The sequence below is a fragment of the Panthera onca genome, chromosome B2, assembly GCF_046562875.1.
Source record: "Panthera onca isolate mPanOnc1 chromosome B2, mPanOnc1 haplotype 2, whole genome shotgun sequence".
In the NCBI taxonomy this organism is placed as follows: Eukaryota; Metazoa; Chordata; class Mammalia; order Carnivora; family Felidae; genus Panthera; species Panthera onca.
Window position 1 is genome coordinate 104,992,931 of NC_138343.1, and position 144,179 is coordinate 105,137,109.

The 144,179-nt window shown below is 37.2% G+C and overlaps 1 protein-coding gene across 1 annotated transcript; it reads left to right on the forward strand.

Annotated features, from left to right (window-relative positions):
* The first annotated feature begins 28,495 nt into the window (after positions 1-28,495).
* Positions 28,496-85,515, forward strand: RFX6 (regulatory factor X6). The gene is made up of 19 exons (XM_060616490.3): positions 28,496-28,974; positions 29,283-29,439; positions 32,207-32,330; positions 34,614-34,675; positions 45,226-45,303; positions 46,548-46,575; positions 61,224-61,331; positions 65,702-65,779; positions 65,896-66,009; positions 69,192-69,241; positions 72,186-72,345; positions 73,255-73,399; positions 74,578-74,687; positions 76,166-76,283; positions 77,713-77,835; positions 78,499-78,705; positions 79,883-80,395; positions 81,246-81,458; positions 84,070-85,515. The coding sequence occupies exons 1-19, from the start codon at positions 28,743-28,745 to the stop codon at positions 84,243-84,245; spliced, it is 2,796 nt and encodes a 931-aa protein (XP_060472473.2). The 5' UTR covers positions 28,496-28,742; the 3' UTR covers positions 84,246-85,515.
* Positions 85,516-144,179: the final 58,664 nt, after the last annotated feature.

The following is a 144,179-nucleotide window of genomic DNA, read 5'->3' on the forward strand; positions in this document are numbered from 1 at the left end:
CCTCAGCAACTTAGGCACCATTAAGAAAAAGTTAAAAATTTTTAACTTTACTTTTTAAAATCAATCTTTTTCAAACATTGGATTAAGAAGGGGTATATCATGGGCAAATAGTTCCCAACCCAATACATCCAGATGGTTGATGGGTAGTGGACATGTTTAAAGGAATTTCAGAAGATAAAGAGTATAATAGCTACTATGGTATTTTTCATCATCCAAATTAGCTCTAGGCTCCACTGACATGGGGTTGTGCCAACTGAAGAGTGGAGAAGTCGCAGCTCTTCACATTTTTACATTTTTCCCAATGGCAGAATTTCTTTTTAGGATCCAAATCAGTTAACTTCAGTTGTTCAGAAAGTTTAATATACATGAGTTTGAAGTCTCTTCAAATGTACAGTATTTGCATTTTGCCCATCTTAATCTTATTATTCATTTGTGTATATATATGGGTACAATTAAATATATTTGTTTTTATGAGTTTAGTCATTTTGTTCAGATAACCTCCAAGGTCTACTGTAGTTACAAGTTCAAAGATGATTTTGGTAAAGATAAAAATAATAATAAATTCAGGTAATTGCCCAGCAAAAGTATATAATAGGTAGTAAACAACTCAGAGTGATTCTGAAGGTATGAATGACCCTCATGTGACCATATTATTCAGAACTGACATTTATTTGAAAAATCGGTGACAAAGTTATACTAATGATTCCTTTTAGGTTGCAATTTTAGCAATATTTAGGGACTTTGTTATCTTACAAAAATTAAAGATATATCAAATTTTTTAATTTTATTATCATTATTTTTAAATTTTTTTTTTTTTTGATTTTGAGAAACAGAGTGTGAATGGGGGAGGGGCAGAGAGAGAAGGAAGGAGAGAATCCCAGTAGGCTCCATGCTATCAGAGCAGAGCCCCACTTGGGGCTTGATCTCACAAACCATGAGATCATGACCCAAGCCGAGATCAAGAGTTAGATGCTTAACTGACTGACCCACCCAGGCACCCTGACGTTTTCTTATTTTATTTTTTTTTTTACATTTATTTATTTTTGAGAGACAGAGAGAGACAGAGCACAAACCAGGGAGGGGCAGAGAGAGGGAGACACAAAATCCAAAGCGGCTCTAGGCTCCGGCCTATCAGCACAGAGCCTGATGCGGGGCTTGAACTCACGAACCATGAGATCATGACCTGAGCCGAAGTTGAACGCCCAACCAACTGAGCCCCTCAGGCACCCCTGACATTTTCTTATTTTAATAAATATAATCTAAGTTGGGAAATCTACTTCTATAAGGGAGCCTTCCGAAGGTGGGAGAAAAAAGGTTTTGAAAGCCCTTGTCCTATTAAATGCAGTGTCATGTGGCAGAAAGGGCTGAAACTTTGGACAGACTGGTTGGCTCTGCCCACCACTTGACCATGAATGAGTTACTAAACTATTCTGAACAATAATTTTCTCATTTATAAAATAGGTAAGCTATTCGTTATCAAAGGGACATTTTGAGACTTGAACTGAATCAGTTTGTACAGCTCCTATATTCTAGTAGGCATTCAGTAATTAGCTCCTGTCTCAGTCCATTAGGACTGCTATAACAAAAATACTGTAAACTGAGTGGCCTATAATCAACAAACATTTATTTCACAGTTCTGAGGCTGGAAAGTCCAATATCATGGCACCAGCAGATTCAATATCTGGTGAGAGCCTGCTCTAATTCTCACTTGGTGGAAGAGGCCAGGGAGCTTTCTTGAGGGTGCTTTTATAAAGATACTAATCCCATTCATGAGGGCTCTGCCCTCATGATCTAATCATTTCCCAAAGTCTCCACGTCCCAATACAGCAACCTTTGGGGTTCCATTTCATTATCTAAATTTCGGGAAGACACAAAATATTCAGCACATAGTAGCTCCCACATTTCCCTTCCTAAAACCAAATCGAAAGTTATTAATTCTTAAATTTGGAGTGTTTTCTACAGTTGGCATTGGTCAGTGCTCTTACTCAAACATTGTATATGCATGCCTGGTAGAAGTGATGATGTTTATATAGTACCACTAGTTGGTTATTGTCTCCCTAGAAGGTAAATCGTTATTGAGTTAAGCTTGAAAGAGGATACAGAGTGTATTAATTACTTCAGAATTCCACTGGACATATTATCTTCATGGTTGTAGTTTCTGTCATCATCAAGATTTAATTTTGGACTAGGGACAGCACTTTTAGCCATAATTTTCACTCTACAGTTACTACATATTTCTGCTATTTAAAAACACTTACATGTGCTTGACATGTAATGACAACAATAACTGTTACAATTCCAAAGGTTTTTTTTTAAAACAATAGTTTCTGAAGGATAAAAACTCTTGAAATTTTGAAAGATAAACTAACGATGGCAGTGGTCATCTCTTCCTTTTGAGCTCAAGGTTCTTTGTAACTATCTTTATGTGAAGATATATCTGGTTACTATTATTTAAAGGGAGAAGTGTGGAAGTGGTAGCATTACCCACATGATTCTCGTAGAGACACTACCATCCTGCTTGGACAAGTACAGAAGGGACATGTACTCAGTGAGTAAGGATGCTCTGTTCTATCATCATTTGTTTATAGCACTGATGAAGGAATGACTCCCCCACCCTAGCCCCATGACAAAAGGCTGCAGTGAAGACTAGGTCAGGCTGGAAATGGCCCTCCAGGACCAGAGTCTCACAGTATGGCATCAGCTCTCTAGGAAACTTTTCAGCCAGTGAGCTTGACACTTGTCAGCTTTTAGCATGTTAGTTTTCTGTTCTGTTATCATAGTTTCCCATCCACCCTCCCCAACTCCACACCCCTCTTTCATACTTCATTAAATTTCATACTAATAATGACATCACAAAGTTGTTTTCAGTGTTATTTGCATCTGCAGTGGGATTTTTAAAACGGAACCATCCTCAGAATTGAAGGAATCTATTTAAACAATGGATTTCAGTTATCTGCAAGAGAAATTGCAGGGAGGCCCATCACGGCATGGGGAACTTCCGGACCACACTAGCACACAAAGCCAGCCAACAGAACAGCTCAGAGCGCTGAGTCTGAAATGAAAGAAGCCAACACCAGTGTTATGAGAGTAGAAGCCAGTATCTACAGCCTGGTGGTGGGGGTGGGGGTGGGTGGGGTGGGGGGAGATAAACAGATCTTAAGAATTATTTCTGACCCATCAGTCCACATTGTCAATTACCTTTAGTTTCTTTTTTTTCAGGGCTGCGCAAGCAAAAATATATTTAGCTAAAACAGCAGGTATTCAAAGCACAATATCAAAACTATATTTTATTTGATTAACATTAAATTTGAGGGCATGTTTATGTCTGTAGTGTGCTCCCATTTCACAAGAACCTCTTATCAAGTAGTTGTAACAGGAGATTGCAGCCTAAAGAACACAACTCTAAGGACTGAGTCAGGAATCCTATGATTAGGCACTTTCAACTGGCATCTATTGTGCTAATGTCTTACATGTTTACTTACTCTTCTTACTGTTTCGTAATTTTTTGTGTGCGAAGGTATTACCTCTTCAACTAGATGGACACTTTTTATAGGGCTGAGATAGGGTTTGATAAGTCTTTGTATATCTCATAATTTACAGTCTTTCTAAAAATGTATAGTTTTGTGATGTGTTTAACAACATTAACATTGCAAATGTGTTGTTCAGTTTGATATTTTTAACAAGTCTTTAGTAAGCTCCTAGTAGAGGAACCCCACCCAGTAAACTAATTTGAGCTACAATATATACTTGATATGATCTGCATTTTTATAGTCTATTACTATTATCATTCACTTGCAAAAATCAAAATATCAATTCATCTTGCATAAGCAGCAGTGAGTGCTAGAAGAATATCATTGTACTACCAATCACAAAGTTCAGTAAAACTCCATGGTAAAGGGAAATTACATGGCAAAGGCCTACATGCCCAATGAACCCAGTTGACTGCATAGCTAAGTAATTTTTTTCATTTAGTTGGATTTCAAATATATCAGTAAGATCAGAGATGTTGCTTAACAAGGTTATAAAATAGCAGTCAAGTTTTGATACTCTTGCAATCTTTCCCCTATCAGGTACCCTGTTCTCCTGTATTTACCATTTTTTCCCCAGTGTTTCATCCCTATGCTATTCTATATTGTCATTTATCGCTGCAACACTTCTGTTCCATCATACATCATCCTTTTTGATGTATTGGTGTCTATAATTAAAATTTCTCTCCTAGCAATTTTTATTTAATATATAGTTTTAACATTAGGTAATTAATTTCCTTTAATATGCAGCATAAGGGATATTATCCTATTTAGGGTTCTGCACCCCTGTAAGTCTATGAATGGAGCTCTTAGAAGTCTATGAATCCCTTAAAATTGTGTAAAAATTTTGAGTGAACATGCATATGTGGATTGTTTTCGGGAGAGCATTCAGTGATTTTATCGGGTTATCAAATGGGTGTGTTACCCCCAGAAAAGTTAAAAACACTGTCTATTCCGTTTAAGCCTTGCTTCCCAGGAAACACAGGAATGTTTTCTGAGATAACGATCCTGCCTTTGTTGCTACCCATTTGTAACTCAGATCATCCTCGCTAATCTTCCACCAACAACTTCATCATTTGTTTGATACACATCATCATTTGGTACTACCAGTCAAAAGATTATGTGAGCAAAGTGCTATTACCCACAAGTCATTGCTCATCCATCGCAAAGAGAACACAACTAGATCATACCCTAAGAACACCAGACCTACTTCCCCTACTTACCACAAAATGAAATGAAGGATGGTTACTTCTTGGTGAAACTAAGCAGCAGAAGCAGTCTGTAGTGTTTTATTTGCTCAGAATAGAACAGGCCAATTGTTCGTTTTTCAAAGCTAGCTTCATTTTATTTTTTTCACAAATCCTATAAAAGATACCATTATTAAAATAATTGTTCTGTTGTAACTTGGTGTGTGTGTGTGTGTGTGTGTGTGTGTGTGTGTCCGTCCCCTATTTCTGAAGGGAAGGACTTGAATATTTTAGGTTACCATTTAGGTCTATGTTTTATAGTCCCACATGGAACTGTAATGCATCTTATTACATGTAAACATAACATGTACATGTTTACATAACATGTAAAGCGTCTCATCATCTTTTCCCTTCTGATATTATTATTCTACTTTCAAAAGTACTTCTTTTGCCCATCTCATCACTAATTAGAAAATAGGCAAGGAAATAAAAATCCTAACAGATCTACTTCAGTGTCCAATCTTTGCCTCAACCTTTTTTTTATGTATTGAGTAACTCATATTGCAAACCATATTTTTAGCAGAGTTATTAAAAAATAAAAGCTTTTAGTAATTTGCACAAGTTGCATATGCTTGAAAGCCATTTTAAAGCACTTTAATTCTGTTGATACAATTTGCTGATTGAGTGAATGTCTTTTCAATTAGTTTTTTGATGTGTTTAGACATAGTGCAAGTCAACCACTTAGCTCTCTTTTCTCTATGGTAAATAAACAATGCATAACTTGTAAAAAAATTTTTCAGAAATTTACAAAGTGTATCCCCATATCCCCATACTCCCTAGTAAACATTCTGCACCCAACAGATGATTACACTGGCAAGAAACCTGTTCCTTCTTACGCAGTTTGCTGTGTTGGACTCAACGTTGAGAAGGTATGAAGAAATTCTTTTACCCTGTAGATGTTGATACTAGAGTATTTCCAACCTTCTTGTGTTTGATTTTGGCTTCAATGTCACTTCCTTAGTGAATGTATCTGTTTTGTTCACAGCATTCATTACTAGCTGTTGCTCTTGAATGTTTATCTGTTTATGCTCCATCTCTTCTGTTATATTTTAAAGCTCTATAAGGACAGAAATTATGTCCATATTTTTACTTGATCACACCCAGTATCTTATACAGTGCCTGGCCACATGGTAGACACTCACTCACTAGTTGTTGAACAAATGAAGGAGTAGATCGGAACAGCATAGAAATGGGTGATTACAGCGCAGACTGCCCTTCTTAGCTGGATGGATGTCACTTTGAGAACCGCAGCACCTGGAGGAACTCTGAAAGCTGAACATTGGTGGAGACCACTCACAAGACAAAAGCAGGAACTCCAAGTTCACGTTGGTTTTCTCCAGTTTGTAATGTCAGAATGATGACTTGTTTTGGGAATCAGTGACACCTGCTTCCCTATCTATTCATTCTCTGCTCTCCACTCCGCAAGAGGCAGCATAGTAAGCACCTGGCTGATTGTAGGCCCAACAGACTGTTCACTACCAACTTGTTATTTGTTTTCAACCTACTCCACGAGGTTCACAGTTCATATTGTGAGTGTCGCATGTTCGTGTTTTAAGGATAAATAGCTTTTTATATGTGCCATACGTGCAGTTCTTAGTTGCAGTTCAGTAGCAAGAAACAGGCCAAGGTACATGATAGGCAATTAGACAACAAATTCGGCAACTCTGTCATATGAACAGGTTACCAGGGCAAAAGCTGCAAAATTTCTCAGGAAAAAAATATTTGCCTCTGTAAGTTTCACATCAATCTAAACAAAAATAAGAGGTTGGTGATTTGGAGAGAGAACTAGGACATTGTGTAAGAGACAAGCTCAGGTCTTCTCCCTTGAGATTCCAGACAATCAACACGTTTAATCCCTCAAACAAAGGCAGACAACTTTGGTTAGACTAGGTTGGTGAATTATTGCAGATCTGGCTGCTGCGGTTGGTAAGCACTCAGTGAAGTTTTTTACAAAGCTTCTTGTACAAAGAGATAATAAAACTCTTGAAAACAAATGGGTAGAAACCTCTCTATTATGAATGAAAAAGGTAGTGTAACAGATAACTAATTTAGAAAGCTAATTCTACTTATGACTGCTTTATAGGATCTTAGTTGGTGAGATTCAGTTGATCAGTTGTTTCAATGTAGCTCTTTGAATCCATCAATTTGTCCTCAAATACTGTACAAATAGATGTATGTAATTCTTTAAATCTGTAATGTAGAAAATGAAAGTTGGAAGAAATGAGGTTGAGTCATATATATATTTGTGCTGATAGACTATTATCAAATGTCCACAGGTACTATCTAAGGTACACCAATAATGTAGCAATTCAGTGCTTTAGGGCAGTGAAGAAAGAATTGGATTATTATACTTGCAATTCTATTCTGAGGTATGCTTCATCTAAATGAGCCTCAGACAGTTAGCTGGCAATTGGTCAAAGTTACTTTTCATTTGCCTATAGATGCTTTCCTGTCTTGGGAAAGAGGTATATTAAACTTCACCTAGGGGCGCCTGGGTGGCTCAGTTGGTTGAGCGTCTGACTTCGGCTCAGGTCACGATCTTGCGGTCCGTGAGTTCGAGCCCCGCGTCAGGCTCTGGGCTGATGGCCCAGAGCCTGGAGCCTGCTTCCGATTCTGTGTCTCCCTCTATCTCTGCCCCTCCCCCGTTCATGCTCTGTCTCTCTCTGTCTCAAAAATAAAATAAATGTTAAAAAAAAAAAATTAAACTTCACCTATAGTATATTTATGTTAAATAAATAATGAGTGTCTACTATGTCTCTGGGACTGTTCTAGGTGCTGGAAAAACACCCATGAAGTTTACATTCTAATGGAGGAGGTAAACAATCATATAAAAATGTATGTTTTATCATATATTAGAAGGTATTAAGAAAGTTATGAAGAATAGTAAAGCAGGAAGGGACATAAAGTGTTCCAGAGTAGGATTGGAATTTTGGTCAGGCAAGCTAGTCCATTAAGGCCTTGCAGAAAAGATGACATTTGGGGAAAGATCTAAAGGTGGGGAGAGAACTGTGGATGTGGGAGGGAAGAGTCATCCAGGTAGAGGTGAATGGCAAGCTTTTTTGGAGAAGAGAGAAGAAGGGGGAAAGTAGTAAGAAATAAATTGGAGAAGTGACAGGGGACCATATGAGGACCTTGCAAATCATTGTAAGGATTTTTCGTTTTACTCTGAAATGGGAATTTATTGGAAGGTTTTCAGTAGTAGAGTGATATATTCTGAATTACACGCTTAAAGGATCATTTTGTGTCAGTGTTGAGAATAGATTGGGGGTGAGTCGGTTGCAATGATTTAGGCAAAATGATGCTGGCTCTGCTTAATCTGGTAATAATGGAGAAAGTGAGAAGTGGTCAAATTTTCTGGATATATTGAAAGAGTAGAGCCATCAGAATTTGCTGATGTCATTACTTAGGAAAATTGCCGCATTTAAAATTCATATATTTTTTCTTTCTCATTTTCCATCCAGAGATACACTAAGGATACTGAGACAGATTGAAAAGGTCATGTCACTTGGCTATAGAGACTGTAATCTGAAGTAGAAAAAAGTTCAAGGAAACTATATAATATTTCTCAATATTGTTGTATTATTATATTTATCCCAGGATATTCAGATATAAAATGGGATAAAAAATAAAATGCAAACCATCTTTTCTCTTACTAAATGTCTAGTAAATATAATTCTTAATGAGGTGTGGATGAAACATTGAATTTGGTCTTCATGGTCTTTGTGTTTACCTAATAATAACAGAATATGTCCATCTTGGAAAATGAAAAGATCAAAGAGTTTCTTCATTTTGCTTCAAAGACAGTAAAGGGAAAACAAGAAAAGAATAAAAGCTGATATTTTTCAAGTTTTGAACTCTGTTACTATCTCTTACATTTCACTTTCTTGGTTAGTTTAAAACCACTATAATTTACTGTGGTAAACAAGAGATGATGAAAGCATTTTCTTGTGATTATAAAGTAAACCAAAAACTCCATTTCAGAAAAAAAAATCTTTCAGGAGATACCAAAATATTGATGTTAGAATTTCAGTGAATGATGGAATCCTAGCAAAAGAGAGGGGTCTGATGGCTTCCTAGTATAGGTGCTAGGAAAATCTGAAAGAGAATTTTATGTGAGCTATTAGAAGAAGAGAAAAAGAATAAAATTTCTAGATCATTGTTTCCCAAACTTCCTTAAGATGTTATTAATTGTCCTTTGATAAAAAAGGATCTTTTTAATCTAAATAAAATGGGATACACTGGGTTGAGTTAAGTAGTCAGACCCATCCTTTCTCCCCCAAGCACCCAGGGTTCTCAATTCTTAGCCTTTATTCACCCTGGAGAGATATGGCCACATAAAAATACCTTCCACAAAGTGCATGTTCTAAGTGTTTTGCCCAATTGAAAACCAGGTTTGTCCTTTTCCTTATGGATTTGAAGAAGTTCTTTATAAATTCTGCTAGACATACAAATTTAAAATATTTTTTAGCATTCTGCTTCTTGTCTTCTCAAATCCCTCTCTACTGTTAGTCCCTAAAGTTTCAGAGAAAAATAGTGTCTCATTTAGGTCAAAATGACAAGTTCAAGGAAAGAACTTTACAGGTAAGTTTGGAAAACATTGTTCTTTTGTTGCTAAACTGGCAGCTTCCATAGATGCCTGCAAACTCCCACCATTAGACTGAAGCTGCATTTGCCGTTGAGTGCTGTAGTTTGGACGCTGGGCAGGTATTATCTGCTAGTTTCACTTAACCTTTAGGCTCTTTTTTATAATTTTTAAAAAATGTTTATTTTTGAGGGAGAGAGAAAAACAGCATGAGTGGGAGAGGGGCAGAGAGAGAAAGAGAGGGAGACACAGAATCTGAAGCAGGTTCCAGGTTTGGAGCTGTAAACACACAGCCTAATGCAGTGCTTGAACTCACAAATCACAGAATCATGACCTGAGCTGAAGTCAAATGCTTAACTGACTGAGCCATCCAGGTGTCCCATGGGCTCTTTAGTCAGAACTGACTCCTAGGACAAAACAGACAGGCCATCAATTAGATACTTAAACTGAATTATGACCTACAACACACATGCTTAATTTAGTTTCTTTTTTAAAAATAAATAAAATCAGGGTGCCTGGGTGGCTCAGTCAGTTAAGCGTCCAATTCTTGATTTCGGCTCAGGTCTTGATCTCCGTTCATGAGTTTGAGTCCCACAGGGGTCTGTGTGCTAGCATCATGGAGCCTGCTTGGATTCTCTCTCTCCCTCTCTCTCTCTCTCTCTCTCTCTCTCTCTTCCCTTCCCGTGTTCATGCTTGCTCTCTCTCAAAATAAATAAATAAAATTTTAAAAGATGATTAAAAAAATCAATAAATGAAGTTTGATGTCTTATTGGGCAGACAAGAAACAAAACATGAGTCAACTGAGGCTGAGTTAAAATTCTGTCTCCATCATCTAGTAGTTGAATGAACATAGTCAAGTAACTTAATTTCTCTCAGTTCCCTTATCTGTAAAATAGAGCTAATAATACTGACTTCCTAATGCTTCTATGAAAATTAAATGATACCAAATATGGAAAGCCTCTAATTTAGCACCTGGAACCAGTAGTCACTTAATAGCTATTATTCATAAAAAAGAGAGTAACTAAAGTCACACTTTAGTATTTTCAGTAAGTGAGTCAGACACAGGCACTTATTCATTATTTGTATTTTGTAATCCACTCATAAAGCACTGAGCCCAAAACTGACATGAGATATTGATTTATCGTCCACTAAGCCGTCAAGAGGTAAGAGGCTGAAATGTTGACCTGTTGCAGTGAGAGTCTCTTTCCATAGGAGCTCCAGGGTTCACATTCTAAGCTGTATCCAGACATTTTTATCGTTATTTTGAAACCTTTAGAAAGTTATTTATAATTTTTGAAAGAAATTTCATTAAAAATAGATTATGCAACATAATAGGGCAACTGTTTATCCACAGGCCTCTTTCTTTCTTTCTTTCTTTCTTTCTTTCTTTCTTTCTTTCTTTCTTTTTTAAGGCAGGAACAAGTCTTGTAACAACCTAGAAAAATATTGTTCAACATCCCCACCTACTGGTAAGTCTAAAGAATGATACTATTCAATTAGTGAACGAACTGAAAATTCCTAGTTTCTAAGAAATAAATCACTACTAATAATGATAATGATTAACATGCACTGAGCATTTACTTGGTGTTGAAGACCTTTTCAAGAGCTTTGTGACATGGTAAGTTACAGAATAATAAAGTGTGTTTTGGATTGAGTCAATATAACGGAGGGAAGAAATGATTTTCATTTTCAACATTCAAGAGAACAAATCATTGAGCCGGTTCAAAGCAGGATCTTGGGTCCACGTTATCATAAGTCCAGAGGCCTGAACAGTAGCCTTGTCAATGGTGTCTCTGCCTCCAGTTTTCCTCCAAGCCAGTCCATTCTGCACTGTGACATTTTCTCGTGGTGATGAAACAGAAAGAAGGCGTTTATGTTTCTGAATAGGCTCTACAAAAAAAGATTTAAAAAATTTTTGCAGAGACAACAGTCTTAAAGCCAAAACTTCCAGTTGATGGGGTTGGACTTGTGAGACAAAAGCATGTGAAGAGGAAGCCCAGAGGCAATGGAGCATGAAGTATTTGCCTTGTAAAGTTGATTTGAAAAAATATATGATGATGTCAAAGAAGATTCCCCACCCTAATTACATAAATATCTCACAGGTTGGGGGAAGCTGAAGATTGGGCAGGGTTGTGATCTAGACAGTGATATCCTGAACCTGAGCCTGAAGCTAGTGGTATAAGAGAACATACATTTTAGGATTTGGGGGAGGAAGGAGTTTATTTTACAAGTGGGAGGAATATAATTTGTGGTCAGAGAATGGACTGTAGAGAAGGCCATAAAGTCTTTGGCACTTCTTTCTTAAAGAGACGTGGTATGTAATGTGTGGCCCCTCTTTGAATTTTGACTGACTCTGTAACTACCTTGATCCCTACAATATCACAGAAGTGGCACTATGCCAGTTTTTAGGCCCAACTCTTAAGAAATGGGCAGCTTCTACTTTCTGACTCTCGGAACAATCAGGGAACCTGGCAGCTCTCTGCAAAAATCCAGGGTCTCTCGGTCCTCTGTAGTGGTGAGGCCACATGGAGGTACTCTACTTGACAATCTCAGCCCAACCTTCTGAAACACTAGACATGCGATGGAAGCCATCTTGGACTCTCCAGAACAGCTCTTCCATCAGCAAAATACCACTAACTGACCTCAACTGGTGCCACATGGAACAGAAGAATTACCCGGATGAGCCTTGTCTGAATTTTTGACTCATAAAATCAAGATATAATAAAATAGTGGTTGTTTTATAACACTCTTTTGTGTCAGCAATAGATAACTAGAATATTCCTCTGTAGCCCATTCTCAACACAGCAGCCGGAGAGAATATTAAAATGTATCGGACTTCGTCCCTTCTCTAGTCAAAATTCTGCAATGGGTAAAATCCAAAGTTCTTACAGGGGCCTTCAAGGCATTACATGATCCAGTCCCTATTACTTATCTAACTTCATTCTCTGCTACTGTCCCCTTGCTCATTCACCTCCTGCCATACTGGCCTTCTGCTCTTCCGGAAAAAAGAAAAACAAAAAACAAAAAACCTCAGCCTGTTCCTGCTAATGGCTCTAGCAGTTTCCTTTGCCTAGAATACTGTCCTTCCACATGGCCGCTTGGCTAACTCCCTCACCTCCCTGAAGTATTTGCTTAAATGTCACCATCTCAATGAGGCCTATCCTGATGATCTTATTTAATGCTATTAATTATCCTCCCCACCTGCCTCCCTGGTACTCTCACCACCCACAGCACTCTGATCTCATCCTGTACTATTTTGCCTTTTTCCCATACTTATGTCCTTTTAACCTGTTATATAACTTGTTTATTCACAATTTTATTAAATTGTCTATCTTCCTGGCTGGAGTAGAAACTCCTTAAAGGCAAGATCTTCTTCTGTTGTTTTGTTTTGTTTTCACTGATGAATCCCTAGTGCCTGGTACATACTAAGTACTCAGTAAATATATTAGATATTGGAGTCGATGACATTACTTTGAATTAATAGGGTTACAGTATCTACAAGCGAGCTTATATAGGGCCTCCAGAGGTAAGTTTAGTTTAGTTTTAGAAAAACATGTTAAACCTTAGCTCACTTGGATTCTCTGAAAGTGCAGATATCTTCTCTACTGTATTTTTTTTTTTTTGAGCCAAAGACGGTAGGCAAGACTCTGAATCCTGACAACAGTTTTCCGAATAGAATATAATCACCATCATCGTTATCATCACCATCATCATCATCCTCACCACTTTTGTGACTGCTTGCAAACCCACATTGCAAAGTAATTTTACCAAGGCAATTCCTTTTGTGAGACAATAGGCAAAGCATTGCCTCAACTATTTCTTTATTTTTTTTCTAATCATTTCCCCCTTGTGGGCCCAATTAAATCCCGTCTTTTCCTTGTGTGCTGATTGCTTTTACCTGAATGGGTGCTGAATTATGTCAAATGCCTTCTCTGTGTTTATTGAGATGTTTGTTTTTCTTTATCCTATTAATGTAGTAAATTATGTTGATTGATCTTAGAATGTCAAAGTATCCTTGCATGCCAGGATAAAAGCTCTTTGTCATAATGTATCACCCTTGTAATATCTTGTTGGATTCAGTTTTGCTGAGGATATTTGTGTCTTGCCTTACAAGGAATAGTCTGTAATTTCTTTTCTTGTAATGTCTTTGCAACTTTTGGGAGTGGGATTTTTCTGACTTTGTGAAATGATTGGAAAGTATTCCTTCCTCTTCTATTTTTTTGAAAACTTGTGTGACTGATATTATTTCCTTCATTAAATATTTGATAGGAATCCCTAATGAAACCATTCAGACCTGTAGCTTTCTTTATGGAAAAGGTTTTGATTGTGCTTTCAATTTTTAAGAATAGAATAGAGCTGGGGAGCCTGGGTGGCTCAGTCAGTTAAGCATTGGACTTCAGTTCAGATCCTGGCTTTGGGTGAGCACAAACCCAGCTTCGGGTGAGCCCTGCTTGAGCCTCGCTTCTCTCTCTCTCCCTTCTGCGCCTCCTAGGATTCTCTCTCTCTCTCTCTCTCTCTCTCTCTATCCCCCCCCCCTTTGCTCACTTGCACCCTCTCTCTCTATTCTGATTTTCCGTTGCTTGTTGAGTCAGTGTTGAAGACATGTGTTTTGGAAGAAATTTGTCCATTTTGTCTAGATTTTAAAATTTATTGGTCAAACATTGTTCATAAATACTCTTTTGCTATATGTAGACTCTATAATAATGTCTCTGTTTTATACTTGAGGCTGGTCATTAGTGTTTTTTCTTACTCTTTTAAAAAATTATTCTTGCTAAGGATTTATAAATGTTGCTAATCTTTTCAAATATTCAACTTTTTGAATATTCTTTAATGTTTGTTTTTTATTGAAATGATTTTTCCTCACATTCTTATTATGTCTTTCCTTCTACTTACTTAGTTTTAATTTTCTTCTCTTTTGCTAACTTCTTAAGATGGAAACTTAGATCATTGATTTTAACCCTTTTCTTCTTTACTAGTATAGTCATTTAAAACTATAAATTTTCCAGTGAGTACTGCATTAGCTGAATCTCACCAATTTTGTTCAAAATCAAATTTTGATAGGGTATGTTTTTATTATCATTCAGTTCAAAATGTATTTTTTGTCTTGTGATTCCCCCCCCCCCTTTGACCGTGTTACTTAAGAATGTTATTTAATTTCCAAATATGTGGGGGTTTTCTAGGTATCTTTCTTTTTGCCAATTTCTAATTTAATTCCATTCAAAATAAGCCCTGTAAGATTTCAACCTTTTGAAATATACTGAGATTTGTTTCTTAATAGCTTAGTATATTTGGTAAGTGTTTTACATACACTTGAAAAGAATGCATATATAATTGCTGGGCACAGTGGTTTATAAATATCAATTAGATCAAGTTGCCTGATAGTTTTGTTCAGATCTTCTATAGCCTTCCTAGTTATTTGTCTACTTGTCCTACTAATTATTAAGAGATGAATTCCAAAATCTCTATGATTATGGACTTTCTATTTCTTCCTTTAGTTCTCTCCAGTTTTGCTTCATGAATTTTGAAGTTTTGTTATCAGATGCGTACATGTTAAGATCTTAAAGAATTGCCCCTCTATCAATATGCAGTGTCTCTATCTCTGATAATATTCCTTATCCTGAATTCTTTGTTTTATGCTAATATAATCACATTTTGTATAGAAATTTAACAATTGCTTACTATTTGAGAAAATCACATTACTAATGGCAGTACCTCTTATGTATTTTAGTTACCAAAAAAACTCTCTGCATGTATGAGTCTTCCATTACGGTGATTCTATGCTTAGATGCAAACATCAGATTTCTTAAAATGTTTTAGCAATGTCATGCCTGAGTATGTATCTATTGAAATTCTTATTACATATTAATAACCTTTCTTTACTCTTTACATTAGAGCTGGTACATTTCATTGATTAAATATATGTTTGGTTATCTGTGAATTTCTTTTGGTGTAGTAAAGAGAATATTAGAAAACATTTACTATAAAATAGGGATGTGGGGATGTGGGTTGGTAGGGCTGAGAACCACTAGTCCAAGCATGTATGAGACAGACTTGGCCCTTGTGTTGGTATGGGTGTCCAAGAAAATTCACATTGTACTGGTTAAGATATGAACCTTTAAATCAAGCAGGGCTGGGTTCACTTTATTTCCTCACTTACCAATCATGAGATGTTGGGCAAATCACTTACATTTTTGAGTCTCAGTTTCTTCATCTGCAAAAAAGTCATATTCGCACCTACCTCATAGAGTCAGTGAAGGTAAATGACATAACGTATAAAGTACTTAATGTAGTGCCCAGCATATAATGTGGTTGGTATATGATATGTTATTATTAAAACCCAATAAGTTAATGAATTCCTATAATAAACTTTATGAGAAAAGTGTTATATATAATTAATAATATAGATATTAATAAACGCTTCACATTTATTCTTTCATTCCTGAAGAACTCGCTCCTTTATTCTAGCTTATAGGATTCGGTGTGCGTTATTCTACCATGTATTTTTTCTAATTAGGTCAAATTCTACTCCTTTCAGTTTATCTTGGTTATATCCTTTGGGTCTTGAATTTGCATTCAAATATATCAACACTTAGCTTTTGAGTTTTTCCATTTCCCTTTGTCTCATTCTCCATATTCTTATCACCATTTCTTATTTCCCTGCTTGACTTCAGGACTGTACACAGGTGAATGTGAGTTCCAGGTCTCTCTGGATGTCCTCGGCCTGTTGTGCAGAGATGGTGTGCTGAGTGAAGCTGGGAAGCCTGATTACTCAGCAAGCCTGGATATATTCTTCTCTCCCTACAAGAGTTAAAGTGCATCCCTGACAGGGAGGAAGCTCCACTTCCTGCAGGGAACTTTCCACAAAGTTTACACTACAGAAAGCACATCATCATCATGCCTGCTGCTCACCAAATGAAGCAGTGAAGATATCATTCATATCGTTGTATTCTCTGGTGCAGTGACTCTTAATAACATTGGAAGGTCATGAGTTTTTTTTTAATCACTTTATAATCTTAACTTTAAAGTTAAACTCAGGGGCGCCTGGGTGGCTCAGTCAGTTGAGCGTCTGACTTTGGCTCACGTCGTGATTTCAGGGTCTGTGGGTTTGAGCCCTGTGTTGGGTTCTGTGCTGACAGCTCAGAGCCTAGAGCTGCTTCGGATTCAGTGTTTCCCCCTCGCTCTGCCTCTCCCTTGCTCGAGCTCTGTCTCTGTCTCTCTCTCTCTCTCAAAAATAAACATCAAAAAAAATTTCAAAGTTAAACTCAGAATTTCATTATCTATGACATGCATTTATATTTCGACAGATTTTCATGAGTACTAATTTTTCTAACTTGATATTCGGATTCATTCACATCAAAGTGGATGATGAAATAATTGGAAGTCTAACATATGCCGTATGTCAGCACTGTGGAATTACTTTTTCTCTCCATAAGCTTTTAATTACAAATGCACTAGAGCAAGGTCAGAACAGAAACCATCCTTACCATGACCCTGGCTCAACTAAAATTCTATTTACCTTAATCACTTCCTGTCTCAACTGTTGCAATTTCCTTTTTTTATAGTCTTCTTCAATTTTCTTATTTCTAACTCTAAGTGAATGTTGAAGGCGGCTGGCAATCCATAGATTATTTCATGGAAATGTCGTAGGAGAATTTTCCATTAATCTAATGTTCCTTATATGGCCCACCAGCAAGTCACATAATGACCTTGATAATTGCCCTACTATCTCTGGAGGGACCAATTAACTTTTATGTCTCTCATGTCTCCCTTCAAAATGAACTCATAGTTAGATTATCAGCCACCTTTTTGATGTGATTTAAGTTATAAATTAGCAGTTATAACAGCTATGCTGTAAGGATGAAGTAGCTATTTGTCCAGTTCATAAAACTGAAGCTTACTGCACATTACTGTCCATTGGTGAATAAGCTTAATATGCAACTTGGTTTCACATCTGATGAAGTTGCCCTACGTGTCAGTGAGTTAGGTTTCTGGAGACATGAGCAAACAGAACTTAAAAATAGATCTACCCAAAATGTGTAATCATTATTTGCTCTCCTTGTTAGTGTAAATGTTACTATAGTTTACTTCTAGTACTGTGTGCCATTTAATTTTTTAATTTGGTGCACTATTTTCAAAGTTACATATTCTGATTTACTTTGATGCATCCAGTTAATGTTGAAAGATATAATGTTAAAATTCAACTTAGTTTGACATATATTATGGAAACTCACATTGTTAGTACTACAGAATTTAGGAAAATGATCAACAAACATTTTTATTTGAAATAGTAATCATTTGATGTTTTTAGATATTTGTGGTTTTATAAAAGTTAATAGCACACCTGCTCTTTGACTTCTCTGTCTCTTATTGACTCCTCCTCATCTTTATTTTTTTAACCTGGAATATAGGATGTTTTTTTCAGATGCCAACATGATCAGCAAATAATTTTCATCTAAGGATGAAAATGAGTTCTATCACCTTTCTATATATTTTGCACTTTCTTATTTTATATTTATATTATAGTTTCATATTTTATGTAACATAATAAAAATTCTCTTGAAATTTCACTTAATATCATCATAAATGGCTAACTGGAAAGACAAGATATGTAAATTGTACGTGCCCTCTAATACAATTAAATTATTTCATTCAAATGTAGTACACACGGTAATCAAGAAAATGTTCTACATGTAACACCATATCCACTTAATAGTATTCCATAATTGACTGTGGAAATGGAGAAACTATACCATGTCCTTATTTACAAGGAGCTGGAAAATGGCCCAGCAACTTCCTCCCTATTCTTCCAAGTAGAGAAGCTGAAGCCAGTGCCAGGCGTTGGTAAGAGCATATAGTGATGAATACCAGCAAAAAGTGATGGATGTTCCCTGGAACATTTTCCCAACAGGGTGTCCATATGGAGATGGCACTGGTCCCCTGTCTCTTGTAGTTCAGAACCTCTGGTCAGTGTACCTCTTTCTATGTGCAGGCTCATCTATTCAGCCCAGTATGCTATAGAGACATTGTCATTTTCTACACGAGCTGTGGTGTGAAAAGCCAGGAAAGCACCACAGAGGCTACTGAGAAGTTGTTCTCACCTTCTCATTCCTCAACCTGCCATCTGCACTCTCCCCTACTTTTTCCTTTGACTCTCTCCTCCCCACTGCCTTTCTGAATGAGCCATAATCTGGCTGAAAGCATTCTCTAAGATTTTAGACTATGACTTAGGCTGGGGCACATTATCCTCCCTCATGTCTTCTACAGGCCAATTTTCCTTGTCTTGATGTCACAAATTTATAACATGTGACACTATTTGGTAAATTCCATTTTATACAGTGATTCCCTGGTTCTGAGGTGGGTATCTGTTCACATCTTTCGATAACTCTGATGCAGATGGTCCGACTTCAGGAAGTATCATCTTAATCCTTGTGTTAGATATGACCAACTATCTTTTCTCTTGACCTAACTTATTATGCCCTTCTATGATTATTTATCCCCTAGAGGTACCCCAAAGCAGTAAGTTATGGAAAGAGTAGCATTTACTTAGTAAACTCCAATTGATAAATTGTTCAGTAAAGATGATGCATTGAGCTCAAAAGCTTTCAAACAGGGTGAGGGATGAGGAATAAATGCATTGCACACATAATCTTAGAACCACAGCCTGGAGTTAGTAGGCAGAGTGATCCATTCCACTCAGTGACAAGTTACAAAATTAATGATTTAAGCAAAACTAATCTTGTATAGCTTGAGGAAATTACATGAGTTCTGAAAAGCATTATTGATTTCAATATTGTATTTAAAAAGCAATGTATTTGTCAAAATTACTAATAATTATTAGTCAAATTATTATATACAACAAAATGATTATAATAAGCATACTTACATGTCCCTTTTATAAAATACAAAAAAAATGGAAAGCTGAGAAAAAATAAAAGCTACAATCTTCAATATTTATGGAACAGGGATTCTAAGTAAAAGAACCATTTAGAGTGTATTTCACAACTAAAGGATGATATACAGAAGTATGCTGAGAAAAAAAAAAGAGATTTGAAACCAGCTATTGATTACAAAGTATTAAAAATCAAATGTATGCATACTTGCCTAAATTTTAAATGACCTGGTTTCTTCTATATTATCCATGACAGTAGATAAAACATGCCTAAAAATTTATGCTTCCAATATTAAGTCTTCTAATTTCAACTATTTGCCTTGTTATGCTAGGAATATTAAGGCTGAGAAGCATTCTGGTCTTGCCCATTTCTCCCAAGTGAACACTGATATGACATGAAACAGTTTATTGCCTTCATCTCGTGGGCTACACATTATGTGTTGAAGTGCTTGATAAGCTCGCATATCTTGTTACATAATTTGTTATTTGGAGTAATAGGCACCCCAGCCCCAAAGCCACTAGGAAAATATGTGGTAAATACAATACTGTAACTAAAAAGTTCAAAAATAAAGTTGAGTTTGTTTAGCCTTAAACATGCTTAATTTATTTAGACAGTTTAGGGTTCACACTTGTAATATCTTATTCTGTTTACACCCATAACATGTGTCTCTATGTGGACACTTCATTTTGAAGAAGCAAGTGCACAATTCTCTGGGTTTGGGAATAGAAGGAGAAGTATGTCTGTGAAAATTATACCCTGCCTATAGTCAGAAACTTTAGGGAGCTGTTTTAAAGTGCACTGTATGTGTATAACCACTTGTGTAAATTCCTAAAGCCAGACAGAAAATAAAGTATGTATAATCTACATATATACAGATTTATAAGGTGATAATTTTTCATTTGTCGTTTTGGGTACATAATTGCATTTGATATTTATGCGAACTCTTTGAAGTAAGTTCTATTATTCAAAATTGTTCTCACCTTTGAGTTCTATTCTTCCTTACCTAAAAAAACAAAAGTGAACAAAAAACCCACCCAAAATGAACAAATCACTCCACACTCATTTTTCAAACTGCTTTTCCCACTAGCTCTGCTACTCTTATGTCTCTAAAGTTCAACCAACTTTTTGTGGCATTCAAGGCTATAATCTATAAACTAATCCATTACTGTGTCAGTCAGTTTTTGCTGTGTAACAAACCATCCCCAATATTAGTGGCCTGAAACCACAATTATTCATAAGTGCACAGTTCTGTGGAACTGTGAGCCTCACTCATGGTGCTGCACTCACCTGGCAAGTCAGCCAAAGGCTGATTATTTTAGAATGGTTTCATTTACATCACTCACATGTCTGGTAGTTGGTTTTAGTATTAAAATTATTGGTTAGTTCTAGCTATCAACTAGAATAATGGGTTTGACATGTTTCTAGAAAGCTATCCCGGGCTTGGCCACATAGTGATGGTCTCAGAGTTTTCAGCCTCAGTGAGGGAAGTGAAACCCCAATGCATAAGTGCTTTTCAAGCCTCTGATTGAGGTCTGCTAATAGCCACGTTCAGAGTCTACATAGGATGGGATTACCCAATGGCATAAATAGAGGATGCATGAATCATTGGGGGAGCCAGTACTGTAAAAATCTGTTACAATCACCATACAATCCTTAATATGTTCTTGAATCACTTTTTTTTTCTATCTTCACTGCCATTGTCCTTGTCCAAGCCTTTGTTTTGTTTTACCACATGGTCTTCCTAACTTTCCTCACCACAATCCACTCATTCTTTATACTTTCCTCCTAAAACCCCTCAATGATGTGTTATTATTAGTTATAAGATATATTGGTTAGCTTGAACAGGCCCTCAAGACCTGATCTCAACTCATGATCATTCACATTCCATGATGCTGCTTATCCTCCAAATGCACCCAGTAACTGATTCCTCCAACCAGCCAGGTTCTTTCTTAACTCTGTGCCTGTGTACATTCCACTCCTTCTGTCTCCACCTGTGATTGCATACAAATCCTTCAAGACTAGTTCACATATTATATTCTCTAGGAAACCTTCTGCGTCTCTTTCTTGGGCCAAGGTTGTCTCACCTGAGCTGGTCATTCTTTGCTCTGTGTTCCTAGACAACCTTGTGCATACCACAGTTTTGATATCTATCACGTTGTATTCTAATGTACCTGCCTCCTCCACTAGACTGAGAATACTGAATGGAGAAAAATCATGTCTTACTTGATTTTGAATCCTCTGGTCGTGATAAATTATTTTTGGTTGAATGGAGAGGGTGGAGAGTCGCCACCATTTTTCCACTCATTTTTGTAACAAATATTTGGTAGATATCTACGATGTATCATTTGCTATCTAACATATGCATCTAATATTTAATTTGATTTGCAAGTCATTTTTGCTATTTACTATATTTATTATAATACATATAGTATATAATGCAATATAATGTTCTCAAATACACATAAAGCCTCACATTATTTACTTTTGTACACAAACTAACCTAGCCTATTTCTTCACTGTTGGAAACATATAATTAGTTTTATATTAATCTAAAAAAGACCATTAGATTGTCTTTTATTGGAAATGGAGAAAGAGCTAACTGGTTATTTGTATGTGAAGGACAAAGGTTACTGGAGACACCGGATGTAAAGGTTGAATAAAGTAACTTTAAATAAGAGATAGAGTGACTTTAGCTATGGAAGTGAATATTACAATATTTTAAATGTACTCTCTGTTTTTAACAGCATTGTATTAAAAACAAATATTTCCTTTGCTTTAATATATTTGATGTATACATATGCACCCCTAGAATTATGTAAATATCTTTTTTTTTTAATAAACAAGTGTAGGTCAACTTTTACTAAAGATAAAATGCTTACTGCACTTTTAAAATTTTATTTTGAAACAATTTTAATCTGAAGAAAAGTTATGAGTGTAATGTAACAAGAACCCAAATACTTTCCATTCTGGCATTTCTATTTTTCTAAACAACACATAGAACAACAAAATAAACACATTTGCACCAGTCACTCTTTAGGATTTACAGTGTGGAGAGTTACAAATTAAGAAGACTATCCCATCACAGCTCAAGGAAAATCTGATGAAATGTCTAGACACTGAAATGGATTTCAGCAGCATGCTCTCAATACAGACACTTCTGGTTCAGGGCTGAGTTATTAGCTCTGGGCCCCAGTTCCGGCTAAAGTCCCTGTTCTGAGCTTAACGCACATGTCTATTTTTGGAATGATAGTGGTAAAAGAGGTAGCTGTTATGCATTGTCTGTCTGGTAACATTGTGTTTGGCAATGACTGTAATGAGTTCTGGTGCAGGATCAGAGCCACTAGCTGAGCAATTATTTTACATGAAAATTACATATTTTCCCTGATAGCTCCTAAAGACTGCAATCTGGGAAATAACTTCTCTGTTGCACGCAAGACCTGCCCATTAGTCACCAGGAAGTGTTGATTCTTCCTTCAAATAACCTTAGGGCCTGCCACCCACTCTATTTCCAACCAAACAGTCCCTTTCCTAGCCCTGATCACTGCCCAATGTAATCTGGCTGTAGCTTCCTAGAAAACCCCTTTCCTGGATTTTCTCCAGTTAATTTACCTTTTACATTGATCTACAGTTATGGAAAAAATGGTTCTGCCCATATGGAGACTGGAGCCATCAGCTTGGTGTCTTAACTTCTAACCAACCAGATGTATTTTATCTTTACCTTTTTTATTTTGCTGACTCCTTCAATCTAATCAATCATTTCTTAACACGTCCTTTCCTTTCTCCTCTTCATTCTCCATTTCCCACTCTTTCTTTCTCACCCTACATGCAATAAACTCAGAGAGAGAGAGAGAGAGAGAGAGAGAGAGAGAGAGAGAATTAAATTAGCGTGGCACAGGGGCACCTGGGTGGCTCAGTTGGTTGTGTCTGACTTCGGCTCAGGTCATGATCTCACAGTTCCTGAGTTCGAGCCCCACATTGACAGCCCTGGGGCTGTCAGCACAAAGCCTAGAGCCTGTTTTGGATTCTGTGTCTCCCTCTCTCTGGCCCTTTGCCCACTCGTGCTCTTTCTCTCTCTTAAAAATATATAAACATTAAAAATTTTTTTTAATTAACATGGCACAACCAAGTTTGAAGGAGGAAGAAATGAGACTTGAAAAAGGAATGGAGACATAATCCATTGAAGTTTATAGGACAATAACAAAAGTAATGGCTCATATTTTAAGAATAAATCTGTGAAATTTGTCCAAACCAGTGATTTTTATCTGGTAATAATGTAGCAGATTCTTAAGTTGTTTCTTTATAACCTGACCTTGCTTATTCAAATTTTTTTTCTTTATTGAGATAAAATTCACCATTTTGACCATTTTGAAGCATACACTTCAGTGATCTTCAGCTTACTCACAATGTTATGCAGCCATCACCACTAATTCCAGAACATTTTAATTACCCAAAAAAGAAACTCCATATTCATTAAGCAGTTGCTCCACATTATCCTTTACCTCTAGCCTCTGGAAATCACTAATCTACTTTCTGTGTCTATGGATTTGCTTATTCTGGACATTTCATATAAATGGAATCATACAATATGTGGTCTGTTATATTTGGCTTCATTCACTTGCGTGATGTTTTCAGGGTTCATCCATATTAGCACATCTCAGCGCTTCGTTATTTTTTATGGCTGAATAATATTCTCTTTTATGGATATGCCAAATTGTATTGATCTGTTTAACAGTTGATGGACATTTGGGTTGTATCTACCTTGACTATGATGCATGATCCTTCTATCAACATTTGTGTTCAGACTTTGTGTGAACATATGTTTTCAGTTCTCTTGAGTATATTTACCTAGGAGTAGAATTACTGGCTCTTATGGTAACACTATTTAACTTTTTGAGGAACTACCAAATTGTTTTCCACAGTGGCCGCACCATTTTACCTTCCCACCATCAATGTGTGAAGCTTTCAATTTCTCTACATCCTCACCAACATTTATTTTCTTTCTTAAAAAAATTACAGCTATTCTAATCCTAGTGGGAGTGACATGTTATCTCACTGTGGTTTTAATTTGCATTTCTCTAATGCAAATGATATTGAGCATCTTTTCATGTGCTTATTTACTGTTTGTAGATCTTCTTTGGAGATATGTCTATTCAAATTTTTTGCCCATTTTTAAGTTGAGCTATTATCTTTTGATTGCTGAATCGTAAGAATTCTTTATATATTCTGGGTACTAGACTTTTATTACATAAATGACTGTCAAATATTCTGCCATTCTGTGTGCTGTCTTTTGACTTTCTTGATAGTATCCTTTGACGCTCACATTTTAATGGAGTTTAACTTGTCTATTTTTTTCATTTGTTGCCTGTGCTTTTAGAGTCATATTTAAGAAATATTTGCTTGACCCAAGGGAATGAAGATTTATACCTAGTTTTTCTTCTAAGAGCTGCATAGTTTTAGCTCTTATATTTAAGTCTTTGATCTGTTTTGAGGAAATTTTTGTATGTAGCACGAAGGAGGGTTAAATCTTGTGGAAAAGGGCTTTTCTTGCATGTGGATGTCCAATTGTTTCAACAACATTTGTTGAAAAGTTTATTCTTTCCCCACTGAAGGGTCTTGGCACCTTTGTCAGATTCAGTATTTGCTTCGTGTATTTTTGGGCTGTGTTGTTAGTTCGTAACTATCCTTACTTTTATCTGAAAACAGCAATGACATGAAATTTATTACCTGAAGGCAGAATAAAAAGTATGTTTTATATTTAAAAAGTAATCTTGGTGAAAAGAAAAAAAATTAGAGGAGACGTGTATTTTTACAGAAGAAAGTTTCATAGTTTGTGATCACTCCAGATCATACTAAGCCCAAGGAATAGCCTAGGTAAGAAGAAAGATGTTTCTCAGAATCATTTTGCCATGAAAGAAAAGAATTTCTTTCCTTGCCTCTGAGCACTAAAAGAGATATAAGGTTGTAGAATAAAATATTAGATACTTTTTTCTAAGTTTATTTATTTCTGAGAGAGAGAAAGCATGAATGGGGAGAAGCAGAGAGAGAGAGAGAGAATCCCAAGCAGGCCCTGCAGCAGAGTCACCAGGACTCAAACTCACAAAGCCACAGAGCCCAGGAATCCCTGAGTTCATGACCTGAAGCTCATTAAGTCAGAAGCTCAACCGACTGAACCATCCAGGCGCCCCTATTAGATACCTTTCATTGAGAGCTTGCTGTTCTAGGCATTGTATTAAGTTTGTCTTTATAATTTTGCATTTAATGCTTACATAAGCCCTATAATGTGATGTCTTTGTCAGCAGAACTTAAGTAGTCATCTACAAAAGTGATTTAAAAATTTTTCTTTAACATTTATTTATTTTTGAGAGACAGAGAAGAAGTGGGAGAGGGGCAGAGAGAGAGGGAGACACAGAATCCGAAGCAGGCTCCAGGCTCTGAGCTGTCAGCACAAATCCCTATGCAGGGCTTGAACTCACAAACCGCGAGATCACGACCTGAGCCGAAGTCAGACACTTCACTGATGAGCCACCCAGGCACCCCGAAGATGATTTTTAAGGAAACGTTTCCAGAAGAAACAGGCAAGGGAACAGAGGTAGCTAGACAGTGAAGAGGAAGAAAGCAAAGTAGGATGGGATTTCAGGAATTGTCCAGCATGGATGCTTCAGCCTGATTCCACAAAGAAGCTCTGTGTTGTAAATTGGAACTCAGATTTATCTACCATGAAGTCAAAGAATTAGGCTTTTATTCTCCCTAGTCATCAATCATTGGCTAAGGAATGCCCAGGGTACCCAGGGAGTGGACAGACACTCTTGGGCTCTCTTTGCCTGTGGGCATTGGTGGTCTGGTAGCCAAAGGCAGTCCCTGCTCTCAGGTGGTGGTGGTGGAGCTGGGGACTGGAAACAAAAGGAGTTGGAAGCTGGGGAAATGGTGCTCAGAAAACTTAGGGAGAAGGAAACTAAGGTTAAGGACCCAGAGTCACAAAGAGAATGAGTGAAAATGTATGTGACTCCAAATTCCTTTTCTTTCCCCTTTAATGTGGTGCCTCCAGTCACAAAGATACTGTCATTGGGGAACTACCAAGAATCTCCTGTTTCAGATGTCATTATGCCCTTTTCTTAAAACTGAATTAACTTTCTCAGATTTTTTAAAACCTGGGATCTGACAAATTGCATACAAAATTTTGTGTGTAGGTATGTGAGTGTATTCATGGGTTCCCACACCTGCTCCCCCGGGGAGAGAGTTTATGGCTTACATAAATTTCTTAAAGGGAATGTAAAAAAAAAATGTTAAGCATCACTATTTAAGAGATCATTCTCCATATTTAACTGTTTTCCTGCCTAGGATCTTATGACTTATCATTATTACATCTTTAAAATATTGGCTTCATGAGCTCAGATTAATTATAATAACTACAAGTAAAAATTTAGGATAATGACATTCCCCCCCCCCCCGCCATTAAGCACTGTTCTCACTGGTTCTCATAAGCTTGAGAAGAATTGGCATTAATTCTTTTTTAACATGTATAATTTATCAGTGAAGCCTTTTGTCCTAGGCTTTTATATGTAGAATTTTTTTTTGATTACTGATTCAATTTCTTCACTTATTATAGGTCTATAGTTTATATTTCTGACTACAAGCACAAAGAAATTACATGTTATTTTGTAGGGCAGATGGTTTACTTAAAACTAAGACAAAAAAGTTCATGGAAGGCATTCAATGAGCTTGGTTTGTTTCCTTTGATTAATTCAGCTGGATAATTGCCAGATATTCATTTAGTGTCTGTAACACACACACACACACACACACACACACACACACACACACACTTAGCCTGGATATTAAGTGGTCTGTATTTTTAAAAATTCAAAAAGAATTCCCAGTAATTTTCCTGAATATTTTCTTTTCTGATTATGTGATATAAATAACAGTCTTTTTGCATACACATAGTTAATCTATGTCTGAAGGTGTCTCTATAAAGGGGGAACATTCTAAACTGTAGTATTGTAGAGCTAAGCTCCAGGCACTGAGAAAGTTCTTTGGCTTTTTAAGGCCTAGGTAGAGGAAACTGATATGCAAAGTTGTCCCTTGGTTGGGAGGTATAGCCTCCCAGGTTTGGGTGCATGAATGGGTGGGTGGCTCCAGCCTGGACCCAGCTGCTGGTGGTACCCGGTAGGGAGAAATCCTTCAACAGAAAAGTGATGCCTTTCCCAACAAGTGGTGCTAAAAACAGGGAAAGTTTCAAATATATCCATAATCTTGGGTGCTTAAGCAGGTTAATGCTCTTAGATCATATTATTCCTCTCTATAATTCACCCTTCAGCCATCCACCACCTTGAGTCCCATTTTGGTTTTTCTAAGTTAAATTTTGATGTAATGTAGTTCAATATTAAATTCGGGTTAAGGGGTGATTTATCTTTCTAATGCTCCACAAGAAGATGACAGGTTGTTGGCTGTGGCGAGGCAGTGTGAACCAAAACAGCTTCCTTGCTTTTTCTGGGGAGCACTAGGCATAGAGTAAGCACAGCACATATTTGTGGCAAGAAGAGAAATGGAAAGAATGGAAGATTCTGTGGCAGTCAGGCAACACACACCCCCAACTCTCTACTGACTTCTTAAAGAGAGCACAAGTTACCTTTTCTTCCACCCCACATGACTCTCTTGCCATTTTAGATTGGAAATGAAATGTGGCGGCTTCATTTTTCATCACAGCAACGTCCACTGCACTACCGGTAGGTACAATAGGTGAGGAATTGTCAGGGATGCTTTTAAGTCACAAAATATTGCAGGGAACAATTGAATCGTTTCCTCCATGCTGAAGGTTAGATCCTCGAAAGAGGCGAGGCTTGGGATCAGAACCCTCGAGGGTGCACCCTCCAGCAGGGAAGTCTGGACACGTGTGTGATGCGATGGCGTCCGTCCCCGTCACTGGGAAGAGAGCCTTCCCCAACCCCTGAGATTAATCCGAGAATCAATAAACCCGGCCCAGGTTGTGCAAAGACTGAGTGGTGCTCTGGCCTCGCAGATTCAAGGCTGCGGGGCCAGTGCGTCCTTTAAGTCTGACGAGCGAGTTAGGGATGGAGACAGTTGCAGTAGCTCTTCCCTCGGGAAGAGAGTGGGGTTTTCTCAGATCTTTCCGGGAGCTCCGGGTGTGAATGTGAAAAGTGCCCTCGGGCCCAGCGCCAGACGTGAGCAAGGGCGGAGAGAAGGGGGGAGATGTGGGGAATGGGACTCGGGGGAGAGAGGCGCAGGTGAGGAAGGGAGTCCGAGCTGAGCGCCTGCCGGAACCGCGGACAGGTGGAGAAAGGCAGTCCCGCCTCGGTCCGCGCAGTCCCTGCGCAAGGCCTGCCTTCGCCGCGACGCCGCGGGGCTCGGGAGCCTGCCGTCTCCGCCCCCTCCCCCGCGGCCGCAGGTCCCCAGCCCCGCCCCGCCCCGCCCTGGGCTCTGGGCTCCGCGGGCCGCCGGCCGTGCGGCTGGTGCCCAGGTCTCCCGCGGCCAGAGGATGGCCAAGGTCCCGGAGCTGGACGACACCTTCCTGCAGGCGCAGGCGCAGCCTTCGCCCCAAGTTTCCCCTGAGGCCCAGGAGGAGTGCTGTGGGCCGCTCCTGGGCAAGGGCTTGCTCATTTACCCCGAGGAAAGGGTGTACCTGGCGGCGGCGGCGGCGCAACCCGCGGGCGCGCTGGGCAGCGCGGAGAGAGGGGAAGACCCGGAGCTGCCGGCGGGAGTTAAATCGGGTGAGTGCTCTGCCCCCTCGGGGGATGTGGCTGGGAGGGGGATGAATTCTAAGAAGGGCACCCCACAGGAAAAGTAAACACACCGCAGACATAACGTACGGAGAATGTTCCGTCCTGATCTTTGTATTTTCCCCAGGAAAACGTTGGTCACCTAGAAATGAACTCTAAGGGATTTGGCTTAGTTCCCCTCTCAACCCCCTGCCCACCCCCTTGGGCTACCCAGTTTGGCACCAGTTTGGTACTGTTAGAGGCTCCTTCACTGATTTTGCATTCTGATTGTCTTTACCACCCTTTCAACTTGCAATCAGAAATGCGTTTAAGCAATGGTAACGTTTCCTCGGAAGAAGAGGATGCAGACAGTCACGACAGCAAAACCAAAGCAGCCGATCTACACCTCTCTCAGAAGAAAACCGTCACGCAGATGATGAAGGATAAAAAGAAGCAGACTCAGCTCACCCTGCAGTGGTAAGTCTCCCACGGGGGATACTTTTCAACACCCGTTGAGTTTTGAAAGTCACTGTCTTCAGAATCTGCTTTTCCCAATTTGCCTCTGCCTCAAACTTTGGGGGCAACTTTAAGATACCAAAAGAAAATGAATCTTTTTTTTTTTTTTAAATGAATGTTTGGTTTGGAGACATAGTCTAGTCTAGTGTTGATGAAAAATGATCTGCAATACAAAAACCCATCACTTTATTCACTATTGACATAAACTATAATTTCATCAAATGTAAGCAATAATGAATGCTTTTTATGACTTATTTGCTTAACATGCAATCAATTCGGTCCTTATATACTTGTTATTTGATCGTCTTTTTGTTTATAAAACATGATTCTTCAAACCACCTTAAAAGGAGGAAGGATCTTAAATATTGCCTTTATCCATATGAGGGCAAATTAACAATTGTATACTGGTCATTAGGTGAAATGCATTTGAACTAGAAGATATTGAAAATTCAGTTAAAATATCTCTATTAAATAAATGTTCAACTATTTTTATAGCACCTGTCATATATGATTTATTGTGATGAAATATCATGAATTGGATTTTATGGAAACTCTTTTAAAACCAAGAGTTTATCAGTAGGCTTTCTACATAGGAAGAGCATTTTGTAATATTGATCAAAAAGGAAGAGGGATCTAAAGTAAAAACTCTAAGCTTCCCCACATAGTGTGAATAGGAGTATATATTTCCTTCCAAGTTACAAGTAACAAGCAAATAACTTAAAAGGTTTATTTCTGATTAGTTGTATAATCTGTATGTATGTAAGGTATGAACTAAACCTTAGAAAAATACAATAGAAAAAAATAATGTCTAAAAATCTAGCAAAAAAAAAAAAAAAAAAAAACAACCCTAACTTTTTTTCAGCTATTTAAACCCTGAATTACAGTTTGCATATACTAAATTTTTGTGATTATATACTTACACCTTTTCAAATATTTGAAATCTAAACCAAATATTCTTCTAAAGTTGTGGCTTAACTATTGAAGTTGATGTCACACTGACTGGTTAAAAATACACTGGGGCAGTAAATATTTGAGTTAATTATCTGGACTATTTTAGATACAGCTATTTTATTAGTATAATTGGGGCAGAAGTATTGCTTAAAGATATATTGTGGAGAACTGCTGAATTATCACTTTCAGTTTTTCCCTCAAATGAGTGAATGGGAACAAACTTGGTTTTTTGTTTTATAAATATGAGTGATTGCATTATAATTAAAGAAAAACAGGTTATACCCCAAATTAGCCGTATTCATGGCTGGGATTATCCAGTATTTTGAAGATAAAGACAACGCCTGCAACAACATTAAAACAGCCACATGAACAGTTGACATTTTATGCATGCCATTAAAATATAATTTTTAAATAGTTGAATGTTTTCTTAGTGATTTTCATTTTTTGAAATTTAAAATGCTATACTTTTGTTTGAACTTTCCACCCCTTTCCTATAAAAGAGTGTTACATAGAGTTTTCTAGAAACTAAGTGATTTATTTGTACTTCGAGAATTTTCCCTCATGGTTATATAGATTATTGGGGATATTAAAAATTGGAGCTAAAAATTAAAATGAAAAATCTAAGTAACTCCAGTTTTCAACTGTCAGCTAGGTTTAGTTTTGTGGATGCAAATCTGACTGGGTTTTGTTTTGTTCCTCTTCAAAGAAGTATGAACATCTGATGCTTTAAAGTCTGATGAACATCTCCTTTAGCTTTTATCTCATGCATTTAGGGAATATGCTAAATCAGAGATGTGACTAGTTTCACTCAATTTTAATCTGAATGCATGCTCAATATTGCGTTGTTCCTATATAGTAATAATTACAATTTTACTATACAGAAATGGGTGTACATAAATTTTAGTCAATATCACCTACTGAATTGTTAGGAAAATTGGGAATACAATCTACAAGTTCTGATTTCTCGATTGCTGTTTAGATATTTATAACACTTGAGTATACATTATTACATTTATATAAATTATGTTTAATTGCAATGTAGACATTCAAATAGAATTGTGTCTAAATTTTCAAAATTTATACAATTGTATTTGTAACAGAGTTGAATTTGTATGTCATATTTGGAGACATCTATAGAGAAGTACATTATGTTTCAAGTGCATGGTATGTTTCAGGCAATTATGGTACTTGATCACAGCAAAAGGCATAGGGTAGAAGTAGATCAGTACCATTTCAGACTTCAGTGAAGTGAGTTTACTCTTAGGTGTTTTGCAAATAAATGCATCATCATGCTTCCCTAACCATTTAGGGCTCAGGACTAGTTTGGGAATGAAAGTAAGATATTGTAGGCATTTGCCAGCCTGAAACCTGGCAGCCCATTAGTGTTGAGAATAGTCTTTTAAAAAACCATCTCCTTCACTTTTACCATTCATACATATTTGCATCTCACAGAGCAAAGCATAATGAATAGTGAGGATTTCCATAGAAATAAGACCTATTCTTTGAGATACAGACCAGAAAGGAGTGGTTTTACATTGACCAGGGTATTTTAACTCCACTAGCAGGTATTCACTGGGGTTCTTGTTCTTCTAACATTAATTCTTGTGATCTGACTTTTAATAATATCCGGAATAAAGAAGGTCTACTCATGTCTGCTCATGAACTCATTTGTATAGCGTCTGTATTCAAAACAGTCATTAAATCAATGTGAAAGGGGAAAGGAAAGGAGAAATAAAGAAAAGGTTTGACCTAATTTTCTGCCTTTTTTTTTGTTTAGGCTTGAAGAGAATTACATTGTGTGTGAGGGAGTTTGCTTACCACGGTGCATCCTTTATGCGCACTATTTAGATTTCTGCAGGAAAGAGAAATTGGAGCCAGCCTGTGCAGCCACCTTTGGAAAGGTAAATGACACATATTGGCCATACTACTTTACCGCTAAAGTCATGTCTGGAAGACAGTATAGAAACAAATTCATCTAAGTACATTTGTTTACAGAATATTAAGAAATTTGTTTCACAAGCATTTTATCTTGATTTTACCTACTATAGGTTTTACCTGGAACTACTATATGTTTTGAATATTAGAACCTTAGCTATCAGATGATTTAATGTGATATTAAAGGAAGCTCCATTTGGGGCGCCTGGGTGGCTCAGTCGGTTGAGCATCTGACTTTGGCTCAGGTCATGATCTCGCGGTTCGTGAGTTCGAGCCCTGCGTCGGGCTCTGTGCTGACAGCTCAGAGCCTGGAGCCTGCTTCTGATTCTGTGTCCCCCTTTCTCTACACCCCACCCCTGCTTGTGCTCTGTCTCTGTCTTTCAAAAATGAGTAGACATTTAAAAAAAATTAAAAAAAATAATAAAGAAGCTCCATTTGAGCAGTGACATTTCTCTTCAAAGAGGGATGCATTAAAGAGTATGGTATAGCCTGTATTGAGAAGTAAAATTAAGTGGTAGTGACAAGTATCTTGTTAATGCAACTGGTGAGTGTGTTTATTATTTAGCTAGTTCAAGTATATGAGTTTTTAATAATTTTTACTTTATTTCATGAAATAGTTCCCTTGATTCTCCATTTCACTCTGAGTATGTTTATACCCCAAACTCTAAAATGTTGTGACAGAATTGGTGAAGCATCGCGTATTTAAAAACATTCCTTTCTACCCAACTGTATGGTTAGGATGGGAATCTGTAGAATTGGCATTATCATATTTATGTATGTTGATGTTATTTTGAAAATCAAGATAGGATATCAATCTCTTGGGAGAGGTTTCTCCTTCGAGATTCTTTTCATGCTCTGCTAAGAACTTAGGATATTCTAGAGAAACTATAGGAAGCTTAAGGCTCAAACATTGCATCCCATATAAACTGAAATCTAAATTCTAACCTGTAGAGGGACTCATTGTCCAGAAAATAATGAATACTATAGTCGAGCTTCTCAGTTTTTGAAAATCAAATAATTTATAAATTTATTTTGAAACCTCTCTGCTTATGGGAGTTAGTGTGACATGGTGCATGGTAATCTCATTATTCAGGTTCTGGCCTAGACAGTGACAAATTTGTTGTGAAGCCTTTTGAAAAGCACTTAATTTTTTCAAAACTCAGTTCACTTATTCCCTAAAATGAGCAAGTTGCATAAGACAACTGCTAACGTCCATTTTTGCACTGTTTTGTTCCACCTTATGGTAGTAATCTTAACTGTTTGGGGAGTGATGAAATATCTTGAGAATCTGATTAAAACTACAGAATTGGTCCCCAAGAAACTGACATATACAAAAAGTTTGCCATGGAGCCCCTTAGGAGATCATACAATTCCTGTTATATGTAGAACAGATTTTGTTCTTTAACTGGATGCTAATTTTTAGCAAATTTTAGAGAAAGGGACATAGAAAAGAAACAATTTAAAACCCTGCTGTGGAGATCTGGAAGGAAGGAGAAAGTTTCCTGTGTTTTTTCAGAGTTGGAGATTGATACTTAATTTTGATAAATCTCTGGATAAAATTATTGTAAAGACACTCAAGTCTTTCCTCTAGGTACATAAGGTAGTAAGCAACATGAAGCAAAAGCAGATACTGGTATGATTTGCTTTGGAAATTGAGACGGGCAGTAAAACAATCTTATTAAAATACTATGTGGCAATGAGAAAGAATGAAATATGGCCTTTTGTAGCAATGTGGATGGAACTGGAGAGTGTGATGCTAAGTGAAATAAGCCATACAGAGAAAGACAGATACCATATGGTTTTACTCTTATGTGGATCCTGAGAAACTTAACAGAAACCCATGGGGGAGGGGAAGGAAAAAAAAAAAAAAGAGGTTAGAGTGGAAGACAGCCAAAGCATAAGAGACTCTTAAAAACTGAGAACAAACTGAGGGTTGATGGGGGTGGGAGGGAAGGGAGGGTGGGTGATGGGTATTGAGGAGGGCACCTTTTGGGATGAGCACTGGGTGTTGTATGGAAACCAATTTGACAATAAATTTCATATTAAAAAAAAAAAAAAAAACTACCTCCCTGCCTCTGCTGGTGTATTATTGCTTATCAATTGCTTGTCAGTATATGTAGAATATTACTTCTTCCAGACTAAATTTTACCCAAAGTTCAACATTTACTATCTTGAATTAACTGGCCACAAGTTGCTTGCAACAGAACCACACGTTTCCTAAAAACTAAAGTAATTGATTTTCTTTTTAGACAATTCGCCAGAAATTCCCCCTCTTAACGACTCGGCGACTTGGAACAAGAGGCCATTCAAAGTAAGATATGTTAATGAGCATAGATATCAGATCTGTACATATGATACCCCGTATAGGAGGATTGACACGTGTAAAATGAGTATTGTTTTTATCAGTGAATGGAATCACGTGTTCTCTTCTTGATGAAGCAGATTTTTTACCAACTGTAAGAACTAAAAAGCAAAAAAGTAGATTTTGGAATAATGTTTAAAAAGCAAAATTTATACTGAAAAATCATAATATCTTATTTCTTCTGATAAAAAAGTCATTTTTACAATCTTAAATCCACTACTGAAGGCACTGGTGTCCTGAAAGGGTAGTATCTATGGCTAAATAAGTGGCCAGGTGGAACCACAGCACTCCCAAAGAACAAGGCCAAAGTCAGGAGTTGAAGTATGGTTCAACTTTGAAGTCAGGAGTTGAAGCATGGTTTTCTTTCCCAGATAATAATTTTAATATCCTCTTCTTTTCCCTTCAAGACAAATGACCTCCACAAATGACTTCTTTGGTCATCTCTTAATGTAAACATAAAGTTAGTTCTCTTGATAATTTTAGCTTTTCTTTTCTCTTGTGGCAATCTCTGTAGAGTTACATGTTACACATTCTTACTCGTCCATTATTTCCTCTGTCCACTGTGTTTTCAGTTTTTCCTTTCCTTCTGCCTGCAAACAGATTCAGATCTCTTTTATGTTGATAAAAACAGACGCATCTCAGACCTGCTGTACTCTTCACAATTGCTCTATTATTTTCCTTCTCATTGCTATTCCTCGAAAGAGTAGCTGTGCTCACTTATCTTACCATTGTTCACATGGTAACAGTCCATTTCTTTTTTTTTTTTAAATTTTTTTTTCAACGTTTTTTTATTTATTTTTGGGACAGAGAGAGACAGAGCATGAACGGGGGAGGGGCAGAGAGAGAGGGAGACACAGAATCGGAAACAGGCTCCAGGCTCCGAGCTGTCAGCACAGAGCCTGACGCGGGGCTCGAACTCACGGACCGCGAGATCGTGACCTGGCTGAAGTCGGACGCTTAACCGACTGCGCCACCCAGGCGCCCCATAGTCCATTTCTTTACGTAGACAAAAACCCTATGGCTCAATTTTACTGTTACTCATCCTCCTTGGCACCTGTCTAGCATGTGAACCTGCTGACAGTGCCCTCTTAAAATAAATCAATATGTAAAACTTCTCCTATGGTTTCTCTGTCACAGAACTGCCAGGCCCCCTTCCCTCTTCTCCCATTCATTTTCTAGCTCATCCAATGTCTTCTTCCGTCCCAACATCTAGTTCAGCATTGCCCAATGAAATATAATCCTGCCACATATTTAATTCAAAAATTTCTAGTAGCCACATTAAAAAAGTAAAAAGGGACAGGTGTTATTTAATTTTACTATGTTTTATTTAGTCCAATGTATCATTTCACCATGTAATCAAAATTCAAATTATTGAGATATTTTTCATTCTTTTTCCCTACGAAGTGTTTGTGTGTTTTATTCCTACAGCACATCTCAATTCTGATTAGTCATATTTCAAGTGGTCACTACCTACATGTGGCTAGGAGCAACCTTATTGGCTAGCTCAGCTTTAGTCACTTGCCAAAAAATAAATCTTACTTTATGAATTCTCTTGAATCAGTCTCTCTCCATTCTCACTTTCATAATCTGGCTTTCACTGTATCTTTCCAATCCTTTCAATACAGTTTTTCCAAATTGGCCTTCTAAAAGTTTTAATTCAATTGTATCTCTGTCATGCTCAAACTTTTCTCACTTTGACATTCAGGGTCCATTATGATTTAGTCCCAAATCATTTTCCTACCTTATCATCTACTCACCTCTCAGCATGGAGCCTATGCTCCCACCAAATTAGTGCCCAGCACCCTTTGTTTCACCTCCAAATGTCATTCTTTCATCTATGCTGTCTTCTTCCCTGGAAAATGCCTTTTCCCTACAGGTATTTTGAAAGCTTATCCATTGAAAAGAAAAGAATGTTTCATAAACTTCCTCTTCTTTTGAAATTTTTCTTATTTCTTGATTTCTTATAGGCTCTTTCTTCATAGCCTCACAGCAGTTCATTGGTTCATTCTTAGTGTGTAATTACCTTATCTCTTCCCCTCAAAAGATAATATTTTGAGGATAGAGACTTTGTCTCATTCATTTTGATATCCTTTCTGTTGTTGGCTACATAATTGATTACCAATTAATATTTCTTTAATTGACTCCTATTGGTGTTAACAGTATGTGGTGTGAGAAGGAGGAATGAAATGCCAGATTGAAAAAGAGTGAATTGGCTCTTCCCTTCTAACTTGTTTATCAGACTTGAATCACTTTAACTGGCTGATTTCTACTGAATTTGATTCCTACTGAATTGTGTGGGTAGAAGAAAGATGAGATAATGTTGGAAGTAGATAAATAGTAGAAAAAGAGGCAAAGCAATGCAGAGAAATCCCCTTCACAGGATCTACAAGAAGGCAGGCAGGCAGGCTGCTGGGAAAGTCAATTAATCCTAAAAGGAGCCTTCAGGATTAGGGATGAATCATTAACCCTGTCCATTGTGACTCTGTGAGGCTCAAGTGTTTAGGTTTATGGACCAACATGTGGTAATTTCAGGAAATTTGTTTGATATCTAAAAGCAGATGTGCCCAAGAGCAAATTATTAAAATTTGAATTTTTTTTCCTTCTTTCCCAGTATGACATTTGCTTTTTATAACTTGCTTGTTATATTTTTTGATATTTTGATATCCTGGGGAAAAAATTTTCCATACATAAACAAGTATGTTGAAAGATAGGGCAAGATGGAGAGTTTGTGAATCTTGCAGTTGGCAATGGTTTGATGTAATTATTCTTTTGTTGTTGTTGTTATTTATTTATTTATTTATTTATTTATTTATTTATTTATTGGGGGGGGGAGAGAGAGAGAGAGAGAGAGAGAGAGCGCAGGTGAAGGGCAGAGAGAGAGGGAGAGAGAACCCCAATCAGGCTCCTTGCTGTCAGCGCAGAACACTATGCGGGGCTCGAACCCACAAACCATGAGATTGTGGCCTGAGCTGAAATCGAGTTGGAGGCTTAACCAACTGATCCACCTAGGCACCCTTTAATTTTTGTCCCAAGCATTTCTTTATCTTGGTATATTATCTTCACATCCATCATTTTTAATGGCTATTTAATATTTTAAAAATGTACATGTCTATGAAAAATATTTTATGTCTATAGAAATATGAACAATCTGTGAAACAGAAAGATAAATGAAGAAAGTTAGCATATTTTGGAGAAAGAGAAATTTATAATTTCTCCAAATTTTAGTATTAATTTTTCAAAACTTGTTGGAGTAGTGTTTATTCTAGTGCCTTAAACATACTATCACTAAATGTTTATTGAATTATTTGAAAATTTTAAACTAAGTATTAATTTATTTTAAGTTTTGTGGATCATTTATTAAAATATATTGACATTATATAACTGTTTAGTGATGGTTATCTAAAAACATAAGCTCTCAATTGTTGCCAAATTCTCATAGAATAGCTAGAGTATATCCAGTCATTTCATTTGAGTCTTTCAGACAGAATTGATTTTGATCCTGATTAACTCAAAAAGTTCTTATGTATTCTGGACACAAGATAGCACCACTATTTCTAAAACCGTTCCTGGCAGCCTTTAGGGTTCATGGAACAATGTTACTTTTCGAATTTTACTCCATGTAGGAAATCCAAAAGTTTGGGAAACACTGATCTTTGTGACAAAGAGGTGATTGGTAGGATCTAAAAAAGAAGAGTGAATTTTGTGTCTATTTTCAAGGTTTTTCTCCCTAAGTTCTGTCATAACTGGTATTAAAATGATCAGTTCTCACAACTCACCTTTATGCAGGTGTTACTTTCAAGGACCTCACGAACATGAAAGATGAAAACGTGTAACTAAATAAAATGAGGCAAAATTTATTCAGCCAAAAGGAAGAGATAAAATATTTAAAACAGATATGTTAAAAGCAAAACAAAACAAAAATCCAAATGGACAGACTACCTAGGTAGATATCACAGATCACCAGATATCATGCACTGTCAAACTTAGAAACAATTAAAAATTGAAACATTTGTTTCCAGGGGCAGGTCTGACGTTCTACATAAGAAGCCAGTAGTGCCAAGAGTTCTGGAAAAAAGTCTTTAAAGGTTAACTCTTGGGGTCACAAAGCCTCACCCTAGAACACCTAACCTGAGTGTGCCCTGGGGACAAAGCCAATCAGTTTACAGGGGCATTAGCAGCTCAGCTTTCTGTCCCTTCCTTCACTGTCACCCTCCCCTCCCTGCCAAGAAGCCCCAGTGACAGATTCTGTACATTCTCAACACCCAGATAAAACTGTGTTGTCTTTTGAGTTTTTTTTTTTTTAATTTTTCTTCTTTTGATTTACTACCAATGCCAAAATATACACCTGTTTTGTTTTTTTTTTTTTCTGGGCAGTATTTTTAAATTTGGATTTTGAAAAAGTAAAAATGAAACAAAATCATATAGGCACGAAAGAGTAATGCAAAGCAATTTTTGTCTATTTTATGTTATAAATGTGTTATATCAATAATCAATCCATTCATATTTATATCAATGTACAGAGCATGGTGCTAAAGAGGTTTTAAGATGCAAATAGCAGGATAGGATATACGCTATCAAAAAACTTTCACTATTAAGCTTCATTTATTTAATAAGCATTTTATTGAGTGTGCTGGTACTTACTAGGCCCTAGGGATACAGTGATTAAGAAAAAAAGCCTGTATCCCACCACTGCTCAGGATAGCTGATCGTTGAGACCACCAAGTAGATTTCATGTACGCAGTAGACTGTTTGATTTGAAGTTACATTTTAATTTCGTGTAGACTTTGATCAGTCAAATCTTGCTTTTCAGACATGATGGACAAAAGCTATTATCTTATTTATTAGTAGTGATTTAGTGGGTTAATAAAACTGATATGGCAGCTGCTCTTATCACAGTAAGTTATTGCAAGTCCCTGAACAGCTTAATCCCATCATTTCCTTATCGGTCATCATTCGTGTAGTGTAAACTAACATCAGGGCTACCAGCTCAGTAGGAACATATGTTTCAGGAATTCTATATAATGATTGAAATAGGAAAGAAGAACTATAGGTGCAGGTAGAAATGTATCAGCAAGTGAAGAAAAGTATTAGATGCAATGTAAATATTTTAGCAGCAAGAGTAGCAATAATTTCATTTGTCCTATTAAAAGTATTTTCTATTTTATAACGTGTTCACTTTAAAATGTGGACATAAAAATTAATAAATCTTCTTTATTCCTAAAATGTAAACGATCTATTATTTGATATAAGACTAAGGAACAGTTGACACTAGTGAATGAACACAATTTGCTGGATAATCACAAAACTACTTGTATTATGCTAACGTTTTCTTAGAGAAATGAGCTAGTCATACCCAAGATTTTAAAGCAGTTTTCACATATCATTTTTAAGCAAAATGGGTAAAAATCATATAGAGAGAAGGAACTGTGCAATGTTTGGGAATCTATTCAGAGTAACCTACAGAATAGGCATTGGGTAGTGGTATACAAATTAAAATAACTAATTAAAACTAGTTATCCCACACTTATGTAGACAGTGCTTTTTATTCAGCATGCACCAACATAGGTCTTTGTAATACTGGAGTATTTCTGGCAAATATTTTGCAGCAAACTTATTTTATGGGAATATATTAACAGTGAAATAATGCTATAAAATGTAAGGATTGAGATGAAAAATCCATGTATATTTTACATGAAATTACTCTTCCTAGTTTTATGAGGTTTACCTTTAGGAGGACAGAGCTACTCATTTATTATCTCTTCTCTGTTCTCAAAGGCATGAAATCATCACTCAAATGATAACATGTATCTGGAAGATTAAGGGGTAAAGATTTATTTTATTAGTTCCAGAAGAAACTAGATAGGAGATGTGCTAAAGCATTACAATGATCATTGGAAAATATTAAGATTTATATTCCTAGCAATCGTCTTTCTACTTAAGTATGCTAATTTCATGCCCTTTGTATATATTGTTTAGCTATACAACTTTTATTCAACCCCAATATTTTACTGGTAACCTGGGAATAAACAGTGCTACAAAGAAGTTATTGAAACTATTGGCTTTAAGAGAATTTGTGTTTTATCAGCGTCTAAATTTCTAGCAGGATACATTGATTCATCCAATAAATGAAGATTTTTCTATACAGTAATTTCTAAGGAGGAAATCAATGAAGGAAAAGATACAATTCCCTTCCTCTAAATCTAAAGTTTAGTAGGAGAGGTAAGCCACGTATACACTCACCAATGGTATGAGATATAAACTACATGGGATAAATGACCAAGAGAGGAGTTCAAAGGGCATAGAGGCCTTAGATTCCTGAGAAACCAGGCAAGCTTCATGCATTAAAATTACAATGCCTGAGCTATGAGTAAGAAATGAGGACATGAAGGAATAAGGGCATTCCCCATGAAGAACTCAACAAAGAGTACCAAGGTGAGAAAACACGTTATTTATGACAACAAGTAATTGTGACAGTGATAGATAAGTTCAGACTGTGTTTGTGGTAGGGTTAAAGGAGTTAGTATATTTCCTTATATCATGTTAGACAAGAAATCCTTTCATCTCTACCAAATTTAAAATTGTGCTGATATATTTAAGTATATGATACTATACGTATACCCTTAATTGAAAAAATCCTGTTTCTAAAGTGTTCTTTATGACATATTATTATTTCTAACTTTTTCCATGTTATTTATTTATTCAACAAACGTTTACTGATTTCCTATTATAGGGAGCTTACATTCTAGAAGTCCTTGTTTACATATGGATCATCAAATAAGAAAAATCCAGATCAATGGTATAGGTCTTAATGATTCTTTTTAGTTATCAATGCTTGCTTAATATGATTTGTGCTGAGCTAGAAGAGGAAGTGTTTATACTGAGTGCAAACATATTCAAAATATTTTCACTTAAGAATTTCTAAACACAAATAAACTTGAGATACAAAATTATAAAAAAGATTTTGCTTCTCAAGTACAGAGGCAACATGACCCATTGAAACAAAGAGTGCTCAGTGCATGTCTGGGTTGATAGCAGCATTTACATCTAGCCTACTAATAAAATACATTATTTTAAAAGGATTTTCTTTTGCTGGGGGTGGGGTGGGGCCATAAGATGTAAACTCTTGACTCTAGATGTAGTTGGAAATATTATACACTTCCATTTTTAAAGATGCTTCTGCCTATTATTGGAAAGAAGAGGGCAAAATAATACAGTTATTTTAGAAAATAAGGAACAAATGAATTGTGTAATCAGAATACCCTTTCCTTAAAAGTCATAAGTAAGAAAAAATTACAAATTCACATTAGTCAGGATTCTTGAGTGCTAAAGGATGGTGCAGTTTTTACAGAACCTGATCATCAGGTGATTTTTAAAAATGAAAGTAAAATGTGCCTCAGTATTGGTCAGTGTGGTCACTGTTCCATGACTGGCAAGTGGTCGGGCTCAGGAAGCCATGAACAAGGGTATAATTTCCTGCCCTGATTTCCCATGTCTGTTTTTTCATCGTATTGACATCTAGCATAGTTGTCAGGACACAGTATGTCTTCTAATATTTGTTGAACTCCTGGTCATCCCTTTGACTTGCCCAGTGACTTTTGTCTACCACCGGGCAATGTAATTTCTTCTCAAATCTGCATGACAAACCACTTTACCATGGTATAATATTATCTACATATTGAAAAAAGATGATAGATGAGAAACAAAAGATCAACGTTCTAATAAAGGAAAATTATCAACTTTTGAAGCAATGTTTAACATATATTGCTTCAGCAAGTGGATAAAATACAGTTATTTAAACTATAGCCTCTAGAGAATAAACAGAAAACTTTGCAAGAGAAAATGAAATTACAATATGTTTACATTGTAATAGATATGCTTGTTCTCAAACATCTTTTGCTATATTTCTTCTAATAGAAAGAAATTCCCTTTGATATCTTAGTTCTATATCTTGATTAAAAATATTAATATTTATTTCAGACTCTTAGGTTCATTAACTTTTTATAATAATTATTAATTATAATACACTTGCCAAATATCCTCTAAATCTGCTCATTGTTTTCATGGTTTTTAGGTCTTTTCCTTATCCATTTCTGTTAATATAAATGCTTTTGGTAAGGTCTTTACGACTTAAATAAGCTTCCTTCTTTTAGTTTCTCACTGGAGACTTAGTCATTTCTGTATTTTGGGGTTTCCATCACTTTTGGATTTCCTCCATTTCCTCCTCTGTTTCATTATACCTTATGGGTTTTTTATTCTTCTTCTACTATAGGATTCTTTTCTGTATTGTAAAACTTGAGCAGTTATAAACCTCCTCTATTTGGGGCACCTGGGAGGCTCAGTCCACTAGGCTTCCATCTTCGGCTCAGGTCATGGTCTCACAGTTCATGAGTTTGAGACCCACATCAGGCTCTGCGCTGACAGTGTGGAGCCTGCTTCAGGTCCTCTGTCTCCCTCTCTCTGTCTCTCCCCTTACCCCCCACCACCTCAAAAAAAAAAAAAACCCCAAAAACCCACCTCTTCTGTTTCAGGTTAACAGGCTACTTATTGCCCTTGTATTGAAAACTTATTCCCAGTGTGCAGCAATCATAAAATATCACCATTCACCTTGATCACCCCCCCCATTACTGTTTCTCAAATATAATAGCTCTTTCTGAAAACATTTGTATAATATGTGTAATTTTTTGTTTTCATATTTAAAAACTCTTTTCTCTCTATCTCAAATAGCCCAGGGTCATCAGAGGTGACTTCTTTGCCCTTAGAACTTAATGGGAGAGAACCCATCTCTGGGCCTCACAGTTTAGAGGGCTCTATTCTGGCCCTCCTCCAGCTTTCCTCTTCCCCAGGAGCCTGAATAAATGTGTCCATTGAGAGACCACATCCTCCTTCCAGCCCACATTTCAGGTCCCCAGAACCCCAGAATTCTTTGTCCAAAGAGCCCAGACTTGCCTTCTCCCTCTTATGTGGGGCTCTTTCCCCCCATCCATCCTGAGAAGGGTGCTATGTTCCACCAGTATACATAGACTTGAGCCACCAGAAGGTAGCTCTTTGGCGGTGGTGGTTGGAAGGTTGGATTGATCTTGGACATGGAGGCTGTGTGTTCACAAGAGGCTCCTCACAGTGAAGAGAAGAGCAGGGGCTGTGAAGACAAGGGCTAAGGGTGGCTCTTCTCCCACCGCCATGTTCACACATGGAAGAATTGTAGATTCAAACCCACCTACCAGATCAGTATAGAGGAAAACTGTCAAGCTGGGAGGACAAGGTTATTTTATGTAGTAGTTTTTTAGCTTGATTTAGATTTGAATATTTAAGTATATGGTATGTGGGCTTTCATTTGTACTCTTGTTCTGGGCCTTGGGAATGTTTAGGGGTGGACTTGTTCTGCCAAGTCTTTTTTTTTTTTAATGTTTTTTTTATTGCTAAGGTCAGAAAAGGGGCCTTGAAACTTAGATCTGCACTGTCTTGTCCACTTTAAACTCAGATGATGATGCTAAGTTATGAAATTCTAAATACGGTTACAGCGGAGTCCCCTGGCAACCCCTTTATTCACTTTTATTTCATTCCTTGCTTGATTTTAGATGAATGCAAATTGAAACAATGGGTAACCAAGTAAATGGTGCTGCTGCATGTGCTGGGCTGGGAAGGAAAGGGAAGGCAGAAGTTAGGCTTCAGCCAGCCTTACTGAATTCCCACTATTTGATTAGCTTTTGTGTAATATTATAGTGTTTGTGCCTGGGTGTGTAATAAGTCAGGAGTCTGCAGCTTAAGAGAATGAGCTACAACTTGAGAACTGATGAAATGCTATACTTGTGAGTGGCTCAGGATGCATAGACACATTTATAATAAAGTATTTGTGACGCTGTTACATTCCCTGTTTCATATTTCCATTGATTCATGGTACAGTTTTTTTTTCCCTCATTGTTGCACAAAAGTTTGAAGTGAAAATGACAGTGAATTGGGCTTCTCATTCCTCATGAGGAAAATAACGTCTGAAAGATCACATGCTTCATATGTATTCCTATGCACGACATTAATATCTTCCTCCATACAATGTCATACTTTTTACTCCATCCAACAGATATACTATAAAGGAAACCTATCATTTTCTTTTTCAAATGACTAAATCAAATTGAACCGGTAATTAGCAGAATGACACTTGATATACTTGGAGCCAGTGCTGACATTTACAAATTTAAGTGGTTACATTTAAATGTCTACATTTATAAATTTTTTGGTTTTTGAAGCCTATATTTTAGAGGTTAGAAGGGGATTGGCTGTTCTCCTTTGTTAATCCTAGAGCCAGAAATATGACCATAAGTAGGACTAATGACCATCAAAGCGATTTAGCACATTAAGATGCTACTTGAAAAAAAATCAGGCAAGGAAGGTGATCAGAGGGTTGCAGTTCTTAGCTGTTCTTTCCCTCAGCTGTACTTTTATCTCCTTCTCCCCTTCCAAAAACTCCTTCATTAACACAGAGCTGGTTCCTGTCCTTGCTCTAGGTATCATTATTATGGGATTGGCATCAAAGAGAGCAGTGCATATTACCACTCCGTTTATTCTGGAAAGGGCCTGACAAGGTAGAGTTCTACTTTCTTCAAGACAAATTCTTTGCATTTCCTGAAATATGCATAATAGCAATTGAATAAAAGACTTTCTCATTTTGCTTATTGAAATGTTTTCTTTTAAGCATCAGACCTTAATTTCAACTTTGTATGGACATTTGCAATGATATGGTCTAGATTATTGGGTAATTTATGTAATTTTCAATCATTAATGAGAAATTAATAGTGAACAAGGTATACTGGAGAGATGAAAAGGAAAAATCAAGGAAGCAGAATTGTTTTTAAATTAGTATTTACTCACAAGGCTGAGTCTGTTTTCAGGCTGGAATCAGTAAAATAAAGGGCAGAAAATGTATGTTTTTCTCCCAAGAAATAACCTGTTTTAAAAATCTCTGTCTTTGGGGCACCTGGCTGACTCAGTTGGTAGAGCATGAGACTCTTAGTCTCGGGGTCATGAGTTTGAGACCCACATTGGTTATAAAGCCTCTAAAAATAATATAAAATAACATAAAAATCTCTGTGCTTCATCAGTACCTTACAAAGATGAAAAGTTTATGATAACTCATCACTAATAATACATGCTTTGAATACCAGCTTACCTTAAGTGAGATAAAGTTACTGCCCTGTTTGAGTCTCTGTGAAAGGGAATACACAAAGGATCATAACACATTTCTCTAACCTGCCATTAACCATCAGGAGGAGGTCATTATTGGGGTGATATCCAATAAAACCAGTGATAATATACAATTACTATTTTTCATATACTGGAGCTCTTAGTAATTAAATCTACATCTGAGATTGCCTTATAGTATGATTTACCAAAAACTCCTCTTAGCTCTCAAAAGAATAAATTTTTTTGAAAAGTAAAGTGACATGTGTAAAAAAATAATTTTATTCACCTGAGTCATACTAAGATGAACTCAGACATGGTGAAGAACATAATGGCAGCTTATTGGCTACAACTAACTGCAACATGAAAATACAGGCTAGAATACAAATGAATATTTAATATCAAATGTTCTTTGCAGATCCTATCAGATTTCCTTAAATATGCTTCATTTACTTTTCCTTAATAGATTTATTTTTTTAAGTAAGTTGATAAGAATGCTTGGGTCTCTTTGAAAATCAAGCAGATTTCTCCAGGTTTCTTTTGCTAATCATGATCCAAAGTTACCACTATTGTGGGTCCTCTGCATTTCCTTGATTGCTATAACTGGATATTTATATGTTAACTAATGGAGAATATACTGATTTTTAAGGTTTTCTGGAAGCAAGCTGAAGAATGAGGTAAGAATTACTTTCATTTCTATTTTATCTGCTATAATATGTACTACAAACTAAATAATACATGCCAACCCTCCTCGTTGGCAAATATAGAAATAAATGTTAATTTATTAGGAGCCCATTAAATGATTGAGAACTTCAGAGAGAGCTGTTAGATTTGGGGCTACTGATTATTCTTTACATGGACCTACTGAACAATTTCCAATTAACGTAGGAAGGGTAATTTTTCAGTTATTCTCACCTAATATCAGATACTTAAGAGATTGCAAAAAAAAAAAAAAAAAAAAAAAAGACCTTTACAGATCTAAGACATTTCCAGTTGAATATAAACAAAAAGTCTAAAGCTGAGGATATGGAAGGAATTGGTATTCGGAATATAGCCATTTAGACAAAACCTTTAAGAGTTATCAAGAAACCCAAATGTTATGCTGTGGTTTGTTTTAACCACTTTGTGTGAGTGTATGTGTATGTATAGTCAGTTTGCTGACCTCTTCTGCAGTGTGGAGACAGGGTGGATGGTGGAGGTGGGAGCTAGGGAGAAAGGGTACATCTCTCTAACATACACACACTCACACACTTTCTCCCTAGACACCCCTTCCACTCCCCACCCCCAACCAAAGAACAGATCAGCAAACTGACTTTATCTAAATGAGTTAGACTACCATTAGGGACTGCATGGCTAATTAGGCACACGATAAGGCCTTCATTATCCTCAAGTTATCTAATCATTAAAAAGAGGTGCCACAGAACTAAGGGCACATGACAATGTGTTGTGTGGTAAATCTGGACCTGAGGTTGTAACTCCATTAGTTTGGTGAAATGATGCAAGCATATTATCTTAAGAAATAATAGAAAGCCCCCAACCCTTTGAAATGACCAATTTCTTCCCACCAGTGCTTTTAATACAGTTAATGGCTAATTACATAATAAAATCCTCTAGATTGCTCTTTTTATCAATGAAATAATAGCTCTTTATTAGATAAACAGTTGTGAAAGTGCAAAAATATTGACTTAGAAATACACTTCAGTTGACTGAAGTTTATGTCAATAGGGAATTTAAGTAATTTCTCTCAGGTGTTCTTTCTACCACTTTGATGAGGTTGGTGGTACTTAGTGAGCCATCAGCTATTACAGCATGTGTATGGCAAGGCTCATTTTACATAATAAAAGAAAAAATGTTTCTCCAGTGTACTGTTTCCTCCTTAGAAGAGTGCACTACAAATTCGGGTGTAGATCTTGTTAACAAATTTAAACTAAAATATTTTTGTTAGGCTGTCATATAGCTGATATTTCCAAAGACTGCAACAACAATAAAGCATCATTATTATGATGATTATAGAAATTAGCACAAGGGCTTTCTAAAGGCTCGGAACTACTCTAAACACTTAAAAAATAATGGAATTTTGTTTAACAAAGCTGAAATTTTATTTATTTATTTTTTATTTAAAAACATCTTTTTTAAATTTATTTACTTATTTTGAGAGAGAGAGAGAGCACAGCAGGGGAGGGGCAGAGAGAAGGAGAGACAGAATCCCAAGCAGGCTCCATGCTGTTAGCACAGAGCCTGATGCGGGGCTTGAACTCACGAACCTTGAGATCATGACCTGAGCTGAGATCAAGAGTCAGACACTTAACCGACTGAGCCACCCAGGCACCGCTCAAAGCTGAAATTTAAAAAAAAATTATTTGGTACCTGAGTGATCAACCATCATAGTTTGCTCAGGACGTGAGACTTTCAGTGTCAACTTGCATATATTACAGTTCATTTGAACACTACTAACTGTGAGGTAGGGAAAACTGGTGTTAGCATTACTAACTTACAGCTAAGAAAACTGAGGCTGAGAGATGTGTTTGCTTTTTTCAAATTCTGAATTGAGTTCTACTTTTTAAAACTCATGCTCAAGACATTAATCGATCGATGGAGTTACAGATACTAAGGAACAAAATAATGAATGGATAGAATTTCTCTATTACAGTGTAGCAGGAAAACATATCTTTTAAAGTAATTATATGCAATTATAAGAGGTGTCATGGGTATCAACCTAGTTTAAGTGGTTAGGGACATTTTCCATGGGAAGTGACATTCAAGGAAAGAACTGAGAATAAGTGGGAATTTGGAGTGGAGTCAGGAAAAAGTGTAACAGTGATGGAATCGATGTAACATTATAGGTTAGGGTTTCTCAAACTTGGTATTACTCATGTTTTGGGCTATATAATTCTATGTTGTGAGGGATGTCCTGTGCACTGCAAGATGTTTAGCAACATCATGGTATCTCTGGCTTCTACTCATCAGATTCCACACCCTCCTCTTGTGACAAGCAGAAATGTCTCTGATGTTACCAAATGTCAACCACTGACATATGGGAAGGCAAACAAGGAGCATCATGTTATAGATTTGGGGATAAGTCTGGATGAAAGAATATCTGGATGAGGATGATAGCTCCAGAGATGGAGAGAAGCGCCTGATTTTAGCTGGGAAACATTGGTAGTGGATTGTAAGATAGTTCTATTTTTAATTTTTTGAGGAACCTCCATATTGTTTTCCACAGTGGCTGCACCAGTTTGCATTCCTACCAACAGTGCAAGAGGGTTTTTTTTTTTTTCTCTACATCCTCACCAATTCTGGTTGTTTCTTGTGCTTTTGATTTTTGCCATTCTGACGGGTGTGAGGTGATATCTCACTGTAGTTTTGATTTGCAGTTCCCTGAAGCTGAGAAATGTTCAGAATCTTTTCATGTGTCTGTTGGTGTCTGTTCATGTCTTCTGTCCATTTTTTCATTGGATTGTTTGTTTTTTGGGTATTGAGTCGTATCAGTTGTTTATAAAATTTGGATTCTAACCCTTTATCAGATATGTTATTTGCAAATATCTTCTCCCATTCAGTAAGCTCCTTTTTAGTTTTTTTTTTAATGTTTATTTTTGAGAGAGAGAGAGAGAGAGAGAGAGAGAGAGAGAGAACACGAGTGGGGGAGGGGCAGAGAGAGAGAGAGAGAGAGAGAGAACACGAGTGGGGGAGGGGCAGAGAGAGAGAGGGAGACAGAATCCGAAGCAGGCTCCAGGCTCGGAGCTGTCAGCACAGAGCCCGACACCGGGCTCGAACTCACAAACAGTGAGATCATGACCTGAGCCGAAGGTGGATGCTCAACCGACTGAGCCACCCAGGCGCCCCGCTTTTTAGTTTTGTTGTTTCCTTTGCTGTGCAGAAGCTTTTTATTTAAATGAAAATTTTAAATGAAAAGACATACCACATGAGTGGCTAGGTATGTTAGATATTATAAATGGGCCAATTCTTCCTAAATTCATTTAGACATTTAATACTCTAATAAAAATTTGAGTGGGTAATTGATTTTTGGAAATGATTAAAATGACTATACACTTGATGTAGAAGGATATACAGAAAGTAATAGTTAAGAGAAATGTAAATAAGAATAGTGAAAAGGGACTTGTTTGGCAGATATCAAAATATTATGACACTATGATATAAGCTCAACTGTAGGTAGAATAAATCCATAACAGAGATTAGATACCTGAAAAAAAGACCCTAGTATAAATAAGGATTTAATGTATGATCAAAGAGACATTACAACCAATGAAGGAAAAAAATTTTTTTCAGTGAATTGTCTTAATTGTTTTTTGGAGGAGGATGTAGTGTCAAATAAATAAATAAAATTCTTCATAGCATGATGTTAGAAAAATTGACCATTTTGGAAAAAAATTATGCCTCATGAATTTCATATAAATTATTAAGTATAAAAACAGTACTTAGAAGGGAACATTTTTATCTACTTCATTTCTGGATAAAGAATGATTTTCCCTTTTTTTGGTGCAAAAAAAGGTGATTTTATTAAAGCACGGGGACAGGACCTGTGGGCAGAAAGAGCTGCTGGGAATGATTTTCTAAGATGAAAACAATTTAAGAAGTCAAAGGAAAAATATAAAGTGGAGAAATTGAAAACTATTTTTGTATCAAAAGCATGATATATAAAATTTGAAGTCAAAAGAAAGACTGGAGAAAATATTTTCAGCAAATATGACAATGGGATAATATTTCTATTAAGTGAAGAAATCCTATCAATTTATAGAAAACTATGAAGATGAAAATAAACAGTAAAAGACATGAATAGAAAATACACGTAAGGAAGAAAAAGGCAATAAATGCATGAAAAATGGACTGCCAAATAAATAAAAAATAAATAAAATTTTGAATTCTGTAATTATCAAATATTTAGAAATTAATATGATGATGTTGGTGAAGTTCTGGTGAGATAAGCTGTTTCGTATCCCTCTGGTGAATATTGACCAAACTCCCTGGAAAAAAAATTGTAAGATCTGTATCAAGTCTTCAAAGTGTTCATGCTTTTTTTCCCTCAGTTTCACTTTTGCATGAATCTCATATACAGAAATAACAGAAAATGCTTACAAAATATTATGCAAAAATTGTAATTGACAACTATGAAAAACTGTGTAACCTACATTACTACCAATAAAGAAATGGTGACATCATTTTTTTAAAAAATATTTTTATTTATTTTTGAGACAGAGATAGACAGACCACAAGCAGGGGAGGGGCAGAGAGAGAGGGAGGCACAGAATCCGAAGCAGGCCCCAGGCTCTGAGAGCTTCACGCAGGGCTCGAACTCACAGACTGTGAGATCATGACCTGAGCTGAAGTCGGATGCTCAACTGACTGAGCCACCCAGGTGCCCCATGGTGACATCATTTATAGGACTTTTTTGGGACTAAATATTATGCCATTTATTAAAAATCTCTTTTAATAACATGGAAAAATGTTAATTAGGAAGAAAAGAGGACACAAAAGCAAATATATGTATATGTGACTTCAAATGTAAATAAAACTGGATATTTACATGTCATATATGAGTGACAGGATTAATATATATAGCTATGCTGTACAATATAGTAGCTATTAGCCACATATGGATATTAATTACCTACAATTTTGTTTGTCTGTCACACTAGCTACATTTCAGGTCCATAATAATCATATACAGTATTGCAGCGTAGACAGAACATTTTCAGCATCACAGAAAGTTCTGTTGGGCAGCACTATTTTAGAACATGTAAAATACTCAACTCCACAATAAAAAGACAACCCAGTAGAAATATAACATGGCATATGAATATGCAATTCATACAAGATGAAAAATAATAACTGCAAATAGTATTGGTATTCATGGCACCCCTCCTGACTGACCATAACATGGGGTCAACAAATATTTTGGATACCATTCCTGCCAAGAAACATGTGAAAAGAGCTCAACTTAATCAGAGAAGTTTTCATCAGGGAAATGCAAATTAAAACCATAACAAATGGTCATGTCACTATTTTTTGAATAACAATAGTCAAAAGTCTGAAAATAAGCGTCGTCAGACATGTGGAGCAAAGGAACGCTCGTGAACAAGAGAAGGGACAATCACTAGTAAAGCTGAAAGTGCACATGCCGTATGACTGTATTCCTAGAGAAACCTTCACACGGTGCGCAAGCAGGCACACTGCGGTATTGTTTGCAATCTCAGAATACTGGAAAACAAATGGCCATTATGATACAGTGAGAGAATAAATGTTAATATATTTATACAAGGTAATACTATACCGCTTTGGAAATGAATGAACTATAGCTACAAGAATTAAATTAGATTCATCTCAAAAACCTAAAGTTGAGTGAAGAAAACATATTGAATGTAGAAGGATATATACCATATTATACGAGTTTTAAAGCAATAGTATATGTTGCTTAAGAGTATTACATATGAGATAAATTTTTAGAGGTTTAAATAGGAATGATATAAACTAAATGAAGAGCATTATTTCTTGTGGGGAGGAAGGTAATAAGATTAGGAAAGGCTACAGAGACTGTTTTAATATTTCAAATTTGTAATGTCTCAATCTGGTTGGTTAGTACATGGCTACTTATTATTCTTTATCCACCCCCTTTTTGAGCTTTAAATAGTTCATACTAGACAAGGAAACAAAATGAAAATAAGAAAAGTAAAACAAAAGGACAGGAAGAGGATGGTAAGAGTAATTATCAGCTTGTGGTATGAATTTGGATTATTTTACATTTTGATTCATAAATGTAGTGATTCAAATTTCAGAAATGTCTTAGAGAATGTTTCAGAATCCTTTCATCCTCTGGAATAAAACTAACAAAACCTACTCTCAATGCTTTGTCCTGATCAAAGAAAGCCTTTCTTTTCCTGTGAATCTTCTAGTGCGCACCAAATTTTGTTTTAACTAGCTCTAGTAATGAAGTTGCCATTATTTCTTAGGGAGCCAGCCCCTTTGATTTTATACATTTCAACCAGGAAGTCTCTCTGAGCCTGAATTTCCTTCTCCTTAACATCGACCATTCATGGCCATTTAACAACTTTGTACCAAGATAAATAACAAATCCTCCCTCCTTGGTATATGCTTTGCAAATATTTACAGACTGTTATCATGCTCTCTTTTGGTCATCACTTAGCCAAACTGTGCTGCTTAAATCCTTTAATCTTTCCTCATAAATCAGACCCTCTTGCCTTCTAATCATATGGTTTCTTTTCTGCAGGTTTCTTCTTGTTTTCTTTTGGAAATAAGACTTCATAGTTTACCCAAGAGTACTGAAGTCATTGGTTGAGGGGAACACCCCCCCCCCCCCCCCACACACACACACACCTCCCAGACCTCTGTAACTGGCCTATGACGGGCACCAGTTTTGGTGCAATTAAAATAGCAAACATATTAATGTAATTAAAATGATCGTGTTTTACTTTTTTTCCCAGATTATCAATTGTTTCTTTCTTTTTGTGCTGCATGTTTTGGACTGCACATTATTATTTGATTTATACCAACTTTGCACACAATTGTTAACATATCCAACAAATTTAATTTTTAAACTTTTTCCTTCGGCACTTTTGCCTCCTGTTGATTCCAAATGTTGCTGGCGTCTATTACACAAAACTACTATTTATCAAGATGAGAGTTTTAAATAAGTATTTAAATATAATATACTTTGTTCCTTAATATGTGTTTCCTTAGCACTCTAACATTTAAAACAATTTTTTTGATGGTTATTTATTTTTGAGACAGAGAGAGACAGAGCATGAACGGGGGAGGGTCAGAGAGAGAGGGAGACACAGAATCCAAAGCAGGCTCCAGGCTTTGAGCTGTCAGCACAGAGCCCGACGCGGGGCTCGAACTCATGGACCGTGAGATCATGACCTGAGTTGAAGTCAGATGCCCAGCCGACTGAGCCACCGAGGCGCCCTTCTAACATTCTTTTTATTTGGAAATGTATTGTTCATAACACACACATACACATTTTATTTTATTTTTTTATTAAAAATTTTTTTTAATGTTTATTTATCATTGAGAGAGACAGAGTGCAAGTTGGGGAGGGGTAGAGAGAGAGGGAGACACAGAATCTGAAGCAGGCTCCAGGCTCTGAGCTGTCAGCACAAGCCCAACGCGAGTCTCGAAATCATGAACTGCGAGATCATGATCAGAGCCAAAGTCGGATGCTCAATGAACTGAGCCACCCAGGTGCACCCATGCATTTAAAAAATAACCTAAGATAAAAATTCAAGATCTACCCCACAGCTTAATGGAGAGAAGTCCTCTCTGTGCCCCCATCCCCATCACCTACCAAAAGATACTGCTGTCCAAAATTTGGTGTTAATCACTACTGTGTTTTTCCTTAAAGTTGACCACTTATGAATATATACCTAAACAATGTGGTTATGGCTACACAACAATATGAATATACTTAATACCACTGAACCATATACTTCAAAATGATGAATAATTCTATGTATTGTTTTATTACCCCATTTATTATTGCCAGTGTATTGTTCATTATGTGCCCTACATAGAATGGATTCATTTTTTTGTAGACCTTCTGGTTTCATCCAGCATTAGATTTTGTGATTGATCAATGTTGATGTATAGGTAGCTTTAATACCCTCATTTGTACTGCTGTGTAATATTCCACTGTGAAAATATCACAGTGCATTTATTTATTCCATTGTTGGTGGACTTTTTTCTTTTCTTTTTAAATATAATTTATTGTCAAATTGGCTAACATACAGCGTGTAAAGGGTGCTCTTGGTTTTGGGGATAGATTCCCATGGTTTATCGCTTATATACAACACCCAGTGCTCATCTCAACAGGGGTGGACTTTTTTTTTTTCTGAAAAACTAGTGCATGAACATCCTCCAGGCACACATGTGCAGAAATGGAATTCCAGGTTCTAGGATACGCTCATGCCTAACTTTACTAGTTAAGATGAAGTTGTTTTCCAAAATGGTTATATCAATTTATATCTGCCCAACCATGTGTGAGCATTCCTTTTGTTCCACATTCTCACTGATACGTGGCATTGAATGACATTTTAGTTCTTGCCAATCCAATGGATGCAAAACGGCACCTGTGATTTTCATTTGAAAATTGCTTTTAATAACTGCATCAAAAATACAAGGTTGCATTTTTTAGGGTTTTTATTGGCCAGTTCTCTTCTTTGAAATATTTCCCTAATGATTAGCAATATTGAGTATCATTTCATGTCCTTGTTGACTAATGTATATCTTCTTCAGAGAAATGTCTGTCCACATCCTTTGTCCATTTTTGAAGCAGGCTGTTTGTTTTGTTGTTGTTAAGTTTTACAAGTTCTCCATATGTCCTGGATATTAATCCCTTATCAGATATATGATATGGGAATATCTTCTCCCATTCCATTGATTATCTTTTTACTCTGTTGGCAGTGTTCTTTGATGCACAGAAGTTTTTAATTTTTAGCAAGTCCAATTTGTCTGTTTTTGTTTTTGTTCTCATATCTAAGAAATCATTGCCAAATCTAAAGTTATGATTTTTCCCTATCATTTCTTCTGAGAATTGCATAGTTTAGGTCTTATATTTTGAATATCTGATTCATTTTGAATTAATTTGTTACATGGTATTTGGTAAAGGCTTATCTTCATTCTTTCACCTGTGGATATCCAATTTTTCCAGCACCATTTGTTGAAAAGACTGCCCTTTCCCCATCGAACGCTATTGGTACCTTTGTCAAAAATCATGTGGCAGTTTTTGTGAGGGTTTACTTCTGAGTGTTCTGTTCTGTTCCACTGTATGTTTGTCTTTGTGTCAACACTACTCTCTTTTGATTATTGTAGCTTTTTAGTAAGTTTTAAAATCAGGAATTGTGACTTCTCCAACTTAGTTTTTATTTCAAGATTGTTTTTACTATTTGGGGTTCCTGAGAGTCCATATGAATTTTAGGATGGATTTTTCTATTTCTGCAAAAACCATCATTAAGATTTTGCATTGAATCTGTGGATTGTTTTGGGTACTATTGACATCATAACAGTAAGTTTTCCAAGTCATGAACATAGGATGTCTTTCCTTTATGCTTTAATTTCTTTGAGCATTATTTCATAATTTTCATTATATGAGTCTTCTACCTCCTTGGTTAATTCCCATGTATTTTATTCTTTTTAATACTATTGTAAGTAAAATTGTTTTCTTAATTCTTTTCATATTGTTCATTATTATGAAAATACAACTGAGTTTTTCATGTTGACTGTATCCTGTTACTGTGCTAAATTCACTTATTTCTAACAGGGTTTTTTTTTGTGTTTGTGCAATCTCTATGGGTTCCTACATATAAGATCGTATCATCTGCAAGCAGATAATTTTACTTCTTTCTTTCCAATTTGGATGCATTTTGTTTCTTTTTCTTACCTAACTGTTCTGGCTAGGACTTCCAGTACTATGTTGAAAAGAAGCAGTGAAAATGGGCATTCTTGCCTTGTTCCTGCTCTTAAGGAAATGCTTTTGGTCTTTCACTATTGAATATGATGTTTGCTGTGGGTTTTTGATGTGACTTTTATCATGTTGAGGTAAATTCCTAGTTTGTTAAGTATTATTATTGGGAAAGTGTGTCAAATTTTGTCAAATGCATCAATTGAAATCATGTGTTTTCCTCTCTTTATTCTGTTAAGGTGGTCTATTACACTGATTGATTTTTGCATCCAAGGAATAAATCTCACTTGGTCATGGTGTATAATCTTTCTAACATGTTGCTGAGTTCACTTTATTAGTATTTTGCTGAGGATTTATGCATGAATGTTCATAAGGTATATTGGCCTGTTTTGTTTTGTTTTTTTCCCTTGTGTTTTTGTCTGACTTTGGTATCAAAATAATGTTGGCCTCATAAAATGAGTTAAAAAGTGTTCCTTCCTCCTCAATTTTTGGGAAAACTTCAAGAAAGTATGGTGTTAATTCTTCTTTATATGTTTGGTACAATTCACTAGTGAAACCATAGGATCAGAGCCTTTCTTTGTCAGATTTGTGATTACTAATTCAATTTCCTTGATTATAGACTGATTCAGATACTGTATTCTCTTTCTTTGTGATTCAATCTTGGTAGAATTTGTGTTTCTAGGAATTTATCCATTTCATCTAGGTTAAACAACTTGTTGATGTACATTTGTTCATGTATTCTCTTAAAATCCTTTCTCGGTAGACTCAGGAGTTTTTCCTTTTTTTTATTTTAATCATTTGAGTCTTCTCTATTCTTTCTTCTCAGTCAGTCTACCTATGAATTTGTCAATTTTGACCTTTTTAAAGAACTAACCTTTGGTTTCATTGATTTTCTTTATTGTTTTTCTATTCTCTATTTCATTTTATCTCTGTTCTCATCTTTGTTATTTCCTTTCTTCTGCCCAACTTGGGTTTAGTTTGTTCTTTTCCTAGTTCCTGAAGTTGTTTACTTAGATTGTTGATTTGAGATTTTTTAATGTAAGCATTTATAGCTATAAATTTCCTTGGCACCACTTTCACTGCATCCTGTAATTTTGATGTAGTATGTTTCCATTTTCATTCATTTCTAAGAATTTTCTAATTTCCCTTATAATTTCTCCTTTGATCTACTGGAGTGCCTGGGTGGCTCAGTCGGTGAAGTGTCTGACCCTTGATCTCAGTTCCGGTCATGATCTTATGGTTTGTGAGATTGAGCCTCGTGTCAGGCTCTGTGCTGACAGTAGAGACTGCTTGGGATTCTCACTCTCTCAAAATAAATAAACTTTCAAAAAAGAGTATGTTTAATTTCCACAAATTTGTGAATTTTCCTAGTTTTCCTTCTGCTTTGATTTCTAACCTCATGCCATTTTGGCCAGATAAAATATTTTGTTTTATATCTATCTTTTTAAATCCATTGAGACTCAATTTGTGGCCTCACATATGGTGCAACCTTGAAAATGTTCTATGTGCACTTGTGAAAAATGTGTATTCTGTTGTTAGGTAGTGAATATTTTAATTCCTTTCTCATTTGCTTTGGTGTATATGATGCAACTAATTTCTTTTTGGCTACCATGGGGATTGCATTTATTATCCTAAAGTTATAGCATTCTAACTTGAATTTATACCAGCTTAACTTCAATAATATACATAACATTGCTCCTTTCAAGTTTGGTCCTTACCTCTTTCAGTTATTGATGTTACAGAATTACATCTTTATAAATTGTGTGTCCAAAATACATATACTAATAGTTGTTTTTAAATAATGCATTAGTCTTTAAATCATGTAGAAAAGAAAATGTGGAGTTACAAACCAAAGTTACAATAATACTAGCTTTTAGACTAATTGTTTTTTTTAAAAGAGAAATAGTGGTCTCTTAAATCATGTAGAAAACAGAGAGTGGAGTTACAGCTATTGCTATAATAATACCAGGTTTTATAATTGCCCATGTGTTTACCTTTATTGGGATCATAATTTCTTCATATGACTCCAGGTTATTGTCTAGTGTCCTTTCATTTTAACCCACAAGACTGTCTTTAATATTTCTTGCAAAACAGGTCAAATAGTAATGAACTTGCTATTTACTATTAAGTATGATATTTGCTGTGGGTTTTTGTTAGATTATTTTCATATTTTTTATTTTTTGATATTTTGATAGATTATTGAATGATTAAGGAAATTTTTTTCTGTTTCTAGCATAGACAGAGAGGGAGAAAGAGAAGTGAATGGTGGCTGGATTTTTTTAAATGTTGTTATTTATTTTTGAGACAGAGAGAGACAGAGCATGAGCAGGGGAGGGGCAGAGAGGAGACACAGAATCCGAAGCAGGTTACAGGCTCTGAGCTGTCAGCACAGAGCCAGACGCGGGGCTCAAACTCACGGACTGTGAGATCATGACCTGAGCTGAAGTCGGACGCTTAACCGACTGAGCCACCCAGGTGCCCCAATGGTGGCTGGATTTTTAACAAATACTTTTTTTGGATCAATTGAGATGATTACATATGGTATTCTACCCCCCACCCCGCCTTTTCTTCTGTCAATGTAGTGTGTTTAAGCCTGACTTGGTTATTATCATTCTTATTGACTGTTGGATTTGGTTTGCAAGTATTTTATTTGGTACTGTTTCAAGTATGATAATAACCAGTATTGGCCTATGATTTTTCTTTCTTTTTCTGTCCTTGTCCAGTTTTGGCATAAAAGTTTTCAAATGAATTGGAAAGAGGTTCTTCTTTTCCACTGTCTGAAAAAAAAAATCTTTTAAGTTTGAAATATCTGCTTTCTGAATGCTTGATAAAATTCACCTATTAAATCTTCTGAGCCTGTTTTTTTCCCTTTGTGGAAAGATTTTTGATTATTAATTATATTTGTCAATGGAAATGAGACTATCTCATATTCCTAACTTAGATTTAATACAACACATGTATTGCCATTGTTTGGTCTCTGTTTCTCTATCTCTCTTTTCCAATCTCACCGAATTACATTTTGGGATGAATAAACATGATTTTTCACCCATGAGAAAAGGCATAAGAAAACAATGTAAACTTTCCTAAAATTAGAATTTAAGTGCATTTTTGTTATGTTTATCTATCAAATGTTAGTTTCATATTCTTTGCCAATTACTTTTTCCTCCTTTTAAGATTAAAGTCTTTACTTCTCACATCCTATTATTTTCCCAATTTATTGACAATGCCACTCTTTGACTGTACAATGATGATTGATGCTCATAAATGACAAATCCAAGCATCAAAAATATTTGAAATATATCTTGAATTCTTAAGACTGATTAAGTAGAATGGATTGGGATTAACTGTGCTAATATATCAGTTCATGATAGTTAATCATTTATATAGTAGTTCTTTATTAATTTCTTAAGAATTAGGGGCGCCTGGGTGGCTCAGTCAGTTAAGTGTCCAACTCTTGGTTTTGGCTCAGGTCATGATCTCATGGTTCATGAGTTCAAGCCCTGCATAGGGCTCTGTACTGACAGCACGGAGCCTGCTCGGCATTCTCTCTCTCCCCCTCTCTCTCTACCCTTCCCCTGTTCCCTTGTGCTCTCTCTCAAAATAAATAAATAAACTTAAAAAAATTTTTTTAAATCCTTAAGAATTATTTAATCAGAATAATTCTTTTCTATCCATACTTGAAAATAAAGCATAACAAGGGTGATAACTAAAACCTAATCTGAAAGAAATAGATTTCTACTGCACTTTCAATAAAAAATTTTTGAAAGCTTATATCAAATCCGTTCAAATGAGAAAGCTTATATCAAATCCGTTCAAATGAGAAATCAATGTTCTTAAAATACCTGCTTTGAGGACTGAAAGTCCTCCCAACTTCTTAGTGATTTAACATGTAAGTCTGTAATAGTCTACAAATGTTGGGAATGATAATACAGGGTAGGAACCTAACTTGTATAAGCAATAAATCTTCAATATGACAGAGACAAACAAAGAAATACAAAAAGTGTAGAAGAAAATACAGGAAAACTATGGGAAAGAATGAAATTTTGTCCTTGCCAGGAATACTTTCCTTCCTATTCTATAGTCACAATTTCATTCTTTGCCTAAACTTTTTATTATGATCCAGTTTGCTAAAACTGTGTTTGAGGGGCAGGAACAATTAGTTATGACCTGGGAGACGGATTTGCTGAGGCTCTGGTTCCATCACAAATATGCATTCTCTCTTTCTGTGTGGATTTTTTGTAGGTACATCAACCCTGTGGCATTATATATTATTTGTTTTTTGTCACTTTTTCTAATTTTTGAAGACTACTAGAAGTATGCTATTCTCCAAGGGATCAAAAGAAGAACACATATGTAAATTCAGGGTGGGGTAAGGTTGAGATGAGAAAGTCCAGAGTACCAATTTGGGAATGAGAAGACTTAAGCTCCACTCCCAAGCTATCACTAATTATTTCTGAGACTAAACAAATTAGTTAACTTCTTATCATCTTGTTTACACAATCCATAAATGGATTTGGCAATTCTTGATCCTCATATAGTTCAAATTCAACAGTTCTAAAAGTAGGTCTTTCAAAACTTATGCCATTAACAAATGTGAACTAAAATTAAATTTCTTAAAGTTGTATAAACTGACAAATGTTCAAAACTAAAATCCAAAATAATAGGGAAAATATCCTGACTATGAAATTATTTATGATTTGGAAACAACGATTCTGCTGACAGCTCTTCTTTGTTCAATTGAATGATCTGAACAGTTTACCAAAATCTCTTAATTTGTCATCGTTTGCAGGATGAAGAAGAATGATATTTTATGGGTTTCTATTTTATTAGAATGGTATTTCAGAGCCAAATAGTTGATAATGATTTATTTCTTTTCATTTTTCTAAATTATAGGGTGGCTTCACTCGTAAATATTCACTAAGTTCAAAAACTGGAACACTTCTTCCAGAATTCCCCAGTGCTCAACACCTTGTGTACCAGGGATGCATTTCTAAAGACAAGGTATCAATTAAAGATACTTCTTTATTGATATTCTGATATGTTGGTTCCCTATCGCCATTTGCTGGGAATCTCATGGCATTTGCAGGAAGCAGTCAGAAATCTGCATAATCAAACATAATTGACTGATTTATAGGAGGGACAAATGTTTACTAACATTGATTAAACACTTTCCAATTAATTATTTACCATCTCCATGATAGTATGTAGTCATAAGTTGGCAAAATAAACCTCAAAATACTAAAGATTATTTTTTATCTAAAACTCAATTATCAAGGAAGAAAATATGAGAATGTGTCTCTCACATGCAGTTTAATTATAAGCTTTATGTTTTTGATTAGCTTCATATAATTTCAGCAGTCATCAGGCACTTGTCTAGGACAATTTGTTCCTAGCACTGAGGGGGTAATATCTAGATGAATGTCAAGGACTATACTAGAAGTTGACAAAGCTTCCTTTCCGTTCTAAAATTCTGTGTTCCGTTATAGTTGCAATTTTTTTGAAAGTTAAGGAAGAAACAGTTTCATAGGATTCAGTTTAAAAACAATCCTTAATGTGACTTTTCAATGCTTATATAGTAAAATCTAAGAGTAAATCCTCCTCTATTTCTGAACTTCTAAAGTCATTTGCTGAGTTCCTACTGGCTGACTAACGGCAGCATCCATTATTAAATCAGGGCATAATGATTTCTGCATTTTTTTTCAACCAAAGTTCATTTCTTATTAACATTTAAGGAAAATATCTTTTGTTTTAATTTTTTTAACATTTATTTATTTTTGAGAGAGAGACACACACACACAGAGTGTGAGCTGAGGGAGGAGGTGGGCAGAGAGAGAGGGAGACCCAGAATGTGAAGCAGACTCCAGGCTCTGAGCTGTCAGCACAGAACCCAACGTGGGATTCGAAATCACGAGCAGTGAGATCATGACCCGAGCTGAAGTCAGATGCTCAACTGACTGAGCCACCTAGGCGCCCCAAGGAAAATATCTTTAACAGTATGTTAAGTCAGTTCGTATTCTTGATGTACAAAGACAGAGGAATGTGATTAACTAATGTCCAGCTGACTTAGTAGTGGGTTTGTGTAGAAACTGGAAATAAAAATAATGCATTGATAAAAAGATCTATTGACAGATAAGTAGAATTGTACAGTCACTTCCAGGATTTATTCTGATGACCTACTATTCCTGTTAAGAATAGGCAAAATATTGAAGATAATTCTCAGATGCTGATTCCAAGCAAGTCCCCTGAAGTATGTCCACTTTCTACCATTCTCCTCTCCCATCGTATTTCTTGAGATTATCACATCATTTTTTTTAAATCTTGTAAGGTGTGATATTATAACTTTAGACTTGGATGCCTCATGTGGCAGTCTGTGGAGAAACCTGTGGAAATCAGTGGGACTCCAGGGAACATGGTTCTTTGGAGGAGAGTATTGTTGGGTCCCTTTGTGGAAAGAATTGCTTACATGTAAGCATATCATGAAGATGTTTGCTGTGTAAGTAAATCTACCTGGTGAAAGAGAAGGGAATGGAGAGGGCAACAAAGAAAAAAAAAAAAAAGAAATGAAAGCATGTTTCAATAGTTAATTTCAATTTCTCTGCTAGCTTCCAAGGAATTCCTTACCTGTCAACTTGAAACCCTGGTCTGTAGATCATTTCTCACTCAGGTATCAGGATGCTTAAATAACCCCTGGTTTCTAAGTTCATTCCCAGCGGTCCTCATCATGAGCACTAGGGACTAACATCCTCTTTGTCCCTCGAAAACAGTTGGATGCTGCTTTTCACCTTCTTAGCCAGTATCCCAGTTCCCCAAGTAACTTGTCAGTTTCTAGAAAGAAGGGTGGAGCTGAAGCTAAGCACTTTAAGCACCTGCTTTCTTGAGACAGAAAGGATGGGACTTCCCTGTGAAAAGTTGATCCCAGTGAGGTGGGGGTTGGCCAAAGCTGAGGGACCACTTTCTGCCTCATCATGGTGTCACTCAAGGCAGTTACCACCCTCACCACATACTAACTTTACTGGAGATAAGCCTTGCCTCTGCTCCTGCCCTCTATAAGGTGGTGTGTTATTCTCAGAAAACTGAGCAAAATTATGTTTGTAAATAATGCAATGCTACAATAAAAATTTACATAGTCCGAAGACTATGTGAATATTAAATAAGCAAATGTAGTACCAATAGTAAGATTAAAAACTTTAACTGATTTGTGTACAAAAGAATACATTTGAACACATAAGTGGAAATACTTGTGAAGAAAGAAGCTTATTTATATTTTAGGATCAAAGCTTATTTATATTTCAGGGATCAAAGGGTTAATTTTTTTTCAACATATGAAATTTATTGTCAAATTGGTTTCCATACAACACCCAGTGCTCATCCCAAAAGGTGCCCTCCTCAATACCCATCACCCACCCCCACTCCCTCCCATCCCCCATCAACCCTCAGTTTGTTCTCAGTTTTTAAGAGTCTCTTACGCTTTGGCTCTCTCCCACTCTAACCTCTTTTTTTTTTCCTTCCCCTCCCCTATGGGTTTCTGTTAAGTTTCTCAGGATCCACATAAGAGTGAAAACATATGGTATCTGTCTTTCTCTGTATGGCTTATTTCACTTAGCATCACACTCTCCAGTTCCATCCACGTTGCTACAAAGGGCCATATTTCATTCTTTCTCATGGCCACGTAGTACTCCATTGTGTATATAAACCACAATTTCTTTATCCATTCAGTTGATGGACATTTAGGCTCTTTCCATAATTTGGCTATTGTTGAGAGTGCTGCTATAAACATTAGGGTACAAGTGCCCCTATGCATCAGCACTCCTGTATCCCTTGGGTAAATTCCTAGCAGTGCTATTGCTGGGTCATAGGGTAGGTCTATTTTTAATTTTTTGAGGAACCTCCACACTGTTTTTCAAAGGGTTAATTTTTGACAACAGTTGTGATTTCCTCTCTGTATTTCATACTGTCCTTATCCTTATTTTTAAAAATATGTCCTGGAAACCTATTTAAAAATGTAATATCATTGACTAAAATATGGACCATGTCTCAATTGCATTAATGGTGACATATTCTGCTAGAGGTGTCCTGTAGTCAGCATACCTCCTTGCAGGGATATTGGTAATTTGCATGTCATCATTTTACAGCTTTGAGCTAAGTAACAAAGATGTGTGCTGTCACTAGGCTGTAGGGATAAATATTGGAGACTGGAGGGTTACAATGGGACACCCCCATTGCCATCACCACCCTAGATACTGTTGGGATAAAAGTAAATCTAATGGTCAGTCTCTCAGCATGTATTATGGGTTATTCCAACCACTTTGCATGTGTTCATTTGTTTAGTCCTCATAACAACCCTATTAGAAATGTACTGTTATTATCATCTCTATTTCCCAAATGAGAAATTTAAAACACACAAATGTTAAGTAGCTTGCTCGACATCATACAGCTAGTAAGTGGCAGGTTAGAGCTAGTATTCAAATCCAGGTAAAAACTCACACCTGTAACCTCTAAGCCATGTTCTTGTTCACACAGACTACACAACCAGTAACAGGTAGTGATATTTCTAGCTTGTAAAATACAGATATTTGACTATTATTAATCTATTAAAATATTATCTAGTTCTAATCCATTACAGATTTTAGAATACGTTTAACATGTTTTAACTATGCAATCCAAGTATCTGTGGTAACATGGAAGCAGAGACTTTTCAGAATGGGCATTAACTATTCAAATATTTTTTGGGTAAATATGAGGCATTTGATGTTACTAATTTCGAGTAATATTTAGTGAGATCTTACTGTGTACCAGGCACTCTTCTATCTGCCTGATATTTTATTTAATCTTTTTAATACCATGTGGGTAATATGTTATTACTATCCTACTTAAAGAGAAAAAGCTTAGGGTTCAGAGACAAAACAACCTGTGCAAAGTAGTGTAGTTGAACTGGGCACTCAGTTTAACCAATTCCAGACCCCAAACTGGAAACCGCTATGCCACACTGCCCACCACCCACTTAATAAAACGCTGTGTGGACACTTGATGTATTTTACCATTTTGTGTGTATTTCTGCAATCAGAAGTAATTCTCTTCTTAGGTAGAAAAGCACAATGTTGCTTTGGCCCAAAGCTCCTTGCTCAATCAGCTTTTCATTGTTCCTATGATACTATACGGTAATTGTCTATTTGCTTGCCTTTCTCCCTTCACAAGGCATTAAGTTCCTGGAAATAAGAACTGTACGTTTGTTTTTGATTCCTTGACATTGAGCACAATGCCTGGTCCATAATAGGAGCTTAAAAAAATGCATGCTGGACAAATGAATGCATAAACAAATGAAGGCAGTATTGAAAGGATTCTTTGGTTAAGCGTTTTCTTCCTTGAAATAGGTTGATACCCTCATAATGATGTATAAAACTCACTGCCAGTGCATCCTGGACAATGCAATTAATGGAAACTTTGAAGAGGTAAGGACGACAAAGAATGCTTTGCTGATCATATTGTGTGTACTTTCTTGTCTTGTTCTTTATGAGTTCATGTTAAGGAAGAATCTTAATGTTTATACTTTTTGCTTTATAACTAGATCCAGCATTTCTTATTACACTTTTGGCAAGGAATGCCTGATCATCTTCTTCCCCTGCTTGAAAACCCTGTTATCATTGACATTTTCTGTGTTTGTGACTCAATTCTTTATAAGGTAAGCTCTTTGGGGTGTCTTAAACACAAACCGCATGTTTTCTTTATAAGTATTCTATCTAAATTTTTGCGTTGTATGTTCAATAAATTTGTTATTTCTGGCTGGAGAGACAGTATTATTTTTTTCTGATGAGAAACCAGTATTTAATAGTACATATGTTATGGTTAAATTTACATTAAAATAAAATCAATCTGTTTACAGTTAATGATTCAAAATATGACATACTCACTAATACATTAAATTTTGTTAATTTTTATTACCTGTTTAAGGTGTTTTCAGAGTGAATAATATGATGGCTTTTTTACCGTCAGTGTTTCTGGGGGGAAAGCAGAGTTAAACACTCTTATGGGATTAACAACTTAAAAATATTGGAAATCTCTAGGTTTAATGTATTAATGTTCATTTCTGTTCTAAAACCAAATAAGAGTATTCAGATGTCTACAGAAAGATCATGAAGACATTACAAACAAAGATGAACTGGTTGGCCTTCTAGCCAAACATTTATCTGGGAAGAGGGAGAATCTAATTCCCTGACAGTCAGTTCCTTAGTTAGAGCAACAGCAAGGTCGAGGCTAAGGGAGAAAACTGTGTTGCAATCTGGGTACTTTAAAGTGAGTTTGTCTGCACTTACCTGTTCAATTGTCAGAAGGAAAACAAAACCTTTCCTTTTAAAACATAATCTGAGTTTGCAAGAAAACCCAAACTAGAACCCTGTTAAGCATTTAGAAAATAAAATCCTCCTAAACTGGTTGCTACTATTAGGTTCTCAGCAGAAGCTAGATGAACTCTGACTGGAAGCAACTTTGCACACCAAGAACTGGTAGGTAGTCTTGAGCCAGAATGGGAGAGCCCATATTTTCATCCTCTGTTAAGTTCTTCCTATCACAGGATAAGAGGACGGAGCAAGTGCAGTATATTCTCTGCCTTTAGTTCAAATTCACGTTGAAGAGGGACAAAGGAGAGTGAGGATTGTCTCATTTTTCTGGGTTGCATATGAGTATCATTATTTAGAGGGAGAAGGTTTAGTTTGCAGTAACTGATTGCAATGTTTAAGACTTGAAGAAGTAAGCAGAAAAGGGAAATAAGGTGGCTCCAAGAGAGGGTATAAGAAAAGCCCCCGGGTCTCATGCATACACATTTACCACCATCAAAGTAAAGCTCTTTGGAACACTATTCAGTACCTCCAAGAAATAACTCTTTTAATAAAAATTTTCTTTTACATTTATTTATTTTTGAGAGACAGAGAGAGACAGAGTGTGAGCGGGGGGGGGGGGGGGCAGAGAGAGAGGGAGACACAGAATCAGAAGCAGGCTCCAGGCCCCAAGCTGTCAGCACAGAGCCCGACGTGGGGCTTGAACCCACAAACTGTTGAGATCATGACCTGAGCTGAAGTTGGTCGCTTAACCGACTGAGCCACCCAGGTGCCCCAAGAAATATTCTTAAAGCATATTCTTTCTTTTTTCTTTACAAATGGTCTGGTTTTTTGTTTTGTTTTGTTTTTTTCAGTTCAACACAAAAGTCCTGAGTTTAAGTACCTTTAAATGAATTAAGTTTTTTCTCCTCATAGTGGACCCAGGGAGACACAGTAAGCATTGTAAATAGAGCAATTTACAATTCTCATTGCAGAATGAGTTTCTGGAAGATCTTCATTCCTCTCAGGAGAGTGGTCAGCTTTTAGTCCATAAAACAGTACATGATTACCAAGTCCAATTCTTGGTAACTAACATACTGGGCATATACAATACTGTCTTATACACATGGAATACCTGTACATTTTTCTGGTAGGCTACATAGGCCTTTGAAGATTAGGGTTTACCCACATTTTGAAATATCTTCTCCTCTTGGTCCTTTTCCTCAGGCTGGACCACTCAGTTTATCAGTCAGCTTAATGGATCTGCATTGCTCATATCCTATTTTGTCCCCTCTTTCTTTATTCTAGTTTTTCTTGAGCTGGGATCAGTCAACACTATCTAAATTCTTCTTTCTACTAATTCTCAGGTCCTACCCACCTCATCCATGTTTAGGGCTCAGTCTAGCCCTTTCTTTCAGTATTATTTTCTTTTTAATTTTTAATTTAAATTCAAGGTAGTTAACATACATTGTAGTATTGGTTTCAGGAGTAGAACCCAGTGTGATTCGTCACTTACATAGAACACCCAGTGCTCATCCCAACAAGTGCCCTTCTTAATGCCTGTCACCCATTTAGCCCATCTCCCCCATCCACCACCCCTCCAGCAACCCTCAGTTTGTTCTCCATATTTAAGAGTCTCTTATGGTTTGCCTCCCTGTCTGTTTTTATCTTATTTTTCCTTCCCTTCTCCTATGTTCATCTGTTGTGGTTCTTAAATTCCACATATGAGTGAAATCATATGGTATTTGTCTTTTTCTGACTGACTTACTTTGCTTAGCAGAATACACTCTAGTTCCATCCACGTCGTTGCAAATGGCAAGATTCCATTTTTTTTTTTTTTGATCACAGAGTAATACTCCACTGTATATAGATATATATCACATCTTCTTTATCCAGTCATCAGTCAATGGACATTTGGGCTCTTTCCATAATTTGGCTATTGTTGATAGTGCAGCTATAAACATTGGGGTGCATGTGCCCCTTCAAATCAGCATTTTTGTATCCTTTGGATAAATACCCAGTAGTGTGATTGCTGGGTCATAGGGTAGTTCTGTTGTTAACTTTCTGAGGAGCCTCCATACTGTTTTCCAGAGTGGCTGCACAGTTTGCATTCCCATCAGCAGTGCAGAAGTGTTCCTCTTTGCCCACATCCCTAGCAACATCTTTTGTTTCCTAAGTTGTTAACTTTAGCCATTCTGACATGTGTGAAGTGGTATCTCATTGTGGTTTTGACTTGTATTTCTCTGATGATGAGTGATGTTGACCATCTTTTCATTATTCTTTGTGTTCTGATAATTAACTCTCTGGACCCAGGATATTAGTGTTCCTAGGCTAACCTAGGATTGTAATGTTTCTAGATCCCCACCCCTCACCTTTCTTACACATGCACCTCACACATACATTCATTTTAGAGATAAAAGTATAACTTCCAGAAATGAGTTAGTATATTATTCTCTAGAAAGCTAGGAATGAAAAGTAATTGACAAATAAGTGTCTTTCTACAAAAATACTAAGTAAGGATTTATGTTAATTCTCTTTTGCTGTGATTAAGGTTCTTACAGATGTACTCATTCCTGCAACAATGCAAGAAATGCCTGAAAGGTAGGTTCAGTCAATAAAATGTGGTAGTTTCTTAATGTAGAATTTAACTACATCCATTATATTACCTATCCATTATATTAAAGGAAAACATTAAATAACAATTCGTTTGTTTATAAAGATTACTTTCCTGCTCCTGTCCCTTTGTATTAGTTAGAAGATGTGCCTCAACCTTTATACTCAAACCTCACTGAGCAAAATTGATAGAATAATCTTGAAATCCTTTTAATATGAGAGATGTCCAAGTGAAAAATAAATATTTAAGTGTACTGACCTTTGAAATACTGAGAAGTTCTTCAATAGAAACTGGCTACAGGAAAATAAATGGGATAATTTACATTTTAGAAACTGGCTACAGGAAAATAAAATGGATAATTGATGGAAAATAAACCACAATAATAAAAATTATAAGAAAAATTATTTTATCTTTGTTATTAAAGATTACTTATTAACATTATTATTTGTTATTATTGGCCTTAACTGAAAAATCATAAAGTGGCATAATGGAATTACCATCTTCTTTTAACAAAGGAATAAGATCTTAAATAGACTGTATTTCCCATCCTGGGAACATTATACCTTTTGATCCCTTTCATCCATATTGCCCCACCAGGACCCGCATCCCCTCTGGTAACTGATGACAGATGGTAACTGGATTATGGTGGTGATGAGCTCACAATGTACACAAATGTCAAATCACTATGTTGTACACATGGAACTAATATCATGTTGTTTGTCGATTATACTTCAATAAAAAAAAAATCTGAAATTGAAATGGTACCTGAAGATTTTTCACAAAAACTTTCTGATGTGTGAACAATAAAAACTCAAAAATAAAAACGAAAATTTTTCTTTGTAAATAAAGTCTAATGAAAAAATGAAATTTATTTTAGTATTTGAGGCACAAATACACGTAGGATGGACATAGTTGATGCTCAATAAATACATGATGACTGACAAAACAAAGTTTATTTTTGATTTACTTTTTCCTGTAGATCGTTTTATTTATTTATATAATAGTATTGTCCAGACCAATAGTTTCTTTTAATTATCAATATGTAATCTTTAAACATCTAATCTGATCTCTGAATTAAGTACACTTAACATTTCTGTGTCACAACAGAATGGCTGTGCTTACTTAGGGGCAGGCATTATTAGTTAATAGTAATAATAGCTGACCTTTATTAACTACAACATGGGCTTTGAGACTATATAAATTATTTTACTTAATTTTACAACTGCCTGAAGCAGACTATTTATGTATTTATCTCTTAAATATGCAAGTAGTTCATTGTAGAAAATGAAGAACATGCATAAATGCATTAAAAAATAATACTCCTGATCTCTCCACATTAATGTCTTATGTTATTATCCCATAGACTGTTTTTTTCTAAGAATACCTGTAAATATACACATTAAAAAAATGGAACCATAGTATACATACTGTAATTGCAGTATATAGTGAAAGTCTTTCATATCAACAAATATGGATCAACATTATTTTTTAAATTTTTCTTTTTTTCAATTTTTTCTTTCTTTCTTTCTTTCTTTCTTTCTTTCTTTCTTTTTCTTTCTTTCTTAGAGAGAGAGAGAGACCAGGGCACCTGTGGCTCAGTCAGTTAAGCATCAGCTTTGGTTCAGGTCATGATCTCACAGTCTGAGTTCAAGCCCCACGTCAGGCTCTGTGCTGACAGCTGGGAGCCTGGAGCCTGCTTTGGATTCTGTGTCTCCCTCTCTCTCTGCCCTCCCACACTCACACTCTGTCTCTCTTTCTCAAGTAAAATAAAAAAAAAAACATGAGAGAGAGAGAGAGAGAGAGATTGAGTGTGAGCAGGGGAGGGGCAGAAGGAGTAGGAGAGAGAGCATCTTAGGCAGGCTTCATGCCCAGCACAGAGCCCGGCTTGATCTCCTAACTGCAAGATCATGACCTCAGCCGAAATCAGGAGTTGGACGCTTAACCAACTGAGCCACCCAGGCACCTCTCAACATTTTCTTTTTAAATGGCTGCATAGCATCTGAAAAATACTATACTTCATTTAACCAATTTCTTATCATTGAACAGTGGATTTTTTAAAAAACACAACTTGTTAGACTATTCCCCAGTAGCTGTTACAATCCCAAATCCACAAATGAGGAACCTGGCAGCAGAAAGAAGTTAATTTATTTGCCTAAAGTAAGTTGACTAGTTAAAAAACAGAGTCAGGATTTTAATTGAGCGTCTGTTTAACTCCATTTTCTATTCTTTTTCCTGTATTATGTCACTGCTTGCCAATATGTAGCACCATCCCAAATATAAACTTAGATCTTTTTTGTTGAGGTAGAATGTGTAGATTATTGACTGATTTTAAAATTTTTGTGTTTCTGTATAAATGTTTGTGCACACACACAACCAACATTTGCAAGTTTCTATATAGGGTTCTATAGTACATTTTTGATCATGTATCCCACTATCCCACAGTCATATTTGGATTGTAAAAATATATTACTAGACACTAATAGTAAGTACCTGAAATGACATTATGATCCCTATGCAGTATCTCTCAAGAAGTCAAGATATGCAAAATCTGGGTACTTACATTTACCCAGAAATATTTTATCAAAAATGACTGAACCATGAGTTAATATTAACAATAAGGTATTATTTATTGATTACTCTCTGCATGCCACATTTGACCAGAGAAATCTCCATGAGTTATTTTATGTAGTCCTAGTAATAATCCTGTGACATAGATACTAATCGTGTCCCCATTTAATAGATGAAGCCAGAACTTGAGGACACTGAGTATTTTGACCAAGGTGATAAATGGCAGACCTAGGCTGAATCCATCAGACTTCAAAGTCATGTTCTTGGAATCACAGAATAATAGCATACCTCCATTAAACTACATTTATTTAATGCATTTTGAACAATTTAGCATTTAATACATAAGTCTTTTTGTGTGTGTAGCTTATTAGCAGATATAAGAAATTTTGCTAAAAATTGGGAACAGTGGGTTGTTTCATCTTTGGAAAACTTGCCAGAAGCTCTAACTGACAAGAAGATACCTATCGTGCGAAGATTTGTATCTTCTCTGAAACGGCAAACATCTTTCTTACACCTTGCTCAGGTATGTTGGTATTTGAGTCACCAGATTAAAAAAAAAAACAAAAAACCCTCTGGTAGCAAAGAGCAAGAAATTTTCAGAGATTGAAGACTAAGTAGACAGTTAAATGTAATGTGAGACCCCAGAGTAATGCTAGAATAGAAAAAGGACATTAGTGGGAAAACTGATGGAAATTTGAATTATGTCTGTAGTCTATCTACCAGTGTTATACCAATGTTAATTTCCTGATTTGGGCAATAAACAATGGTTAGATAAGGTGATAACAATAGGAGAAGGGGGATAGGGAGAATATGGAAATATTCTGCACTATCTTTCCTCCTTTTCTGTAAATTTAATATTATTTCAAAATAAAAAGTAAAAAAATACAAAATTTCTGAGTGCAATGTAAAATGCAAAGTAGTTCTTTGCATTATGAATCCAGTTAATAAAAATTAAGGTTGTGGGGAATGAGCCCATGTAATATTTGATGTGAAACCCACAAAGAACACATTTTAAACTACTAATTTGGATCTCTTAAATAGGAAGAAAAAAAGTAATTCTTAAATTAGGATTACAGGTTTGTATATTGTTAAAAAATATATTTCCCCTCCTCTCAAATGATTGTTTGCTTTGTGGAAGTTTTTAGCCCCCTAAATTTTAAAAGACTTGATTGGGCTAGTTCCAGATAAGAAGCGTAACATTGTAAAATCCTTATTGTATGACCGTGAATTAAAAAATTCATTTTCTAGTTCCAAAAATAGTTTTTAAAGCTTTAACAGAGATGATCATGAGTCTCAGCTATTGCTTTTAGTTTTAAAATAAAACATTTGTGATACTTTTGTCTCAAGGAACTATTTCTCTAGAAGCCAAAACTTTTCTTTAGATAGACTCTTGATAATATAGTTTAGTGTCTTTTTTACTTTCTTTATGCAGATTGCCAGACCAGCTCTCTTCGACCAGCATGTTGTGAATTCTATGGTATCTGATATTGAAAAGGTTGACTTGAATAGTATTGGATCGCAGGCCCTTCTCACCATTTCTGGCAGCACAGACACTGAATCAGATATCTACACTGAACGTAAGTCTTCTTCCTGTTTAGAGCTGGGTCTGTCAACTCCTTGGCACAAGTGACATCTTGGTTTCGGCTCAGGTCATGATCGCCTGGTTCGTGAGTTTGAGCTCCACATCAGGCTCTGTGCTGACAGTGTGGAGCCTGCTTGGGATTGTCTCTCTCCCTCTTTTTCTGTCTCTCTATACCTCTCTCTCTGTCTCTAATAAACATTAAAAAAAATTTTTTTAAAAGAAATAACCAAAAAAGTAAAAAATAAACGAAAGAAAAAAAGAAATAACTTGGCAATAATGAACATGTTTTTGAGTGTTGTGAGCTCTCTTCCAACTTTATATGCATACACATTTCCGTGTGTTTTACACTCTTAGCATCATATGGTATATGATGCATATCAAAATGATGTCTCAATATAATACTGTTTTCCAAAGCAGAAATTACCTGCACAGGTTTGGACAATCTGACAGAGTTAGCAAGCTAATGTGTGTGACTAGACTACCAGGTTCTATTTTCAAGGGACAGCAATCCACTATTTCCCCATCCTCTCTCTCCAAAAAGACAAAGTGTAGCCTCTGATAGGCTGTTGCACAAGTGATAGGCTGCTCTCTGGGGTGGTCCAACATCAGCCCTGCTTTCTGTTTCCTAGTATAAAATTGTATTACCCTTTGGGGTTCAGTAAACTTCAAATTCTTTAATAAACAGTAGTTCTAAATGGCCCCTTTAACTTTTATAAGATGAAAGATTATTCATGTAAGTGGTTCAGTTCCACAGTGCAGAATTTAATTTTGGCTAAAGATAAAAGTAGTTCAGCAAGCAGGAAATCAACAAGTTTAGCTTATTTCATTCATCAGCTTTCAATGAAGCTGTTGCATTTAATGAAAGCTTTGGACTCAGAATGAATAATCAACTATACTGACAACTTACTCTTCCCCAGTATATACATGCTTATATAATACATAAGCCTATATTTCAATATGTGCCAAAATACATACACTTATTATTAAAATGTTGAAGAGTAAAAACTAAGGATTTTTTGTTCCTTGTTCTCAGGATATGAAATAATTTCTTTAACACATTTAATTTATTCTGTCTTTCCCTTTTATGCTACAAAATTCTTAAATGATTCCTAGTTTTAGGTTTTCTCTTGAGTTCAAAGTAGAGTAATATTCTGCTTTCTTTTTTCATTTTAGATGATTCTATCACAGTGTTCCAAGAACTGAAAGATCTTCTTAAGAAGAATGCCACCGTGGAGGCTTTTATTGAATGGTTGGATACCGTGGTAGAGCAGAGAGTTATTAAGGTATTTTTCAATGACAGATTCAGAAAATAAAATTTTTCTTAGTAGTAAATGCTAAACTGGTAATTCCTTGAATGGTGGGGGAGGGGTGATAGTCTGTGTGTAAAAATGCCTTGAAAAGCTCTTGAAGACTTGCAAATAAGGTGGCCCAAATATCAAAATTCGAAACAGACCAGATTTGAGAGTGTTGGGCATAGATTCAATTCTATTCATCATTTCTTGACAAAGAACTACAAGACACTATGCATTCCCTGTCAGTCAGTACAGTTACAGCTGAGTAACATAGGTGGTGAAAGATAAAAGCCGAAAAGATCTGGGCACCTGGGTGGCTCAGTCGGTTAAGTGTCCAACTTTGGCTCAGGTCATGATCTCACCGCTCATGAGTTCGAGCCCCGCATCGAGCTCCGCATCGAGCCCTGCATCGAGCCCCGCATCGAGCCCCACATCGAGCCCCGCATCAGGCTCTGTGCTGACCGCTCTGAGCCTGGAGCCTGCTTTGGATTCTCTGTCTCCCTCTCTCTCTCTGCCCCTCCCCTGCTCACACTTTCTGTCTCTCTCAAAAATAAGTAAACATTAAAAAAATTTTTTTTTTAATTTTTTTTTTAACGTTTATTTATTCTTGAGACAGAGAGAGACAGAGCATGAATGGGGGAGGGGCAGAGAGAGAGGGAGACACAGAATCGGAAGCAGGCTCCAGGCTCTGAGCCATCAGCCCAGAGCCTGACGCGGGGCTCGAACTCACAGACCACGAGATCGTGACCCGGGCTGAAGTCAGACGCTCAACCAACTGAGCCACCCAGGTGCCCCAAAAAAATTTTTTTTAAAGCTGAAAAGATCTGACCCTTCTCTAAAAAGCAAATTTTCATAAATGCTGACAGAAAATGTGGTTTTAAGTATTTGCATTTTTAAATTCTGGGAGTGCAGTATTTTGTATTTTCTGTGTTTTTTCAACCCTTTCAGTTAACCTGCAAGTCAATCCATCATGAAACAAGGCAATAAGAGCAAATAGATCCATCACTAGTTGGTGTTAGCCATTCTGTATCAAGGAAACTGGTTATATTGTAGGGACTTTTCTTTTTCTCCTGGAAGGAAAACAGATTATCATTCAGGACCAGAGAAGTCAGAGTTAATCATTCACAGAAATATATAACCCTTCTTTCACACTTCGCCTTCTGTTCTTTTTAAAGTTCTGTCAAAGGAAAATTAAGAGACGAAGTATTTTGTAAATTATTTCATTGTGTTGTCTGATTCTGCTACGTAACAAAACCATGCAGAATAAAGATCTATCAACCTTAAAAATCACAGCAAAGACAGACTAAAATTAAAATCCCTGGACAGATCATTATATCTGATAAAATAAATTGCGTGTCATGCCATCTGTCCATTTGTCAGACAGCTTATCAACCTCTTGATTTTATGCAGGATGCATGTAGTAATGAGATGACAGATTTTATAGTTTCATTTTGTTCCTTTACTTGTAGACCAGCAAACAAAATGGAAGATCGTTAAAGAAGAGGGCTCAAGACTTTCTGCTCAAGTGGAGTTTTTTTGGTGCTCGAGTAATGCATAACCTCACCTTGAACAATGCATCCAGTTTTGGTATCCTAAGTGCTTTATAAAGCTCTTCCTATCTGAATACATAATTCACTTTCCAGTCACATTTCCTATCAGTTTTTAAACGTGTGGCACTGATACTGCTCAAATCTGACTGTCGAGCCATAGAGAATGGTAGGTAGGAGCCTGGGTTTTGGAGTCAGACCACATGCAGAGTTAAATCCTAACACTGCTTCTCTCTGGCTTGGGTTTTTACCCCCCCCCAAGTTGGTCGAAGAGGATGAATATTCCCCTTGCTGGATTGTATTGGCACTTTAGTGAGACAATATATATAAAAACACAGTCTAGTACCCGGTGAACACTTCTAGAATGGCAGCTATTATCATTACATCCCATCAGTGCTTGGATAATTTTTTTTTTGTTAGACAGGCAAGTAAACAGTAATTAGTACATGATTTTCCAAAGGCACCAACTGCAATATGGCAAATTTTTGCATCTTTTTCAGGAACTACATAGCTGCAGTCAAAGAGCAGCTGAGAGGACATGCTTTCATATGTTTCTGAAACCTCTTTCCTGATTGATTTGACTTGTGAAACAAACTGAGTCAAGTTAGCTCTTTTAAAAATTGAATATCTTCCTTTTTCTAAAATTTCTGGGATTCTTAGTTTGCAGCTATAATGCTGTCTTGTGGACAGTACTCCTGCATTTAGCTTTCCAAGAAATCTTTACATTATAAAATAGGTTACAGTTAACTAAGTTGTTTTTATTTAATCCTCAGTGGAATTAGATAAAATCAGTGAACTTGTATTGAAGGATGAACAAAATGTATTGAGCCTATTATTTGAAATATCTTGGTTTTGTGTGAGGTTTCTTAAAACATACCACACTGAAGCCTGACTTTATTATGAAAACAGACTTTTGCTGGGAAATCTCTTCAAAGAAGTTTAAGGTTTTCCAAGACAACTTCCAAATGAAAATAACTCTTTTGGTTTTTTGAAACCAAAGGGAACTTTGTTTCAGGCTAGAAAGACATCTTACTTGATACTTTTTTCAGACCCATGGTGGCCATTGTCTAATTATTTAGTACAAAGTAAACAGAAATACAGCAGAGTAGAGCTCATTCTCCTCAGGTTAAAGCTTATCACACTCCAATGTGTGCCCTCTTAAAGCATAAAGCATGTCTCACTTTCATCCGTATTTTCCTTTGATGTAATTAGCGGCCAAAGAGCTGGCAGGACAGTATACACAGTGAGCTGGGCAGGCGGTACACAGAAAGATTAGAGACCCAAGTTAAGCATGTTGGTCTTAGCAGGTCATTTAAAGTCCAACAAGTATTTGTTTATTTCAGTTGCTCCTTGTAAAGTGTTGTGAGATGGTCACAAAGATAACTCGACTTCTCTCTTTCTCTTTCCTTCTCCTTCTCTCCCTCCTTTCATCTCACATTGTCCTCTCCCTCTTCCCATCCACAAACAAGGTTCTTTCCATTTGATCCGAATGCTTCTTGATGAATACATTCTCCTTGCCATGGAGACCCAGTTCAATAATGACAAAGAGCAGGAGTTACAGAATTTATTGGACAAGTATATGAAGAATTCAGGTAATTTAAAATGTATACTTTGTTTTACGTATTTCTGTATTTAAACCTAAGTTCCAGAATTTGTAAGCACACGTTGTGTGGGGCTATAACAGTCTCAGAGTTTTTTTCCCCAGGCGTGTTACTACTAACACAGTATATTAACACCATTGGAGCACTATTTTTTCTCTCCACCATTTATACTTAGAGTAGTCAGAGGAATTTCCTGGAAGTTCTAAAGGATATGAAATCAATTAAGGTAGATAGGTGATTAAAATAAAAAAATAATCAGCATTAAAGACAACACCTGTGGTACACACCTTATAAATGGTGTAGAAAGAAGTTCTATGGGAGCTTAAAGAAGGAAGAGAACATGTCCATTTGGGATGTGATGACTTGCATTTTGAAGACTGTCCACTCCCGGGGCGGGGGCGGGGTGGTGGTTGGCACCCTTCAGAACACGCCTCACACTCACAAAGGTACAGGTAGCAACAACAGCAAAAATCTAGCACCACTGCCAAGACCAGACATCTGCCAGCCTTGTTTCCCATGGCACATATTTCCCCGGAGTTTCCAGATTTATGACATGACCCTAGAGCGTTTTCAGTTTCCTTTTCTTGGGCTTATATACTAGGAATATGGGAATGACGTTAGCTTTCCTGTTAAGAAAAAAAAAAATCTTTCCAGATGCAAGTAAAGCTGCCTTCACTGCTTCTCCGAGTTCTTGCTTTCTGGCCAACCGTAATAAAGGGAGCACTGTTTCCAGTGACACTGTGAAGAATGAAAGCCATGTGGAAACACCCTATCTTCCTCTATCATCCAGTCATCCTGGAGGCTTACCCTCTGCTCTACACCCATTTCCTGCTGGGAATACAGACACCATGCCGCTCACAGGTACATTGGGAAACATTTGGGCTTCAGTGCATCTCACAGGAGCCTATTCCTGTGTGTTCTTCAAAACTGGTGACCTTCAGGCATTCAAAGAGTAAACAAGACTTGTCTTACCTAACTTGCATGAAAGCTTTGTACAGTTTCTGTGATTTTCAACATTTTTCATTCACATTTTTATCAATGCCATTGTTAACATAGGTACCACACTGTGACATGCTCTCTCAGTTATATCAGAAATACGAATAGTTATCTTCATTAAGTGGAAGAAAAAATTAGATTAGGTACACATAAAATCCTGAAGATGCTTTGAGAGTCAAAAAACTGGGCCTCTTATTTGTTTTTGGCTTTTGAGGAGACTATTTCTCCTCCATTAAAAAGTGGATTTGGCCATTTTAGAAAACCATTACAATACTTTTCATCTTTGGTCTAGCATCCCCTTTGTATCAATCCGAATGTTAAGTGGCTGGAACTCACTACTAGATAATATTTTACGTCTGCTTCTTGCATTACGTCTTTTCTGAAATATATAACTTCATTGGACACACAGAATTTTAAACCTGGGAAGGCCTTATAGCTCAGGGGCCCAATTCCACCAGTGGAAAATCAAACACCCTCAGAGTGGGTGGCATTCATAACTCGTTGATCAGGGGTGTTTGCGTGATGTTTTGAATTGGCTTGCTTTGAAGCCATGGGCATTTTGACACTATTGCCTTTTTCTGTTATCCTAAAAATCAAACCATTTAACATTCAGTTTGTTTTTTTAATTATGGGGAATTGTAAAGAGCAGATCCCTTGACTTTCCCAAGCTTGAGCTCTAACCATCTTCATACCCATGGAAGCATGAAACCATCGCAGACTTTTGTTCATAGTGACTAACTTCAAAACACTTCACTATTATTGCTTCTCGGCCTTTTGGCCAAGATCAAGTGTAAAACACTTCAGTATTGTGAAATATACATGTATTGTGATGGTGTCTTTTATTTATTTGTTTGTTTATTTTTTTGTGATGGTATCTTTTAAACCTAGGTTTTTAATGTTCCCCAGTTCTGTAATTTTTAGAGAGTAAGAATGAACATTTTTTTTAAAAAAGCATATTGATAAATCTTTTGAATAATTTTTAAAGATATGCATCCATCTACTTTTATATGCCACTTGTGAAGGCTCTGGTAATTTTTTCCAGGTCAAATGGACCTTTCCCAGAACACTGGTCATCTGATGACACCACCCATTTCTCCAGCCATGGCGAGCCGAGGAAGTGTCATTAACCAGGGACCAATGGCAGGAAGACCTCAAAGTGTGGGCCCAGTCCTGTCAGCTCCACCCCACTGCTCAACATTCCCAGAGCCCATTTATCCTACTCATCCTCAAACCAGCCATGACTTTTATGGGACCAACTCTAACTATCAGACTGTGTTTAGGGCACAGCCTCACCCCCCATCAGGAGTCTATCCTCATCGCCCAGAGCATGGTCGATGCATGGCCTGGAGTGAACAGCAGCTTTCTAGAGACTTCTTCAGTGGCAGCTGTGCTGGGTCTCCATATAATTCTCGACCACCTTCCAGCTACGGACCATCCTCACACAGCCAAGATTCACACAGTATGCAGTTTTTAAATACAGGAAGCTTCAATTTCCTGAGCAATGCGGGCGCTGCCAGCTGCCAAGGAGCAACATTGCCTCCTAATTCACCGAATGGTATTGAAATTTTTAAAGAATTTTTCCTGGCTTTTGAGATGGCAGTAAGACAAAATCAGACATTGAATTGAGCTCCACCTCTCTGAGTAGTATGCCATCCCACGTAAAGTTTCCAAAGATCATGGAATCTTAGATACTTGGAGCTAATTTCTTCCAGATACAATTCTTGTGGGTTTTTTTTAAAGTTGCCCTTTTAAATGCCACAAATGATGAAAAAAATACTATGTCAAACTGTATGTTTGAGATCTCCCTTAATAAGCCCAAAAGAAGAATGTTCTGTCCATTTTATTTGTAGTAAATAATGTTTCTTACAGAGAACTAGCAGCAGATCATACAGATTAGGACAGAAACTGTGCCCCCCATTAGTCTGATAAAACACTTAAAGTTTAGGGAGTTGGAAAGGTCTGTGGACTTCTTTCTTCAGCCACCAATGCAGGTTCTGTGTCCTCTCTTCTAGATGTAGACCAGTCCTTCTCCCAGTAACATAAATCTGTAAATAAAATTGGTATTTGACAAGTAGTATAATCTTTGTGAGAAGTTAGTAGTGCTTTTTTTTTTATAGGAAGATCTTGTTAATTTAGATGAAGAAAATATGAGAGAGATGTAGTCTTACATCTGAAAATTAATAATAGGATAACTCCTTTGTGTTTTTTTAAAAACAAAAAAACCCAGCAGAGTGAAGCGTATCCTTATACAAGCACAAATCCAACTCTATAGTAAAGATGGATGTGAATGTAATATTTATAATATGGCATCTTTAGGCCCCTCCCTATTATCTTGTCCCTTTTTTCATTCCTGGAATATTCTTTGTAGTACGTTAACAATACATTCCTGACTTTTTCTGTTGTAGGATACTATGGAAGCAACATAAACTACCCAGAGTCTCATAGACTCGGATCGATGGTGAACCAACATGTTTCTGTCATCAGCAGTGTTCGCTCACTGCCTCCCTACAGTGACATCCACGATCCACTTAACATTTTAGATGACAATAGTAGAAAGCAGACCAGCTCATTTTACGCAGACACATCACCATCAGTTGCGTGTCGAACTCCAGTAGTAGGTAAATTATTTTAGTAGTTCTTGAAAACATTTTAAAGGCTGCTGACCTCAGGTATGTAGTCTTACTTTGGAGGGTGACTATTGAGGTAAACCTGGAGGTCATATTCCTACAAGTGATTCATCACTTTGGATCGAAAGTCATATTTTTGTGTCTGTTGGTAACAGTCTCCCCTTTCTCAGTCTGTTGGTCACTCTGCAACCCACTGCTAAATCTCTTATTCTTTCAAAAAAATAGCTGGCACCTATTATGTATGCAAAACATGAATATAATCTGTCAAATGCAGTCTAAAAGACTTTAAGTTTTTTTATTTATTTTTTTTAACGTTTATTTATTTTTGAGACAGAGAGACACAGAGCATGAACGGGGGAGGGTCAGAGAGAGGGAGACACAGAATCTGAAACAGGCTCCAGGCTCTGAGCAGTCAGCACAGAGGCCGACACGGGGCTCGAACTCACGGACAGTGAGATCGTGACCTGAGCCGAAGTCGGACGCTTAACCGACTGAGCCACCCAGGTGCCCCTAAAAGACTATAAGTTTTACGAGGGCAGTAATGATGTCTTTTTCTCACTCTCTCCTGTTCACGGTTGGACCCAGGGACAGTGCCAAGAGGTATCTTTGGACCCCATAATCTCCGCTAGTACCCTAAAACCACTCCAAGTTTTAAAAAATGGTGATTTGTGATAGAGTTTGCTGTCATTTTCTCAATTGTATGTAAAATGTGATTAGACAGCTCTGTAGAAAATGCTGCTATTTTTATTGCTCTGTTACATATAGTTTAAGTAAAAATGAGCAAAACAGTGTGTTTGCCATAAAGTCCCCTAGCATCTTTTTCCAACCAGGTTGCTGTCCCTGGGAAAATCCTGCAACTTGTACTTGTACAATTTGTACATCAACAGGACCCTGCAAAGTGTCTGTCACATGGTAGGAACTCCATACATCAGTGAGTTGAAAAATGGGGCAAAAATATATGTATAGATTTAATTTCCAATATGGCTAATAAGGGATCACAGGACAAGTATATATGCATGTAAGTATCAAGGCAGAGTGTTAATGTTTATATGAGATGGTTGAAATATTCCAGTGGAATAGATTTCAAGCTAGCTGGAGTAAAGGCCATTGACACCCAGCTGGAGCATAAGGGAAAATAAGATAAATTCCATCTCTCCTCTCTCAGTGTGCTTTTCCAATAACTCAATAGGAAGCACTTCTTCCCTTCCCGTGACCATCACAGATGCTCCCTGAGCAGAGTCTAGCAGCCCATCTCATGCTATCTGCAGATGGTCATTGCTTCTAGGTTACTCTAATGAAGCAGAAAATTCCACTTCAGGAAGTTTCCTCACCGTGAGACTAAAATGTACTGTGTTGCTATTGTTACTATTAGTTCTGTTTACTCGTAGAGATAGTGGAAGCTTTGATGGAACATAGCTTGGGTGTAGGATGGATTCTAAGCTTTAGTTTACAGAGCTGGCTTACAAGTAAATAGCAAAGAGGGCTTCTGAGTGAAAAAAGGGAACAGAGTAAGTGGGTAAGTAGTGCGAGGGAACTTAGGACCCACTCTATGTTTCCTTAGTTAGAAAACCTAGTTTCCAGGGACAGAGAAGATGGTAGTTAGAAAAATGAGAAAAACAGCAATGAGAAGCCAGCAACCATACATGCAGGAAATGTAGTGTCAGAGAGCCAGTTGGTCAAATTTTTGAGAACCAACTACTGTGTGCCAAACTTCATTCTAAGTTTGAGGTTATGGTGGTGATCAGACAGAGTTCTTGCCTATAAGAAGTTTACCTTCTAGGAAGGAGAGATTAAGGGATGATTATATAGACAAATGCAGAAAAAAAAGATAGTGTCAGGTACTCTGAAGTCAGTTAAATAGGGCAAAATGACACATGGTTATGGAGAAACTGCTTTTGGTGAGATGGTTGGGAAAGGAATCCTGAGGCAGAGATATTTGAGTTGAAAGTTGAGCGATTAGGAGGCGATGACTTGAAGGTCTGATGGTGGAGTGGTGGCAGAAGAGATGACAAGTGCACAGTCTCTGAAATGGGAACAAGGAAAACTGAGTGGGCAGCAAGAAGGCCAATGTGCTTTGAGCATGGTGAATGAAGACAGTAGAGTAAAATCAATCAGAAGGCAGAGACCAGTTCACAGAAGACGTTGCGAACCAGGGCAGAGAGCTTGGATTCTGTTCTAAGAGTGGGGGGGAAGTCTTTGTAGAGTTTGAGAACAGCAACAATTTGATGTATACATCAGCAGCATTATCCTGGCTGTTCCCTGCAGAATGAGAGGGTGGGGCAAAGGTGACAGTCCTAAGACTAGTTAGGAGGCGGCTGTGTTGGTCCAGGTAAGAGAACACGGGGGTTTGAATAATTGAGGAAGTGTGGATGGAAAGAGGAAGTAGACTGGGGATATATTTTGGTGATAAAGTTGTCTGAATTTAAGTTTGAAATGGAGTTTTCTTTGTGAAATGTGTAGAAGTAAAAACAATTTCTAGGAAAATAGCATAGGTATGGGTGATAAATGCAAAAATAAATACAGGAGGCTTAAAATGAGTGGCACTTGGAAAGGAAAAAAATGTCAGTCAATATTCAATTGCTGATTACATTTTCCCTTACAGCATCCAGCTTGCAAACCCCAATTCCTTCCTCCTCATCCCAATGTATGTATGGAGCTTCCAATCAGTATCCAGCTCAAGAGACCTTGGATTCCCATGGAGCAAATGGTAGAGAAATGGTGTCCTCTTTACCACCCATCAACACTGTGTTCATGGGAACAGCAGCTGGAGGCACTTAAACCAACAATGTTGAGTGAGGATTGAAACTAAGAATCTCTACTGCTCAAATATTGTTCATTCGGATTGCCATCAGGGTAAAGAAAATGGAATATACAGTGGCAGGACATTGTTTTCAAGTCACTGGTACAAAACTATGGACAACTCCATAATGAATGGAGATACTTGCAGACTTTGCCTTGCACGCAAATTGTTTAAAATGTGATCTCGTTATTAATTACAGTTTCAAACATTATCAAATTGAACCACTGGAGCTTTGAAGATGCAAACATTTCAGCTATGAAGATTTAATATTTTGCTTCCTAATTTATTGAAAATCTGTGTGCTGCTTCATCTTTGGTCTATAAAAAGAAAGAATTATTTAATACCTTTAAAATACCTTTAATTTATTAGGGTCTCAGAATCATTGTTTACTATCCCTTATTTGACAAAAAGTCGAGTGTGTGTGTTCTACCTCCTGTGGAAATGTTTACAAGGTCAAGACTTAATTCAATTCAGCCTAGACCAAAGTTGCTTGACTTTCAATCCTGTGCATTAGTGTGATGAGTTCTGTTACATAGCAGTATTCCAATTCTATGTAACTGAACGGAGATTATGAATGCTTTCCCTCTTTATTTAAGAAAGGTAAGAAGAAATGAAAGAAATAAAGTATGAAAATATTTTTAAATCCTTGATTGCTCTTATAACTGTTACTGTTTCTGAAGAATGCTTAGGATTCACAGGCAAAGTTCCTTTGGATACTGAATTAAAGAGTAAAGCTGGTTGGTGAAAACATCATAATTCAAGAATATTTTCATATCCTATCCATGCATATAAATATAAGGAAATTGTGGCTTATAGACCATTTGAACTTCTAAAGATTTAGAAGCAGTCTTTAATCAAGTACTTGGCTTATAAACTAAGAATGAATGAGTGTTCAAGGATCATTTGAATGCAAAGAGAAATTCAGAAGTGAGGAATTCATTCCATACGAGTTAATAGAATTTGATACACCATCTATCTAGGTCTGTTTCCTTTTCATTTTTGTATATCTTAGCTGAAAGGTCTGTTGCAAGACTCATGGCCTGTAATGGGAAACCTCCATTAACTTCACAGGCTTTTCCTACAGTCATATGACAGGACTTATATTATTTGTATTAAGGATTGGGTTATACTATGAGCTCCGAGTACATTTTTAAAGGATTTGTAAGCCCCAAATACCCATTATACATCATGATGTAATTTGGTGAAGACAAACTGCAGATTGTTTTCAGAAAGCAATAAACAAATTAATTGTGGACTTCTCAGAGTGTTGCTACCATTTGCTTAGTAGCATGTAGTTTATGAGCTAATTAATTGAGCAGAAAATTCTGCACAGTAACAAATGATGAGAAATAGGAATAAATGTTCTATGATTTGTAGTAATACTGTAAGAATACAAAGGAGAGTGAAATTATGAAGGGCTTGGACTGAAGTGAAAAGCAAAACAGCTTTAAGAAATGTTTGGACATAAGTCTCGAAAATTAAGAGCCAAATTTCCACCATATAGTAATTACATATATACTCAGCATCTATTTTACGTCAGGCACATTGAAAAATGCAAGTTGAAAAGATGAAAATCAAAATACGACTGTAAAAATAAAACCCTGCCAATGCCTTTGGTAAGTTCTGATATGATGAAGAAGGGGTGATGCGATAGGAAGTAGAAGCTCATTGAAGATTTTTGAGTAAAAAGTAATATGGGACATGATGTTTAAGGAACAGCCAGCAACAGCTGGAAAGGGAGGAGGACCAGACAGGAGAGGAACTAGCCCAAGAATGGGCTATTTGAGAGGCTATTTCTCTCATCCAGACGTCCAGCAGGTAAGTGCAGAGACTACATGGAAGCAGAGTGAAAGGAGCGGGAATAAGAAATTTCAAAGAAGCATAAGCATCATTTAGTACAATTAAAGGATTGGTGACTGGAGATATCAGGAATTAAAAAGGAATATGTTAGGGGCGCCTGGGTGGCTCAGTTGGTTGAGCATCCGGCTTCGGCTCAGGTTGTGATCTCGCAGTTTGTGAGTTCGAGTCCCAGGTCGAGCTCTGTGCTGACAGCTCGGAGCCTGCTTTGGATTCTGTGTCTCCTCCTCTCTCTGCCCCTCCCATGCTCATGCTCTGTCTCTCTCTGTCTCTTAATCATAAATAAACATGAAAAACATTTTTAAAAAAGGAATATGTTAGTAGTGGCGCTAAAGTTTTCTTTAACCCTATTTGCAAACTATTTCAGTATAAATAGTTGACCCTGGATTGACAACCCCTTCATAGATGAGGGAAAATTATATGGAGCAGGGAGAAGTGCAGAAGAAAAGTAAACATTATCTCTGGGTTTCATGTACAATGACAAGGTGCTAAATTTTGACATCAGGAAGACTAACTTGCTCTTTTCCCCAAGTAGTGGGACTTGGGTTTATGTCTATTAGATGTATAATAGCGTTTCTTATTGTGGGCACTACTGGCTTTCAGGCAGGACAATTCTTTGTTTTGCAGGATCATTCTGCATATTGCACAAGATTTAGTATCCCCGGCACTCAAACACCAAAGCACTCCACTCACCCAGCCTTGCGACAACTAACAACATCTTCCATGTTTCCAAATGCCTCTGGAGAGGTGGTGCCATTCCTGCATGAATTAAAAGTGACAGCATCATTAATTTTACTTAGAAGGAGCTTGAGACATTTAATACCTTCCTGCCTTTCAGCTGCACTCATCATTCTAGAATTGCTTCCTTCATGGATCTAAAGCTTGGATGCTCAAGGCTTTTTCTGGTACTCTTTAGGTTAATTTTAATATAGTTAAAGGATCTTAGCCTAGCTTTCTAGTGTTTCTGTTTTTAAAAGTAAATCAAGTAATTTTTAGAAGTTGTGGACTATCAATTATAAAGAAGTGACTTGGGGGCGCCTGGGTGGTTCAGTCGGTTGAGTGTCCGGCTTTGGCCCAGGTCATAATCTCAGTTTGTGAGTTTGAGTCCCACATTGGGCTCTCTGCTGTCAGCACAGAGCCTACTTTGCATCCTCAATTCCCCATCCCTACCCCTTCCCCACTCATGTGCTCTCTCTCTCTCAAAAATAATAAATAAAAAAAGAGAAAAAAAAAAAAGTGACCTGTTCAAGCTAATGCCTATGTGAAGCCCAAAATTAAGGGTAGAAATAAAAAAGGGAGAGGTTTAAATACTCCGTTCTTGGAGTACTATCTTTCAAATCTTGTGTTTTAGTGGTTACTAGAGATAAATGGCATAAGGAAAAATGAGCATTCCAAATAATTCGGTGGACTCAATACAATTCAGAAACCAAGAGCTTATTTTATAACAGCTTGAAGAAAAACTAAAGCCCAGCTATGTCATTAACATAGAATTACAGATCAAAGGAGATCTGATTTATTTTCCTCTCTCCAGGTGGTGGAGAAAAGTTAGAGCTCTCCTCAGTTATATGTTCCCAAGTATGCTTTCAGATTAGAAAGGATTTTTTAAAAAATCATTTAAGCTAAATTCTAATTACAGTTGTGATGTAAAATCTTTCTCTTTGTTTCTGCTTTGAGAGAAAAAAGTCCGTGAGACTCTCGGGGTCGCCCATGTCAAGAACCCATTTTGGAAATGGGAAAGAGAATATTTTTTACTCACATGATACCTAAAGACAACCGGTGGGTGCACTGGCATTTAGTGTCAAGACCAGGGATGTGAATATCTTGCAGCATGTGGGACAGATTTGCACAATGAAGAACTGTGGCAAGAAATAAAGTAACACTTCCATGGAGAAATGGAGTAGGCTGTGAGATGAATGTCCCCAAACTCTGACCAGTAATGGCACTCTACATTAAATAGAATCCAACTAACCCAATTAGATGATTTCTTCAGCTACTGTGACTATGAAACTCCTACACATAGCTTAGAGAAGCAAACAAGCAGAAGAGTAGGACTAGAAGCAGGGAGAAAGAGAGGGAAGGAGAGCTAGAGACCAGCTTTGTGAGAGGGGTCCAGTAGGCAGCAATGGGTGGGCCCCTGTAAGAGGACACTGAGGCCACAGGTGCCTGGACCTAGACTCTAGAACACCAGAGCTGAGACTGTGCCACCCTGACCAGTGAAGCACGATACCCCATTCTCTCCTGCTCTCCCAAATTTACCCTTGGAGCCCTTACTGACATGGTCTCCATTTAGCCATTCAGAGTACAGCTTCCCTGACTACAGTCACCAGTCCACAGCAGCATGTTTCTCTTCTTCAGAAAAACATGATAAACATCAAATTAGATAACCAGCAAACATGATAAACAGCAAACTTCCCTGGTGATGTTTTCCAACCACTGAATTTATGCTCATAAATTTATGAGCATAAAACGCAGTCCACAAAAACAGGACAAAGAATACTGCCAGGTAGTGCATTCTCCCCCACGAACTCCCCAAAAAAGAAAAAGAAAAAGAGAGAAAGAAAGAAAAACGCTTTGAGATAAATGAATTCTGAAACCCAAACCCAAAGTTCCAATTTTTCAAAAAAGCAGGAGACAAATGAGAGTGATATGTATGAACTCCCTGGAAAGAGAGATTACAGGTACTCAGATTTCTATATAACAGGAAGCAAAATTAATTGTCCTACAAGTTTCACAATAACAGCTTTGAACTCTTATAAGGACTGGAGTAGCAAACTGTTCATACTGTATTTTGAAGGCAGATTCATAATCCCAGGTCAGTTAGAGAAATTTAAACAAAAACCTTCCAGAAAAGTAAACAATGGTGATTATGGCATACAGGACATTTTGTGCTTTGGGAAAGATAAGAAATGATGAGTTTATATAAAAGGTTATTGTACTATCTCATTCAATTATAGAATTCTAAATTAAATCCTCTAGTTTGTAAATGGCAGAGAACGCAACTTGTCTGTTCCAAAAGCACACTGCTTAAATGAAAAGAAAATACATTTCAGTTACTCTTTGATTATAGGTGTTAGCAATGGCTGGAAGTGATTGGTAGTTGCAATGAGTAATCTATTCAGTAATTTTGAGATATTTGATTACAAAATAAGGGCTTATCTCTGTTCTGTTTGGTAAAAAGGTTTTCAATTAGTTTTCTAATATCAAAATCTTATAAATAGTGCTTAATTTTTCTTTATCTTGGCTATATGATATTATGGTAGAAATGTTTCTTCTTATAAAAATAGTCTACTTCCAGAATGACCAAAGTAATTTAGGGTTTTTTTGTTTTGTTTTTTTTTGTTTTGTTTTGTTTTTTGTTTGTTTTTGTTTTTGTTTTGGCATCTAATCCAGTTGGAGAGATCTCTGATTTTCTTTCTTAAAATTCTCATGTAATAGGTATTACATGCAGATGTTTATGGGGATAAAATTGACCACTCATTAGATTGACTGTTTTACTTGTCATATCTAGAAGTTCTGTCATAACTAGAAAGTTCTAGTTCTCTGTTCATTCAATAGGATGGGAAGCTTTGGACATACATATAAATGTAGAATACTTCTAGATTCCTGTTCCTATTAAAAACCTTATCTCATTATTTACAAATATTTCATTTAATCTCAAGACTTCTATTTATTACTTGAATATTTTAATGAAATGTCTTGGTCATGTTCTTAGCCTTGGTTAGCTTTTTGTTAAGGAGTTAACGTTGAAATTTCCAAGGGATATTCAATTTTATCCCACTTTAACAAATATGTCTGCTCACGCTGATAACAAGGATAAGGTCCGCCCCCCCCCCCCCCCATGGATCTTACAGTTTATGAGGTAAGGCAGACATTAACTGTAACATCTACACAGTTGACATTGTGAAAAGAAGTGAAGGTGGCTCAGAGAAATAATAATAAGAGTTGAGCCCATGGAGATGCCTCCAGGGCAGGGATGGGGTGGGGAAAGCTGGTCAGGGAAATGTCTTGCAGGAAGTGACGTACTGAGACTAGAAGAATAAATGGAAAGCAGGTGATGTTGGGGAAGGAAATGGTGGAGGGGTGGGGGAGGGCTTGGCAGGCGGGATGAGTGTTCAGGACAGGAATGCAGCCTGTAAGGAACCTAGGGTTGGCAGAAGAGATGAAAAGATAAGGAGCACAAAGAGGAAGAGCAGCCAGAATGAATCTAGAGAGAAACTCCTGAAGCTTTCAAACTTTAATGATAATCATAGTGATTTAGTGATGAAACATGAGAAACATGATTATGAAGGCACACAAAGTATTAGACAAGGCTGGTAGGAATGTCAAGCTGAGATTTTTATAAACTTTGAAATGCTAAAATATTTTCAACAAACACCATTGCTTTCCTAGAATCCACTACTAAAAATAGGCTTTAAGCCCCTTTTATGTCTTCTATGACAACACAAAATTAAGGAAATTAATCTTTTGGGTTTTTTTTAATTGAGATATAATTGACATGTAACATTGTATTCGTTTTAGGTGTTGGTTTTCTTCATGAAGGTCTTAATTTGTTCTCTTTTTAAAAATGATGATTTCAGCCAATAAAATAAGGTTTAATACAATTCTCTATTCCTTTTCACAAATTGAATCCCAGACTTTCTCCCCTGAAAAAGGTATTTAAATATCAAGGAAGAAAAAATTTGTTAATGTTTTCAAATGCATTTTCCTGTATTGCTGATGTGACCCTAAAATTGAAGGGAACTAAAGGTGAAGAGAAGGTCAAAACCAAGATTCTCAGTGTGATGTGGTGACCTTCTTAAAATAGATGTCATAGGGTCTTTAAGTGAGAATTGGGTGAGGAACACATTTACAAAAGTGAAAAATTAACTACTTAATATGATACCTGCCCTAAAGTAAAGAGAAACCATTGTTTTTATTAGTTAAAAACAAGGGTGTTGTTCTTACCAATCAATAGTCAGAAACAGGGTCAGGGATTTACAGCCTTCAAGCATCTTTAAACACACCGAGGCAAATATGAGCTTTGTGGGTAGTTTGTTAATCAAGATTTGTCATTTAGCTCTGCGTGCTTTAGCTTATTAATGCTCTCTGCATGATCCCTGTGGAAAATAAAACTGTTACCATATTTTATGTTACAAAATGGCAAGATTTCTTGCCTGTCAATTTGGGGGGTAATATGTATGTACTGTTTGCCATCCCTTCTCCCCACATATAGACTGGTTTTTTACTTATTACTCATTGTCTGGGTACCTCTACCTCTTTTTGTGGTAGATATTACCACAAAATCTACAATTTATAGTATCATTTCAACCCTCCACTAGAAAGTGTGCCTGAAGGTGGTACCTGATGTATTTTGACAGGAAGCTGAGTATTCAGTTGTGGGAGCCTGGGGAGGGGGGGAGAGGGGAGTGAGGGGGAGAGTTGTTAAGGGTACTTGGACAAGAAACCAGCAAAGAAACCCCTCTGAGAGTGCATGGATCCTTTGATGAAAGATAACCCCTTGGCACATCAAGAGTTCTCTCACATCTTAATGCTCCCAGGGAATATAAGGGAAAAGTGGCCGAGAATGGACTAGCGAATTCAGGAAACCCAAAAGAATGGCCTGTCCCTGTCACAGGCTTCAGTTCTAAGTGGCTTGCCCCAGTGAAATTCCTTTTCAGCTTTTCCTGGGCTCTGCATTTGAAAAGATGAGACCATAAAAGATTCAGATAGGATGCAGTAAGGACTAAGAAGCATCAGGATGTTGTGAGCTAGTCTTAAGTTCTAGGAAAGGCACCACCCCAAGAGCCACAGATTTGCCTTTATATAACAGCTTTGAAGTGACTTTTCAAGTTTCTGCTAAAATATGAAGACAGGATGGGGCACCTGGGTGACTCAGTTGGTTAATTGTCTGACTTCAGCCTAGGTCATGATTTTGCCGTTCTGAGTTCAAGCCCCGCATGGGGCTCTGTGCTGACAGCTCAGAACCTGGAGCTTGTTTCAGATTCTGTCTCCCTCTCTCTCTCTCTGCCCTTCCCCCACTCATGCTCTGTCTCTCCCTCAAAAATAAACAAACATTAAAAAAAATAATAATAATAAAATATGAAGACAGGATTAACATAAACTATGATTTCAAAGTAGAGACACACACAATATGTAGCAATTTAAAATGTTTAGTACTGTCAGGCAAATCTATGTTTAAAACCACATTATCTGTGTGACAAATAACTTCTCTGAGACTCATTTTCCTCGTCTGTAAAATGGGCTTCATAATACTGTCTACCACAAAAAGTTTTGTGAGTGTTAACGGAGCTAAGGTTTATAAAATATTCAGCAGGATCGTTTCTGTCATATTGCACAGGCTAAACAAATGGTAACTGTTTTTAATTATCACTATTCGTCAGGTCCCAATGGAATCAGTAATGTTATTGAATGCAGTGCAAACTGTTCTTGTGTGCCTTTATGTGTCATGTAGACTGCTATATTGGTAGAGTTGTCCAGCAAGATAACCTAAACTGGTGTAATTAAATAAGAATTTATTATGTAAAAGTAAAGGAAAAAAGCAAAACGTAGTAAATCATTAACCACGCCAATATGGTTACAAAGAAGTGACACTCACAGGATACAATATGGTCTGATTGTTAGATATGAAAACATTATTGCAAGCAATATTTAAAAATAATTTGTGCTTATATATATTTCACTGGTTTCATACAATGATGCAAGTCCTTCCTCAATTAATCAATAATTCTGGGAGTGAGCTATCAATGTTTATTTCAGTCTGATTGTCTTTGTTTTCAGAGGCCTGTAATAAGCAGCTATAAAAATATGTGATTTTCCCATGGAAATTTATATTAGGAAGACAATATTTTCATTGATTAATTTTTATTCCCCTTTAAAAATCAATTAAATTAGTATTTTTAAAAATAGAATTGGCGACATTTATAATAAAAAATTATTAAGTGTTGGACATTCCTAATGCCTTCATAACTGCCAGGTTGGGGACAAGGTGCTTTCTGTTCTCTGTATTATTACTGGAAGGAAAACCTTTACCTTAGCCAAAAGCACTCCTTCCCGCCAGAAAGCTGAACGTCAGTTGATTACTGGGTGTCTCCTCCAAGATGTTTTGCAGGTACCCGAAGCTCAGCATGTGCAGACCAGGAGCCACTTGATTTATTCTCAGATTGTGTGCTCACCGTGTTTTCCCTCTTGTCATTACACTGCTCTGGAAGCCAGAAACCAGGAAGTTTCCCTAACCTCTCCCTCCTTGCCCCCTTTTCCTTCACATTGTTCCTTCTAAGTATCTTTCTGAGCTCTCATCTCATCCTCCTCATCCTCATAGACAGCATCCAAATGCACACTCTCATCTCTTTCCAGGATGATGGTATTAGCCCCAACTCAATCCATTTCTCTATCACTTCCAGAGGGATTTTCCTTAAACCCGCTGCTCAAGACCAGCCTATGGCTTTTCTTTGACCTCAGAACAAGGCCCAGACTCATTAATATGGGCCTAGGGCATTTTCACTCTTCCTGCTTGGACCTAGTATTAATCAATATAATGCATATACTCTTTGGAATTTTGTCTGCAGATAGAAGATTCGTAAGATTTTTGATGTCAAAGGTAATCACTGTGTAGGTACTGGGATTTCCTTTATGTTTTATGGTCAGAGTAAAACGTGTAGGAATATTAATGATAAATGGTCAATAGAGATAAAATGCTTATAAAAATCAATAGCTTTAATGGATCTAAAATATTTCAGGACATCAGGATTTGACACAAACAACATTGCAGGAAGCCTTATTTAATGGAAAATTTGGGCTCAATTCTGAGTCTTTCTAATGTGTGACAAAGTGATATTGAAAGACTGAGGAAATAGACCTTGCTAGACCTCAATGACGTACAGGCAGATAGAGGCTTAATTGAGGCTAAGGTTGAGATTTAAAACAAGTTAATAACACAGGAATTCAATAAACACAATAAACTCTCTTCTTTTGTCTTCTGCCTTTCCTGTGTTTGGATGATTCTTACTCAATCTCCCAGTACAGACATTGCATTGTCTAAGAAGTTCCCCTGGAAACCCCAAAGTCCAGGTTAGTGTCCCTCGTATAAGCTCCCTTGAGATCCTATACTTTTCCAACATGACACTGAACATGTTATTTTTCTCTCTTGAACTTGACTGTAAATTCTGGGGTGGCTGAGGTGATCGTTAGGCTTATTGGTGCGTTCCTACAATAAACACATGTTTAATGAAAATTGCATGTAAGGAACACTTTTAAACATAGAATGAATAATCACTCTTGGGTTCATTGGTCAGGATGCTGTATACCAAATAACACAGTGAAGCAAGAACCAGGGTGAATCAACAGTCACTGTTATCTAATAAGGGACTAGAACTGCACAAAGTATGAAAATTCACTGAAAATGGGGTTGCCCTGGCATAGTCAGCAATCTGAAACATTCCTTGGAGAAGAAAGTTGTGCTTTTTTGTCTTTTTTTTAAATATGAAATTTATTGTCATATTGGTTTCCATACAACACCCAGTGCTCATCCCAACAGGTGCCCTCCTCAATGCCCATCACCCACTTTCCCCTCCCTCCCACCCCCCATCAACCCTCAGTTTATTCTCAGTTTTTAAGAGTCTCGTATGGTTTACAATAATAGTCACACTTTTTTGTCTTTAGATTTGATTTTATTTTGAATCATTGAGTGGAAACGCAATTCTGTTCTTAAAAACTAAGTTCTAGTTATTTATCTTAGTAGAGTAGGCCCTCAGTGAATACTGATTAACTCACTGATTGGTTGATTGGAGAGGACTGGAAAATGCCTTTGAAGCCATAAGATCCAGATACACACCCAAAATACATGCTTGTACTTTTGCTTAAGGAGACAGATGGTTGGCTGTTAACAACACTATTTGCAACAGAAAAAAAAAATTAGAATGAACTTAAATGACCATCAATAATTGGATAAGGAAAAATTCACGCAATGTAATACTATAGACAAAATTCATGAATTAAAATTACATATATGAATAAGAATAAATTATAAGATGATCATATTAACTGGAAAAAGAAGTTTAAAAGCATAAGTAAAATCTAATATTTATGTAAATTAAAAAAATCATATCACAAAGTATTTATTGTTTATATATATAAATATGTGGTAAAAGTATAAATATGTGGTTGGGTGGTGTATATATTTAACCCTTGAACAACACAAGTTTGAACTGCACGGGTCACTTACGTGTGGATTTTTTTCTATAAATACAGTACGGTATTGTTAATGTATTTTCTCTTCCTTATGATTTTCTTAATAATATTTTCCTTTCTCTAACTTACTTAAGAATACAGTGTATAACACATATCACATACAAAATAATGTTAAATGACTATGTTATCAGTAAGGCTTCTGACCAAGAGTAGGCTATTTAACATTAGGCAGGTTAAGTTTTGGGGAAATCAAAGTTATTTGTGGATTTTTGATTGCATGGGAGTAGATGTTGGTCCCCCTAACCCCTGTATTGTTCAAGGTCAGCTGTATGTATCTTCATTATAATGATTACCTTGAGGAGGGAGGCAAGGTAATAATACTGAGTAAAGGTTCAATTTTATCTTACACACTTTATTTCTTAAAAAAAAAAAAAAAGATATGAAATACATCTGGCAAAATGCCAGATGTGTGTGCCAGTGTGGTGATGGATTCATTGGTGTTTATAGTGTTATTCTGTATACTTTTTAATAAATTTAAATATTTCATAATTATTTCTTAGATTATAATAGAGAAAAATAAGCTATAAGAGGGAAGAGTCTATTCAGTTTAAAACATTAAAACTTTCGGGGCATCTGGCTGGCTCAGTTGGAAAAGCATGTGGCTTTTGATCTTGGGATCGTGAGTTAGAGCCCCACGTTGGGTGTAGAGATCACTTAAATAAATTTTAAAAAATATTTAAAATATTAAAACTTTATCCATAGATATTAGTTCAGCAGTGCAACAGTGAGTGGAATAAGCCATATATTATTGGGAGTTTAAGTCTCATTAGCAAATGTTCATAACTCTGGGGAGACAACTAGACAGTAATAAATGGTTTTGTTAGATAAGATGGGGGAGAATATTTTTCCTTTATAGAAATCTGCATATTTTTCCTAATCTCAAAAGCAAAAGGTGCCCAGAAATGCAAAATAAAGGGGGAAAATCCACATATAATCCTACCTCTTACAAATAAAATCTATACTTTTACACACATGTACATACCTGTGTGCATATGCAACTTAAGAACATCTCTCTTGTGTATACTTAGTTTATGCTTAGTATTAGATGATGTACATTTTTTCTGTTATTTAGTTTCCCTTGACAGAAGATTTTTGATAGCTATTAGAATTTCTTCATATGGATATATTATAATTTACTTAACCAACTTTTTACAGTTGAAGATTTAGTCTAAAAAAAGATGTCTAGATCTAAAACAAAAAGGGTGGCAAGGGTGCTTGAGTGGCTCAGTCCGTTAAGTGTCTGACTCTTAATTTTAGCTCAGGTCATGATCTCACAGTTTGTGAGTTCAAGCCCTGCACTGGGCTCCGTGCTAGAGCAGAGCCTGCTTGGGATTCTCTCACTCTCTTCCCCTGTCGCGCACATGCGCCCTGCTTTTCTCTCTCAAAATAAACTTTTAAAAAAGGGGAAAAAGGGGCGCCTGGGTGGCTCAGTCGGTTAAGCGTCAGACTTCAGCTCAGGTCATGATCTTGCAGTCCGTGAGTTTGAGCCCTGCGTCAGGCTCTGTGCTGACACAGCTCAGAGCCTGGAGCCTGCTTCAGATTCTGTGTGTGTGTGTCTCTCTCTCTCTTTGCCCCTCCCCTGCTCATGCTCTGTCTCTCTCTGTCTCAAAAGTGAATAAAAACATTAAAAAAAATTTTTTTTAAAAGGGGAAAGAGATGGCAATTTCTTTATTTTTAAAAATAAAGTTTATTCATTTTGAGAGAGAGCACAAACAGGTGAGGTACAGAGAGAAGGAGAGACAGAATCTCAAGCAGGCTCCTCGCTGATGACTGTTGTGGGGTTAACTCATGAACTGTGAGATCATGACCTGAGCCAAGACCAAGAGTCAGACGCTCAACCGACTGAGCCACCCAGGTGCCAAAGAGATGGAAATTTCTTGATTCACTGAAAATAATACGGCCTAGAATATTTTCTAATCTAGCGTTGTTTTCACTGAACCCCAACATGAAAACACACACACTTGATTTTTGTTTTAAACATATGAAATCATCCAGATGGTGAATTAAATTTCCCAGGTACTTTTGACATGTCTGATGTCCAGGAGACCAAACTCCTGCGACACCTTAGTCAGCTATTGGCATGTCTGGGAGTTGGCATGCCTAGACTATGGATGGACACGATTTTGACCTGCTTACTTTGGAAGTGGGGCAAGGGGATGTCACCCTAAAAGTGTTTAAAATAAAAAAAACTAAATATTATTTAAATATTCTTAAATGGGAATTATTTGCAAAATATTAATAATACTAGTAGTGGATATGAACTTTTAATCGTCACGACAACCCTAAGGAATATTTTTGTTGAAGTATATTTCTAGGACCAAGATAGAGCTGCTCCTATCCAGGGCACCGTGTCAGCAAATAGAGATTTAGATAACTTCTGTGTTCCTGTAAGTGCTGTGCTTCACCAGAAATATATGATAACCAGTCAGTGCCTAAACTCCAGGCCAACTCTGGGCTTTTTTGCTTCCTTCCTTGTTCCTTATCCTTTATCCTATAAAAGCTGCCTGCCTTCCGTCCCATTTTGCAGTTCTCTGACTGGAGACTGTTGTTTCAGGAAGTGTTAAATATAAAGCTTGTCTGTGTTACCTAAATTGTCTTCTCTAATCATTTTTTAAACAAGTTACATTAACATCTATGCTGGATGTAAAAAGCAACTGCTTTATGATTCCTTTAGAATAGACCATCACAAAATAGTCTTGTCGGCCTTCACTGCCAAAAAAAGACCTTCTGACACATGAATATCCATGTTCACATATCCCTGAGGATATGACAGTAGTCTAGGTAAGAGAGGATGAACACAATGCCCAATGGAGAGCACAAGCAAGTAGAAAGGAAGCAAGGTAAATCAAGTGAAATTCGGGCACTGTGGAGATTATGATTTGATCCCCTATCAATGTCAATGTCACAATTCATTCTTTCAAGTTCAGTTAATATTGATGAGGTTATAAACACATGGCTCCCTCCCTGGAAAGTATTCATCCATGCAAACATACCTCTCAATAGCCTAGCAACTCATCTGCCTTCTGTTTTCAAGGCTGGTGTATTACAAATTCCCTTAGATAAAAGGAATGATTCAGACAAATCTTCCACACATCCCCATGAAGGAATAAAATCCAATTTTCCACCCAAGGTCAGCGCAAACAGCAACACTCAACAATCAAGGACTTTTCCAAGTTATTTTAACAAAACCAGTTTGTGTTTGGGCTGTTTTTTTGAGGCAGGTCTATGCGTTCGTGCTTATGTTGGAATACAAGTAACTCATGCGACAAAGCCCCATGTGTCATATAAAAGCTGTGCCCAAATTCTTTGGGTTTCTACAATCTGTATACTTAGCGAGGAAGATTCTATAATATTCCAGGTAGAAGTCAACAGGTTACAAAAGAGAGGAGACAAGACTTGATTAATTGGCTGTGGAGGATGGACATGGTGGGCAGGGCGATAGGAAAGAACAGCTGACCTGGAGACTTGGTTTGTGCTGATGTCAACAACTTATTAGGAAACAGGAGCAAGTATAGCGTTTCTGTGAGGAATACATGGGTGAAGAGTCACAAGAAACAATCATTTTATCCAAATTAATTCTAAGGTGCCTTGGAGGTATGCCTGCATGGACCTATTTCTGGTCTAAAACTCAGGGGAACTACAAAGGCTGTAAATTTTCACTTGTTGGTCTTTAAGATAAGGTGTTGGTTAAAACTGTAAGTATTAAAGTTACTGCCCAGGGAGAATTCATAGGTAGGCAGAACAGTGGGCCAAAAGAAGATCCCTGAGAAAATCTTGCACTTAAAGAGAAGACAGAGAGAACCTTCGTGAAGGAGACCGATGGTCAGAGCTGAGAACAGAAAAAGGGGAAAGTTATGATCTGATGTCAAGGAGAGTTTCAAGAATATGTGATGGTCAGTAGAGGCAAACACAGTGTAGATGCTCTATAAGAAGAGATTTGGAAGATACTGCATTTGGTAATGTGAAGACCAGTGGGATGTGTGAGGGCCGTTTGAGTGAAGGGTTCTGAGCAAAAGCCAGCTTGTATGGGTTTGGACTGAGCTGTAAATGGAAAGTGAGGAAAGGAAGACCATGAGTATGGGACATTCCTTAAACATCTTTCCTCTAGAGTTAAAAGAGGGCTGCTTGTTTTCTTCATTTTGACTGGGAAAAGTTTAAGCACGGATATGGACTTAATCCACGGATATGCATTATGGACTACAGGAAAACAACTGGTGGCAGAGTGGGTGGAAGGCACTGAAGGTATAGGAGAGATGGAGGTAATGAAGGAGTGACATACTAGAAGAGTGTTCTTATCCAGGCTACATCACTGGGGTGCACTGATTGTTATTGTCTTTCTTCTCACTACCCTGTGCTAACATTCTCTATTCACATGCTGTTCATGATCTATTCACAAGCTTTGGCAGAATCTGCAGCGAGTCTTGTTCTTCCAAGCCCTCCTGCAAAATCCTGGCAGAAGAAAAATGGGATGGACCTGGTGATCGGTGAGTCAGAGCAGAATCTAACCAGAAAGTCTTCTCTACCACATTGTGTTCTCTCCTAATTGCTCCACAGTAATGAAATGACCTCATCATTTGGCTTTGCTGATCCAAAAGACAAGCTCGGTTATCAAAGCAACATAGCCACAAAACCTTTATGATGGAGCACAGATTTCTGCAAAATCCAAGTTAATGGTCAGTCACATCTCATAGAATTCCCTGACTCTCTGAACTGAATTATGGTAGGTTTTAAGCCAATGCCTTGCACACACAAAGAGAACACACAAAGCTATGTTATTCTCCTGGTCCTCAGGTGAAGCAGGAAGTTCTGATATAGGAATAACATGCCATAGACACATTTAGGCCAGTCCACAGGTGAATATTAAACTTTCAGCTTTTTTAATTACCTAGTAAAACCTAGTAAAATGCACAGTAGATATCCTTACTCCATTCCTGACCCCCAGCCCACCCCTCAGACTGACTCCTCCATTTCCATGTGCGACCTGGAAGACAGAGTGAGGATTAGAAATGTGGGGAAGGTGTCCTGCTATACTTATAATGTGGTAATTCTTACAACCTGGGAAGTTAGTGCTTTGTCTTTTTAATTTCATGAATGCATATAAAATTTAGAATAGTCATACTGTGAAGATAGTAACATCAAAAGAGTCTTGTAAGGATGACATGTGACTTTTCTAGATTCCTTTATTCTATCTTCTTCTCATTCCTAATAATCTCACTTTCTACCAATGACCCTTTTCTGTTTCTTTTTCCCCATTTTTCCCACTGAGACTCATAGCAGACATGACAATTCTTTATCCACTGCCCTCACCTCACAGCCAACTATCACTACCTTCCAATAGCAGTTCTGGAAGCCTTTTATGAAGTAATTAGTATGTCAATCAACAAGCCTTGTTAAGCACCAAGCACTGTTATCCTGAGGTGTGGTAACATGAGGTTTCTAGAGCCAACAGCCATTGGCAGGTATGCTTCATTTTATTTTCTGGTGCTTGTCTGAACAGAGAGTAGTACTAATAATTAAAATCTGAGTCCTTTGCCCAAGAAACAGCATATAGAATCCAATATGGGCAAGAAAGGTGCTTATAGCATCAGAATGGCCCTGAAACCCAATGGTGTTTAACAAGCTGTTACATTAGAAACTTGGGAAATCTGACGTGTTAACATCACTTCGAATGACTTGTATTTGAAAAATAGTCAGGATTCATAGGAACTCCAAGATACTGTATAAATTTTCCTCAAGGGCTGTAAGAGACATACTAGTATAGCAAATATTTAGAAAGCCCTGGAATGAATTCCCCTACTTTGTCTTTCTTCACAAATGAAGACCATTTGTTCTGGAAACGATGATTAGCAAACATATAACTGCATGTTTTGATGTTTCTTGGTATAACCTGGAGAATTGTGCCCTCTGTTTAAAATCTAAAAAATAAAAAAGATAAATGCAAAAGACTCAAAAATGATGATGCAGGAGAAGAAAATTAAAATAAGCAAGCAAACAACAAAAACAACCCATCTGTGGCTCTTTCGAGTCACAGAAAGGAATAAAGGACACATTTCCATTCATAGAATGGCAGCCCCTACGTATGCATATTCAAATGAACTTCAAATATTCATTCCTGTTGTGTTCAGCCCCTTTATTTCTGTACATTTTTCCTTCTCGATGATGGCACAGATGGACTCACAATTGGAGAGCACGTAAAAAGATTCTCGTTCACAGGTGAACTAGGAAAGCTGGCCCACCTTCCTCTGGGCCTGGTTGATCATTACCCTTGATCAAATAAAAGGCCACATGTTCCAGCTGCCCTTATGCCCTGGTTACCACAGTGAGAGAAAGGAAGGAAAAAAAGAGAAACAGAAAGAAGACATAAGACAAGATAGATATTCTTACATGAATTTGTATATCATCTGAGTACAAGCACGTTCCATGCGTTCAACGTCTTCATTTTTAAAAAGAGAGCATTAACACTGGATGCAAGTGGTTCCCCAAAAATCATTTACTCTTGTAATGGAAATGATAATGCCCTGCAACAAATGCAAGCTTTTAAAATTAGAATCATCATAGAATGTGCACACAGAAAAAAGGAAGAAAAAGGGTGAGGGGGAAAGGAAGAATAGGGAAAAAGCCAGAGAGCAGTGACTCCTCATGACTTCACAGTGAATCCTGGTGGAATACGGATACCTAGGGACCCCTGCAACCACCTCTGCCGTCTGTCCATCTGCAGGATGAGAAGTCATGCTTTTCTCCGTATTGTTTGAGCCTTTGGAAATGCCATCATTTAAGAGGATAAGATACTCACTGAACAATATCTTCTTGTTTTCCATTTGAGCTTCACACGTTTGGTAGATATTTGGAGTAACTAGATATTTCTGAAACCAAACACTCCACAAAATGGTTTTTTTTTTCCCTCCTCCAAAATGAGTTTTAAAACCTAGCGCTTTTCTGAAACACATGTTAACATGAAAACATTTCACTGGGGTAGAAGACGAGGAAACAGATGGCAAATTCATATACATGATATCACACTTTTCTTGAAAACATATATTTTGTGGGGGGGGGGAAGTTGAGGGGGGAGAATAACATAACTAAGAAAATTTGGGAGAGGGAGTTAGGCCTCATTTTGTTGATAGTGATTTTCTAGGGTGGGGAAAACTATAGGAGACTTTGTGTTTCATGATTTTTTATAGTTATTTAGTTTTATTGATTACTATTGTAATTAGAATAAGTATAAAATATCTTGTAATATATACAATATCATATTTAGGAGTTGATAATTAAAGGGTAGTTACAGTGGCTATCATAAAAAAATGTTGAATATTTTGCTAGTGACCTGGAGCTAATATGTGTTTTCTTGAGAATTTTGCCACTGAGCAAGCCCTGTTTGAACTTGATGAACCAGATTTGTAGATAGAAAAGCCCTGAATACCTGCCTTGTTTTTAAGGAAACTCTTTACATTATCCCTTTTTAAAAAAATTTTTTTATCTTTATTTATTTTTGAAAGAGAGACAGACAGAGTGAGCTGGGGAGAGGCAGAGAGAGAAAGGGAGAGAAAATCCCAGTCAGGATCCGCACTGTCAGTGCAGATCCCAATGCAGGGCTCAAACCCACAAACTGCGAGATGATGACCTGAGCCAAAATCTGACGCTTAACCAACTGAGCCACCCGGGCACTCCTGTATTATCCCTTTATATTGGTCCCACGTCAAGGGGAAGTGATAGGTTTGTTGATGACAGATATGTACACAAAAAATTTTAGAGAAATTATTGCAATTTCCCAAGGCCAAGATGAAAACCAAACTACAGCAGACTATTTTTACCTTTCCAGCTAAAACCAGAATTAAACCAATAGCTGTTTGAACAAGTAAAAGCTTTTGGAGAATGTGTGTAGTGGAGGTAAATAAATAGTAAGTTCAGAAGGTGAGAAGCTCTCAAATTTGAATGACAAGAGGAATGGCCAAAATGATGAGTCTGGAGAAGCATCAAGCCAGCCCAGAGTGACGTCACTGTGAGCATGAGATTGCGGGTCGTAAAGATAAGTGTATCTTCTTGAAATTTTTAAAGGGAAGTGAAACTGAGAAAGGGCTTCAGTTTTATTCATTAACTTTAAAAGATTAGACTAAGACGTTGAAGTGCAGCATGAAAGAAATGTGGTTGGAACTCAGTGCCATTTTATCTGACTTGTAGGGCTGCTGAGGCGGGAAGGGACTTGACTACAGGGCATTGTGCCCACCTGAACATGAAGATCAAACTCAAAGGTCATTCTTTTGACATTAACGAAGTCATTTGCTCAATTCTGATGGTATAATTTCAAATTAACAAAAAAAAGGTCTTTGCACATTATGGCAACTGAGGCCGTCTATCTTGTAGTGAAGATTACTTTGAACTAAATTGTTAAAATGACATTTTTCTTCCCACAGTTATTGGCCGAAGTGAAATCAAAATCTCCTTCCTAAGTCATGGGGATAGCAAAGGTCAAAATGGATTTTTAAGATATCTGTCACATGCCTGCAAGTTAACTCCCCACCATCTGATTCTATTATTGTAGCTTACTTTCAACAGCTGAGAGTGGACGTGTTCTGGGGAGAGTGGAGAATATTTAGCTGCCTGAGTACACCATCAGTCTTTGTAGTCACTTCTTGAAAATGCATCTATATGAGTTTATGGCATATGCAATTTTTACTTCGTTGTTGCTGCTAAATTTTGTCTTTCTCAGAGAGATTTTGTAACTGTGATGAATACATGCCTTCCATTCCACAGTCACCTCATTTCTGGGACTCCTTGACACAAGCATATCCCAGATTAAAGAGATAGCTTTCAGAGTATCCATGGCTGGAAGATAGCTTTGCTTCAGCATGGTATTGTCTGTAATCGGCCGTCTCCATGAACAGCATCTGCCACTGGCTTTGTCAAATAGAGTCAGATTGAGATCAAAGCTGTGGCCTCTGTGACCGGTTGACTAGCAAGATGAGGACAGTCATAGAAGAACAATCGGGTGGCTGATGCACAGCTGATGGGTTCCCGTGCTTTCTCTCACATCTGGTTTACCTCATTTTATCTATCCTGATAAGAAGAAGAAAAGTATTTGAACTGGACAAAGGCTAATGATAGCATGTTATTAATACATTCACATAAAAACCTGAAGGAACACTTGTAACCCCCCAAGCGGTATAAGATTAATCTTCTGACTGTGATTTGTGTTGGACACACAGTTTTCCCTCCAGAAAGACTTCGAGTTTGCCATCCTACCTCCCATGCTTAGAGAGAAGGAGTTTGTCCATAGCTGAACACGGCACCATTGATCTGTTGCTAAGCTATTGTAGGAGGCCGGATGCTGGTTCGCGAAAGCACCCATTTCTCAACCAGGAGAAAGTTCCTACTCCATGGGAATTGTAAACCAGATTGAGTTTTAAGGAAATAGCACTTTCTCTGATATTCAGGGTTCTAGAAGGTATTGCTTTATGAACTGATTATAGAATGTGAAATGGGTTTTTTTTTAATCCGCAGAATGTTCAAGCAGTAAGAAATCCCTGCAGTTGCCAAAATAATTTCCATTTCTTAACAACTCTTTTCCTCATGTTAGCTTTAGTTTCTTTTCAAGCCTACATACTTTTACTTATTTTTTTATAGATTTTCTATAACTTTTTACCAATTAGGACTGTTACATATCCTAATGTGCCCTCATGAGTTTATGCAATACTTTTTTATAAGTTTCAGAATTTTTTGGATTATTATAAATACTTACAAGCTTACCATGACAAATGACAAATAAAATTATGCATAGTTTTCCTAAACATAAATAGGATAAATTTTTATGAAGTTATTGTTTGTCTTTTTATTTCGTTTCTAATCAGAACCATCCTATGAACATTTTCTCACATCCATCGTTTCAAGGATTGACTACATTATTGATACAATTCAATTGAATGCACATTCCTTAAGTAATTTTTATGTGCCTACCATGGTGGGCCGCTAAATGTAAGTTACTCATCTCCCATTTCAGGGTAAAAAGATCATTGACCTATTGGTCATCTGACATAGGCATGGTTTTAATAATAGCTCCTATTGATATGGTCACAATAACTCTATAAAAGAAGAAAATAAGCCTTGAGTTTGGCAGAGGATGAGCAAACTTATAAGGGAAATTGGATACTCGTAACTATTTCTGAACCTTCATGACATCAGTGGCAACTCTCTTATCTTGAATTCCAATGTTCAAAAGACAGTCATCACAAATTTATTACGGCATTCTTACAATAAAAAATCAACCTACTGAGTGTCTGCTATGTGCTAGGCATCGTGATAAATAGGTTATATGTATTACCTTGGTAAATCTTCATATCAGCTCTATGGGGTCCGTGCTTTTGTTATCTTCATTTTACAGATGAGGAAACTACATATTCGAGACGTTAGGGGGTTCCCCAAAGTCACACATCTAGTAAGCAACAGGGCTGAGTTAAAGAAACCAGGCATTGTGAGGTTAAAGCTTGAATTCTGAGATGATACAATTCTGCCATTGTGCCCTGCTCCTCACCCCCATCGCACCCCTGTCCCAAGTGATAGTTATTGTTGGCTAGCTATGGGATGTTTAAGAGGAATCTCTGAATTGGGCTTTTTGCTCAGTCTCCAAATTATTTGGTGGAGGGAGGAATTATTCAATTAATAATGAATTTTATGATGGTTGGCAGTTATTTCTTTTATTTGCTTCTCTCCCCAAATGAACATACATAATAGATGTCAGCCAAAGAGAACTATGAAATTGCTTTAAAAGTCCACTATTAGCCCACATATCCAGTTATCTCTATTGATGAACTACACTGAAACTTAAAGGTGAAATGCCTCAAGTATTTGTTTTCCAGTAGAGCAATTGATTGAGACCTAAAGAGATTTTCTCTCCGCTTCCTACATGCCAGGCACCACGTGAGGTATTTTACCACATTATCTTATAAAGACCCCATGACAACCCTGTGACAGAGGTACTTTTGTCTTCACTGTTTTATAGATGACAGGACATCAGGTTAGTGAGGTTAAGTGACTTGTCCAAGACCGAAAGCTAGAAAGTGATAAAGCCATGACTTGGGCTCTGTTCTAACTCCAAAGTTTGTATTTTCAAACCCTTTTTGCTACATTTCCTGAGTGCAAAAGGTACAATTTATAGTAGTTCAGACACTACTCACGTCCACCATGTAGGGGTGAGGTATGGGATTAATTTCCTGCCCTTTAAGAAGGTTTAACAGAGGGGTGCCTGGGTGGTTCAGTCAGTTAAGCATCCAACTCTTGATCTTGGTTCAGGTCATAATCTCACAGGTCTGAGAGTTTGAGCCCCATGTCAATAGGCTCTTTGCTGAACATAGAGCCTGCTTGGGATTCTCTCTCTCCCTCTTTCCCTTTCTTTCTGCAACTTCCTGCATGCGGTGTCTCTCTCTCTCCCTCTCTTTCTTTCTCTCTCTCTCAAAATAAATAAATAGACTTTAAAAAAAGATTTAACAGAGGTGCAAATTAGGCCACTCTTCTGAGTCGTCTTTCTGGGAAGGGGAAGACAGCCTAGATGTTCTACATCACCGCAAAGCCAATACATTTCATAAGCCACTTATTTGAAAAGTATTTTCCCCTTCCCGGATCGTTCTGATGGTGTCATGAGCCCTCCTTACTCACTGGAAAAAGAACCATGCTACCCACAGCAAAGGCACACTCTTAGAGTCCTGACAATATCATGACAAGTTAGTAAGGAAAATTTCCAACACTGTGAAATACACCAAAACCTATCTTTAATATCACCCCGTTCATCCTCTGATACTAATAGCTCTGCATGTACAGGAGGAAACAGGAGAAGCAGGTATTTCATTTGCATTCATTTTGAGTTCTATGACAGCCTTCCTTTTCCATCACTCAGAATTTCCTCCATTTTTCCACTTACATGTGACCAAATCAAGGCCCTAAAATCAGGACTCAGAAAGTTAAAAAAAAAAAAAAAGCCACTGTAGATTTTTTCTTTACCTTGAAAGGAAAAAGAGTTTACCCTCTTACCACAACAGATGGCTTTAAATGCAGTGATTACAAAATTCTGAAGGTAAAATGGTTTAATTACAAAGTCAATACTGCCTCCAACCTGGGCTGAGTCTTCAGCGTAAAAACAACAGACGGAGCAGTGCAAACGCTGGGACAATGTTTAACCAGAACTTTGCATAGCTACTGCAGTAGGGTTTTCCATGGGGCTTTAGTAAACCACAGGGCACATGATTCTGTGTTCCTATTCATTGAATGTCCTCAAGAACGGAGAGTTATATGCATCTGCATCTATCTCATAAAGCAATATACGCACATGCACGAATAAGACCTGAAGAGGTCTACTGGAACCCAATACTATGACACAGGGTTCAAGTTTTGCAAAAATCAGCAATTAGAAAAAATTAAGAATACAGGGAAGGAGTTTGCTACAGGGATGCATTTGCAGTTCATTGCAAAAGGATGTCATTCTGAAATTATATGTCAATAAGTCATGTGTCCAAAAATTACATTGTCAGTTTTGGCTTAAAACTCAAAGGAAAAGCAATGACATACCAAGAAATGATTCAATTGCTAGATGTTTTTGCAAAGTTGTTTTTTTAAAAAATCACACAAGAGAGAAAACTTAAGTTGACTTTCTTTACAAAAATTAACATCCTTTTTCCAAAACAGAATTAGAGGATCCAAAAAAATTATTTGTAGATTAAATTTGGTGCCAATTATGTTTATAATACTGAAAAATAAAATTAAAGTGCTTGGTGAAAGCTTTCCTATATGCTTAGCAATATGCTCATATAATAAATGACTTAATTAGTGAAGTTCTTTTCATCTTATCCATTAAGTGGAATAAGAACCATCCACAAAAACTGATGTAAAGGGAAACCACATGCATTTTGCTTAAGCTGGTATGTTCTTGCCTCATACTCACTAAACATTTAATATAGGCAATTATAGGATAGTTGGGGTCACTGAGCTAAGCAGGTGTGGGAGGATCTAAATAGTTAAATAGAATAAACATTTCTGATGGTCTTATCTCTGCACCTTGTGGTCTTAATAAATGTCACCAGGATAACCTAAAACAACTCTTCTAGCAACTCTCTGCAGGGAATTAAAATCAGAAGCATTTTGTGATTTCTAATCTGTTTAGGTTGTTCTGGAAGGAAAAAATGCCTCATTCCAGCAGGAAGTGCCTGGGATTGCATTCAACAACATTTGGAAAGGTTGGTGTTGAGGTTAAAATGTGAAGAAAAGAAAAATAAAGGGAAATTAAGTACTCTGTTCTAAAAATAAAAATGACTAAAAAGGTGACTTTTGAAAACATTACATTAAGGCAAAAGAAGTAGCTTTCTGAATCATAATTATCACACATTAATTTCACTTTTGGCAAAGCATAAGATTTAATTACCCAAATTCCAAAAAAAGAAAAAAGAAAAAAAAGATTTAATTACCCCAATTCTTAGTAACAAGACTTATGTCTAGTTGCTTATGTAATTTCATCCTCCACCACACATTTTCTAAAAAGCCCTGAAGCAATGGTGAACAACTTACTCTTCTAAAACTCAGTAAAATTAAGAAATTCCTTGGTACTCCTCAGCAAGAAGTTCTTGAAAACCATACACTTGAAATTCGTTCATTCATTCTTTCATTTCCTCCCCGATAAGCAGCCGCTCTAATGTATTTAATGTGTAACTTAAAAAAAGACTTTTGAGGTGCTTGGCTGGCTCATTGGTAGAGCATGTGACTCTTGATCTCTTGATCTCGGGGGTTATAAATTCGAGCCCCATGCTGGGTGTAGAGATCACTTAAAAATAAAAAAATTAAAAAAAAACTTTTATAGTGCAATATCATAAGAATAGAGACAATTATACTTCTCCTAAGTGTATAGCTTAGTGAATTTTCACAAACTGAACACACCCGTTCAGCCATCAGCCCCGTGATCAAGAAGCAGATGTTGCCAACACCCCACAACCCTTTCTTGGGCACCTTCTAGTCACTGTCAGCTCAGGGGAGCCCCTATCCTGACACAGGAGAGATTAATACATTAATACATGATATAAACAGAACCATACCATTTTCACTCTTATGTACCTGGCTTCTTTAGCTCAACATTGTGTTTTTAGGATTAATTTATGTTTTTGTGTGCGACTGAAGATTGTTCATATTTACTGCTGTATAACATCCCAGCTTGTGACTATTTGCCATTCATTTCCATTCTATTGTCAATGGGATTTGAGTAGGTTCTGGTTTTGCATTTGCTGTTAGTGTTGCTGAGAACCTTGTAATTCATCTTTTGGTGAACACATGTCCATATTTCCGTCAGGCTTTTGCCTTGAAGTGGAACTGTAAGTCATAGTATAGAGAATATGTTCACCTTTAGTTAACACGGCTAAAGCCGTATTATAGAAAGTATTTGTGCTGAGCGCTGTTCTTGTATACTGTTAACTGTTGTTTTGCGTGTACATGTTTTTTATACGAATGGTTTTACATTATACATCTCATTCTGTTTCCTACTTTTTTTCCCACTTAGGATTAAGATCTGTGCATGCTGCTGGGGCTCCTGGGTCGCTCAGTTGGTTAAGTGTACGACTTCAGCTCAGGTCATGATCTCGTGGTTCGTGGGTTCGATCCCCGCGTCGGGCTCTGTGCTGACAGCTTGGAGCCTGGAGCCTGTTTCGGATTCTGTGTCTCCCTCTGTCTCTGTTCCTCCTTTGCTCTCACTTTGTCTCTCTCTCAAAAATAAATAAAGATTTAAAAAAATTAAAAAAAAAAGATCTGTGCATGCTGCTACATGAACATTGAGTCTGTTGCTTCTAACAGCACATTAGCATCTGATGATGAATAGTGATATTTTTATAACAACAGAGGAATAGTTTCACCCAGACAACAAATATTTTGGCCTCCTTAAAACCATGCTTGTGAATACTATTTGATTTTGTGGGAAATATTCATGAAAATCAATACTAGAAAAAGAGGTATATAAAACAGTTTATAAAGGATGATCCAACTTTTATTTTTAAATATATATATCTGAAAAGAAATACACCAGGTATAAATAGTGTTTACTATGATATAGGAATTAGGCTGCTTTTTTCTTCATATTTTCTGTATTTTTCAAAGATATTATAACCAGGAAAAGGTTAGTGAAAATAAAATATATAACATGAATTCTGTCTTACTGACATGAGTTAAAAGGTGTTAGAAAACACTCTTAGTTTTTTATGTCTCAATCATGTTTTCCCATTATAATTCACATCATTGTTTTTGTAATTATTATTTGCAGTTTAAGTGAACTCATTATGTAATCTCTTTAAATTATTACTTCATTTTAATATCTTTGTCTTCCTCTCTGTTTGGTCTTCCTCCCTGTGCCTTTCTTCATTAGAAAGACCTACTCGGGTGCCTGGGTGGCTCAGTCGGTTCAGCGTCTGATTTCAGCTCAGGTCATGATCTCAGAGCTTGTGAGTTCAAGCCCCGCGTGGGGCTCTGTGCTGACAGTTCAGAGCCTGGAGCCTGCTTCAGATTCTGTGTCTCCCTCTCTCTCTGCACCTCCTCCACCCCCTCTCTCTCTCAAAAATAAATAAACATTAAAAAAGAAAGAGAGAAAGAGAGAAACAAAGAAGACCTACTCAAGAGGTAACTGGGTGACTCAGTCGATTGAGTGTCTGACTCTCTGTCTCAGCTCAGGTCATGTTCTCAGGATTCCTGCTTCATGGGTTCAAGCCCCAGGATGTGTTGACAGCATGGAACCTGTTTAGGATTCTGTCTCTCCCTCTCTTTGCCCCTCCCCCACTGGTGCAAGTGCACTCTCTCTCTGTCTAAAAAATAAATAAGTAAACTTAAAAAAAAAGGTCTACTCAAACTCAGCACATCCCTCTCTTCTCAAGGGAGCAGCAGCCTCTCCTGCATGCTGTTGATATTTTTCAAATTGTAGAATTAAATTATGGAAAACCCACATCCTGTTGCTTTGTTTTAAGATACTTTTCTCTTCTCAAGTTCATTTCTTTTTTTTTAATTTTTTTTTTAACATTTATTTATTTTTGAGACAGAGATAGAGCATGAACAGGGGAGGGTCAGAGAAAGAGGGAGACACAGAATCTGAAACAGGCTCCAGGCTCTGAGCTGTCAGCACAGAGCCCGAGGCGGGGCTCGAATCCACGGACCGCGACATCATGACCTGAGCCGAAGTCGGACGCTTAACCGACTGAGCCACCCAGGCGCCCCTCAAGTTCATTTCTTTTTTTTTTTTAATTTTTTTAAACATTTTTATTTATTTTTGAGACAGAGAGAGACATAGCATGAATGGGAGAGGGTCAGAGAGAGAGGGAGACATAGAATCCGAAGCAGGCTCCAGGCTCTGAGCTATCAGCACAGAGCCTGAGCGGGGCTTGAATTCACAATCCGCGAGATCATGACCTGAGCCGAAGTCGGTAGCTCAGCCGACTGAGCCACCCAGGTGTCCCAGAAAGTATTTTAAATTATAATTGCTAATGTTACCAAATAGAAATAGGATCCGACATAAGACAGAGCCCTTCTACAATTTTAATCTGCATTAGAACAAGGATTCATGTTACTCAATTTTTCTTCTACTTTAACCTCTTCTGTGTTCTTGGCTACAAGCAGAAATGTCAGTGGGCATTCATTCTCTCAAGCAGAAATGACACTTAATGATTAGGATCATTTTACAGTTTAGAAAGGACAGACAGTAGTGGCCATTGAATTACAGTGATGACCACATAGGTTGGGTGACCTTCCCAAACTTTCATAGCTGGGTAAGGCCTCACTAGGAACAAACTAGAGATAGCATTTTGGCTTCCTTTCCAAAGCTCTTTCATCCATCCTATGGTGCTTCCATTTCAGTCTAATTTTAGGGATGAGGTTATTCTTTCTATTGTTGTTGATGTCTAACCTAAAACAAGTGTTACAGAAAATCCACCTGCTGTAATTTTGTTTTACAAAATTGCCTTGTCTCTTCTTATGTTCATTTGCCAATTAACCAGATTATATCTAACCCATGTTTAGAATACTTTAAATTATAGAACAGGTTAAAATTTGCCAAACGGGAATGCTCGAGCACCGCTGCATCATGACTTTTAGGAGCCCGACGCATTATTTGTAGGCCCCTTCCTTCATACAAAAATATTAAAAATGGAACAGCTTGACAATCTGAAGAGGTGAGGAAAAGAGACAAAAGAGATGACACGGAGACACAAGGATGGGGTACATGAGAAGAAGGATCTGTCCAAGTAGCTGCCTGGGTAAGGGACTCCTCTATGGGCTGGGCCACATTGTTCCCTCCCTCCCTCCCCACAGTTGCTTCAAATTGTTCTAGGAAGCTTTTAGAGGGCCAAAACCCCATGCTCCCAAACCATCCTGTCTGCTTACCTTTCTGTCTCAAAGAGCCAAAGGACGGCCTCTTCTGTCCTTTAGCTAATCCCCACCAGGCCCTATTCTCTGTGTCTAGCAACCTGGAGCCAGGATAATCATATAAATAAATCTCCCTGAAGGTGCTGCACTGAAGGGAATCACCTCTTCATTCTTTTTTTCCAACTGTAGTAAAAAAAAAAAAAAAAAAAAAAAAAAAAAAGAGGGGGGAAAAAAAAAAGCATGCTCTGATACTGACTTTTGAGTCTCTAAAATTGTCTAATCCATCTTGGTTGTCTGACTTGATGGACTGACCACAGAACTGAAAACTCTAGACAGAAAGCAGAGGCTCTCCTTAGCAGACCAGTGTCCTTTCCTTACATGGTGAGGCAGCTGGCTGGCCTCACCTGCACCCAAGGCTAAAACATCACCGTACAGCACTTCTATATTTTTGATCCACTGAAAAATAACTTCAAGGCAGTATGCAAGCCAAGGGTAAATAAAGGAGAAGACCTATACATTTTTAGGCCTTCATTTGGTTAACAACTTTTACTAATGATGGCAACAAAATTATTGGAGCCTGCAATAAGCCATCCAGTGGTCAAATAGGTCACCTTATGACCAGTATTAAGATTTAAATATCCTTTAAAATTAAACACTTTGGGGTTATTAATGTTTCCTTTCCTCTCAAAATTTTTGTGTTGAGAGGAGGTATGGGAGGAAATGTATTAGCAACAGTAGGATGTGGAGAATAACTCTAAGCACATTAAACATCTGTTGATGGAGCTATTAGCACAGTTTGTAGATACCGCCACCTGGCCCTTATTCCATTTTGCTCGAACTTTAGTGCCTGAAAATATACTGTAGCAACCACGTTCCACTTATATTAAATCTTTTACTACTGCATTAGGTGGAACATAAGTGTCAATCAGTTCTCCCTGAGAGGAAAAAGACCTACTTATCACAAAACTCAAAAGCCAATAAGAAAATGCCAAGGGTTAAATACCACTTAGCATCTCAAGCTGGCTGTGTTATTGTCTGTACAAGAGGAAGTCTTTAAAACAGCACATGGAGGTGAAGGAGATGGTGTTGTATAATCACGTTATTCAGGTAGGAGAATTTCAGCTCCTTCCTCTGTCACTTCTATGGGTTATTTTCTTTTTTTTTTTTTTTTTAATATGCCAACTTATTTCTTTCTTTTTTTTTTTTAATATATGAAATTTATTGTCAAATTGGTTTCCATACAACACTCTATGGGTTATTTTCAAGTGCAACATCAGATTTATCATGGACAGAGAGCTAAAAAAAAAAAAAAAAAGTCTCCGACTTCCCCAAATGTTAAGCCTAAACTGATTGTTCTTATTTGGAAAAGGTTCTTATTTGTTCTGAAGTCTCATCAGATTTAGAGTCCAAATAATGGCATGAAAAGTTCTCTACTGAAAAGACCGTTGACTTGCCTGATTTAAGACCACTCATCTCTAGTCTTCTATAAAATAAGGTTTACAAGCTACAAAAGTATTCTTATTTCCGCCCTCTGAGGATGAACCAGGCTTCCTCATTGACTGCTATTTCAGCTCCTTCCATATTACCATTTTCTTCTCCACTAAGGAGATTTACCATTTGCAGAGGTGCCTCCAGGGACATAAGAGACCAGACTTTCATTTTCTAGTTCCTCTATTAGGTGCCTTGGTTCCCAGCGTGGCTTTTTGAGATTCAAAGCCTCCGTCTATTAATGTTTATGGAATGGATGGTCAATGATGCACTTGAGTTTTAAAAGAGATCACCCTAGACCATCCTCACTCATGCTAAATTGTTTTGTGCAACTACCTCTGTAATTCCACATACCATAGGTATGTAAGGTTCTTGAAATTGTTCTCAGTTCGACAAGTGAGGAAGAGGAAGTGGCTGTGAAAAATGTTCCAGGTACCCTAGGAAGATTCGGGTGCTATGATCCCCTCCTTCTTGGCAGGGACTGTGAAAGAATCTCACTCATGTATGTCTGAAGATCTTTATTTAATTTTAATATCCAAAATATCCCTAGATACAGATCAACGTTGATTAAATGCACCCTTCTTTTTTTAAACCAGCTCTCCCTCTCATCATGGTTCAATTCATTAAACTGATAATTCATTTAACAAAAATATGTTGAAAATCTGTCAAGCAGTAAGCACTATAGAGTAGCCATTCACACCTGTAAATTAGTACTACCAGATGACCTCCATAATACAATTCCTGACTTAGATCAATTAAGAAAATCACAAGAATGAAAAGGTTAAGCACATTTCTTCAGAAAGCAGCTAGAAAGTTTGTCCCAAGGTAGGAGAACGGCAGGGGTTGGTAGGCAGCAATGAGATGCTCAGATGGGGAACCTGAGAGTACTTGAACTTGGGCCAGAAGGGGAGAGTTCCAGTACAGTCACAGATATAATCTAATAGGCCCTGGATTTGTCAAGGTGAAGTTCAATAACCAATTTTTACCAGACTTTTTTTGTGCTTATTTAAAACAGTGAGATCCGCATCTGGCAAATTTGCAATTTTTTACCATTCTTGGGATGATTTTTATGCGTGCTGAGAACTAGGCCAGCCATAGTTCGCCTCATTTGACAGATGAGAAACGGGACCCAAGAAGGTCCTCTTGTCAGGATCACCAGGTCGGTGAGTGGCAGACCTGGGGCTACAAACTTGGACTCAGAGTTTCCCACTGGGTGTTGTGTCCACTGCCCTACACTACTTATTCAACAGAACCAGAGCCATGGTATCAATAGAAAAACCCGGTCCCAGTCCAGACGACCTAGTTAGAACTGAACTCAACTCAACAAACTGAGTTGAGCTGGGAGCAGGAACTCAGGACTTTTCTTGACGCATAAACCAGAAATGATGCTGATAAAAGTAACTAAAAAGCCAGAGTTAGAGTAGAAGTTTGTTTCAGAAGAAGTCAGAGGGCATATACTTCCTCCTAGAAACCTCAGAGAAGGGGCGTCTGGGGAGCTCAGTCAGTTAAGCAGCCAACTTCGGCTCAAGTCATCATCTCACAAGCTGGAGAGCTCGAGCCCTGCATCTGGCTCTCTGCTATCAGGGCAGAGCCCACTTCGGATCTTCTGTCTCCCTCTCTCTCTGCCCTTCCCCCACTTTCTCTCTCTCTCCCTCTCTCTCAAAAATAAATAAACATTAAACACACACACACACACACACACACACACACACAAACTTCAAGAAAGTTGGGCTGAGGTTGAGCCTGGCTAAGAATAATGTCCCCCTGTGGTTTGGAAATTACGACAACACGGATAAGAACAGTAGTTTGAACTGCTAAGGGATGGAAGAAAAAATTGTCATGGTCCATGAGAGGGAAAATTCATCACATGGAAGGTCACAGGCCTGGCTGGAACATATTGAAGGAAACTGAGGTCGGACAGAGGATCAAAAAGTCATTGAATGCCAAGAGCAGGGCTGTGTTCACCTCCAAAATCTGTCGCTCAAGTTCTTACTGCTGGCTTGTGCTTCACTGAATCCAAGACCAGATATGATGTGTAATGGAAACCCTGACCGTGGTACCTCTGCACCTGGGCAGAGTTCTCAGGTATGGCAACCAAGGTACTCTCACTGCTTTCTCACTACACCGTTGGTCCTGGAGCAATTATAACCCACAGTGCGTTAGGAAACTTGCCCCCATCTTGAGAAAATAGACCTGTAAACACTTTGAGATTCTGTGGAGAATAACTGAAAGGATGTGAAAATATCCTTTTGTTTATACAGGTACCAGTTGCTCGATCTCGTCTCAAGTTTGAAGTAAAACAATTCTGGATTGAAACTTTGTCTCAGTGACATTTCTCCTGCAGAAGCTGACCAACGGTGGAGAGGAAGGCTGCCCAAACTCTTTGAGTTGCTGTTCTGTGTAGAGAGGTTAATACCATGTTCCCTCTCATTGAATCTGACTATAATCCATTGGGGTTGCTAAGAGGGCTTCCACTTTACCCGGAAGGAAACCAAGGCCAGGGAGAGGAAGTGATTTAGGCTTGGTGGCAGCATCATTAGAAATCAATGAAAGATTTGGCCCAAATCCTGTGGTGGTCCAGGTTATTCAACTTCAACAAGGTGAGACAGAATTGTCAGACTGATCTGGAACAATTGAAAGGAGGCTTAAAACTCTTTAAAGCTGGGGCACCTGGGTGGCTCAGTCGGCTAAGCCCTGACTTCTGCTCGAGTCATGATCTCATGTTCTTCAGTTCAAGCCCCATGTGGAGCTCTTTACTGACAGTGTGAAACCTGCTTGGGATTCTCTCTCTCTCTCTCTCTCTCTCTCTCCCTCTCCCTCTCCCTCTCCCTCTCTCTGCCCCTCCCTCACTCACACTCGTGCTCTCTCTCTCTCTCTCTAAAAAATAAATAAATATTTTTAAAAAGTCTTTAAAGCAGTGATGATGCTTTAAAGAAACTACACTATTCCCATCTTACAACTGAAAGGATGTGTCATTGCCAGAAAAGTCAGGAAGCAAATGATTTCAGAATAAGAGGGTTTTCCCTGACAAGAAAGTATAGTAAATCATTTCAACAGAAATCTATCTAGTCCTCTTTTTTCTAATTTCTCCAAAGACAAATAAAATTTGTAAATTTGATCTCACACTTCAGATTGGCTTTTATGAATCACTCACTGACTAACATCTTCCAGTGCTTTCTATTGCTGCTTATTTTCAAACTGACAATTTCAGACATCGTTTCAAGTATCGATAAGCTCTCTATTTTCTATAAATGTATAAATATAAAATTTATAAATATATTCATATTTATGTATATTGAATCAATAATATAATTATAAATACATACAATATATACATATAGATACATGTGATTATATGTATATGTATACCTATGTGTAATTATACATATGTGACATTTTAAAAGATCTTTTTAAGGGCGCCTGGGTGGCTCAGTCGGTTGAGCATCTGACTTCAGCTCAGGTTATGATCTTGCAGTTTGTGAGTTCGAGCCCCACGTCAGGCTCTGTGCTGACAGCTTGGAGCCTGGAGCCTGCCTTGGATTCTGTGTCTCCCTCTCTGCTCCTAACCCACTCGCATTCTGTCTCCATCTCTCTTTCTCAAAAAATAAATAAACATTAAAAAAATCTCTTATTTTTTTAATGTTTATTTATTTTTTGAGAGAGAGAGAGAGAAGAGAGAGACAGAGCATGAGTGGGGGAGGGACAGAGAGAGAGGGAGACACAGGATCTGAAGCAGACTCCAGGCTCTGAGCAGACAACATGGAGCCCGACGCAGGGCTCAAACGCACTACCGTGAGATCATGAACTGAGCCACCCAGGTGCCTCTACATATGTGAAATTTGTAAATATATTATATGTAATAAAATTATATGACTTTATAAAAATCTTTCAAAGGTAATACAAAACTATTCTGAGTCATCTGGATGTTCACTTTCTAATCAAGATCGTCTAATTTTAATTGTCATTGGCTTTTGGTGCCTACAGCTGTTTAGATATCTGATTTCATGGTTTGTATCTTAATGAGAAAAGAATAAAAGCAGACCTAACTGATTCATTCATGCCAAGTGAAGGCCAAATGATGTGCATGCTAGGAATGACAGGAGCACAGTAGATCAAAATCCAAAAAGCACCGGGACACTGAGTCTCTGCATTGCGTTCAGCAGTGACAGCACCCCTGATACAAGAACCCACACCCCAGCCATCAGCGTCCTTTCACGTTTCAAGTAGATGCTTGGTTTCATCAAAACAAAACCATCTGTCACGTTAAATTAAATGTTACTATGAATAGTGTTGGTTTTGTAATTTTGTTTATATATGATTTGAAATTTTATTTTGTTTATTAAGATTTATATCCAGTTTTGTGGCTTTATATGCATAAATAATGTTATTATATATAAAATCAATTTAAACCAACGCTGGGAAAGGAGTCCTTAAGTGTAACCTTTATTTGTAATTCAGGTGTCTGAAGTGCAACTCTACCGTTTTATTTGACTGCTATCCTTTAAGACACCTTACAGGTGATTATATCCCTTTACCTATATTTCCTATATATTCTATGCCAATCACCTTTACAGGTGGTTATATTCCAGTCCTGTAACTGAGAAGGAGGGGAACGTGGTATTACTTAGAGTGGTAGCAAAACATTTCTAAATTTGAAGAGGAGATTATCTTGTGTCATGGTGGCTTCTTTCAATTCTGAAGAGTTCTAAACTGCAAGCATGCACATTTCTCTTTATTATGCTGTATGTTAATTGAATTTTTATATATGAATGAAAAACATTATAATCTATTATATCTACTTTGTGATAAAGTTTTTGTTTAGAATATTGACACTTTAAGAGTTAAAAGAACTGTTAAATTCAACCCCATCTCACACACACACACACACACACACACACACACACACGCCCTATGTTTACTATTTAAAACAGACAAACAAGGCCTTAGAGAAACTGAATGACTTCTCACACAATTTTCTGGTAATTAAAATGAGCAGCGTCTGCCTTCCCCAGCGTACTCAGGGCTTTGTGAGGACAGGGGTCTCTTATACCAGATTCCTGCTGTATCCACAATGTTGGGTGCATATTTAATGAGAAAGAGGAGGGGTAGGAGAAGGGCAAAACAATGAGATGGATACAAAGAAAGGAGGGAGGAGAGAAGGAGGAAAGGAAGAGAAGAAAACAGAGCTAGGTCAGGTGTGCAAACTCCTAATCTATTCTTGTTAGTACACCATACTCCATACAAAACCGAAAATTTCCTAGATTTTTCAGGCTTTCCACTTGAGGTTTTAATTCTGCTATCATACAGAAAGGCCCACAAGAACTGAAGCCAGCTTACCAGGAAATCATAATTGAATACAGCTGTATGGAAGCAAGGACCATGTATATTTTGCTAAAGCTATACTCTCAAGCCCAGCACAATGTCTGGCCTAGAGTGGGTGCTCAGAACATATTTATTGGATGAATACATGTAGGCATTTGGGGAAAGATTAGGGAAAACTGTTGCAGCTAGCCCATAAGAATCTGTAAGTCTTCAGAAGTGATTATCAATTTTTGCAAGAAAATCAAAACGCCCCTTAGGAAATGAATTACATAAAAATTGTCTTGAATCTGACAGTGTAACATGAGAATATGCATATTAAAAGGAGAACACAAATAGAATTAATCACAATGTGAAGAAAATAAAGTGAAATCCTTTAGTAAAACACTAGAGAAAGAAACCCTCTAAAATTAAGATTAGACAGTTGGTAAATTGCTCAAGGGGACACAGTGATCTCTCCCAACTAAGCCAAATACAGAGAATGCCCCAAGAATGAATGACTGCTGTTAACCAGCTGTGTTGCACAAGGTCATGTGCAGATGCTGCAGACAAAGCAAGTGCAATGGAAAAAAAACTCAGTAGGAGGATCAAGCAATGGCTGAGGCTGGGGAAGCAAGCAGTCAGGGGATCTTACAGGGGGTCAGTTGTGGGGTGAAGGTTCTCATTATTGCACCATGGAGTGGCAACGATGGCTCTAGCTTTGGCATTGGTAGACCTGGATGGGGACACTTACCAACCATGTGACTTTGGACAAATTACCTATCTTCCTTGAGCTTTAGTTTTTATATTAAAATAAGACAATGCTATTTGCATTAGAGTAAATATGTATATAGTTGTTAACATGTAATATGCACCTAATGAGGTACTTTTAAATCATCATCTCAGCATCAGAGATCTTTGAACATACAGAGGGAAAAATACGGTTACGCTATTTCACTTTTGCATTTCTAACAAGTTCCTAGATCATGCCAATGGGGCTGATTATGGACGCACATTGAGAAGCCAGGTTGGACCCTTTCAGAATATCTGGTTGTCCTCCAGAACGGCAGTCCAACAAGATCTGCAAGCGATTCCTATGTACTCTAAAGTCTGAGCAACACTAATGTAGAATATGGATTTTCTGATTTAAGAGGGAAAGTTCCTCCTTCAAGAGACACTACGTGGACTAATTTCCATTGCCTTAAACAACAACAAAGTGATTTTAATGGGACACATTGTCTCGAGTTCTCTCCTCTCTGGGTCCTGTGGGAAAAACGGTCAATGAAGGAGGAGGCCGATGCCCACGAGGAGTTAAACCACATTCATTATCACTGAGGCAGTTAAGCTGGTGCCGGTCTCTCTTGCTTTTTATAGAATGAGGATTTGATAGAGCTGAGCTGGTGTGTTCTTAGAGTGTTACAGCAAGGCCAAAGTGGATCAGCTGCTATCACGGCCCCTTTAAGCCTTTCTTTCTGTGGCTTGGTTCGTTTTCAAAGGCAAGGAGCGGAAAAGGTGCCAAGTGCCTCATCCTGTCCATGGAGCTACACTGTCCCACAGCTCTGCACAGAAAGTGCCCATTATGGCCTCACGTTTGCCGACTGAATGTATATGAAGAAGCAGCTATCCCACTTGTCCTGGGGCCTCTATGGGAAAGGCTTATCATAGGGGCATGTAAAGGGACACCTGGTTAGACACAACAGAACATGTTTCCTATCTGAGTGTGTCTGTCCTGAACCTAACGTGGACAGTACAAAAATAGGCTCCTGAATCACTATTGACCAGGCTTTGAGGAAATGGAAATAGAGAAGAGGAAAAGGGCATGGGAGGACTAGTTTAGCTATTTTAGCAATGGAGAACAAAGAAAGAAGGTAGAAAGAGGGAAATATTTTTAATACATTATGTTGTATCCATGGTAAGCTATTTATTCTTATTGTTTTTCTCTGGAAGTCCATTTAAATAATGCAATGTGGCCATTGAAGCCAGCATGCCAAGAGCTCCATTAAATAAGTGGATAGAATTAAGAGGAAGTTTCTAGCTCTGAAGAAGAATTAAAATCACACACAAAAAGAGAATCTTGGATTTATGTCCCCTGGCTCCCCATTATCTTATATGGGGAAGAATCTTATATGACTGTAGGGTAAGGACTGAATAGAATCTGCTTATGGATACTCCCTCGCCAACCTGGAGCTCCAGCGTCGGCAAAATGGAGGTGAAGCAGGAAACCAGCGCCTGAGTGAACAGTTGTGTCTAATTACAATCTCCCATTGAAGTAGCCTCATCCTCTCTGGGGTCTGCAAATCCATGCTCACTGCTCCCTCTGCTGGATCTGCAAGAATAGAGGACCAGATTTATAAACTCCAACTCCTTCATTTTATGGGTCCTCTATGAATCAAGCACCTGCTCTGAAGTACAGAATGACATTTTAATGACATTTTAATGGGGAGAAAAAAGGCTCCTTACATTTTGCTGACAGTTTGTGTTACAGGATAGGAAAAATAAAGCACAACAGTATAAGTTATTCCCCAGAAAAGAAAAATATAAGGGCCCCAAGAAGAAATACCTTCTAGGGATACCTGGGTGGCTCAGTGGGTTAAGCATCCAACTCATAATTTTGGTTCAGGCCATGATCTCATGGTTCATGAGTTTGAGTCCCGGGTCAGGCTCTGCGCTAACAGTGAGGGAAATGCTTGGGATTCTCTGTCTCTCCCTCTCTTTCCATTCCTCCCTGCTTGTGCTCTCTCACTCTCTCAAAATAAATAAACTTAAAAAAAAATACCTTCTAAATAGCAAAAATATATTATAAAAAATATCCCTAGAAAGAATGAATAAATATTCTCCATGTGCTAGTGAAACAACAGTTATGCAACTTCCTCTCCTCTTTTTCTTTCCCACAACTGCCCCCAGCACAAAGAGGGGTTCCTTCTTCCTCAGAGCAAATGGCAATGCTCTTGGCATGCTGGCTTTGATGGTGATATTGCATTATTTAAATGGACTTCCAGAGAAAACCAGTAAGAATAAATAGCTTACCATGGACACAACATAATCTATTAAAAGTATTTCCCTCTTTCTACCCTCTTTCTTTGTTCTCCATTGCTAAAATAGTTTGTGATGAACATCCCTCCCCAAACTCTCCTATGCTAGTGAGGAAGCTTTTCAGGGGATAATTTTTTAAAAATTTATTATGGATAATTTCAGACCTACGCAAAAGTTAAAAAATAGGACTCTCTTCCATATATTCACCATCCAACTTCAACAGTTATTAACAGAGGGCCAGTCCAAAGTGTCTGCACCCCTACTAATTTCGCTCGGTTGTATTATTTTCAAGTAAATTTCACACATGTTATTTCACTCACAAGTATTTCAGTATTCATTTTAAAATATAAGGATGATTTTTTAAAACAGAAATAATCATTTTACACCTCAAAATTATCAAGTCCTTAATAACAAGTATCCAGTAAATGTTCAAATTCCAACTGCCTATAACTGTCATTAATTTTTTACAGTTTGTTTTGAATTAAGTTCCAAATAAGGTGCACACATTGTGCTTGGTTGATATGTCTTTTAAGATATTTTAGTGTATACATTCCTCCACTGACTCTCCTTTTTCTTGTGATTTATTTTTTATGAAACCAGATTATTGTCCTATAGAATTTTCCAGAATCAGGATTTTGTCTGCTGCATCTCAGTGATATAGTTAAATAGGCTTGGGGGTGCCTTTGTCGGCCCCTATTTCTGCATATTGTGTAACTATGGTAAGAATAAAATACTGCATGTTTGGGAAAAAATATATTGGTAGTTGGACCTAGAGGCATGCCGGGTTTAGGCTTAATTCTTTTTAGCAAGAAGGCTTCATAGGCAGTGGGCGTGTTCTTCCATCTCAAGGCATCTAACACCTGATTATCATTCCTTTTGTTCTGTTCACAGTTGTTGATGCTCAGTGCCTAAACCATTCATTCTTTGTGGGTGGAAAAGTTATTATATTCTAATTCGACTTCTTATTCATTTGTTAATTGGAATAGTTCTACAGAAGTATACTAGTATTTGGTTACCCAGTGATAGAGTTTGGATAAGAAAGGCAAGAGAAATGACTATTATTTCTATTTGCCAGTTAGCAAAATAATGAGTTGGTTCCCTTGCATCCTCCAGAGATAACCAATTGGTTTTGTTTCTAGCCAGGTGTTCTTAAAGAAACTCTAAGGCTAGTCTTGAAATGGTTGGGTTTTGACATAATTCACATCTTTCCACAAATTAATTATCAATTTGGGTATTTATTTTCATTCTATCACTTTTTGAACAATAATATGTATTTTCAGTCTTTCAGTTGGATAGGTGTTTTCTTTCATTCAGCTTGGGTTTACCTCTTCTTTTTTGCACAACCTTGAACATTTATTTATAATCAGACTCTCTCACCCTGTTTCACACATAAGTCTACTCATCCATGCATTTGTTCATTTATATGTCTGTGTATGAAACAATGCCTGTTGAGTGACAACTGTATACCAAATATTGTTCTAAAACATAAAAATCCCTTTCTTCTTGGAATTGTATCCTGATGAAGAAGACAGCAAACACAGACACATACACAGATACATCTGCACAGAGAGACGTGCACAGACACAGAAACACACACACCAACATGCACACACAGACAACACACACACACGCACACATACACTTCAACATACAGAAACACTTCCTCCTGTTTTCAATTTCAATGTCATCCTCTTATTTTTGTTCCCTTTTCTTGCCAAGGAGACTGGCATCAGTTTTAGAGCCTTCTGAGTTCCAGTACTAAGGCTGTGTTTTGGTTGGAAGTTGGCAGTAAGAGGAGGTGCAGAAGACGCAGTAGGACGGACAGGCTGGCTTCTGAGACTGTGAATGTATACGTGTTTCCACATGCATGTTTGTATATCCTGCTGTGCATGTGTGCTGACCCGGCCGGTGGTTAATCAGGGAAATTTGGGGACCAGAAACTATGTCTCTGAAAATGCCAGTGTGGAACATACGAAAGAGATCATATTCATGCGTGTGCTAAACGCTCTGGTGGCAGGGATACAACTTTTTCTAACTGTGAATACTTGAGTTCCGTGCCATAACTAGCATTTCTTAATATGATGCATATTCGAATCTCAGGAGAGCTTATAAAAATGACCGATGCTGGGCCATACGTGAATAAATAACATTTTTAGGGGTTGGGAATGGGCATTGTTTAAAAAGCTTCCCAAGTGATTCTAATGTGCAACCAGGATTGAGAACAGGAGCCTAAATTAACCAGCTTTGTGCTAGGTAATGAGAGTAATAATCAAATAAATGAAGTTAATTTTCTAATACTATCAGTAGAGGGCAGCACTGCCTCAATAATTAAAGAATTCAAACGTCTCGTATTAAACTGATAGATTTTTTTTCAGCATTTTAAATTAAATATTCCACTATTATAAAACTATTTTTTCTTATTCTACAACAATATAAGCTTTAACTCTATTTTGTAATTCTATAAAATTTACATTAATTAAAAGTTTAAACCTCCAATCTAGATTCTGAACAGAATTTAGTAATTTCAACAATGACCCAAAGGCCATTCTAAACTGCATTGTTTTAAAGCAACATTATTTTAAACCAGAGATGAAAAACTCAAAAAAGTTACCATAATAAATAACATGTATGTTTTTTGTTTGTTTTTTAAGTTTATTTAAAAGAGGGGGAACGAGAGAGAGAATGCAAGTAAGGGAGGGGCAGAGAGAGAGGGAGATAGAGAGTCCCAAACAGGCTCCATGCTGCCAGTGCAGAGTCCAATGTGGGGCTCGAACTCATGAAGTGCGAGATCATGATCTGAGCTAAAATCAAGAGTCGGACCCTTAACTGACTGAGCCACCCAGGTAGCCCAAATTTATGTTTTGATAAAAGTTAGAGAAAATATTTCTGATTTGGTAAATTATACACAACATTTTTTAATAACATGAGTTGTCAGTATATGATTGATTTTCAATCCTAGAAATTCAAAGTACAAAATGCAGCAAAGAGATGTGGAAAGAATTCCTGTGAAAGTATTTCACAAAACTGCATCAGTTTCTTAGAATAATCAATAATTGTATGGTGCATTATTGAGATTCAGCAGGTGGGAGAATTCTTGAGCCAATAACTCAGTCTTTTTCATTTAGAGATTCTCACTTATTTCAAACACATGAAAATACATGACTTTAAAAATGCCTTTATCTCCACACTATATTTAACATGAGTGGGGCCTAATAATAATATAATAGAGAGTGTACTCAATCTGATAAAGAGTAGGTTGAAATTGATTATTCCCTAAATTTTCTTGGGGAGGAGGGGGATGTGTGGCTTGGCGGGTTACTCTTGGAGAAGCAGTAGTAGGCTTTCTTACACAGGCTTACACAGATAGCACCAAAGGGATCTTCCTTGCCTCTTACCTTCACTCACTGCGAATATATAATAATTTAAAAAGTGGGATCACTTCTAAAAACTAACAAGTATCATAACAGAAGTCTAAAAATAAAGGGTGTCATTTTACAATGGGACCTGTTTTCTATCTCACGGTTCTGGCCATTGTCACATTTTGGTATCATTTCAGGAGAATACTTAAAATGAATAAATAAATCTACTTTTTTGAAGAATTAATCTAGATAAATTCCACGAAATTAACACTTTGTCATGTTCATAGACATACAGATATAGTCATTTGCACAGAGGACCCATTTTCCTACAGACACACGCACACCCTCCACAGCCTTCACCTGTTGACACTAGACTTCAATAAAATGGTGTCTCTAGTAAAATTTGGTTCAATTCATAGACTATACTGAAAAACTCGCATTCATGTAAACATTGTCATTCAACAACACAGCCTCGAAATCCACATAAATTGCAGTTTTTTACCCCAGAGGTCTTGTCACATGTAAGCAAAACATAAGATGTTTCACTACATCCTTATAGCACTTGAAGAAGACAGAAGGCAATAAACTAGTTCTACCCACATTTATGTGGCAGAAAGTTGCTTAGAGCCCAATAAGAAAGGTGAAAACCATCAAAGACAGCTCCTGTCCTGTAAATAATCTCTCTCTTTTTGAGCAATGTAACTTTGTACCTGATCCCTCTAGCAGAAATACTTCTCATCTCTAGAGATGCCAAATTGCCTGTCTGTGTACTTGTGACACTCATATTTTAGCTTATAAAATGAAAACGAGATAAAATACAATGCTAACAGACAGCAAGAAGAACTTCTACACAAGCACACAAGGGCGATAAGCAATTATAATGGCACATTCAGAACACTCTGCCACTCCCAAGTCTGCTGGTCTCCTTTCCTACAGTCATGGGAGCTGTTTGGTCACTTTAGCGCACAAGAGTCAACTGACTCCCCACTGCCTTTGCCACAGCCCTGCAAGCTTAGGATGGAAAACAATTTCGACATTCGCCACTTGGACTCCCGCCCTTAGCAAGCACATTTGTTGTTCATACATGGTCTTTTGGCTGCCTTCTCTCCCAGCCATCTGTTAAGAGAGGCATTGTGCCTGCTCTGATGGGATGGTGCCACTTTTTCTAAGAGACTCTCACAAAATATATGTCTTAACTACCTTGACTTCACAAATTTCAAAGGACTTTGTTTACTGACTGGAATTACATTTTAAAAGTCAGCAGAGCTGAATAATTAAGGACTAAATTCTGTGTCCAGATAACTTGCGAGATTCCTAAAAGAATTATTCTAGACTTACTTTCAATGGGTGGACAATGAAATTGAATGCTGCATTTTCCATGATTGAATGCAGGATATAAATACAGCTGCACGCATCATTGTTTTCTCCTTTCATGTGACCAGCCCTGAGAAAACAACGACCATACACCTGTTTTCCCCTCATCCTTAGGGCCACACATGTCTCATCGATTACAAAGGTTGTTTATGTACTTGGAATATTTGATTTGCATATAATTGATTTTGGCTCCGTCTATGTGGGCCCCGATTGTCATTAGCAAGTCCGTGGTAGTGATAGTGGATTTACTCTCTGAAATCCTTAAGGACAAGAGAAGGTTGGGCTGAGCCTTTTGCACATTTCAGCTAGTACATTTTCAAGTTCACCATTTCCCCTTGAGGTTTAAATATGCTTCTTACCAGATTCTTAAGCATCCGGAGTGGAATGTGAGCCCATTCCGGGTCTATGTTATATTCATCTTTCTAGTAGATAGGTCAGCATGTTTTGCAGCCAGATTGCATGTCCTTCCGCGTTTGCCTGGTAACCATTTCACGTATCTACATCTGAATTGGAAAGCAACGCTAATTTGGGGAGACAGCCTAAAGAGGCCAGCCAAACACCACCCCAATGAACTCTAGCTCTGGATCATACAATAAATATTGCTGTTATGGGGGCGTCTGGGTGGCTCAGTCGGTTAGCCCTCTGACTTTGGCTCAGGTCATGATCTCGTGGTCCATGAGTTCAAGTCCCACATTGGGCTCTGTGCTGAAGGCTCAGAGCCTGGATCCTACTTCAGATTCTGTGCCTCCCTCTCTCTCTGCCACTCCCACACTCGTGTTCTCTCTCACGCTCAAAAGTAAATAATAAAACATTAAAGAAATACTGCTGTTGTGTATGGATATGATCAGATCTCATCATTTCAACATCCTTTTCCTCCAAAATTCCAGTTAAAAAAGAATAATTTCTTAACTGAAAGCTAACATCGAAAGAATTACCTAAAATCACCTATATATACAAAAAAAAAAGATTACCAAATTTATAGTATCATGCTCCTGTTAAGGACTAAATGATTATTAGTAATTTGGTTTTATGTAGAAGTGAATTTATGATCTTTTTCCCCAAAGTGTATGGTGATGAAGATAAACTATCTCACTTATTCCAGGGAGGATTTGGGGCAGGTTATAGGCAGCATTGAATGAAATAGTCGGTGTGGGGAGCATTCTGCACAGAGTGAGGTCATTCTGCAAGCGAGGTAACGAGGATCAAAAAGAGGAATATCAGGATGGAAAGGGCAAACAGCAGAAGGAAGTTCTCATGAGCTGAACGAGGGTAATGGGATAGAAACACGGTGAAATGGGGGCGCCTGGGTGGCGCAGTCGGTTAAGCGTCCGACTTCAGCCAGGTCACGATCTCGCGGTCCGTGAGTTCGAGCCCCGCGTCAGTAAGCGTCCGACTTCAGCCAGGTCACGATCTCGCGGTCCGTGAGTTCGAGCCCCGCGTCAGTAAGCGTCCGACTTCAGCCAGGTCACGATCTCGCGGTCCGTGAGTTCGAGCCCCGCGTCAGGCTCTGGGCTGATGGCTCGAAGCCTGGAGCCTGCTTCCGATTCTGTGTCTCCCTCTCTCTCTGCCCCTCCCCCGTTCATGCTCTGTCTCTCCCTGTCCCAAAAATAAATAAAAAAACGTTGGGGAAAAAAAAAAAAGAAAAGAAACACGGTGAAATGAGTTCACCGAATCGTTCAACGGAGTGCAATAGGAGCCTTATTACTGAGTGTAAGGAATCTGACCCTAAAGTCCAGAGACGGGAACCCACGTTCGTGCTGTGAACTGGGCTATGGCATGGTGATCTAGGCCAGGGTGAGCCTGAATGTAGCCTGAAGAATCAGTCACGGTGGGACAAGGCCTAAGCAGGCAGACAGCTGATTGCAAACCTGAAGTGTTCCAGCTAGAGAGAGGTAGGTATTGCCTTTGGCTCTGAGCTCTTTGAGTGGAAACAGCCTGTGTATCTTATACATCATTGCATTTCCAGGGCTGAGCACAGAACAATAGTACATAGTAGGTGCTCAGTAAATATGGTTAACCAAATGAAGGTGTAAGAGAAAAGAGTTTTGGGTGATGGTTCGAAGAAGAGCACGAATTTTCAGCAACGGAATGGTTTTTATGTGTGAATGGTAGCTATTATCTATAACAAATCTTCTTGAGTTGGAGCCAGAGGTGGATTTACAACAAAGTACATAAGCTTAAATTTCAGGTCCCTTCACTTTTGTGCCGGTTGCCTTCCAAGATTTAACCATGTGTGTATGTGTCATCTGTTTGTAAAATCATCAAAAGAAAGATAACGACAACAGGTGAGTCTACCATCCTCTTCCACTCTGACTTTCCCTCAATCACTCTTGCCTTTATACTGGGGTGGCATTGTAGAGTAGCTGTGATCCTTTTTGGAATCTGGCCAACAGGAAGTTGAATTGAAGATATAGTTAGCTGTGGTTTAGTGAGATACAGTTATGCGTTTGGCAGTCATTTTTGAGCGTAGCTAAGCTGTCCTAGGAAGACTCCTTCTGCCTGCTGGGACAACTCATCCAGTATTGTGACACAAAGGGCCAGGAACAGAGGAAATATCAAACGAAATAGCCTGCCGGCAGAGAAAATTCTCTGGCAGTGTCCTATAATAACCCCAATACCCAAAGAATGCGCAGTAGAGGAGAAACAAGGTTTTAACTATTTTGAGGTAGAAGCTAGTTTTTAGAAAACTTTCCCTCTTATCTGTAAAATTATAAGCCACGTTCTCAATTTTCACCAATACCTAATTAAAAAAGAAGTTATTCCCCTGGAGAATGTGCTCAGTTATGTAGTACAGAGTACTGCAAATTCATCACGTATTTTTTTCCCTTTTCTATGGGAATCTCATGAAATAGAATTTATCAGAATTTTTATATTGGTAAGGCATAAACTTTTGTCAAAAATACAGATAGTGATATGTTTGTGTGTGAATTTACATATTTTATGTATCCCAATTATCAATAATCAAAAACTAAAAAAGATCTTTCACTCATCAAGAAGATGTAATAATGATTAGCACAGTACCTAAAAATTGAGCCCCAAAATAAAATAGACAGAACTGGAAAGAGATACAGACAATTCAACAGTTGTTGGATACTTCAGTATTTCATTTTCAATAATAGGACAACCAGATAGAAGATCAACAAGGAATTAGAGGAGTTGATTACCACATAAACCACTAGACTTAACACACATCTAAAAAACATCCCACCCCAAATAGCAGAATACTCGTTCTTCTCAAGTGCACATGGAACATTCTCCAGGAGAGAATATGTTATTTCCATAGAACCAACTCAATAAATTTAAAAGTACTGAAATCAGTCAAAGTATGTTCTGTGACCACAATGGAATAAAATTAGAAATCAGTAACAGAAAGGAATTTGGAAAATTCACAAATATGGGGCTTAAACAACATACTTTTAAATAATCAGTGGGTCAAAATGAAATCAAAAGGATATTTAGGAAAACCTTCTAGATAAAAGAAGTGAAACAGAGTGTGCCAACTTTTATGGGATGCAAGTAAAGCAGCACTTGGAGGAAATTTAGCCATAAGTGGCTATATCTTAAACCAAGTGTTGTTACTTTTTTTTCTTTATTTTAAAGATTTTTTTTAAAGTAATTCCTATACCCAATGTGGGGCCTGAACCCACAACCCTGATAATCAAGTTGCATGCTCAACTGACTTCGCCAGCCAGGCACTGCATAAGTTGTTTCTTTGAAAAGATTAATGAAGTTTATACAAACTTAAGATTTATGAGAGAGAGAGAGAGAGAGAGAGAGGGAGGGAGCTCAAGTTCCTAAAAACCAGGAATGAAAGAGGCAACATTACTATCGACCTTAGAGAAATAAAAAGGATTATAAAGGAATATGACGAGTAACTGTTTATCAACAAATTCTATAACCTAGATGAAATTGATAAATTACTAAAAAGACAAAAGCTACTGACTAAGGAAGAAAGTCTGAATAGATCTGAAACAAGTAAGAAGATTGAGTTAGCAATCCAAAAACTTCTCATAAAGAAAAGCCCAAGATCAAATGGCTTCATGGAGGAATTCTATCAAACACTTATTTTTTTTAATTTTTTAATGTTTATTTTTGAGAGAGAGAGAGAGAGAGAGAGACAGAGAGACAGAGAACAATCATGGGAGGGGCAGAGCGAGGGAGACACAGAATCCGAAGCAGGTTCCTGGCTCTGATGCAGGGCTGGAACCCATGAACCGTGAGATCATGACCTGAGCCGAAGTCGGACACTTAACCCAGGTGCTCCTATCAAACATTTAAATAAAAATTAATACCAACCTTTAACAAACTCTTTCATAATGCGGAAGAGAAGGGAAATTTTCCTAACTCATCTTATGAGACCAGTATAATTCTGATACCCAAACCAGACAAAGAAAACTACAGATGAATATCTTTTATAAATACAGGTGCATAATATAACAAAAACTCGGTAAAATTCTAGCAAGCTGAATTCAGTAACATATTAAAAGTATTATATACCACGATCAAGTGGAATTTATTGCATGATTGTTAGGTTGGTTCAACATACAAAAACAATCAATGTAATACACAATTTTAATAGAATAAAGGACTAAAACCACATGATTATCTAAATAAATGTAGAAAAATGATCTGGTAAAGTCCAACACCCTTTCACAATAAAAACATCCAACAAACTAGAAGTAGAACAGAGTTTCCTCAACCTGATAAAAGCCATATAGAAAAAAACTCCTGGTAACATCATATTTAATGTGAAAATCTGCATGTCCCCCCCCCCCCATATCAGGAACAAGACAAGAATTTTCACACTTGCCACTTATATTCATTGTTGTACTGAATGTTCTAGATAGGGCAATTAGGCAAGAAAAATAAATGGAAGACATCCAGCTTGAAAAGAAGAATTAATATTATCTCTATTTACAGATGATATAATCTTGTACATTTAAAATAATAATCTACAAAAAATATTTTAGAATTTATCATCAAACTTTTCATCAAGTTTGCCAGGTACAAAATCAATATACAAAAATAAATTGTATTTTTCTGCAGTAGCAGTGAGCAAACTTAAAATTAAGAAAATGATTCCATTTATAATTTCAAAGAATAAAATGCTTAGGAATAAATTTGCCAGAATAAATTTAAGATTCATTCACTGAAAACCATAAAACAGCATTGAGAGAAATTAGAACAAATTTAAATAAATGGGACCATATCATGTTCATATGGTGGAAGACTTAAAATTAAGATGGCAATAATCTTCAAGGTGCCATACAGATTCAATGCAATCCTCATCAAAATCTCAGCTTTTTTTTCAGAAATTGACAAGATTTTGTAATATTCCAATAGAAATGCAAAGAACCCAGAATCGCCAAACAATCTTGAAAGAGAACCAAGTTGAAAAACTCAGGCTTACACATTTCAAAACCTATGATAAGACCCCTATAATCAGACAGCATTGTATTGACATAAAGATAGATATATAAATTAATGGACTAGAAATGAGAGTTCAGAAATAAACCCTTACATTTATAATTAATTGATTTTCTACAAAAACACCAAGACAATTCCATGGGGGAAAGAACAGTCTTTTCAACAAATGAAGCTGAAACAATTAGCCACATGAAAAAGAATGAATTTGAAACCCTGGCTCATATCATAATAAAATATTAACTCAAAATGGACCAGGCTTACACCAAAGCCAATCAACAAAACAAAAAATAGATAAATTGGACTACATCAAAATTAAAAACTTCTGTGCACCAAAAAACACAATCAAGTGAGAATGTAACCTGCACAATGGGGGAAAATATTTGCAACCATACCTCTGATAAGGGGTTAATATGCAGAATATATAAAGAACTTCTATAAGGGGCACCTGGGTGGCTCCTTTGGTTAAGTGTCCGACACTGGCTCAGGTCATGATCTCATGGTTCATGAGTTCAAGCCCTGCATCGGGCTCTGTGCTGACAGCTCAGAGCCTGGAGCATGCTTTGGATTCTGTGTCTCCTTCTCTCTCTGCCTCTTCCTCTCTCTCTCTGTCTTTCTCTCTCTGTTTTATCTCTTTCTCTGTCTCTCTCTCGTTCAAAAATAAATAAAACATTTTAAAAATTTTTGAAGAACTTCTATAACTCAACAAAGAAAACCAAACAACCTGAGTAAAAAATGAGTAAAGGACTTGAAAAACATTTCTCCAAAGACATATAAATGGCCAACTAGCACATAAAAAGATGCCCGACATCACTAATCATTAGGCAAATGCAAGTCAAAAATCACAATGAGATACCCCCTTTTACCCATTAGGATGGCTACTATAAAACAAAACAAAACAAAACAAAACAAGTGTTGACAGGGATGTGGAGAAGTTGGAACTCTGGTGCATTGTTGTTGGCAATATAAAATGGTGCAGCTGCTATGGAAAACAGTATGGTATTTATCAAAAAATTTAATTGAATTACTATATGAACCAGCAAAAGAATCGAAACCAGACACTAACGTATATATTTGTACACCCGTGTTCATAGCATCAATATTTACAATAGCCAAAAGGCGAAAGCAATTCAAGTGTCCATAAGCAGATGAATGGATAAATGCAATGTGCGCGTGCGTGCAAACACACACACACACACACACACACACACACACACACACACAAATTATTCTGCCTAAAAAAAGGAAGGAAATTCTGACACATACTACAACACAGAGGAACCTTGAGGACATTACTCTAAGTGAGATAAACCAGTCATAAAAAGGACAAATGTTATATGATTCCATTTAGATGAGGTACCTAGAGTAACCAAATTCATAGAGACAGAAAGTAGAATCGTGATTGCCAACGGCTGGAAGAGAGGAAACGAAGTGTTCTGGTTTAACGGGTACTGAGTATTGATGGCACAAAATGAGAAGATTCTGGAGATGGATGGTGGTGAGGGCTACACAACAATGTCGCTATACTTAATGCCACTAAACTATGAACTTGAAGTGGTTGAAGTAGTAAATTTTACATTACATGTATTTTGCCACAATTCAAAAATGAATCAGACTTAGACATAATAGCTAAAATGTTAAAAACTCTTAGAAGAAAACATAGGTGTAAATGATCATTACCTTGGATTAGATAATGTTTTTTTTTAATATGACCAAAAGCAGAAGTGGCAAAAGAAAAAAATAGACAAATTAAACTTAAATTAAAAACTTTAGTGCTTCAGGATGCCTGGGCGGCTCAGTCGGTTAAGCATCTGACTCGATTTTGGCTCAGGTCATGATCTCACAGTTCATGAGTTTGAGACTTGCATCAGGCCCAACGCTGACAGTGCAGAGCCTGCTTGGGATTCTCTCTCTCCCTGTCTTTCACTCTCTTCTCTCTGCCCACGTGCTCTCTCTCTCTCTCTCTCTCAAAATAAATAAATAAACATTAAATCAAACCTTGGGGGCATTTGGATGGCTCAATCAGTTAAGGGTCCAACTTCAGCTCAGATCATCATCTCACACCTTGTGAGTTCAAGCACCACATTGGGCTCTCTGCTGTCAGCACAGAGCCCGATTGGGATCCTCTGTCCCCTTTCTCTGTGCTCCTCCCCCACTGGTTCTCTATTTCTCTCTCTCTCTCTCTCTCTCTCTCTCTCTCAAAATAAATAAACTTAAAAAAACTTTTGTTTCAAAGACAACACCAAAGAAAAATTGTATACAAACCACAGAATGGGAGAAAATTATTCAGAGAAAATCTTATATCTGATAAGGGACTAGTATACAGAATATATAAAGAACTCTTACAACTTAACAATAAAAAGATAACCCAATTTAAAAACTGTGCAAAGAATTTGACTAGATAATTCTCCCAAGAGTATATACAAGTGGCAAATATGCATATGAAAGGATCATCATTAGTCATTAGTCATTAGGGAAATGCAATTCAAAGCCACAAGTACCATTGCACAAGCATTAGGATGGCTATATTAGTAAGATAAACAATAACAAAGGTTTGTAAGGATGTGGAGAAATAGGAACCCTCATACATTGTGGAAAACAATTTGGAACTTCCTTAAAAAGTTAAACAAAATGATCTAGCAATTCCACTCTTAGGTATTTGCTTAAGAGAAATTAAAATATATATCCATACTAAAAGTAGTATCAGATGTGAATAATTATTCATAGTAGCCAAAAAGTGAAAATAATCCAAATGTCTATCAACTAATGAATGGATGAACAACAGAATATGGTATATCAATACAATAATACTATTCAGCCATAAAAAAGAATGAAGAATAACTGTTATAAGATTGGTGAACTGTGAAAACATTATGCCAAGTGAAAAAAGTCAGATACCAAAAATAACATGTTGTATGACCCCATTCATATGAAATGTCCAGAACAGGAAAATCCACAGGCAAACGTCAATTAGTAGTTGCTAGGGCTGGGGGTGGGGAATGGGGACTGACTGCTAATGGGAACAGTTTGTTCTGGGAGTGATAAAATTGTTCTGGAATAAAATATAGTGGTGATGGTTGCAAGGAATTATGACTATACTAAAAATCATTGACTTGTACAATTTAAAAGGATGAATTTTATGGTATATGAATTACATCATAATTTTTTTAAATTCCTTTAAAAAATGTTGTTCCACTGTATTCTTTTTTTTAACTGAAAAATTTTTTAATGTTTATTTATTTTTGAGAGAGAGTGACAGTGTGAGCAGGGGAAGGGCAGAGAGAGATGGAGATGCAGAATCCAAAGCAGGTGCCAGGCTCTGTGCTGTCAGCACAGAGCCCGATTTGGGGCTCGAACCCATGAACTATGAGATCATGACCTGAGCTGAAGTCAGACATTAAACCAACTGAGCCACCCAGACAGCCCAACTCTTTTTTTTAACTTTAATTCCAATATAGTTAACATACATTTTATATTATATTCAGGTATACAATATAGTGATTCAATACTTCTGTACATCACCCAGTGTTCATCACAACAAGTGCACTGTCTTCTTACTTTTGTTTTCTGAATGCAGTATATCTTTTTTTTTTTTACTCTGTCTTTTTTTCCATTGGTATTTAGCAATCTAATTGTAATGTATTTTGGATAGTTTTTCATGTTTCTTATGTTTAGGTTTCATTGCAATTCTGGGATCTGTGGGTTTATTGCTTTTATCATCAAATTTTTTTAATTTTCATGCATTAGTTATTCACAATTTTTTTCTCCTGTTACCCCCTCCCATTCTGGGCATTCTAATTACATCTATGTGACGCTGTTGAAAGTCTTTCCAAAGATCACTGGAGCTGTAGAGTTTTTTCAGGCTTCTGTTCCTCCTTAATTATTTTTTAAATTATCTCTTCAAATTTACTAATCTCATGCAGTTTCTAACCTGTTACTAGTCTCATTCATTGTATTTTCATCTTAGACATTTATAGTATTCATTTTAAAAATTCAGTTTGCCTTTAAAAATACTCCCACATCTCTCTTAACATCCTTATTCTTTCCTCTTCCTTTTTGGACATAAGGACTGTAGTAATAGCAACTCTAGTGCCCTTACTGATCCATTCTACCATCTGTGACATTTCTAGACCTATTTGTATTCATTGGCTTTTCTTATGAGTCACATTTTCTACTTCTTTTCATGCCTAGCATTTTTTATTAGATGCTAGATGTGAATTTCACTTTATTGAATGTTAGACATTCTTGTATTTCATTAAGCATTCTGTCTCCATTCTGATATGCACATGCAGTTAAGTTACTTGGAAATCATTTCGTCCTTTCAAGGTTTGTCACTAAGCTTTGTCAGGCAGAGTTGGAGCAGCCTGTAGACTCAAGCAAGTTTTCTGCACTACTGAGGCAATACCCTTCAGAATAGTATGCCTGATTCCATGTATATTATAAGGTTTTTACATTTTGGTTGTTGAACATACACATTCCCAATGACAGCTCCTAGGACTGCTTCATCTGCTTCTTTTAGGACATTTCCCCCCAAGCTAAAGATAGTTTCCTTACATGCATATGCTGATCAGTCCTCAGGTGTAGATAGTGGGTAGAGGGACTCTGTAAATTTCCCAAATTCTGTCTCTGTGCAGCATTCTCCTCTCCAGTATTTTGTCTTGCAAACTCTAATAACCTTGGTATCCGTGAACTCCAACTCCATCTCTTAAACTATGAGAAACTACTGGGGTCTGCCTGGGCTCCCCTTCCCTGCAAGGTGGCCTGAAGACTCCCCAGGCATTAAGCAGGGCATGGTAGGGCTCCTCTAGTTTGTTTCCCATTTACTAAGAATTTCTATCTGTATGTCTTCTTTGGAAAAGTGTCTTTTCATGTCTTCTGTCCATTTCTTAACTGGATTATTTGTTTTTGGGGTGTTGAGTTTGCTAAGTTCTTTGTAGATACTAACCCTTTATTAGATATGCCATTTGCAAATATTTTTGGATACTAACCCCTTATCAGATATGTCGCTTGTAAATATCTTCTCCCATTCTGTAGGCTGCCTTTTAGTTCTGTTGATAGTTCCCTTCTCTGTGCAGAAGATTTTTGTTTTGAAGTCCCCATCATTCATTTTTGCTTTTCTTTCCCTTGCCTCTGGTGACATGTCTAGTAAGAAGTTGCTCTGATTGAGGACAAAGAAGTTGCTGCCTGTGTTTCCTCTAGGATTTGGATGGTTTCCTGTCTCACATTTAGGTCTTTCATCCATTTTGAGTTTATTTTTGTATATGATGTAAGAAAGTGGCCCAGTTTCATTTTTCCGCATGTTGCTGTCTAGTTGTCCCAACATCATTTATTGAAGAAACTGTCTTTTTTCCATTGGATATTTTTTCCTTTGTCAAAGGTTAGCTGACCATATATCTGTGGGTCCATTTTTGGGTTTTCTATTCTGTTCCATTGATCTATGTGTCTGTTTTTGTGCCAGTACCTTACTGTCTTGATGACTAGAGCTTTGTAATGTAGCTTGAAGTCCAGAATCATGATGCCTCCAGCTTTGGTTTTCTTTTTCAGGAATTGCTGTGGCTATTCGGGGTCTTCTGTGGTTCCATACAAATTTTAGGATTGTTTGTTCTAGCTCTGTGAAAAATGCTGGTGGTATTTTGACGGGGATTGCATTAAATGTGTAGATTTCTTTGTGTAGTATAGACATTTTAACAATGTTTGTTCTTCTAATCCCTGATCGTGGAATGCTTTTCTATTTCTCTTGTCTTCTTCAGTTTCTTTCAATGAAGTCTTCTATAGTTTTCAGAGTACAAATGTTTTACCTCTTTAGTTAGGTTTATTCCTAGGTGTCTTATTGTTTTTGGTGCAATTGCAAATGGGATCGATTCCTTGATTTCTTTTTCTGCTGCTTCGTTATTGGTGATTAGAAATGCAACAGATTTCTGCACGTTGATTTTGTATCTTGTGATTTTGCCGAATTCATATATTAGTGCTAGCAATTTTTTGTGGAGTCTTTTGGGTTTTCTACATACAGTATCATGTCATCTGCAAATAGTGAAAGTTTGATTTCTTCCTTGATGATGTGGATGCCTTTTATTTCTTTTTGTTGTCTCATTGCTGAGGGTAAGACTTCCAGATGGCTAACAGACACATGGAAAGATGTTCAACATCACTCACCATCAGGGAAATACAATCAAACCCATGATGAGATACCACTTCACACCTGTCAGAATGGCTAACAACAACACAAGAAACAACAGGTGTTGGCAAGGACACCACACTGTTGGTGGGATTGCAAACTGATTCAGCAACTCCAGATAACAGTATGGAGTTTCCTCAAAAAGCTAAAAATAGAACTACTCTATTATTCAGCAATTGCACTACAAAGTATCTATCCTAAGAATACAAAAATACAGATTTGAAGGGGTACATGCATCCCAATGTTTATAACAGCATTATCAACAATACCCAATCTATAGAGAGAGCCCAAATGTCCATTGACTGATGAATGGATAAAGAAGATGTGGTATGTATGTACAATGGAATATTACTCAGCAATCAAAAAGAATGAAATCTTGCCATTTGCAATAACGTGGATGGAACTAGAGCGTATTATGTTAAGTGAAATAAGTCCATCCAAGAAAAACAAATACAATGTGATTTAACTCATATGCAGAATTTAAGAAATAAAACAGATAAACATATGGGATGGCGGATAGAGAAAAAAACAAACCATGAAAGACATTTAAAGATAGAGAACAAACTGAGGGTCGATGGAGGGAGGGGGTGAGAGATGGGCTAAATGAGTAATGGGTATTAAGGAGGGCACTTATTATGATAAACACTGTGTTTTGCAAGTGATGAATCACTGAATTCTACTCCTGAAGCCAATATTGCACTGTATAGTAACTAACTAGAATTTAAATAAAATTAAAAAATAAAGTTTTGCTGCCCTGTGCTGCCTGGTGTCCATTGTCTGAAAAAAATTGTTTCCTATATTTGGCTTGTTTCTGGTTGTTTAAGGTAGGCCAGTGAATCCTGTCACTGTTACTCCATCTTGGCATAAAGTGGAAGTCAAGTTATGTATTTTTTTATATTCCAAAATCTATGTAATGGGCCTGTTCCAGACTGAGTACTGAAAATTATCACACTAAATTGTCCCTCAGCTACTTCTGAGAATTTCTCAGGTGTTTCCTCTCATATGCTCCAGAATACATTTCTCAGGTTATTCATTCATTGATTCCCTTATTCACATAATAGATATTTATTGAGTGTTTATAATATTCCAGGTCTTATTGTCACTACTGGGATATGATGAAAGACAAGAAAGAACAATTTTCATGCTTTTAGCAGTTTACGTTTTGTTGCATGGAAGCCAGCATTGAACAAATATATTTCAGAAAGTAGCAGCTACCATATAGGAAATAAATAGAGAGTAACTGGACAGAAGGATGCTAATTTAAGTTAGGAGTTACTGAGGAGGTGATACTTGATCTGAGACCTAAATGGCAAGAAAGTACCACCAATAGAAAGGACTGAAGAAAGAGAATTCCAAGAGCAACTAGCAAATACAAAGGGCTTGACACTGGAATGAGAAGTGTGTATTTGAGGAACAGAAAAAACAGTGTGGCTGGAATATAGAGTGATGAGGAAAGGGGTGGGATATGAGACAAGAAAGGTATAGACTAACTTTTAATCTCAGTGCAAACACAAAGTAGGTGAGACCTACTTTGCTCATTCCTACCAACATCCCCTTCTCTCTTGAAGGCCTAGCCAATTCTGTTCAAGTGTCTAGTCCTATCTCCAGAGTAAATGCTAATTACTATTAACCAATTATAGCAACCCAATCTATCTGGCTAGTGATTGGTTCAAGAAAAGGCAAGTGACAGAGACCCACACAAAGAGATCTAAAGGGTAGTTTTCTGGGAAGGGTTCCCTTATCTATAAAAGGAGACATACAAAAGGATTTAGTTTCGTCTTTCACTAAACCAGGGATTCCCAACTGGGAGCAATTTTGTACTCCAGGGGACATTTGGCAACATCTGGATGCTACCGGTATCTAGTGCATACAGGTCAGGATTACCACTAAGCATCCTATAAGGCATAGAACCATACACACAGCAAAGAATTATCCAGACCTAAATGTTAATATTACCAAGGTTGAGAAACCCTGTATTAGACATTATTGCATCTAAATGTTATAGCTATCTTGTGACCAGGAAGTTAGCTAATGTGTTAAAGATGAAAAAGTGAAAAAAAACATAAAGACTCTGAGGTTGTACTGATATCTTTCAGTACTAAATCAATCAACTTGTTACTTACAACAGCTTTACCTTAGGACTTGTTACGTGAACTATCTGCTTGTCTATAATTTAGGCTATTTTGAGTTAGACAGTTGTATATGGGAGTCAGGAGTCTAGAGGATAGATGATCTATATTTGAGAGTCATCAACAAATTAATGAAATTTGAAGCCCTGATACTGAAAGAAGGCATAGGTAGAGATACGACATCAGGGAATGCCAATGTTTATAGGTTAAGTTGAGTCAGCAAAGAAGACTAAGGAAAAGAAGTCAGGAACAGCTAGTAATAAAATAACAGCCAACATTCTTACGCTGCATACTATACGCAGGGCACTTTTCTAAATGCTTTATAAATATTAGCTCATTATTCCTTATAACAACCCTATCAGTCAAATCCTATTTTCATTCCATTTTGTATATGAGGATGGTTAGTTATAGGTCAATGAAAATTAATTTGCTGGGATCACAGAGTCAGTGAGCGAATGAGCTGAGATTCGAACCCAGGCAGTCTGGCACCACAATCTAAATTGCCTTGTCATACGACATCTCCCAAATCAGAGGCATATGTCTCATAGGAGTTAAGAGAAGGAAGTTTTTTGGGAAAGAGGGAATAGCCAGTTGTATTGAACACGGTTAATAAACCAAATAAGATGAGGAGGGTGGTTTCAATTCGGTTTGGCAACATGGAGAACATTGGTGACCTTAACATGACCAGTTTCAGTTCCTCAGGTGGGAACATCAGTTCATTTGTAAGGTTTGAAGGGTGATTAGAAGGTGAGAATTCTAGACTTAAAATACATAATTGTATTTATTTATTCATGTTATAAAGAATCATGCATGTGTGTATCTGTGTGTAGGAATTAAATAAAATTCTAGACTTAAGGTTAATTAAGAGTCAAAATGAGTAATATAGACTTTTATAGTCAAATTAGTCAGATACCCACTAGTATATTTAAATTATAATCTGGAATAATTATAGAACTGGTATGTGATTTATTTTGCTACCCACCAAGCATTATTAATCTTTTTTTTTCCAATTGACTTCTTTCCTAGATCTTTTCTTTCTCTACTTTAATCTTCTCATTTTGCCTGCTTTGAAATAGAGACCTGTGCCTCTGGTAGGAACACTGCCATGTCTGTCAAATTATGGCCCTGACTATCACTAAGGCATTGAATTCCACAAGTACGTGCCTCTTAACCTGTAACGAGCAGCAGGTTACTGTAATTCCGTGTGTGAATTTCTGGGATAAACATTACAGGCGTTTCTTTCGTTGTGATAAATGTCTAGGAAATCTCACTGCAATCTTGGCATAGTAAATCTTAAATCCGAGTGTATCCTAGAGTCAAACCAAATATATTACACAGGGATTATAAACAAATCAGATAACAGTTTTGTTTGCATCTACCAGTTTTAAGAAGGTATCTTATGGTATCAATGTATTCTTTAGAGAATTGGCTGGTGCTACAACATTCTGCTATATTTCATTATTAAAGTGACTGGTGGTTCAAATTCTTAAACTGGACTTTAAGCATGATGGATATGAAACTATACTTCTAGTAATAATAAACTCATTTTTATGGATTAAGAGGAATATTCTGAGAGGGGAACCACAGACAATAAACAAATGAAGCATATTCAATTATTATTTCATCTGAATAATGTTTTCTCTATGGATAAAGTCACAGCCATGAGTCCGCTGAAGTGGCATTATGATATGATGTTAACTGTGTGTGAAGTCCTGTGTTCACAAGGGCAGAATTATTACATTTCTATGTAAATAAAACATCATTATCAAAGTGTAAGGTGTTTGCCTTTGCTTTTGTTGTCCTACATTTTCATGTTAATAATCATAGAGGAAAGGAACACTAGGCTGCAGGTGTACAGCCCAGAGAGAATGTTTGCAACTAACTAGTGGTATGATGTTAGCCAGTTACTTAATCCATCTGAGTCTCAATTTTCTCACCTGCAAACTGGGAATAATAATGCCTACTTTGCATGTAAAAAGCACTCAGTAAATGTTTTCTAATCTTGGCTTTAGTAGGGCTGATATCACATTTATGTATAGAAATCAGCGTGCCATCAGTGTAACGATCCTTGCCATTTTGCTGGAATAGGCAATGGAGGGTAATTCCGGTCTAGAAATCTTTAAGCACACAGAAGATACTCATTCATTTGGACACATACCAATCTAGGCCTAAATTAAAAAGGACAAATTAGATGACTTGTGAGGTCTAGTTCTCTTTCCAACTGAAACAAAAAGATAAATATCTTGCATAAATAAATATTAATCCAAGTATGATGCACGTTGAGATAAAACTGTAGGAACTGCCTGACCATTTACTTGTTTAGTGTCCCTCACATCATCCAGCATGGCCTGACTCTTTGGCTTTGATTTTTGGCACTAATGATGATCTTTTTAAAAAGCCCATAAATTCATTTGAATGAGTATCCGTGGCACAGATCAAGTTTTGACTGGTAGAGCCAAGTCATGCTCTTTCCCTGTGCTTTTCCTTGGCTCCCTGTCCAATGTTCCCATTGCTTTTCCCACAAAGGACAGCGACTTGCTCAGTGTCCAGCCCACACAAAGGAAGAGGCTTATTAAAGTGCAGATACAGGTTTGTTTCCAACAAAACCAATGCCTGAAAATGAAGTATTCATTCCATCAGTATCTGATGACAGAAAACAACTGGTCTGACTAATGTTTTCATTATGTTAACAGGTGTTTAATATCCTGAATATAATACATGCTGTGGTTTAATAGAAAGAACATAAACATAGGAATCAGAAAGGCTGGGCTTAAAGTCAGGTTCTGCTCCTTATAAATGCCTCAACCTTTATGATCTTCATGTTATCTATAAAATTGGTGTAATTGTGCTCACGCCAAAATGTTTCGTGAGAATTAAAATAGGTAGCATGTGTAAAATACTTAGGTTTCAAATAAAGGCAACTAAAAATAGTATGAAAGAGGAGAAGAGAATGGGAGAAGGGTCTCAGTTAGGGGACTATTGTAATATATAAGTAAGAAATGATAAAGTGGTGAGAGATTTTTAAAAAACCCTCAATGTTTTCTGGGATCTACTCCAGTTGTAGGGATGATAGGGTGGTCGGGAGAAAATGGAGCAATAAACAGGAGGGCTGTGGGAGGAGCAGAGGAGAAGGAGAACACAGAGGTTTAAAGCTGAACTTGGTAAGCT

What these genes read in the sequence shown, in the direction of transcription:
- RFX6 (XM_060616490.3), top strand. Translation starts at nt 28,743, where the DNA reads ATGGCCAAGGTCCCGGAGCTGGACGACACCTTCCTGCAGGCGCAGGCG. An exon ending in ATGCAAGAAATGCCTGAAAG is followed by an intron (nt 69,242 to 72,185) that starts GTAGGTTCAGTC and finishes TTGTGTGTGTAG; the next exon opens with CTTATTAGCAGATATAAGAA. An exon ending in CAAGTATATGAAGAATTCAG is followed by an intron (nt 77,836 to 78,498) that starts GTAATTTAAAAT and finishes AAATCTTTCCAG; the next exon opens with ATGCAAGTAAAGCTGCCTTC.